Source organism: Castor canadensis, unplaced genomic scaffold (assembly GCF_047511655.1).
Source record: "Castor canadensis unplaced genomic scaffold, mCasCan1.hap1v2 HAP1_SCAFFOLD_113, whole genome shotgun sequence".
Lineage (NCBI taxonomy): Eukaryota > Metazoa > Chordata > Mammalia > Rodentia > Castoridae > Castor > Castor canadensis.
Genome location: NW_027395342.1, coordinates 49,217 through 193,395, shown reverse-complemented (window position 1 = coordinate 193,395; position 144,179 = coordinate 49,217). Strand labels below are relative to the sequence as shown.

The 144,179-nt window shown below is 40.7% G+C and overlaps 2 protein-coding genes across 8 annotated transcripts; both read left to right on the top strand.

Annotated features, from left to right (window-relative positions):
- Positions 1–31,050: 31,050 nt before the first annotated feature.
- Positions 31,051–40,736, top strand: LOC141420309 (procathepsin L-like). The gene is made up of 4 exons (XM_074064579.1): positions 31,051–31,059; positions 31,206–31,311; positions 31,534–31,555; positions 32,505–40,736. Exons 1-4 carry the CDS (start codon positions 31,051–31,053, stop codon positions 32,590–32,592), a joined length of 225 nt encoding a protein of 74 aa, XP_073920680.1. The 3' UTR covers positions 32,593–40,736.
- Positions 40,737–53,501: 12,765 nt separating this feature from the next.
- Positions 53,502–92,944, top strand: LOC141420308 (uncharacterized). Of its 7 annotated transcripts, XM_074064572.1 has the most exons (20): positions 53,502–53,596; positions 61,798–61,848; positions 63,523–63,625; positions 67,213–67,390; positions 74,628–74,716; positions 76,493–76,600; positions 76,820–77,001; positions 77,249–77,436; positions 80,599–80,792; positions 81,361–81,405; positions 82,224–82,411; positions 82,681–82,916; positions 85,968–86,161; positions 87,600–87,793; positions 88,042–88,262; positions 90,521–90,714; positions 91,279–91,359; positions 91,961–92,154; positions 92,407–92,612; positions 92,700–92,944. In XM_074064572.1, the coding sequence occupies exons 5-20, from the start codon at positions 74,637–74,639 to the stop codon at positions 92,790–92,792; spliced, it is 2,598 nt and encodes an 865-aa protein (XP_073920673.1). In that variant the 5' UTR covers positions 53,502–53,596; positions 61,798–61,848; positions 63,523–63,625; positions 67,213–67,390; positions 74,628–74,636; the 3' UTR covers positions 92,793–92,944. The 7 variants fall into 7 exon arrangements, with proteins under 7 accessions (XP_073920673.1, XP_073920676.1, XP_073920674.1 ...); XM_074064575.1 differs by lacking the exon at positions 67,213–67,390 and having other exon boundaries at positions 63,523–63,618; positions 76,456–76,600; XM_074064573.1 differs by having other exon boundaries at positions 63,523–67,390; positions 88,084–88,262.
- The last annotated feature ends 51,235 nt before the right edge of the window (positions 92,945–144,179 follow it).

Sequence of the window (144,179 nt, the reverse complement as noted above, 5' to 3'; positions counted from 1 at the left end):
GAGGACCCACGGATGCTGTCAAACATCTTCAAATAATCGAGCTTTTAAAACCCCAAATCCCTGAACTCACATATCACCCCTTAATGTTGCCTAAATCTCAGATTCCAGATTTAGATCCCAATACATTAGATATTTTGGGAAGTACCTTCTCCTTGCTTAACACTTCCAACCCCACCCTTGCTAAGGATTGCTGGCTTTGCATGACCACAGGAGCAATAATGCCCATGGCAATACCTGTTAACTCCACCGTAAATAATCAGGATACCTGCCAATCTGGACTTCCCTTTAAAGTACAGCCTATGGATGCACCTACAGTATGCCTTCAAGGCAGGATGCAAAATAATTCTTATGATATTGACGTTGGGGTTAGTTCTTTTAGAAATTGCTCATCAGTTCTAAATTATTCCTCACCCACCCCAGCTCTTTGTCCCCCCAACGGTACAGTTTTTTTGTGTGGAGGAAACTCAGCCTTCCCCAGGCTTCCAGCAAATTGGACTGGTGGCTGTGTTGTTGCCTTATTACTCCCAGATATTACTGTTGTCTCAGGAGATGAACCTCTGCCCATTCCTAGCTTAGACACCTTAATTAAAAGACATAAACGGGCAATACAAGCCTTACCGCTCCTTGCCAGCCTTGGAATAACAGCAGCTATAGGCACAGGTACAGCTGGCTTAGGCATGGCTATACACTCTTACCGTCGCCTATCTCAACAACTTATAAATGATGTACAAACTCTATCTGGAACCATTAAGGATTTACAGGACCAAATAGACTCCCTGGCAGAAGTGGTCCTTCAGAACAGGCGAGGCTTAGATCTGCTAACAGCCAACCAGGGAGGTATCTGCTTGGCCTTAGGGGAAAGATGCTGCTTTTATGCCAATAAATCAGGCATAGTACGCACCAAAATTAAACAGCTTCAAGAAGATTTAGAAAAGAGACGAAGGGAGCTATTTGAAAACCCCCTCTGGACTGGGCTTAATGGAATTCTACCCTACCTTCTTCCACTATTAGGCCCCTTGCTAGGTCTACTTTTAATTGTGATCATAGGGCCCTGCATTATAAACAGGCTGATACAATTCATTAAAGAACAAATTAACACTTTAGCCTCTAAGCCTATACAGGTCCATTATCATCACCTGGATATGGAAGACCGTGCTCCTGAGACCTTCCTTTCAATAGAAACTCGCTAAATGCTCCATCTGGGTTTCCAAATTTTCTCTCTGCCACCCCCTCTTCTTATATAACATTCTTGACCACTCATCGCCCATTGGGCCCTCCTCCACTGGGCCCCTCTGCTTGGGGGAGGCAGCACCCAGGGAGAGTGATCATAAAGGCTTTTCTAAATGAGGGTGCAGGTAAGACTGCAGGAGGGTGGATCCTAGGATCCCCAGACCCAAGACCTCTGTATGACATGCCCTGGTGCATGGCGGTTGGCATGCTCCTAAAAAATCCGCCTCCTCAAAAAACATGCCGAGGAGATTCTCTTGAGAACTTAGCAAGGACGCTTGCTTACAAAGCAAAAATGATCTCCACCCTGAGGAACTGGGCCTCTGTCATCCCCTCTCAATAAGCCGACATATTCTGGTCATGTTTGTATAAGAATAAGGGGGAAATGTCGGAGACAAGGCTCCCTTTGTGAGCCATTCTGTCTTGACCTTGCCCTGGAACATTTTGCGGTTGTTTGTCCCAACTTCTCCATCTCCAGCACAAGATGGCGCCGTCCCTGCTTCTCTTCCGGGAGTTTACCTTGCCGCCGGCACGAACGGGCACCCTATAGCAGAACCAGCCAACCAGCCTGCACCTCCTCATACCCCTCACTCCCTCAGCACATAAATACCCCTGTATGAACAATAAAATTTTGCAGCTTGATCAGAACTCCTGTCTTGCTGTCTCCTTCGTGTCTCTTGTCCCTTCATTCTTCCCCTTCTAGGTTCGCTACCCACGCTGATGTGTCCTGCAGGACGGGACATTTCTTCTTTTAGATTATTCTTGTAGGCTTCTCCCCAATGAATTTCTGATGTGCCTTTTGCAGTATGATTTTTGGTTATTTTTGGTGGGACTAGGGTTTGAACTCAGAGACTCATGTTTATTAAACAGGTGTTCTACCACTTGAGCCACTATGCCAGCCCTGATTGTATTGGGTTTTTTTCAAGGTACGGTCTTGAGAACTGTTTGCCTGGGCTGGCTTCAAACTGCGATCCTCCTGATCTCTACCTCATGAGTAGCTAGGCATAAGCCACCGGTGCCCAGCTCACTTTTTATATCTTAGTACTTACTGCCTGGTTTAACTGGCTTTGTCTTGTGGTATTTTCTCTACTCAAAAATATCTTGCATTATCCCATGAGCTCGGAGGGCTACTTTGATCGTAACAGAGGCCTTTTAAGTGTTTTTCTCTAGGTGACTCTGAAGAATCATGCATTTTAGGTTCTCTGTGCATATGCCCACCACTAGCACTTAACTGCACGTTATCTGCTGCTAACGTCCCTTAAAGGACTAGAGGCCCTGAAATCTTTTTGAAATGGGGAATCTTTGGCTATTTCATGCTGGTATGTGGCATAGGCCTAGGTCAGGAGTCTCTGTTGAGGGGGACAGCTGGGATCCTTTAGGGATGGTGAGCAGAAGTAGTTGTGTAGAAGGAAGAGCCATGCTCAGAGTTTGGTAGAGTTAGCCCTTGAGCCGTATCACTTGTGGTCTCTGCCCTCTGTGTTTTACCTATGTTCATGTGCTTATTTGTGGCCTGTGTCACATCCTGAAAGTTATCCCCATGTTGAATTTGGTGTTCATTCCCACATCTACTTGTATACTGTCATTATCTACATAAGTATCTCAGAATTTACATTCTGCATGTTTTTAAAATCACTGCTCCTCTGTACCTTACCTTGTGTGTTGAACATGTCTTAAAGATTCTCCATGTGATGTGGGTAACCTTGAGTTTGTTTACCACCTTCCATACAGTGTTTTTATAAAACAGCAAATGGTCTACAATTTCTGCATTCTTTCTTAATGTTATTTTTATGTTTTGGTGGTTCTGGGGTTTGAACTCAGGGCCTCACCCTTGCAAGCAGGCAGTCTAACACTTGAGGCACTCAGACAGGTCTGTTTTGTGTTGGGTGTTTTTGAGATAGGGTCATGCTAACTGAACTAATCCTCCCTATCTCTGCTTCCTGAGTAGCTAGGATTACAAGGCAGATCTTTTGCTACACGTTATAGAGTTGTCCGTTTTTTTATGATAAAGTTGCTGTGACCATTTTATAATACGGATCTTTGTGCTTTTACTCTGGGTTTCCTTGGGCAGCAATATTTTTACCTGCAGCTGGGGATCGATCCCTGGGCCTTGGGCGTGCTGGGCAGTCCTCTCCCCCTGGGTCACGGCCCTAGCAGCCTCAACACATTACTTTTAAATGACATGTGTTATTTGTGTCTTCTATCCGAAACAAAATGTCAGATTTTAATAATGAAATTACATTGTTACTAAGTATCGCAGGATGTTTTAATGACTAAATTTTTCATTTTTTTAACAGGACGCTGACAAAAATTTCATCAGGATCTTGGAGGAACAGGGCCGACTTCTTCTTGCCAGTACCTTCACTCACAGCTGCCCTTCCTGCTGGAGGAGAGAGGAGATGAGACTTTTGTAGCTGGAGCTTCAAGTTTGTGGATATACTTGTGTGTGCCATGCCTTCATATTTGTGGTGTCCATCGCTTGGCTGTCCTGTACAGTTAGTGTCAGAAATTGCTCTCTTATCACATTTTGAGTTTTATGAATGCGTAAAGCTGTCTCTTTCCTCAGGAGTTGTGTGACAAAAAGACATACAGAAATCTGTTTTGTTCCGTGGCCAAGTTTTTTTAGGATGAGCATCATCTCTGAAATTTTACAGTGGAATTTATTGAGAAGTTAGTATATCGAGTGTAAATACCCAGATGGAAATATAACATTCAGCACCCTGAAGTTCAGTCCCCCCATTTCCTCCTCTGTGCTGATGTTCACATTATTCCTGAGGAAACTGTCATCCACCAAGCTGTGTTTTTCTTTGTAGCCTTGTTCTTTATTGGCTTTTACCACTTTCTCGATACCATGAAGAGATATGGACAATTTTGTAGACTTAGATGTTTGTAGGCTGAGTAGTAATGGTGGTAATGTTATTAAGAGGATAAAAGCCAGTCTTTTTTTTTTTATTATTCATATGTGCATACAAGGCTTGGGTCATTTCTCCCCCCTGCCCCCACCCCCTCCCTTACCACTCACTCTACCCCCTCCCTCTCCCCCCACCCCCACAATACTCAGCAGAAACTATTTTGCCCTTATTGCTAATTTTGTTGTAGAGAGAGTATAAGCAATAATAGGAAGGAACAAGGGTTTTTGCTGGTTGAGATAAGGATAGCTATACAGGGCATTGACTCACATTGATTTCCTGTGCGTGGGTGTTACCTTCTAGGTTAATTCTTTTTGATCTACCCTTTTCTCTAGTACCTGTTCCCCTTTTCCTATTGGCCTCAGTTGCTTTAAGGTATCTGCTTTAGTTTCTCTGCGTTAAGGGCAGCAAATGTTAGCTAATTTTTTTAGGTGTCTTACCTATCCTCACCCCTCCCTTGTGTGCTCTCGCTTTTATCATGTGCTCATAGTCTAATCCCATTGTTGTGTTTACCCTTGATCTAATGTCCACATATGAGGGAGAACATATGATTTTTGGTCTTTTGGGCCAGGCTAACCTCACTCAGAATGATGTTCTCCAGTTCCATCCATTTACCAGCGAATGATAACATTTCATTCTTCTTCATGGCTGCATAAAATTCCATTGTGTATAGACACCACATTTTCTTAATCCATTGGTCAGTGGTGGGGCATCTTGGCTGTTTCCATAACTTGGCTATTGTGAATAGCACTGCAGCAAACATGGGTGTTCAAGTGCCCCTGGAGTAACCTGTGTCAGAGTCTTTTGGGTATATCCCCAGGGGTGGTATTGCTGGATCAAATGGTAGATCGATGTTTAGCTGATAAAAGCCAGTCTTGCATGGGCACCTGCTTGTGTCCTTCTGAGCAGCTGTATCTGCCTTTCTGCCTCCCCATGTCAGATCACCCCTCATTTACAAAGCAGTACCCAGCTGGTTTGTGCATGTGGAACATGTGGTGGACCAGGTTCTGAACAACAGCAACCTTTGTTTCTGGTGAGCATGAGCTGTGTTTCTTCACACTGTCCTTTGCAGGTAGTTAGTAAGTGGAATTTATACTCTCTCCAAAGTAATAGCCATCTCTTACGTTTATTGTAATAGCTGTCTCTTCTGTATGTTAAGGAATACACCCTAGCATTTAATCTTACCCAACAGAAGTAATTGCCTTTTTTTTTGTGTGGTATTCGGATTTGAACTCAGGGCTTCACTCTTGGTAGGCAGGCACTCTTACCACTTGAGCCACTCCACCACCCCTGTTTTGTGGTGGTTTTTTTCAAGATAGGGTCTTATGAACTATTTGCCTGGGCTGGCTTCAAATTGCAATCCTCCTGATCTCTGTCTCCTGAGTAGCTGGGATTACAGGCGTGAGCCACTGCAACTTGGCTAGTAATAATCTTCTTATGACATAGCATGTAAGGAAGCATTTGTCTTATTTAAAACCTAATGGAAATAAGCAGCTGCCACTTAGATGATTTACAGGATAGAATGACTTTTAATATACAACTTAATTTTTTAATTGGAAAAATACAGATTAGATTCTACAGCATATTACTCATAAAAATTAATGCCTGAAGGTTAAAGAACTAAGTGAAAGGATTGATTGACTTTGGGAAAAAATCTGGTTATGCTCCAAATCTAGTAACCTTAAATAATAATCTTCAAGATAAACATCATTTTGGGCTGTATCTGTCCATCCATTTATACTGAAGCACTTTGGGTGCTTCAGTTCCTGGAGTAGTTTATGCCTCCTGCCCTTGGCTTAATAGAGAAGCCAAAGCACAGACTTAGGATAGCCCAAGCAGGGTTCTTTCAATGTGTGTGCAAAATGAAGCAAGGCTCAAATATATGTGTTTCAGAAGAATGTTTTTCACTGAGAGTTTAGAGTTTGCTCTGTGCTTCTCTCAAGGACGCAGCATTCAATGTTGAGAGAATCAGGAAACCCTCAGGGCAGTAAAGGTTATGCTTATAAACTCTAACTTTCTAATATTTCCTTTTGCTTTTTTTTTTTCTTTTGTGCAGTACTGGGGTTTGAGCTCAGGGCCTACACCTTGAGCCACTCCACCAGCCCTAGTTTTGAGACAGGGGCTCTCAAACTATTTGCTTATGCTAGCTTCTAACTTTGATCTTCCTAATCTCTGCCTCCTGAGCAGCTGGGATCACAGGCATGAGCCACTGGCCTGGCAGTTTTTGCATTTTTAAAGCTATCAAGCTCCTTAGTTCCCCACAAGTTTAAGGTACCACGTAGAATAGAATGTTAGGAAGATAGCCTGGAGAGGCTGTGCACATCAGAACTGGCTGCATAAGGAAGGGTGGTAGGTGTGGTGCCAAAAGAAGTGGATAACTGGGAGCCTGGGGGTAGAAGAGTACCCTGATTTAGCCTGGCACTTGGGAAGGATTTCTGTGGAGCTGAACCTTCAGGGATAAGGACCAGTGGGAGGGATGGCAGAGGGAAGAAGGCCTGCCTCGTAGCAGAGGCAGTTTAGTGAGGAACTACATGCTGAGTAACTTGCTTCATATCAGAAGATAATGTCCTGGCAGTAAGCTCAGTGTTTCCATAGCATTCACTTCACAAAGCATTACACAAAAGTTATGTGGTTATAATATGTCTTTCTAATGTTCTTACATGATTGGTGATCTGTTTGTGGCAGGGTCCCAGAGTTTGTGCAAGAAAAGCAGTTTGGAAATTGGCTGAAGGATGCACCTGACTGGGCAATGTCCAGAAACAGATCCTGGGGCACCCCCATCCCACTGTGGTCAGTGAAGACTGAGGAATGTGGAGAACGGATTATGAAGGCCTGTGAGAATTGGACATAAGCAAGGCAAGAAGTAGCTTAATTGCTTTCAGCATCTGTAGGCCAAGATAGGCCCAGTCCCTGGCCACAAACAGAAAAAGCAGAACAGCTACGTCTCCTAAGCTTGTGTTCAGAGAAGCAGGAATGCAGGTTTCTCCTGTTACAATGTCACATCCCTCCCCGAGAGCCTCTGCTCCACCCTGTTTGCTGCTGTTCATGAAAGGCCCCTGAAGGAGGAAGAGGGGCTTTGGCTTTTTGGGTTTTACTTTGGGACTTTGGGTGTGGGGGGCTTTTTGGAGGGAAAAGAATTACTGAAGGAGAAAGAATTGCTAAAGAGAAATTTCTGAAGGGAAAAGAATGGCTAAAGGGGGGTTGATAGAAAGTCTGCACCGAGAACTTTAACATAGGCCTGAGAAAGCTAAGCGAAAGAAAAAACTTTAATGTAGGCTTTAGAAGCTAAAGAAAAGCCAAAGAGAACATGGGACCATGCAAGATAGAGAATGGAGACTTTGGAATCTGAGCACTGAGGCTTTAAGAAAGCTAAAGAGAGAATGCTAAAGAAAAGCTGCAAGCCTGGGGCAAAAGACTTTAAGAGCGATTAGGCTGAAGATAAGCTAAGAGAAAACATGGGACAGTACGAGTCTCAGGAAAGAGGTTTTAAGCAAGGTTTTAAAGAACTGCAGGGAGTAAGGCCTTAAAGAATGAAAGAGAAAAGAAGCATTAGGGTTGGGCATTTCTACCCGAGCATCCAACACACCTGACCCCACTTTCTGTCTGTCTTCTATCCTGTCTTTGATGAGTCTATGGTTGTCCCCTGTTAAGCCCTGTTCGGTTCAGTAATAACCAGGAGCAAGAAAACAGTGCCCCCTCCTGAGGAGGTGAGGTGTGATCATTTATCCCTGTGTTGACTTTGTTTATGCCGTGTGAATATGGCATGAATTTTTGTTTAAACGTAGCTTTAAAATTTTCCTCTGTTAAGTGAAGAATATAGTTTGTATTTTTCTCGGGAACATCTACACATTATTTCCTTCTTGTGTTGCTCTGCTCTCCTTCCAACACCCTCACATCTAGTTTTAGCATTAACTTAAGGTTAAACTGACCTTGTAGATAATAGGGAAAACTTAAAAAAAAAAAGTTAACCCAACCAAGCATTGCAGACTTTCTAAAATTGTGTGTGAGGGCTGGAGATGTGGCTCAGTGGTAGAGCATTTACCTAAAATTGTGTGTGTAAAGATTTAGGTAGACAGACAGACATTTCCACTGTAGGACCTTCTGTCCAGTGCTGAGAACTTTGCAGCACTAATGAGCGGTGGGAATTACATTTCCTGTAGGGACGTATAAGGCAACGTGAAGTAGGTTGAGTCAGAGCCTTTCAGTTCTGAACACAAAGTGCAGAGAGAGGCCATGGGTGCCAGTAGGTAGCAGAAGCCTGTTCCCTGAATGATGACTCATAGTCACTGTTAGTGGTGTACCCCTGTGAGAAGATCATCCCAGTCTAGGTGTCCCAGCTGGCTCCTCTTCTCAACTCCTTACCCAGACAGAAGCCCAACATCTTGTCATTTAGGCTGATTATTTTGGTATGGTTCAAGCACAGTAATTTAGTTCTAATTTCTTCTTGGGAAAATTCTAGTTAAAGAGCCAGATTTAGGTGCCAGGAAGGAACTAAGATGCCTTAAAACCACAGTCTATGGTATATCACTTATGCTGGTTGTTTTTGGCAAAGACTTGTGCATATCCTCCAGAAGATAGCTGTTGAGATGATGGCTATGAATGTTTAAAATCCTCTCCATGTAGGGACTCTCTGATAGTAAGGATAGTAGGATGTCTGAAAGTAGACAAGTAGCACTTTTTTTCAGAGACCAACTTGTGGCCTTTTATGAAGTAAGCCATCCATATTGGTGATAACTGTCCTTCAGCCCAGATTGGCACATTAATGAGCTTTTAAAAGATATCAGAGATTTCTAAAATGAAACATGCCTGCACTTACATTAACTCAGCATGACCTCTTTGGCTCTAAAGTGCTGCTTTTAACTTTGTTTAACTTTGTTAGTTTGCATTGGGTCAGTGGCAGAGCTTGAAGAACTACCAGGAGCAAAGGTCTCAGATCTCCAAAGAGAGAGCTCAGTTTGTGAATGTTTGATTCACTTCACTCCTAACATCTTGTTAGAACACAATCTGTAGCAAGGTTCAGATCTGCACTCAGATGGCATGCTGGCCGTGTAGCAGCAAGCTGTTTTGAAGTTGGAGTAGGAAAGAATGAGGAGTATAGTAAACATGTAAACCAGTGGTATGGCCATCATCAGTTCTATGCCACACCTTACACATCTCGTAGCACAGTGCGTTTGTTTGCATCACCATCGCCACAGGCACACAATTTTGTGCTTTACCCTCGTGGTCAGTATAAAGTCGCCAGTGATGAACTTTTCCAGCTACACTGTAAGTCTGTGGAGCCACTTTGCATAGAACTTCCTTGTTGACCAAATCAGTAGGACACCTGACTGCAATATCTCATTAGGGCTTTGTGTTTTGTCTTGGCAGTTAAACTGCGAGTTCTCCTGTGCTTAAATTAATAGAAGTGGCCATCTTTCTGTTTGATGGCATTGACCACCTGACCATTCCATCACACTGGGGATGAGAATCTCCGAGGTGTTTGACTGCTGGTTCGAGAGTGGCAGCATGCCCTGTGCTCAGGTTCTTTATCCATTTGGAAATGAGGGAGCTTGAGGATGCTTTTCCTGCAGACTTCATTGCCGAAGGCATTGACCAAACCAGAGGGTGGTATATATGGTATACCCCTTCTCATGTTTTTGTTGATTTTATTTTATTGAGCAAGTGTCTTACTGAGTACCTGCTTGGGAGTCTGTTGGGTGCTGGGGTTGTAGAAAACAAGACAGACTCTGTTCCTCCCTTCTGCTCTTCCCACCCAGCATGGACACAAACATGTCTTTCAGATGTTTCTTTCTCTCGCTACAAATAAGTTGCAGTGTTAAAATTTGAACTATTTCACATTTTGTACCATTTGTATGTTAAATAGGAAGTTAAGTGATACAGTATACTTAATATGTGTATTTGTTTACTTGAAATCATTTACTTAAACTTTGTGTGTGTGTGTGTGTGAAATACCATGGCTTGAACTCAGGGCCTACACCTTGAGCCACTCCACCAGCCCTTTATTGTGAAGGTTTTTTTCAAGATAGGGTCTTGCAGAACTACTTGCTCATGCTGGCTTGGAACCACGATCCTCCTGATCTCTGCCTCCTGAGTAGCTGGGATTATAGGCATGAGCACCAGTGCCTGGCTCCATTTACTTAAATGTTTAATGAATATTTTCACCAAGGCAGTAGAGTAGGTGCTGGAAATGTGGAAGGAAGTTGGAAATGTCTCAAATGTTGAGTCTATAGGTTTATAAATTAACACTCCAGAAAATCCAGAGTAGAGGAGTGTGGGTGTGGGTGGTGGGCAGAGAGAGGGAGACAGAGGCATTAGGGCATTGGTTTTTCACCATTGCCCCATTAAAGCAGTACCCTTATATTAATTAGAAAAAAGGTTAGTTTTTTTCTTTTTGTGGATAGGTTTTTCTGGTTTGCTGGTCCTTGTGTAGGACAGTGTTTAAAGAATTGTTTTGAAGTCATTTTCTGTTTTTATAGGATATTCGTGCAGGGAAACAGGACACCAAGGCTTTTCAGGAAGCAGTATTTATTAGTGTGCTGGTGGCTTAGAAGATTCACATCCAAAGGCTGAGCCCCAAGAACAAAGGGGCTCTCACCTTACACACCCTTGCAAGCAGGTTACAGAAGCAAGAAGCAAGGTTTAACCCATCTATGGTTGCATGTGAGTCCATTGGCTACTTCACCCCCAGTGCCGTGTGACCTTCTTCACGTTCAGATTCTTTAAGTTTTCTCTCCCTGCTATGCCATCCCCTCCCCCTGCTACATTATCAGAACACAGCCTTGCTTGCTTCTTTTCTGGCCCTCCTCCCTGCTACATCGTTCCCCACTTTGATGCTGAGTCCCACCTAGGGTCAAAGAGCATCATCCTGATTCAGGGGTTTGTATTTTCATAGCATCATTACAGGGGCGGCTGTTTTTTCTCTGTAGTGGCCTCTATAATGGTCCCCATGGACGACAGTACCAAGGGAACCAGGCAGGGTAACATCAGACATGCTCCCAAGACAAGACCCATCACCCCACTTTCCATGACAAACATGGCCTGCATTGTTTTCTTTACTCTGGAGCATCCAGTATCGCTTACCAGCAACCTGGCAAAGCTGGGGAGTGTATGAGCCGATGTAACACCTGACCCATTGGTGGGTGTGTGATACAAAGTATAGCTGTATGGAGGTCCAGACGTGGGGGAAACCTTGCAAGTGTGAACTAAAAGGTATGAGTCCAAATGTGTAGAGGAGAGCAGGGGTGCATCCCATGTTTGAGCTTCCACCATGTGTAGACTAGTCAGATTCCAAGTGACTAGAGCAGGGCTGTTGTCCCATTGTTCGTGGTCCCCTGTTGTTTCCTGGGAAGTGGTGTCCTGCCAAGGAAGGGCACAGGCGTTTTGGAGGGTGATCTTGCACAGTGAGGCTGGGGCAGGGATGCATTCCTACTCAGGAGAGGCTGGCTGTACTTGGCTGTGGTGGATCCAGCTAGCAATTTTTGCTACTTTAACTGTAGTGGGGGTAGACAAAATAACAACAAAAGGGCCCCTCCAATGAAGTTTTAATGGTTGAACATTTTATTCTTTTACCCAGACAGTATCTTTTGGGTTTTTGTGGGGTTTTTTTCTGAGTAGAATTACCATGGCAACAGTATATTATCAGCATACATATCCAAGAAAATGCACTGCTTAAAATAAAAAACACCATCTTTAAGTATCAAAGGACATGTCTAGAGCCAGTAAAAATAATCATTTTGTCTCTAAGTAAAAGACCCTGTCTTAAAAAAAAAAATGAGTTTGTGCCTGGAAGGCTTTAATGCCAGACAGCCACATATGCCTAAGAACCATTTTTTAAAACCTCTCAGCCTTGGTTACTTTGGAGAGGTCTGGCACCAGTGACTCCATTTGAACTTTGATGGCATTTCCCCCCTTTGTCTCCAAACTGCTTGTCTCTGAGCATCTCTGAAGATCTTTCTCCTAGCCAAGTACTAACCAGACCCAACCCTGCTTTGCTTCTGAGACTGAATGAGATTGGGTGCATTCAGGGTGGTATGAAGATCTTTCTTGATTGGTTATTTTTTTCATCATGAGGATTTGTTCTTTCCTGGATTTTGTTTGTTTGCTTTTGGCCCACGTCAGGGGAGAAGTAACAAGCAGATAAGGTGGAAGTCAGTGCCAACGAGACCCTTTTGTCCAAATTTAAGCAACAAAGAGGCTTAGAAGGAGTGGCTCTTAGGCAGTGGGCTTCTAGACAAGGATAATACAGAACAAAATCTAACAAAAACACATCCATAAAGCTAACATGGTTGACACATAAGTACTTATTAGGGTCATTTTCCATGGACTTGATTATAAATGCCCCAGAAGGATCAGAACTATAATGATGAAAACTTAAAAGAGCCACGGTTAAAATTCTGATGGGCAATTTAGCAACTAACAGAATAGTATATCAGTACCACTAACTTTTTTGTTACAGAGTTTATCTAAATTTTGTATTTTAGAAGGCTTGATATACTTGAAAATAAAAATATTTAATATACAGGAACCAGCAACAGCATCACAGCTCTATAAAGGTTATAGATACATACTAGTTTAGTTGTTGCTCTTGAAGTAAAACCTTTGATTTTCTCATCAGTTGGGAGTGAGGAAAACAGTGTCAGTGACCCCAAATAGCCCAGTCACAGACACATATAAGGTAGTGACTGCATTAGAATCACCCAAGACAATAGTTGTTTAGCCATTATTGCGAGGTCATCTAGAAAATTTTACATAAACCAGCTTTTAAATGAACTTTTATTCAGTTATGACTCAGTTACCTCAGTAGTCAAAACCCTGACAAAAATCACCAGAGAACACAGGTAAATATTTACGGGGACTAAGTGTGGAGTTAGGAAACATAGTGGCCAAGAATGATGGCTCAGATGTTGATAAGAGATCACATCCCAGACTGTTGACATTAGCTTATGGCTCATGACATACAGCAGGATCCCACCAACCTGTACTCAATGGAGCCCCCCTAAAATAACAGGCCCAATCTGGCCACCCCAGGCCAAAAATCCCCCCACCTGACATGTGGAAGGAGTAGGACTAACACCTCCACTCTGTTGAGTCCAATAGAAACTGGAGGTCTTGACCTCCAGTGTAGTGCTCCTTTTTGAAGTTTTACGAAAGTAAATCTGTTTCAACCCTCATATCTGTGCAGTAGCACCCGGTGCTCAGCTGCCTCTTGCCCCTCTGTGTTTTAATAAACTCTTGTCTGATAAATTTTTGGATTAGCCTATAGCACCAAAACTTCCTGACAGTTACCTTGCTAAAACAAAAACCTTTTTTAAGACAGTTTTTTAACTGTGTTTTTCTTTCTTAAGACTGCTTGCCTTAGGCAAAAGAAATCTTTATATATTCTAGATGCAAGTCCTTTGTCAAAATACATGCTTTGCAAGTATTTTCTGTGGCTTGCCTATTTATTATCTTACCAGTGCCTCTTTTCTTTTGAGACAGGGTCTAACTATGTAGCCTTTGTAGTTCAGTCTCACCTTGAACTTGGGATCTTCCTACTTCAGTCTCCTGAGTGCTGAGCTTGCAGGTCTGTTCTACCATGCCTGGCTTTATCAATGCCTTTTGATGAACAAATGTTTGTAATTTTGATAGAATACCTCCCCAGTTTCCTTACCTATTGCTAGGGCTGCTGCTGTTCTTAGCATCACCATCCTGGGCAAGAAAGTCTTCCTTGTGTCTTCTTCCTTCCTTCAGAACTGTCCTGCATGGGTTCTGCACTGTGGCTTTTGCCTGGGGCTATGCTGTCATTAATTGCTTCTTGTCCTCGTGTTTCAAGAAATGTTCTGTTTATTGAGGTAGTATTCTTTTTGTTTTCAGGTGTAAATTTGTAATTTAAAAACTTGATAAAGACATTGCCCACAGATATCAGCAACATCCCTGTAGCCAAGGAGATGTATTTATTTACTGCAGTAAAGGAGTACATTCAAAAGGAACTGTGTGGGGTGTCTCAAGGCAATGTCTGTGTGTGGGTTGGGGGTGGGGTTGTTAGAATAAATCTTGGAGCTGGAGTTAGTCACAGGATGGTATTGACGGGTATAACAAATTGTGGTCTTGTTTTTAGACTACATGAGTTTGTTTTTGTTATAGTTTGATCAGTTTATCTCAGAACTGATAACTAAAACTTACAGGATGCCATGAACTGGACTGAGCTATTACACTAGGCTCCAACAGAAACCACTCCAAACCAAAGTGGAGTCACTCCTGCTAAAGTTCCAGTTCACCAATCCAAAACTAAGTTATTAATTTGAAATCAGAAGAAAGATGGTAGCAAAATCCCAAAACAAGGCTTTAAAAAAAAAATTCAGTCTTAACCAATCAGTAACTGACATTACCAATCACCTTTTGTATTATGCTATTTCCTTGTTTATACCCAGCTTATCGCTTCTCTATTTTTAGTTGAGATGCTCCCTGATTCATTACTTGCAAATAAAGGCTAATTATATCATTTAATAAGTGAATTGGTGTTTTGACTAAGAGAATCTACAATGACATTGTAGTAGTTTTTGGTTGGTTCTGTTTCATGAATCAGGGTGTGTTTTGTAAGTTGGTTTCCTTTTGTTTTTATCTTTTATGTCACTCCCATATATTTGTAGGAGGAGAAAATACAATCTATGGTTATGGATGAAGATATGAACAATGGGGTTACAGTTCCTTATTTTCTCTTCTGTTTCATTTCAGAGTTGTTTATAGTGTATTCAGTGATGGACAACAGACAGACAGGCTGTAGGGTGCATTGCCTAATTGGCTAAGCTGCTTTTGAGTGCTGATGGACATGTTAGTGCTGTGTGACAAAACGCTCTGGCTCAGTGTCCACGACTGACTCCATCCATCCATCCATCCATCCATCCATGCTTCTTAAAAGATGGTGCTTAATGAGCAAGCCCATCTTTTGCAGTTCAAGCATGATGTACCCTTGCCATTTTATCTTTGCTCAAAATCTGAAGAATGGTGGCATATTTAATGGTTTTCTGTTTATGCTAATGCATGTTTTAACATGATAGACACAATGCATTGTATAATTGCAGCTTTCTGGGAAAGTCAGTATCTTAGGAATTGTTTTTCAGATATTCCATAATTTTTTTCTTAAATAGGAAAACATTTGAGCCAGATTCCAGTGGCTGACACCTAACTACTCAGGAGGCAGAGATCAGGAGGATCAAGATTTGAAGTCAGCCTAGGCAAATAGTTCACAAGACCCTATCTCGAAAAAACCCATCTCAAAAAAGGGCTGGTGGAGTGGCTCAAGGTGCAGACCCTGAGTTCAAATCCCAGTACTTCAAAAAAAATTAATATGACAAAGTATTAGCAGTTGTTATAAAGAAAAACTATAATCTAATAAGAAAAAGGCAAATAACTTGTGACAGAGATGTCCACCTCAGATCTCCTTTCAAGAGAGGACTACTAACTGCAAGGAGTGTGTTTAGCTAATGGCCTCCAACTACAAATTCCTTCAGGTTCACCTAAACTTTGGAGCTGGGATCGCATTGCTCTTGGGTGGCCCATATCAACAAAGGAGCATCATTGTTGCAGAGGTCCTCACCCATTTCTGCATAGTGTGAGACTTTTCTCTTTAGCAGTCATTGCTTTGGAATCCCCCATTTGGCCAGCAGAGATGCCATCAGATTTGTGTCCCATTCGCACAGCTGTCCTTACCCAATCCTGCTTTCTCCCATTTGCTTTGATGAGTGTTATTCCTTAATAACCCATTTCACTCCTAACTCTATCTCAGCATCTGCTTCCTTGAGGACTCAACTGACATGCAACTTCAAAAGGCAAAGTTATAGATAGAAGAAACATAAAAAGATACCCACTACCACTAATGGTGAAATAATTAGGAAAGTGAAAATTGAGGGACCAATAGGTAGAAATTTTTATCACAGGTGAAAGTTTAAAGAAGTTGAATAGTATGTTGGCTAGCATGAGTTAGAATGTAAATTATGAAGGGTGTGGTAATTTGAATTGGCACAGCCACTTTGAGAAACTGCTTTGCAAAATAGTTTATATGTAAACATCTTGTGACTCAGAACTTTCACTTCCTGATAGGCAAGTGCTGTATCACTTAATTACACCCCTATTTTCTAGAAGTTTCACTTCTTAAACATTACTGTTTTTCTGGGGGAGAGTACTGGGGTTTGAACTTGGGGCCTTCACCTTGAGTCACTCTGCCAGCCCTTTTTGTGTTAGGTATTTTCTCCCTTAGAACTTTTCTATGCCCATCCTTTTTTTCCTGGATAGAGCAGTGACTTTGTAAGTGTTCCTGTATGCATAGTGACATTTGAATGTCCTAAGCTTTAGGTATCTGGCTCCCAACATTGATAAAAAGGGACAAAAGAGAAAAGAAAGATGTCCCCCTCAAAATCAATATGCTATTTTTTAAATCCTCCTGGAGGGTGCTTCTAATGGTGGGTGTTGAAACAGTGGCTTCTGTCCTCTGTGTCTGCATTTCCTTCATCAGAATCATCAGTCAGCAGTTTGACCACAGAACCCTGGTACTGAGAAAATGAAGTTTTTATTGGCTTCTGCACATTTCATCAGGAATGCAGGTATAGCTGATTGCTGTGGGATTGAGGTTGGAAGATAAGTAGTTATTATCACACTAGTGACTGTGATTGACTGAAATATTCAATGGCCAAGCCTTTTTTGGAAGCTACAGATTCAAATGGATTCGAGTTCCAAAATAATTACCTCAGTAACTATTCAGTTAGCTGATCATTTTCCCAGTATAACTGTTACCTGTGTACAGAGATGGGCTCCTACTGTTTCCTAACTTTGCTCATCTTTGAAGTCACGCTATACAGATTTTTTTTCCTTTTTTTTTGCAGTGCTGGGGATTGAACCCATGCTTTGTGCAAGGACTTTATGCCTAAGTCACACCCCCCGCTCTTTGTTATAAAATTGTTTAAAAGAGAGCATTCGAGCACAAGATATTGAGTAGGGTCAGTGACTTCATATCACATCAGTTTTAGCCATGTAACGTTTACATGCTGTCAGTACTGGTCTTATGCCTCTGTCGTATGCTGGAGTAATTCACACTGAGGACCAAAACCTGGTAGAAATTACAACAAACTGGGAGAGATGACAAAAGACTTGCTAATAACCTGTATCCAAACATTGAGTACTGAGCTAGGAACTACTCAAAGGTTACAGGCAGAAATGTGGACCCCTGAAATTAGCCAGTTACTGTATTCTTTCACTTTCATTTGAAGTTTTTCTGCTTCACTTTCATTATATAGAAACACAATAAGTATGTGTAAGTTTTATTTCTGGTAACTTGGTAATTTAATGCAACTTTGTGACTAATAACAACTAAGGCAATGAGACAAAAAAAACTTAAATTTTATCAAGATGAGGGAAAGATAGAAATCCAGAGAGGTGAGCAAAGCTTTGGTAGTTTTTTCTTTGGAGATACCAAGAGAGTGAGCAGTGCTTCTCAGAACCGGTTGGGGATAGAGAGTAATAGTGTACACTTTGGGTTAGATGAAAAACTCTGGACCCTAAAAGTAAAGGTGAACCAGAAGTAAACCACTTTTCACATGGGTTATATGCCAGCTTTGTGTTGTATGGGTAGTTTAGGAAATCTTCATTTAAGAAACTGTGTTAGAGTGATTAGAGATAATTTGTGACCTAAGGATCTGACATAAGCAAGTGACAGTCCTCTTTGAAGAATGATAACACCTTCTTCCTAGGCTCCACCTTTTCTACCAACACTTTTTCAATGCAGTGATCTACAAAACACTAAAAGATGCAGGCCTGGAACAGCAAGAGGAAAACTCACAACAAAATGAACAAAAGAAACAAATTCACATGAGCAGGGGGCATGGCTTAAGTCGTGGAGCACTTGACTAGCAAGGAAGAGCCTGAAGTTCAATCCTAAGTATGAAAAAAGAAAAGAAAAGAAAAGGACTTTTTTTTGTCAGGGAGACACAAAAAGAAGGAAAATTTTGAGGGTTAATTATGAAGTACAAAAATGTTACAGCAGATTTGACAAAAATGATGTAGGCATTGTATAATAATTAGAAATAAGCAAATGGGTTTAATAACAGATTTGAAATAGCTAATAAAGATATTGAACTGAAATCTAGGTCATAATAAAATAGTTGGAATAAACAACATTGAGACAAAAGGTAAAAATGACAAGAGATGGAAAATGACAAAGGATACAATGCGAGGTTTGACTAAGAGTTTTAGAGTTTCAAAAACAGATGAGGAAGAGAAATAGAAGACCCACAATTGAGTTCACAAAGCTAGTCAGATGGCTAGAGCCATCTGACTTTCAACAGAGCTGCTAAAAACTATTGGAAAAAAGACAGCCTCTTCCACAAGTTGTTCTGGAAAAACTGGATATCTGCATGTAGAAACTGAAATTAGATCCCTGTCTCTCTGTACAAAAATCAATTCAGAATGGGTCAAAGATCTTTACAGAAGATCTGAGACTTTGAAACTATTACAGGAAAACAGATAAAGCCATGGACAATCACTTTCTGAATAGGAGTGCACTTGTTCAGGAAATGATAGAAAGATGTGACAAACGGGATTGCACTGAATTAAAAGCTTTCTGCACAGCAAAGGAATAATCACCAAAATTAAGAGACAACCTACAGAATGGGAGAAAATCTTTGCCAGCTTATTCATCAGACAGGGGATTAACATCCAGCATATATAAATTATAGAATTCAAAAGAATAAATCCAATCAGTAAGTGGACAAATGAACTGAACAGACTGTTCTTGAAGGAAGAAACACAATTAGCTAATGAACGCATGAAAAATGCTCAACGTTCTCATCCGTCAAGGAATTGCAAATCAAAAGTACACTGAGATTCTGTCCCATGCCAGTCAGTGGCCAGCATCAAGAAACCAAAAGCACAGGTGCTGGTGAGGAGGGGGAGGGGAAGGAACCCTTTTACACTGTTGGTAGAAATATCTGTGAGTGTAGCAACTTTGGATATCAGTATGGAGGCTCCTCATAAAACTAAAAATAGAGCTAGCACTTAATCTTGGCTGTGTCACTCCCGGGCATCTACCCAAAGGAGTCACAGCCAGCATACCATAGAGACACCTGCACACCCATGTTTACTGCACCTCTTGTCACAATAGCCACACTGTGGAATCAACCTAGGTGCCCATCAACAGATGAACAGGTAAAGAAAATGGTAAATGTACACAGTGGAGTATTTGTCAGCCATTAGGAAGAATGAGACTCTGGTTTGCTGGGAAATGGATAGAACTGGAAATATTATGTTAAGTGAAATAAGCAAGACTCAGACAGGGATCCATTTTCTTATATGTGGAACCCAGACCTAAAAATAAAAAATGACGAGTATAAAAGGAGGATGGGGGAGGGAACTAGAAGAAGGGAGGAGGGTGAAGAGAGAGAGAGGGTAATGGGGAGGCAAATTGATCAAAGCACATTATACATATGTATGATAAAATAGAATAATATAAACCATTAAAATAGTAAAAAAAAAATCCTGAAGGGAAGGGGGGGGTAAGAAAAAGTAATAGAAGGGACAAACATGATTAAAATACATTATATGCATTTGATGGAAATATCACAATGAAACCTCTTCACAATTACATATACTAATACAAAAATGTTAACTTAAAAAGATCATTGTAAGAAAAATGGTAAGATTTTTCCTAAAATGAATACATTAAATTTCATAGTGAAAAGTATGCAAATGATCCCTGTCAAGATACATAAAAAACAATCCACACCTAGATAAGCCAAAACAAAACAGAAGAAAATAAACCAGCTGTTGTCTCAACAGAATCAACTCGAGCAGTAAGACAGTTTAAACACCTTCAGATGGGTGCAGGGCTGTAATCCCAGGACTTGGAAATGAAAAACTGCTGAGCCAGGCTGGGTGCAGTGGCTCCCACCTGTAATCCCAGCCTGGGAAAAACTGCAAGACCCTATCTGAAAAGTAACCTAAAGCAAAAGGGTTGGGGGGTGTGGCTCAAGTGGAACAGTGCTCGCCTAAGAAGCATTAAAGCCCCAAGTTCAAGTCCCAGTATCAAAAAAAAAAAAAAAAAAACTAATGAAGTAGTTTTATGCCTACCAGAGATATCTTTCAAAAAATGTGCCAAGGAGTTCTTTTGGGGACAAATCACAATTTTTGCACTTTTCCATCTCTCTAAAACCCTCTTAATAAAATTGATGACACAACAGAGTAGTAAAGGAATGAACCATGGACAATATCTTAATTGAAATGAAAACAAAGTGGTCCACAAATTGACAAAACAATGGGCCAAACTATTCCCCATTCCCCAATGTCACACTTGCAGGATGTGTGAAAATAACAAAAGGAAGAGAAATTCTGATAGACCCTAAGAGAAGTAGTAAGAACATAGTAAGGTTCTGAGTAGTGGGAAATTCTCTGAGTAGAATAGTAACCCACAGTATAGCCAGGGGGCATGGGAGAAGTTTCCTTCATCTGTAATTGTAGACAAGGTCAAAAGGTCTGAAGGAGCAAGGTGGAGAAGACAGGAATCCAAGTGACATGTCTGCGAATGTACCTTTTTGTAGGATTTAGAATAAATAGGATAGAAGGAACAGTGGCAGAAGAGTTAGACAAGAAGGTATGACTGAACCTTTGAGAATTTAGGCTGTAATGTAAATATTTTTTTATGTGGATAGTCATTAACTAATATGAAGACTAGACTCTTCATACCGTTGTTAAAAAATTACACTGAATAGCTGCCATTTCTTCATGGTGCCATGTGTTCTCAGCTGGTGGCGATGTCGTGCATGCAGTAACAAACAACGGGTCACTCCCACCCAACTTCCCTGGCTGAAACCTGAAAAAAAAAGTTCACTTTTAAATATTTTCAAAGTTGAACCAACTTTTGGTGCTTTATTCTCTGTGTTTTTCTACTTCACTGATTTCTACTGATTTCCCTTCTGTTTATATTTTGTCTAACTTTCTTATTGCAGAAATTCAGATCATCAATTTCATATCTATTTACTTTTTAAGTACAAGCATTAACAGCTGTAATTTTCCCTCTTCTTGCTGCTTTAGCTTGTCTTCATTATCTTTCAGTCAAACTGCTTCTACTTTTCTTGTGCTTTCTCTTCAAACCATGTGTTACTCAGAAGTATGCTGCTTGGTGTCTAAATTAGGTGAACTTCTAGATCTTTTTTTGTTACTGAATTCTAATTTAGCATATTGTCTTTTTTTGGCCGTTCTGGGGTTTGAACTCAGGGCCGCAGGCACTCTACCACTTCAGCCACTATGCCAGCACTCTGAGTTCTAATTTAATTTCATGCAAAGTAAAAAGCCATTGGCAGCAGACCTGTGTTAAAACAGATGAATTCAGACTGAGCAAATGAAGTAAATGAAAAGATAGTGCGGTTTTTGTTTGTTTGTTTGTTTGTTATTTAAATTACCCCCACTCTTCTCTTATGATTAAAAAACTCAGGACATAATACAAAAAAAATTAGGAGGACTTTGAAAAGTATGGGAAGAAAGAAGACAGCTTAGAGATCTCATGATGTGGGAAGCCACAGGCTAGAGTGAGTTTCCTGGGTTTTCCTTTTGCTTCCATATCTCTCTCACAGGGTGCTACAGAAGTGTGCAGGAGACAAGCAAAGTGCAAAAAGCCAGCAGACAAGACTGTGTCCCTAGCAAAAGTACTGGAAAAATGGTGGCTTGGGGGGTAGAAAACAGTTTTTGACAATATATACCCTGCTCCTGGAAAATATCAGTCCATCTGGAAGCTCCCCCTGGGAGATCTCTGCAGGATAGTGGCAAAGGGAAATACCATCAGTGAGCAGAACTGTGGGCAAAGCATGTGCCTATGTTCTTGGAAGGAGAAATGGCCAGGGATGCAATTATATACCAAGCCATGGGCTGCAGCCAGTGGTCTACATGGATGGTCAGTGACTTGGAGGTAATGTGATTAAGAAATCGGTGACAAAGATATTCGGAGAGAGGCATGTGGATAGACCTCTCAGAACAGGCAAAAAGGTGTGAATGCCTGTGTGCCAGGAATGCTCACTAATGGGCAACTTCAGAAGAGGAGAATTTTAATAATCAAGTGATAGAATGACCTTTTCTGTGAATACCAGTCATTGCCACACCTGTCATTGCCCCATGGGTTTGTGAACAGAATGCCCATGGCGAGAGGGATGGAGGTGACGAATGGGCGTAGCATCATAGACATCCACTTAGCAAGACTGACTTGGTCAGGCCTGCTGCTGTCCAGTCTGCAAATAACAAAGGCCAACATGGAGTGCCCAGTATGGCACCATTCCCCAGGGTGAGCACCAGGTTGATTATGTTAAGCTGCTTCTGTCATAGAAGGGGCAGCATTTTATCCATAACTAAATAGACAATTATTTTGAGTATGTATTTGCCTGCCTTCCTTGAATGCAGTGATTCTTCCTAAAATCCATGGACATCCATGGACTTGCAGAATGCTTTTTCTCTTTTTCATAGTATTCCTTTGATCGAGTAACTAATGCACTTGACAGTAAACGAAGCCTGGCAGTGGGTCCCATGTATGTGGAATGTGCTGTTTTTACCCCATTCCACAACACCCTGAGGCACCTGGCTTGACAGAATGGCAGAATAACCTTTGAATACTCAGTTACAATAGTGCCAGCAGTACCAGGTAGGTTGAGTATCTTGTAGGGCTGGACTGATAAAAGGAAAATTCTGGCTGGGCATGGCAGGTCACATCTGTAATCCCAGCTACTCAGGAAGTAGAGATCAGGATCATAGTTCAAGGCCAGCCTGGGCAGGTTAGCAATAAAAATGAATGTGGTACTTCACAACTGTAACCCCAACTACGCAGGAGACCATAGGTAGAAGGATTTCAATCTGAGGCTGGCCCTGGACAGAAAAATGTGAGAACCTACCTGAAATAATAACTAAAGACAAAAAGGCTGGGGTATAGCTCACGTAGAGCACCTGCCTAGTAAGTGTGAGGTCCAGAGTTCAAACCCCAGTACCACCAAAAAATGGTTTCAAGACCAGCCTGGGCTAGAGTGAGATCCTGCCTCAAAAAACTGCTTTTGTTTTTTGGGGGGTTTTTTTGGTACCAAGGCTTGAACTCAGGGCCTATACCTTGAGCCACTCCACCAGACCTTTCTTTGTGGGTGTGTGTTACGTATTTTCAAGATAGGGTCTCAAAAACTATTTGCCCAGTCTGGCTTCGAACTGCGATCCTGCTGAGTAGCTAGGATTACAGGTGTGAGCCACCGGCACCCGACTGCTCTTGGTTCTTAAGTCTGCAGGTATTTTTTCAACTGCTGTGTGGCTTAGCTGCTGGTAATTGCAGGACCTGTCCCTGGACCTGGTCCTTTTCTGAGTAACATCCATAATGGCTCAGGAAACCCTTACATTTAAGAGACACCTCAGTCTCGAGAGTTTTGGTTTAGTAGGGGTAAGTCTCTGCAGAAGGCTGTACATGCTCAGTCCAGTATTTGGTACTGTGTCTCCAGTAGCCAGAATTCAAAGGTCTAGGAATCAAAACATGGAAATAGGGGTGGAACCACTCACCATGATGCTTAGTGACCCACTAGTAAGATTTTGCTTCTAGTTGCCATGATTTTATGCTCTGCTGGCCTGGAGGTCCTAATTACAGAGGGAGGAATGTTGTGATTCCACCAAACTTGAAAGCTGCCACTTGTCAACTTGATAACCTCTGAATCAACAGACCTAGAAAAAACGTTACAGGGTTAGCAGGGGCCAGCCTGTAACAGATTAATCCAGATTGTAAAGGGGAAAATTGGATTTTAACTCCACAGTGGGAATAAGAAGGTTATTTGAAATGCAGGATATCCTTTAGGGCATCTACTAGTATTGTCAGAGTCAGTGGAACTCTGTAACAACCCAAGCCAGGCAGGGCTATGATGGCACAGACCCTTGAGGAACGAAGGTGATGGCCACCCTGCTGGGTAGAGAACCACGACGGCTGACAAGCTTGCTGGAGGGAAAGTGAATGCACAGTGGGCAGGAGGAGGAGGCAGTTATACATAACGACTAGGTCTGCTTGACCCGTTGCAGAGATGAGGACTGTAATTGTTCTGAGTGCTTCCAGGAAACACTAATACTAAAAGATGCCCTAAAGGGCCTCCTGTATCACAGTGTTCACTTTGTTATGAATATATGTGTGCATGCACACATCTGTTTCAAAAATCCTTGTTTTTCTTCCTATCATGTAGCATTAGACTAATTGTACATGTAAGTGGGTGAGTAACATGTGTGATGGTTAATTTTATGTGTTTAATTTTATGTGTCAACTTGACACACAAATCCCTGCCACACGGTGCCCAGATATTTCCTAAAACATTTTTTGGGGTATTTCTGTGATGACGTTTTTGGATGAGATTCACATTTTAACCAGTATGGTAAAAGCAATCTGCTTTTACCATAAAGTGGGTTAGGCCTCATCTACTCAATCAAAGGCCTAAAGAGACCCAAAAGACTGAGTGTCCCCCGAGTAAAAGAGCATCTGCAGGTGACTGTCCAGCTCTCCTGGTCTCTGTCTGCCGGCCTTCATACCAGACCCGCACCATTATCTCACTTAGTCTCCAGCCGGCCAGGACCATTGCGTTTCAGATTCTCAGGCTCCAGAACTGGGAGAGCACGTTCCTGTAGTATTCCACTTGCCTTTTCTCTGGAGAACCCTAATACAGTGTAGTAAATGAATTCTGTGCCTATAAAGTTGTTGCGGGATAACTTACAGGACAAAGGACAGGTGGAGCAGTCCACGATTACAGTTGGACACTTCAGCCCTCATCTCTCATTTACTAGAAATTATGTAAGACACAGAACTGGACAACACCGTCAGCTACCGAGGTCAAATTCTCACTCATACAACCTTACACCCAGCAACAGCAGTACTTCTTTTAAAAGTACACAGAACATACAACAAGATATGTCATATTCCTAGGCCATAAGACATCTCAAAACAACTGGAACAGAATGTTCTCATGCATTGCTAGACCGGGTGTCAGACTGCAGACAGCAGAAGGAAAATAACAAGACGGGGAGTTGGGGACCAGTGAGTGACCTAGCACCATGAAGGTGGTTCGTCATGTTGGAGAGGACTAGGGGGCGGGGAGGGATCGATTACATGCAAAAGGATTCATAGTAAGGCTGATGTGGGAACCTGGCTTCTCCGTGTTCAGAAGAAAGTTATAAGAATGGAAAGGGAGAAACTGTAATTAGACACAGAGAGGGATATGCAAACTGGAGTGTGTGTGTGTGTATATCAACACACACCTCTGGCTCAACTCACTAAGATAACCTGGGGGCAGCAATAAGCTTTGTCTCAACAAACAACTGCTGGATTCAGTAATCATATCTGCATTAGACAAATACTGTTCAATTTCTAATTATGATGTCTTTCTAAGCATCTTAATGTTACTGGTTTCTGTCTCAGTTTGTCTGGAGGGAAGAACACAATACTCTTTTTAAAGCTTAGTCCTTAGAGACTGGAGCCTTGTTTTATGTGCCTCAGCATTCAGTCCACTCCAGTGATTATTCTCGGTGCGGTTATAAAGAATATGTATTGTGTTCCTGTTGAGTTTAATGTTCTGTAAATGTTCTATTTCCTTATCAATTCATCGTCAGTTTGTTTTTTCAATAACTGAAGGAGAAGTTGTAAATTCTCTCCACTGTGGTTATTCGTTTTTCTGCTTCTTTCTTCCATTCTGTTATTTTTTCTTCATGTCTTTTCTTCCAGGCTGGCCTTATCTTTTCATTATCTTACCAGTATTTTTGGCAGAGTCGAAATTTGTAATTTTAAAGGAATGAAACTTTTCAAGGTCTTTTTTCATGGATTTTACTTTTGGTACCCTGTCTAAAAAGACATTGTAAAACCCAAGGTCGCCTATGGTTTTATCTTATCTTCCAGGGGTTTTACAGTTTTGTGTCTTACAAGTAGGTCTGTGATTCATTTTGAGTTTTTTTTTTTTTTTAAAAGATGTAAGATCTGTATTCTGATCCTTTTTGTTGTTGTTGTTGCATGTGGATATTCAGTTGTCCCAGTACCATTTGCTGGAAGGACTTCTTTCTCCATTGAATTGCCTTTGCCAGAATTGACTCAATTTGTGAGGATGTATTTCTAGGCTCTCTCTATTGAGGTATTCCTTGTGTCCCCCCTCTTCTTTTTATGATACCAGAACCCCAGAACCACACTGTCTTTTTTGTGATTTTATTAGCATATAATAATAGTTGTAAAGGGGGTTACACTGTGATATTTTACATATGTGCTTACAATATAGCTTAGATTTACTCCCAGCCACCATTCTCCCTCTCCCTCTCCCCTCCTTCTTAGGACAATTTCAACAGGTTTCATTCTTCTATTTTCTTTTATGGATACAAAACACATACCCCATGTTCCCCTTCGTTCCCCCTTTCCTTGTGTCCTACCCCTCTCCCACTAGTACTCACCCCTGGAAAAGATTTAATTTCCCCTCCTGCCCTTCGTTTTCCACTCTGTCTTAATTACCCTTGCTCCAAATAAGTTGTGAGTTCTGGTAGAGTCTAACTTGGTTCTTCGTATTGTGTTGGCTCTTCTGTGTCTTTGCCTTTCCATGTGAATTTTAGAATGGTTTTTGGATATATGCAAAGTAATTTACTGATATTCTGATGGGATGTCTTTGAATCTGTAGCTGAGCTTGGAGAGCACTGATATCTTCACTGTGCTGAGTTTCCCCATTGTACGGAATACATCTTCATTGTTTTACATCTTTGATTTCTTTCAGTGGAATTGTGTACTTTGCTTCGTAGAGGTTAGAGTTATACCCAGTATTACTTTGTTTAGGTGTTATATAAATGCTGTACTGTTTTCTAGTTCAACTTCCAATGGCTCATTGCTGGTATATAGGAGAGCAATCAATTTTTGAATATTAACCTTTCATACTGCAAGCTTATTGTAACACCTTTCTTCAGGGTTTTTGTTGGTTATGGTGTGTTGGGATTTTCTACATAGACAGCCATACCAGCTGCAGGCAAAGTCAGTTTTATTTTTCTCTCCTTTCTAGTCTGTGTACCTCTATCTCCATTTCTTCTTACCTAAGTACAGTGTTGAATAGAAGTGGCAAAGGCTTCACATTAAACAAAAAATGACATGCATGTAAATTCACCCCTTAGAACACCATTTCTTTTTCTTTTTTTTTTTTTTTTTGAGGCACGGTCCCACTGCAACTCAGGCTGATCTTGCACTTGCCATCCTCCTGCTTCAGTCTCCTGAGAGCTGGGATTACGGGTGTCCCCCTTCCCTCTCCCTCTCCCCTTCCCTCTTCCCCCTCCCCCTCCCTCTTCCCCCACCCCTCTTCCTCCCCCTCCTTCCCCGCTTCTTCCTCCTCCCCCTCTTTGCTTCATTTCTTAATAGTGATTGTTGATTTCCTCTGTGTCCAGAATGTCATGACCACACCTAATATTAACAATAATTTTCCAGCATCGTCTTACACCTGGTTCATATTGAATGGTCCTTTGTACTTTCCTCTTCTTACTCATCTGTGTAAGCCAGGGCCCAGTCTAAGCTGTGCATGTTGTGTGAGGAATGATTTATGATACTTTTGTAATTAAGGAAAAAAATCTCCCCTCTACTTCTCCCTTCTTAAAAAGAAATCTCTTCATAAAATTGACTTGTTGTAGAGGTTGGTGAAAAGAAGGTCTACCTCTCTGAATTCTTTCTGCTAAGTGCATGGCCTCTGTCACAGTGCTGAAATCAGGTGTTTGCTCTAATGAAACCCAGTGTGCTTTATTCGTTCTACTAAATGGAGAATTTGCTCTGCCTTCAGCTGGGGTAAAGAATGGGGTGAGCATGGCTACCTAAAGATGACCAGAGATCGGGATAACCACTGTGAGATTGGCACCTGGGCAGCTGCCCCACTCTGTGAGCTCCTGATGGTGACAGGAAGGCATTGATTGAGGACATCATGTTTAGAGGAAGGACATTATCTTCAAATTGACAAGCATATACGGTGTCGTAGCTAACACTTGAGTCATTGATGATCCAACCTGTGATGTGAATTCTATGACATTTTGTACTTGTGACATGGTACCACTGCTGTAAAAGTTGCCATAAACAGATTATATTACTGAATCACCTAAATAAATTGTTGACTATATTTGGTTAATAAAATTGAAAGTTTGTAGAGGTGAAAATTTGTTCTGGTTTTAAAGCACTGATGTAATACACTGTCATCCATCTCTGAGACAGAACTGAATGTGCCAGTGGGGCACCAGGAGGAAGAGGGGGTGCCTTCTTTCTCCATCATTCATACATATGCAGACCTTATCTCAGGTGTCCAGGGGCTGTTTGAACCCTATCCTAGATTAGAAGAAAACTTGATCAATCTATTATTGAATCCCTTAATAATTTATTGACTTACCTGAATAATAAAATTTAAATTTTGTAAAGGTGAGCTATCTTTCTGTTTTTTTTTAATTATTATTGTACTGGGAATACATTGTGACATTTATCAAAGTTCTTACAATATATCATAGTTGAATTCACTCCCTCCCTCATTCTCCTTTATCCTCCCCTCCCCTCATTCCTGGAATAGTTTCACCAAGTCTCATTTTTCCCTTTTCACTCGTGAGTGTGTAATATTCCACCACATTCACCCTCCCACACTCTTTCCTTATATCCTCCCCCCTCCCACTGATACCAAACTCCAAAGAGGACCTGTGTTACCTTCCTGTTCTCAGTTTTTGAAAAAAGACATTTTTGTTTGTATAAGATAACTACACAAGGAGTTTCCTTGTGACATTTCCGTGTATATGTGGGTTATAACCTGAATTGGTTCATCCCCTCCATTTTTCTTCTTTCTACTTAGTCCCCTTCTAAACCTGTGCTTTCAAAAGGTTTAAAAAATTCTACATTCATTCTTATATAGAAAGTAATTGACTATTTTCACCTTCTTAACTTCCTTCTTTTACCCTCCCTTTCTCATATGCAATGACCTCTCTTAGTGTGACCTGTTTTTCATAATATTGCTGCATTTGTATTAGGTTTATATTCCACATATGAGAGAAAACATGGTGACTTTTGGCCTTCTGAGCCTGGCTAACTTCACTTAAGATGATGTTCTCCAGTTCCATTAAACGACAAAATTACATTCTTCTTGATGACTGAATAAACTTCCATTGTATATAAACACCATGTTGTCTTAATCCAGTCATCAGTTGTGGGGCATCTTGGCTGTTTCCATAGCTTTCTGGGTTTAAAGCACTGATGTGATGAGCTTTCCTTCTTCTCTGAAGACAGAACTGAATGTGTCAATAGTGCACCAGCAAGAAGAATGGGTATTTCTGGCTCTTCCAGTCAAACATAGCTCAGATATCCAGGGGCTGGTTGAACCCTATCCTAGATGGGAGGAAAACTTGACCAAAGATCTATAAGGACAAAGGAAAATTGTTTGAATAAAGAAAATAATCTCTTTTTCGAAAAGCAAATGGGAGGATATGTGATTTTACTATAGTAAGAGAGCCTGGGAGATCAGGTTGATTGCACCCAAGATGGTTGCAGTCCCATCCACTTATGGGACAAACAGTTGAATCTGGTTTCTGGAGCATCTTCACCAAGTGTGGGTAGAGGCCTGCTGGCCGTGTTGCGCTCAAGGAAGGACAGGACACTACTGAGTTGACAAGGCTGATGACCACACGAGATAAGATATAAACTCCTGGGTCTTCACACATGGTTTCGTGGCCTTGGAAGGTGGGAGACAGATGGAAGGATCGGAAGTGAGGGTCTGAAGCTGTATATTGAACTGAACTCTCCATATTGTATTGGTACAGAGCACATACTTCTATCGAGTGTGTGTCATCAAAGCCTCGTGTTCCCACACTAGAAGGAATAAGGAAGGGGTTGAGATGGTTAGTGGACAGACTCCATCTTCCCAGAGTAGGGAGTGAGGAAACTGGGATTGCAGCCCACATAGCCTACAGAAGAGTCCATCCAAGTGTATCTGGTGGACCTCCTGCCATTCTAAAGTCTCATCTGTCCTTCCCTACTAGGTCACAAATGCGTATATTTTAACAAAATGACAGATGTACCATCAGGAGTGAAGTTCCTTGAGTTTTGTACATAAGAATGGAGTGTAGTGGGAGAAGATGTGAGATTCCCCTGCTAATTGCCCTCCCCAGGGTGGAATCTAGATTTGATCCAACCACAATTAATGTACTGCCCACTTTGTGTCTGTCATCCCCACTGAGGGAGAGACAGTACCCTCCTCATTGAGAAGGTGCTAGTGTGAGAATGCAAGTCAGGGAGGACTTCCAGGAAAAGGGACGTAGTTACTTGTCAGAGCAAACAGTCACTGGGATAAGACGAGCCGAGTGTCCTAGCAGACACCAGAGGTCAGCACCCTGAGACAGGAGACTGTGGTTAGAGATCCTGTGGGAGAATTGGGTCGAGGTGTTGAGATGTGAGACTGGGAAGAGGTGGGTTGTTAGGACACAGTGCACCCCAGGAGTTGTACAGTGAAGAGACCAATTTCCTGATATGTCTTACTGGAAACACAGTGGCTTGTAAAAAAGTCATTTTCACTTTATAGCAGGACTCCACTGTGTGTGGTCATTTGGAATTCTTTTCCTGCTGGAGACATCTGGATGTTTGCTGGGCTGGGTGGTTGTGGATGCTTGTGTTGATGGGTCTTCTCCACTAGTGACCAGAGCACCCTCAGGGGTCTCTCTGTGGCTTTGCCTCCCACCACATGAATCTGGGAACTATACACACTGTCCATATATATTCCAAGAGGATAAATTTTAAACAGCAACTTTCACAATTATTCAGGACATCTCTATGGGAGATCTACAGCAAGGTTGGTGACATCAAAAGTGTCCCTGGGGAACTAAGAGAGACTCCATAGCTGGGGAGGAGCTTCCAGAAGCCAGGTCAAACCAAGGTAGTAACCTAATGACACCTGTTTGAGCACCATATGGAAACAACCCTGCTGTTTCTGGACATTTGTATCTCCTAGAAGTTCAAAGCTATCCCTGGCCATAGTGTGTCTTCATCTTTTGGGGTGGGTTTTAAAAGCAAGAGAGACCATCACTTGTACTTATTTCTAGAATGAAGAAGGACAAAGGAGAGCAGTATGGGAAGAGAACTTGAAAATAATTGAGCTGCACAATGAAGAGTACAGACAAGGGAAACACAGCTTCTCCATGGGACCTGGTGAGTGTGGTGTGCATTGTGTAATCTGTGCTTCCTCTCCTCTGTTTCTTACAAAATGCTCTCTGCTTTGAACATGTTCTTTACTCTTTCTTGAAGACCCATGAAGAATTCAGGAAGACAAGACTTGGCTATCAAACCATGGAGGACGATTGCATGGATTGTCAAGGTGATGTGACTCATGTGAAGGATCAGATATGACACTGTCACATTCAACCCTTCCAGTGCCCACAGAAAAGACAAGAAGGTATTGCCATTTCCTTTAGGAGACTACATATTGACCTTAGGTTTACCTTTTCTTTTTAGAGAATAGCAGACATCAGAGCTGCTGTTCAGGTCTTGGTATTTGCTTTGTGGTTGATGCCTTTTATTCCCTTTCTAGGGTTAGTGTGTTTCTTGCTAAGCTTTTAGTGTGATTGGGGCCCTAGGAGGACAGATGTTCAGGAAAACTGAGTAGAACCTAGTGGAATGTTCTTCCTCTCAAGGAGATTGTGACTGCACAGATGGGCAAGTCAGTACACACTTCCTGTACCCGATAGATGATGGAGGGCAGGCACAGAGGAATCACCTCTTTAGGACTGCAAAGTAAATGGATCTCTTCACTTTGGTGTCATTCCTGCTCTGGTTGTGCAAGGTGAAACAACCTCAGAGGTAAAAGACTCCTTCCTCAGAATTCCCCTCTAGATGGGAGAATCTGGATATGTCCTAAGTGAGTTCACCCATTATGAAAAATTAACCTGGCAGAGCTCTGGGGTGGTATGGTTAGCACACAGGCAATCTTATTTCCCTGTAACACAGAGCACATGCACACATTGTATATGTAATGCGTTTCTCCACTGTGGAAAAATTCCTATAGAATGTTAGATGAAGCATGTCTTATTAAAGACATATTAGCTATGTTTCGGTATCAAACAGCAGCATGGGATGATTTATAACAGCATTGCTTTGGAAACCCTAAGCTGCAAACTTCTGAGTCCTGGGAACCCAACCCATGTTCAGCGAGGTGGACAGCAATAATTAAGTCTCTTACTCTTTACTTTTCAAAGGGCCGATCCTCAGATTGTTTATCTGAGATCTCTCTAATTTGCTCTTGTGGGTGCTCCTGGCTGTGTACTTCCTTCTTAAATTAGTTGTTACTTTTATGAACACAAATGCTTTGTTCTTCCTATTAAATGGGGAATTTGCTCTTCCTTTAGATGCATGAAGATCTTAAGAGACCAGGACAACCACTGTGGTAGTGCCACACGGTCCAGCTACCCCACTGTGCGAGCTCCTCGTTGGTGATAGGAAGGTTTCAATTGCGGACATCATGACCAGAGGAGGGACTTTATCACCAAGGTGACCAGCTCCTACTGTGTCGGATCCAACGCTTGATAAGTTGTGAGCTCTGACATCTTTGTAGAAGTAAAATGATACCACTATTATAACTGACATAAACACAGTGGTATTAGTGTACATAATGCATTGACTCTCACTTGATTAATGAAATTTAAACTTTGTAAGGATGATACAGCTTTCTCTTTAATACACATTCCATTCTTCTCTGAAGGCAAAATTGAATGTGTCAATGGTACACCAGGAGGAAGAGAGGGTGACTTCCGGCTCCTCCAGTCATACATATGCAGACCTTATCTCAGGTGCCCTGTGTCAAACCCTAACCTTGAGTGGAACAAAATTTGACAAAAGATCTATGAGGATAAAGGAAACTTGTTTGAATAAAGAAAAAAATAATTTTTAGGAAGCAAACAGGAGGATATATGATTTCACTACTATGAAAGGGCCTGGGAGATCGGGTTCATATACCAAGATGGTTGTAGCGCCAACAAGGTATGGAATAAAAGATGTGGATGTAGTTTATAGAACATTTTCATCAACTGCAGCTAAAGTCCTGGAGGCTAATAACAGTCAAGGAAGGACAGGACACTGGTGGGTGGCCAAGGCAGATATGATTCCTGGGTGAAGGCTGTGCTTCACACATGGTTCCATGGTCTTGGAAGGTGGTAGACAGATGGAAGGATCAGAGATGAGGGTGAATCTGCATTAAACCAAGCCACAGGTAATCCTAGAAAAGAGCATCTCTGTTTGAACATAAATTAATAAGGAGAAGTGCTGCCCAGAAACACAGCTTCTTCTCCTGTAGTACATTTGTAAAGTGTCAATTCATGTATTTAAGTAGCTGCTGCTATTTTGAGTGTGTGCCTTCAACAAGTGTCTAGTGGGTCCATTCTTGAGGTGGCACTTGCTGAGCCTGGAGACACAAAGGTCAGATAGATAATGCCGGTTCCCTCCCTTTGGAGCTTCCATTACCTTTGGGCAGCCAACACATCCCAGCATGGTGGGATTCCAGGGCACTGACTTGCATCTGAAAGGGGAGCATAGGACACTGGATGTGTCAGGGTCACAGTGCCCTTTTGGGGTTGCAGAAGGTCTGACAAATGTTCTCTGGTCAAATCTCAGGAGACCTGTGTCATATGTAGTACATGAGATTAGGAGGATGTTTCTCTGTGCTGTGTGAACTTCAATTTTGAATTAATGAACTTTCAGTGAAATTTTGTCATTTGCAAATAAGTGAATGGAACTGGAGAACATCATCTTAAGTGAAGTTAGCCAGGCTTAGAAAGCCAAAAATAGCATGTTCTCCCTCATGTGTCGTTTATAGACCTAAAACATGCAGTATTATTATTGTACATGGGTTACACAGTAAGGAGAGAAGTTAGGAGGAATAGGAAAAGGGAAGAAAACCCAAAACTTGAATGTGGTTGATGTGCTCCTCTGTAGAGGAGTGAATAAAGTAATCCTAAAGTGGCAGAGGCCACAATGGGAAGGGGACCAGGAAGTAGAGAAGAGGTCTGGCAGAGATGAACCAGTGTGTTTTGTAATACACAAGTACATGGAAGCAACAGTAGGAATCTCTTGGTATAGCTATCTTTATCTTAAACTAGCAAAAGCACTATGTCTTTTTTATTATCTCCTATGTTTTCTCTTCAACAAAAATCAGAGAACAAGAGGGCAGAACAGGTTCTGCCTGGAAGTGGGGTGGGTAGGGGGGAGGTGGCCTAAATGTATACACGTGAATAAATGTAAAAATGATTTAAAAAAAAAAAAACAAAAACGTAAGAAAGTATTTTGCAAAATAAAAAGAATTGTGGAGAGAAAAAAAAGATAATGAACTTTCATCTATTTCATGGGCTAACATATGCAGAAATATGTAGTTCTAGAAAAATAATTGATAAATCAGATGGAAGAGGACAGGGAGAGCAAAAGGATCTTCAGTTCATAACAGCAAGTCTGCAATTGGAGAGTTTGTTCCTGTGATTCACAGTGACCATCCCCAGCTCCTCTCACACAGCGTGGACAGAGGAACCAGTACTGGCCAGTTGACCTCAGTGCAGGCCGTACAGGTGTCAGCACCCAGTACCTCTTGACAATGTTGTGGTCCAACTTGCTGTTCCAGTCCAAGAAAAATAGGAAGATAATTTTGTTCTGGGCTAAAGGACAGAAAGACGGCTAGGGAATATAATGTTCTAATAAGACTGTTTTGCTGGTTTCATTAATGATCCCTTTGGTAACAAAAAAAGTAAAGTAATTGTCTCATTTCTCTTGTAAAAGGAGACCAATTAGTCATTGTTGACAGACTCAATGAAAGCTTAAAATTTAATACCCAACTTGCGGGGCACAATAGCAAACTTCTGTAATCCTAGCTGAGGCTGAGATCAGGAAGATAGGTGTTTGAGGGCTACCTCAGCACAGGAATGAAAGACCTGTCTCAAGCAACAGTGGGAGGCACCCTACCCTATGAGCCACACCTCCAGTCAGTTTTGTTCTGGTTATTTTTCAGATGGGGTCTTTTCTGCCCAGGCTGGCCTAGAACCATGATCTGAATCTCATCCTCCCAGGTAGCTAGAATTACAGGCCAGTGGCGCCCAGCTAATTCTTCTGTTTCTTACTTTAATTCTGGCATTTCCTCTGCTTCTGTGTGGTTGTTCCTCTTGTTTTCAATTTTGGACAGTATCTTTTGACTCCTAAATAGAAAGGTGATTTGGCTCACATGCTCCACCCCTTCCTCTTTGCCCTCTCCTTTTTTCTTTTCTTTTTTTGGTAATACTGGGATTTGAACTCAAGGCCTGGCACTTGTTAAACAAGTGGTCTACTACTTGAGCCATGCCTCCAAGCCCCTTGCAACTGCTTTATCAAGATCTAATTCCCATACCATCTATTTTCTGTGTTAAACTGCACAGCTGAGCAGTTTTAAGGATATTCACAAAGATGACGGCCACCTCTAAATGCAGCGTGCACCATTCCTAAGTGCAGAACAGGTTCGTCCTCCCTCCAGAGGAAAACCCCTCCATTGTCAGCACTCCTCATTCCTCTCTCCTCCAACCCCTGACAGCAACCTATTTTCCTCATCATCACTAGTGGTTTTTATTTGTTTGTCTTTTTCCTTTTCTTCTTCTGTGATGGTACTTGTGTTTGAACTCTGGCCCTTGAGCTTGACCCTTGAGCCACTCCTCCAGCCCTTTTTGCTTTAGGTGTTTCCTTGTAGTTTTTTTTTTTTTTTCTTTTAATGGGTCTCAATTTTTGCTCTGACTGTCTTGGAGCTTCAATTCTCCTACCTGTGCCTCCCATGTAGCCGGGATGACAGGCATGTGCCACCATGTCTGTCTTATTTGTCTCAATAACTGCCTGGGCTTGCTTTGAAACTCTATCTTCCTACCTATGCCTCCTGAGTAGCTGGGATTATAGGTGTGAACCATAACTCCGGGCTTGTTTTCTCTTGTAGTCATCTACGGATGTAACATAAGATCTTACTGTGGGTTTGAGTTGCGTTTTCCTAATTACTAATATTTTGAGCGTCTTTTCATGAGTTTATGTGTCATTTAGGTATCTTCTTCAGAAAAATATCTATACAAATCTTTTGTCTATTATGTATTCAACTTAAGTTTAAGAACTTTATATCTTTTAGAGACTCTGCCCTTATCAGATATATCAGATAGCTGATTCACATACATTTCCTCCTGGCCGAGGATTATCTTCTCACTTTCTTGATGACATTTTAGAATCACCAAAGTTTTCAATTTTGGTGAGGTTGTTTACTCATGTTTTCTTCTAAGGTTTCTACATTCTTAGCTCTTACATTTAGGTCTCTGACAAGGATTGTGCTCAGTCTGTGGGCCACTTTGGGAACCTGTCATTTTAGCAATATTGTCTCCCAATCCAGCCTGGCACCAGTGGCTCATGCCTGTAATCCCAGTTACTCAGGAGGCAGAGATCAGGAGGATCATGGTTCGAAACCAGCCCCAGGCAAATAGTTCTCAAGACCCTATGTTGAAAAACCCATCACAAAAAAGGGCTGGTGGAGTGGCTCAAGTAGTGGAATGCCTGTCTAGCAAGCATGAGGCCCTGACTTCAAATCCCAGTGTTGCCAAAGGGAAAAAACCTCCCTCAAATATTACTTCCATTTTCAATATTTTGTTACTTTTCAATTTTCAATGCGGTTGTGAATGGAATTATTTTCCTAATTTCATTTTATTGTTATAGACATACAATTGATATTGTATTTTTTTGGTGGTTGTGGGGTTTGAACTCAGGTCTTTGCACTTGCAAACAGGTGCTCTATGGCTTGAGCTACACTTTCTTTTGTGACAGGGTCTCACTCTGAAGGCCAGGTTGGCCTCAAACTCACTAGTCTCTTACCTCAGCCTGCAGAGTGCTGGGATTATAGGCCTGTACTACTGTGCCAGCCTCACATCTAATTTTTGTATATTGATTATGTATCCATGCTGGTGGAGTGACTCAAGTAGTAAAGTGTCTGCCTAGCAAGCACAAGATGCTGAGTTCAAGCCCCAGGGCTGAAAAAAAAATAGAAAAGGAAAACGAGTTCTATGCATGTGTGTGCCTGCACCACCCATGCACTAGAATTTTCTATGTACAAGACCATGTCATCTATGAATAGAGATAATTTTACTTCTTTTACACACTAGGATTTTTTTTTTTTGGCAGTACTGTGGTTTGAACTCAGGGCCTCATGCTTACTAGGCAGGTGCTCTATCACTTGAGCTACTTGGCCAGCCCTTTTTCGTGATGGGTTTTTCAAAATAGGGTCTTGAGAACTATTTGCTGGGGCTGGTTTCGAACCACAATCCTCCTGATCTCTACCTCCTGAGTAGCTGGGATTACAGGCGTGAGTAACTTAGGTTTCTCTTGTTGTTTTGTTTTGGCAGTACTAAGTATTGAACTCAGGGCCTCACGCTTGCCAGACAGGTGCTCTGCCACTTGAGCTATGCTGTATGCCTGGGTGCCCTGGACCACCACCCTCCTATTTGTGCCTCCCAGTACAGCTGGGATTACAGGTGTGCACCACTGCCCCCAGCCATATGTTGAGATGGAGTTTTGAGAACTTGTTCCCAGGCTGGCCTCCAACTGTGATCGAAACTCTGCCTCCCATGTAGGACTGAGACACCTTACCTGAGTTAGTGCTTTCCCTTGCCTTATTGCTATGGCTTGAACCTCCAGTGAGGATGAAGGTTGTTGAGTTTCTCCTGATTATTGGGTGAAGTTATTTGATCTTTCATCATTGAGTATGATGTTAATTGTGGGTTTTCCAGAGATGGCCTTTGAGGAGTTTTCCCCTATCTCTAGTTTGTTGAGTGCTGCCGAATGGCAAAGGGTGTTGGCATTTGTCCAAAGCCTTTCCTGTATCTATTGAGATGCTTATGTACTTTCATCCTTTATTTAATTAATATAGTATGTTACATTGATTGATTTTCATATATTGAATCAACATTGCATTTCTGGAATAAATCTCACTTGGTCCTGTAATCCTTTTTATATGGATTCCATTCACTAGTATTTTGTTGAGGAATTTGGTGTGTGATTTTCTTGTGATACCTTTGATTTGGTATCAAGGAATACTGGTCTCCCACAGTGAGTTAGGAAGTATTTCTTCCTGCTCTAGAAGACTTTGTGAAGATTTCGTGTTAATTTTTCTTTAAACATTGGGTAGAATCCAGATAATTCAGTAGAGTTTTGTGTGCGTTGGCAGTGGGTAGGGGGCTGATGACTAATCCAGTCTTTCTTTCAGCAGAGAATTAAAAGTCTTGCACTTGCTAGGCAAGTGCTCTGCTGCTTGAGCCATGCACCCACCCCTTTTGCTTTAGCTATTTTTCAGATAGGGTTTTGTTGTTCCTCCTTCCACCCCTCCCCCTCCCCACAATGCCGGCCTGGACACAATCCTTCTACCTACGCCTCCTGTGCAGCTGGGATTACAAGTGTGTACCACTCAGCCCAGCTTCTATTCAGGTTTCTATTTCATCTTAGTACCCTCTCTTAGTGTTTGATGTTTACACTATTACTTTTAATTTCTCCATCAGCCATTTTTCTAACTTTAAATAATAGGATTACATTTTTGTTTCTTGCACATCAACTGTCCACTCTTTCCTTTGATCCTCTATTTTGTTAGACAAAGATATTTACATCCTTTCCTTCTGTGTACCTTATCATAACATCTATCAGCAACACTTTTACCATGTTAAGTTGGGAACATTTGCATTCTGTCTGTCCCCACAACTGATTCCTGAGTGCAATGTCTACAGTTTGGATTTAAAAGTTAAGACCACCCTAATCCTAACTACTCAGGAGGCAGTGAGCAGGAGGATCATGGCTTGAGAACAGCCTGGGCCAAAGAGTTAGTGAGACTCCATCTCAACTAACAAGCCAGACATGGTAGTGCACACTTGTCATCGTCTCAGCTGCTTGGGAAATGTAAGTAGGAGGATCTCAGCCCAGGCTGGTCCTGGGCAAAAATAATAATAACCATATCCTAATAATAACCATAGCAGTAAAGAGCTGGGGGCATGGCTCAAGTGGTGCAGTACCTTCCTAGCAAGAGGAGGCCCTGAGTTCAAACCCAGTACCACCAAAAAGATTTTAAAAAGTTAGAAATGGCTTCTCTCATACCCACAGCCTCAGGAGCATTCTATCTGACCCAATAGTGAACTCTTGTTATCTTTCACTGATTGCTTTGCATGGTGACACATTTGGTTTGTTTCATTTTTGGACCATTATTTCCCATATGGGGTTTGTTGTTTTTCTTGGAGTGTTTAACTGCCTTGTTTGGCTCTGGCATGACTTCATTCTGTTCTCAATACTTTTTCAGGCTCTTCATCATTCCGTCTATTTTTATCGAATCTTCCTTTTCACTACACATCTTCCTCTGAGAGCTCTCTTCCTTTCTGCTCCAAACTAGATGATTTCTTGGTACACCGTCCCCAGACTTCTGTCTTTCCTCCGTGAAGTCACATCAGCTCCTCTGAGCTTGGCCATGCCCTAGTCTCTTCTCTCTGAATTATTTCTTCTGTTATTAAGGGACTTAGCCTTACCTCAGTTTTCCTCTATCTCTCTTTTTGGTGGGACTGGAGCTTGAACTCAGGACTTCACGTTTGCAAAACAGGCGTTCTACCACTTAATCCACACCTCCAGTCCATTTTGCTCTGGTTATTTTGGAGATGGGGGTCTCACAAATTTTTGCCTGGGTTGACCTCAAACCTCAAGCCTCCTGATCTCAGCCTCCTGAGTAGCTGAAATTACAGGCATGAGCCATGGCACTGGGTAGTTTTCCCATCTCTTAAAGGAATAGTACAGATCTTTCTAGAATATAACTTCAGCAGAATTTAGGAGGCAATGTGCTTATATTGAAAATGTGCCTCAAAATGCCCAGGAGAAGGAATTCTGACATAAAATCAAGAATTGATTTCCTTGTTAATTTCTCGTGACTTTTCCCTGGTTTTGACTAATTATCCATCCTGCAGGCTAGATTAAGTTTTGAATTTAATACCTTATATAGCATTCAATCAGAAAAAGAGACAGTCAAGGTTAAAATTGTTACACAATTAAGTCATAGTTTTTCTCCCCTCTCTAAAATAGAAACAATAAGAAGTTACTTCCTTAACATTAAAATGAGTCCAGATATTGATAAGTCTATCAGCAACTATTTAAGGCAGATTTTTTTTTTGGTACTTGGGTTCGAACTCAGGGCCTTACACTTGTCTGCCCTTTTCTATGTTGGGTTTTTCAAGATAGGGTCTCTGAGCTATTTGCCTGGGCTGGCTTCAAACTGCAATCCTCCTCATCTCTACCTCCTAAGTAGCTAGGATTACAGGTGTGAGCCAGCGGGGCCCAATTTAAGGCAGGTAATCTGATGCATAACCCCTTCTGAGCACTATTGAAATCAGAAGGCTGCCTACTCTAGTGGGCAGAATTTGTATTTGAGTCAAGTGCTTTATTGGATGTATTTTGGCTTAATTCAACATATTTTCTTTAAAAAAAAAGGAAATCAGATTGGATTTCCATATCTTTGTAAGAAAGAACCCATTTTATATGAGCAGTAATCAAGAAATAAATCAAAGTCTTACACCTCTGAGGTTGTGTGTGTGTATGTGTGTGTGTGTACTGGGATTTGAACCCAGGGTCCCAAGTTTGCTAGTTAGATGCACTACCACTTAAACCACAGGTTCAGTCTGCACTGATGAGCCTTTTTTTTTTTTTTTGGTGGTACTGGGGTTTGAACTCAGGGCTTCATGCTTCCTAGGCAGGTGCTGTATCACTTGAGCCACTCTACAGCCTTGTATTGGTTGAGTTTTTTTCAAGATAGGGTCTCATGAACTACTTTCCCAGGCTAGCTTCGAACCTGAGTAGCTAGGATTACAGGTGTGAACCACTGGGGCCTGGTTCCACACTGAGAAGTCTTTAGGGTGGGCTGAGTGGTGGTTTGAGTTTTTAACTTTATATTAAAAAATTCAGATCAGAAAGAAATTAGGGTAAATTGGGGGATGTCAAAATCACTTAAAAAATTAAGATGTTTAGCATCTGTGTGACTTGGGCCCAAGGGATCCTTCCACTCAGCTTCTCAAGTAACAGACTACAGACAGGTGCTACCATACGTGGTAACGTTTCAGATTTTTAAGAAGCATTTTTGCCTTCCCCAGCATGAGCTTTCGGACAAGCATGCAAATCACTAGAAGAAAAACTGTCAGCTCATAAAGTGCTTTAGCAGCCTGCCATGCTCTCAGATGGTAAATAAAGAAGAAGTCCTTGTCTTTTTCCATTTTCCTGCTGAAACAGTTAACAGTTCTAGGTGAAGGGGACTACAAGCTATTTGGGAGGCAGAGCCATTTTGTATGGACAGATGCCATCCTAAAGATAATGCCGATCAGTTAGAGCTTAAAATTGACACATCATAGGTTCCAACCCTTAATGTACAGTGAAATAAAAATAGTAAAAATGTAGGTGCACCGAACCTTTGCAGAGTTACCATTTTTATGATTTTGACAAGTTCACATTCTGGTTTTACCCTCACACTATTCCAGGCTTAAGTATTTAATATTTAACAATCTGTATTTTATAAATAGTAGATGTGCCTGTCTTCACAATGGAGGGTCAGTAGCAGGTTCGATTGTTGACAAGAGTGCTCATGTGTCAGGTGCCAGTGGCTCACACCTGTAATCCTAGCTACTCAGGAGGCACAGATCAGGAGGATCACAGATCAAAGCCATCTTGGGCAAGTAGTTCACAAGACCCTATCTCAAAAAACCCATCACAAAAACAGGGCGGGTGGAGTGGCTCAAGATCAAGGTCCTGAGTTCAAGATCCAGCACTGGAAAAATAAAGAGTGATCACAGTTGTCTCACCTGCTTAACTTATGTTACTGTTAATTTCCCCTTGTGGCTGAGAGTCCAGGGAGGGGTTTGGGTCATTCTGGAGAAGAAAGAGCTGGAAGGAGTCAATTGGAACTGAGCACCAGGGTGCTTGGGTAACTCTACAAGCATCTCAGAAGTTTTATTCTCACACACATGCACATGCTAAGCTGAGAGGAATCACCTGCCCATCCCCGCCAGGGAGCTGCAAGTCTCCCTCCCACAAATACAGTGCCAAAGCCTACTATGTGCAAAGAAGACCCTGTGGGATGGGATGGTTCTCTGTGAAGGGATTTGGCCGAGGTCATAGGGCTAATTGTTGGCAGAGTGGATGAAATTCAATTCAATCCAATTCAATTCAACTTAACTCAATTCAGTTCACCTCAACTCAGCTCAACTCAACTCAATTCAATTCAACTCAATTCAATAAATGGTTGGACAGCAGTAAGAAACAGAACCCTGGCTGTCTAGAAGTTTAGAGCATATGAGTCCCTGCTGGAAATTCTTACAAATGAACATCTACTCCATTTACAATAAAATCTGAGCTCCTCTCAAGGGCCAGCATTTCCCCATGAGTTCCTTCTTCTCTCTTTGTGGTCACATCAGCTCCTCAACCTAAGGTCATTGCCTCATCAGGGACATAAATGGAAACCTCTGAAATTGGAAGCCAAAATAAACCCTTCCCCTTTGGAGTTGATTTTCTTGGGTATTTTGTCACAGAGACAGAGAGCTGATATCAACCACTGTAACCATTTGTAGGTGCGCAGTTCTGTGGCCCTTGGTGCATTCTCACTGCTGTGCCACTGTCACCACTGTCCATCTCCAGAAGAGGAAGCTAGTTCTGGGACACTCCAACACTGAGGTCCACAGTGGAGCCGGGGACAAGTTGGCCTAGAGTTAGTGTTACCAGATCTCCCTCTTTTCGAGGGACAGTTCAGATTGTGCCTATTGTTCTGGAATAATTAATAATGGCTCTTTTCACTCTGAAAAGCATTCTAGTTTGGAACTATATGGTTTGGATAATATGGTCAGGCTGGTTCCTATGCCTGATATGCTCTTCCCCCATATAGTCCTGTAATGCTAGGTAAAACAGCATCAAGGCCTCCTCCATCCTGTTCTCCTGCTTTGTTGACTTGGAGTGTATCTCACCAGGGAACCCAACCTATGCCTTTGTTCTGTCTTCTTCACTAGAATGTGAGCACCCCTCATGACAGGACCTGCCTCTGTCCTTCATCTCTACAGGCCCAGAGCCAAAGTCAGTGCTTGGGCTGGTGTAGAAATGTACACGTCTGTGGGTTGATGAGTGAATACAGAGGGAGGCAGCTGAACTGAAGGCTGGCACAGTGCTGAGGGATGCTGGGCCCAACCCAGCCTTCAAGGCCCACCTTGGCCATCTCTCTCTGTTTTCCTCGGAATTTGGCATAGGCATTTCTTGGATTACTCAGGGTGTCAATGTGTGGTTACCCTTGGTTTCTCTGCTTTGGAGGGCAGCTGGGGATTCCTTCTCTGAGCCTCATCACCAGCACATCCTTAGAGGATGTTGTGAAGGAAGGAGGACAGCTGAGGGAGCAGAGATGGGCATTAAGAACTTGGATAGCATTTCTCCTTCTCAATCATGAGCTCCCTTGGGTGGCTGCAGTCTTGGGCCACCCAGTGTTATTTATTAGTCTGATATCTACTCTTTACCAAGAGTTAATGTGTATAAGGGCTGCATTTTTCCCTTGCTTTCAGAACCCAGAACAAAAGCAGACTAGTTCTATGAGTTTGGCATAGCTGCTTAAATAAGCTTTGTGAACAGAAACAAGTAACATAGAAAAAAATATAAGCAAATAAGATGTATGTATGTGTTTAAGTCTCCATGTTAAGTCACCAGAACTTGCTTTCATATTTCCTACGACCTCAGTCAAGTATACTGCAACTTAAAATGAAAATGAGTTGCCAGGCATGGTGGTTCATGTCTGTAATCCCAGCTATTTGGGAAGCAGAGGTAAGAGGATCAAGATCCAAGGCTAACTTGAGCAAAAGAAATCAAGATCTTATCTGAAAAGTAATCTAAGAGCGAAAAGGGCTGGTGGAGTGGCTCAAGTGGTAGGGTGCCTGCCTAGCAAGCACAGGGCCCTGAGTTCAAACCCCAGTACCCCAAAGAGAAAAAAAGAAAAGAAAATGAATGGAGAGACACAAAGAGAGGTGCAACCGTTGTAGAGGATAAAGAGAAAATGGCAATGGGGATTATATACTTATTTTTTTGTCTGTTTTTTTTTTTGAGACAGGGTCTTGCTGTGTTGCCCAGGCTGGCCTCAAACTCATGATCCTCCTTCCTTAGCCTCTCAAGTAGCAGGGATTACAGGCACGTGCCACTTCACCTTGCTCACAAACAATTTTAGATGGGGAAAACAAAGCTCCCAGAAGCTGTGTGAGTTGCCCATTTGCCCCCATCTGACATCGGCAGAGGAATCCAGGCCCAGGTAGTTGTCTAGTGTCTTTCCTTGAATGCTCCCTAATGACAAAGTCAAGTTGGAAACCGCAGCGAAGGAAGTTGAGGAGTTTCTGCTGATTCCATGGTACCAACTGCCAAAAAGGAGTTTAGAGACAAGCTCCCTTGCCTCCTCTCTCCGATTTCCTTTCCCCTGTTGTGCAATTTACTGCTGACTGGGATGGTCTGGAGAATTAGGCTCAGCTGTGGAGTAATCCTGCTGTCATGAACATGGCATGAGGATCCCAGCTCTTGTTCGCTAGCCCTCTGTAGCATTTAATTGTGTTTCTGTGGAGGCCTGGTTGCGGGGAGCCAAGTGCAGGGTCCTGGGGGCAAGTGGAAGGAGGCGCTGCTTCTTGAGGCTGTGCACGTGCAGGGTGAGTGCCTCTGCTGTACCTTGGCTTCCTGGCTTTTGCCCCTGAAGTCCTGGCTCTAGTCTTGGTGCCCACAAAGCTAGCCACTGGAGAGGGAGAATGTGGTAGATAGAGGCTCTGGGGTGTCACTGGTGGGGCAGAGTCTCATTGCTCTTATTTTATTATTTTTGGCATTACCGGGGTTTGAACTCAGCACCTCATGCTTGCTAGGCAGACACTGTACCACTTGAGCCACTCCATCAGCCCTTTTTTGTGTTGGATATTTTCAAGAAAGGATCTCAAGAACTATTTGCCCAGGCTGGCTTTGAACCACAATCCCCTGATCTCTGCCTCATGAGTAGCTAGGATTATAGGTGTGAGCCAACAGCACCCGGCTGAGTCATTGCTCTTTAGACCTGAGGCCCTCTTCTCTGCCCTGTGCCATCTGGGGTTTATCCCCAGATGAGAGATCTCTGAGGCAGGCATTGTCATCCCCTGTCCAGGGCCTGTCACTGCAGCTCCAGAGAAAGTGGGTAGAACTTGAGGGAACTCTCTCTCCCTGCCCTTGACATGGACTCCACACTCACCCGGGCAAGCACTTTCCCCTTCCCATGCAGGTCTCCAGCTCTGGACCGTGGAAAGCCAAAAGGGACCCGTCTCCTTGGGCCTGTGAGACAACCTGAAATGCTTGGTCAGGACTGACTCAGCGCTCACTGCTCATAGGAAATTCCTGGCCGTTGCTGCTTCCCTTCAATTTGTAGGAACATTCCAAGGAGTGGCAAGATGGCCACATTAGATGGATAGACCTCCAGCCCATGGGACTGGAGGAAGGCACTTTGCATTTGGTGATCGTGGTAGCATCTTATTAAGCATACAGCTGGATCATGGTAATGACTCAAAAACTTTTATTACAATAAGAAAGAGGGTTGGGTTTTTATGCATCTCAAGCTGTCAGGTGGGCTGGCTTTGAGAAGGGTTTCCTCCACATCCTATTTAGAAAGAAGCATCATGGGTACTTTAAAAGATGTCACGCCAAAAGAACAGTTGGTTTTTATCTCAGACACACAAACATTGAAAGAGCCAGCTTCGTATTTGACTAGGGTTTAAAAAACCAAAAACACTTGGCGTCTTTGCCAAGGTTTTCCTCTACAGAGCAACTTTGTATGAGAGGAAATGAGCTTCAGTATTGCCATGGAGCCATCAGAGGCTGTGTAAGTCAGCTGGTTTGGGATGCTGGCCAGAGCAAGTGCACGTTTGATGCCGGCCATGGCACACTCCCTGCTTGTGCATGTGCATGTGAAATAAACAAGACCAATTTTGTCACCTCTACCTCTATTATCAAGAGTGAAAATTAGAACTACACAGTGCGGAGATCTAGTTTATGAAGGAGTCACTGAGGTGAGGCGAGGTGCCTCACGCCTGTATTCCTGGCTACACCAAATCTATGAGAGGGTGTGGTGGTGTGCACAACTGTGTCATCCCCACTATGGAGGAGGCTGAGATCGGGAGGGTTGTGGCTCCAGTTCTTGAGATCCGATCTCAACAGAAAGAAGCTGGTTGTGATGGCGTGCACCTGTCATCCTGGCTATGTGGGAAGTATAAATAGAAGGAATGAGGTCCTGGCCAGCCCCAGGTGTAAAGCCAAAGACTATCTCTAAAATAACCAATGCAAAAAAGGGCCAGCGAGTGGCCCAAGTGGTAGAGCTCCTCTCTAGCAAGTGTGGGGTCCTGAGTTCAAACCCTAGAACCAAAAAAAAAAAGCCCATGATAAAGACAGCATATTTATAACTTCTAAGTATATTTCCTTTAAGTAGTGCATTTTCTGGAGCATTCTACACAAGTTATTTTTCACTGGGCTGTTTATGTTAATCACCTTCAGGATTCCCCTGCATGAAGAATTTTCAAAGGACTTTGAAAGTCTTTGTTGGAACTGACAGGTTTCTTGTCTTTTTCACCTTCACAGGTTTTGATCCAGTGTGCAACATGGCCAATTTTTTAAATTAAGGAAGCTCTAGACAAGGTGTCGAGAAGCTCCCTTCCCATCCCACCATGCAGCTGTCTAGTGTTCATCTCTCAGTGGTAAAGATTGGAAGGGAACCTGAGAACCAGGTCCGGTGACTCTCAGCTCTAATGAAGCATATGGCAGTGCCATCTGCAGAGCGGGGACCACTGACGGCCCCCTGTCCAGGTGTTTTTCCTTCTTTAGGGCTCAAGCAAGACCCCAGAATCTGCATGTCTAACAAGTTCCAGGAGACAAGCCTGTGGCATCTCCTGCTAAAGAGTGTGCAGTACTCACTTAGGGAAGCCTATGATTTCTCAACCTTCTGAAGGTAGGCAGGTATTTATAGAACTGCTCATATTTGACAACAACCAAAAAAACCCAAGAAAAAGAAGAAACCAACCCTAAAACGAGCCCCCGATTCTCCCCTCGGGCACCTAAGCCACCTTGATGTGAACGCTGCTAACTGAGGATGGAGAGGGCCATGTTTTGGGTGCATTTTAGTCTCTAATAGAAGTCACTGGCCGCCCAATCATTACCATTCACAGATGTGTCAGTCAGTGTTCAGTCTCTGTGACAAAATGCCTGAGGAAACCAATGTACAGGAGGAAAGGTTTATTTTTTCTCAGAAGTTTCACTCCAGTCTGCTGGCTCCATTGCTTTTAGGACATGGTAACACCAAACATCATGGCAGTGAACGTGTGGAAGAGCAAAGCTGTTCCCCTCTTGGTGGCCAGGAAGCAGGGGAGGGGGGAGAGAGAGTGGCAGAGGGGCCAGGGACAAGACTCAGCTTCCAGAACAGCCCCAGTGACCCACTTCCTCAGGAGGCCCACCTCTGTTGTGTCCACCCCTCCTAATAATGCCATCAGGTGGCAACCTAGCCTTTAGCATGTGGCCTTCAGGGGCTTTTCAGAGCCAAACCCTGACACCAGGTGTATCCTTGATCTACCAACAGCTGGATAAATAAGAAGTAAACTCTTGATTGTGAGCCTGTGACATAGGAGAGAAATTCCAAGTTCGTGTTTTTCTGAGCACAGGCAGAAGAAGTGTTTTTTGAGTCAGCTTTCCTAAGAGGGAGCTGCACCAGGGGACCAGGCAGCCACTGAATCTGGGTTTAGTCTTCCCCTGCAAACATGCCTTCCTGGCTTTTTTTTTTTTTTTTGGTGGGATTGGAGTTTGAACTCAGGGCTTTGCACTTGCAAAACAGGCTCTCTACTACTTGAGTCACACTTTCAGTCCATTTTGTTCTGGTTATTTTGGAGATGGGGTATCGTGAGCTATTTGCCTGGGTTGCAGTCTTCTGATCTCATCTTCTCAAGTAGCTAGGATTACAGGCATGAGCCACTGGTGCCTGGTTGCTTCCCTATCTTGGAGTTGGTCTTGGTTCCTCTCTCTCTCTCTCTCTCTTGCACTCCACATCCATGTACTGACAATTTCTGGCTGTTCTGCATTCACAATTGATCCACTACCCCACTGATCCCACTCTGGGGCACCCCAGTGGCACTGCCTGCCTGGATTCTACACTTGTTCCATAACTGGCCTTTTCCCCTTTTCCTTCAGTCACCTCACCTCTCCCTGAAACTGTCCATGCTCTACACTGTGGCCCAATTGGAGATTTCAGATCTATGTCAGATCACATCAGTATGACCCCTCTGATGAACAACCCCTCCCCATCCATTGCCTGGGCTGACTTTGAACCATGATCCTCCTGATCTCTGCCTCCCTGGTAGCTAGGATTACAGGCGTGAGCCACCATTGCCTGGCTTTGGCATGTATGTTTTTAAACTTTACTATCTACCCCCCATCGTGAGAAGGTGAGAAAACCCAAGAGGGCAGGAGTTTCCATCTGGTTGTACCCCAGGGCCTGTCCTCTGGTAGGTGCCTGGAGGTTCAGATATAAGACTTGGCCCAGAGTGCTGGAATCTCTATTTTTATCAAGGGCTGTAGGTCACTTTAATGATTGAGCAAATTTAGGAGATCCTGCACAAACTATATTGTTTCTTTACTATAAGATCCCCCCCAAAAGAGTTCTCCCAATCACTAAATTCCTAGAGTCTCCCCAAGAAAGACAGAAATCAAGCCAGCATATGTGATCTCATTTGTAAGAAGGGGCAAAAGCTTTGATTCTGAAACATAAAACAAACACCTAATTAAAACCTCTTTCCATTCAGCCTATAAACAGAACCATGTGCCTGCCTGCCGTCCTTGAAAACAAAGCCAGGCATGGTGGCTTGTGACTGCAATCCCAGCACTTGGGATGCTGAGACAGGATGGAAATGTCCAGGCCAGTTTGAGCTACACAGTGAGACTCTGTCTCATCAGCAACACAAAAGGAAAACCCTTGCTTTGCCTCTGTCCTCCACACCTTTCTCATCCCATCACTTTTGTGGTTTCTACACCAGGGCTTCACTTCCTTCCTTCCCAGTGGTTCCTCGGCCCCCTGAGGTTCAGCTCCTGCCCTTTTATTTCCACAGAACCATTTACCAAAATCCCCAGTACCTCCCAGATTGCATTCACATCTGTTCTCTAACTTGATGTCTTAAAAATTGTGCTAAAATATACATAACGGAAAATTTACCTTTTTGATCACTTTTATGTGTACTGGTTTGGTGCCATTGATTACACTGAAGTTCAAATGTCACTGCCTTCTATCCCCAAAGCCTCTTCCTCTTCCCAAATTGAAACTCTTCTCCCTGCCCCCTAAGCCCTTAGTACCCACCACTCTTTCTTTCTTGTGACTCCTTCAAGTACCTCATGTCAGTGGGATCATACACTCACTAGTTGTCCTTTGTGACTGGCTCCTGTCACAACTTTCACCCCTGCTGGGACACGTCAGAATTTCGTTCCTTCCCACGTGGAATGTAATACATGTGTGTGTAGACCACATTTTCTCTATCCCTTTGTCCATTCATGGGCACTGTTTGATTCCACCTTTTGGTGACTGTGAACGAGACCCTGTTTTCAATGCCTTGGGGTGATACCCAGAAGTGGAATTGAGGGTTCATGTGGCTTCTCTGTTAAATTGTCAAAAGAATGGTCCAGACTGTCATCTGCTGTCCACAGCAGCACTGTTGTCCTTTCTCACCAGCAATGCTCAGATCCTCTGTATCCTTTCCAGCACTCATTGTTTAGTTGTACTTCTTTTCTTTTTTTTTTTTTTTGGTGGTTACTGGGGTTTGAACTCAGAGCCTTACACTTGCAAGACAGGCGCTCTACCGCTTGAGCTACTCCACCAGCCCTGCAGTTACTTTCTTTTTGATAATAGTCATCCTTGTGGGTATGAAGTGGCTGTAAGTTAAATTTTCTGAGGTGATAATTCTATGAACACTCCTTCTCTAAACTCTTCTTTCCAGCCGGGCGCTGTAATCCTAGCTACTCAAGGAGTGTCGTGCTTTGAAGCCAGCCTGGACAAATAGTTTGAGAGACCCTATCTTGAAAATATCTAACACAAAAAGGGATGGTGGAGTGGCTCAAGGTGATGACCCTTAGTTCAAACCCCAGTAGTGAAAAGAAAAGAAAAGAAAAACCACGCTCTTCTTTCAGCCACACACAGTGATGCATACCTGTAATGCCTGCTACTTGAGAGACAGAGGTAGGAAGACCACAGTCCACTGGCCTGGGCAAAAATGTCTATGTTTTTCAGACTCTATTTGCAAAACAAACTAAAAAGGACTGAAAAAAGGGGTGTACGTATCTCAAGTGGTGGAGGGCTTGCTTGAGTTTAACCCCCAGTACTCTGACCCCTCCTACCTCCCAGAATTGCTTTCCTCGACCTTCCCCAGCTTTTCTTTTCTACTTTGATTTTGTTTGTCTTTTCTTTTCAGTCTCTAGCCACCTCATCAGCATTTGCGGTACCCAGAGCTGTATCTGAGCTGTGGCTCCGGGGCCACTCTGCTGCAGACTGCAGACACCATCTACTGAAGCTTCATCGAGAGGTGACTTCACCTTCCACCCGAATCGGTGGGGATTCTCAAGTCTGGATCCCCTACCCAGACCCTTTTCCTGAGCTCTGTTCCAACCAGCCACTATACACAGAAGTTAAGAATACCTGACAAAGCCTGACACAGAGAAGCACTCCTGTCTCTTGCCATGTGATGTCCTGCGCCCCCGTGGGTCTGCCAGCAAGAGGGCCAGCATGACCTACAAACCCTCAACCTTGTACCTCCAAAACCATGAGCCAAAATAGCCCTCTTTTCCTTATCATGCATTCTGCCTAAGGTGTTTCATTATAGTAACGAAAAGCTGACCAATATGGTGTCTTAAAATGTACAAATAGGACCTGGGGATGTAGCTCAAGGGAAGATCACTCGGGTAGCATGTGGAAGGCCTCGCGTCCCATCCCCACACCACACAAACATACAAAAAAATCCCTATGAAGCCGGGTGCTGGTGGCCAATGCCTGTAATCCTAGCTACTCAGGAGGCAGAGATCAGGAGGATCGAGGTTCAAGGCCAGCCCAGGCAAGTAGTTTGCGAGACCCTATCTTGAAAATATGCATCACAAAAAAGGACGGGTGGAGTGGCTCAAGGTGCAGACTGCAAAAAAACCAACCCTATGAATAACTTCAACATAAATTACATATCGCCTAGTATATAACATAGATTATTAAAAAAAGAGCTAATATTGTGTCAGGTATGGGGGGATGAGTGATTTATAAGTGTTTTGTCATTGATCCTTTTTTCTCTTTCTTTGAGACAGGGTCTAGATATGTAGCTCAAGCTGGTCTTGAACTTGTGATCCTCCTACCTCATCCTCCAGATGTTGGAATTACAGGAATGCACCACCATGCCCAGCTGTGACCTACCCATCATTCAACACTCTCACCAATCCTATCAGGTAGCTTCTATGTTTAGTCCCATATTGCTGTTGAGGAAACTGAGCGTTTTGGGAAGTACCTTGCTCAAGGTCACACAGTTCTGAACCAGCCTCACCAAATCTACTGTGCAGCTAAGTCTGTGCCAGGCCCCTTGGTACCCTTGGCTCCTCACCCCGAGCTTCTTACTGAGTTGTAATCTCGTTTACTTCTCTATCACTGGAATATACTGCATGAGGCTGGGGAAACTTTATTTTTAATTTTTATTTCCTTCTGTATCAGGTCTTAGCATAGTGCTTACTGTTAGCACCTGCATCCAATTTGTGTAGGTGAATGAGCCAGTAGACAGCACACCGTTATTCATCCATGATCACGCAGTACCCAAGTTTACGATATGTGTGTGCATCACAGAAATTATACAAATTAATATGAGTCTTTTGTCTTCGAGCTCAGTTCTCATGATTAAGTGTCATTTGTCAGGAGACTCTCAGAGGATGTGTGACCTGATGCTCCCCTCTCCCCTCTAGGTAGGTAGAAATGGTAGGGAAGCAATTCTTGTTTTTCTTTTTCTTCTTCTTCTTTTTTCTTTCTTCTTCTTTTCTTCTTCTCCTCCTCCCCCTTCCCCTCCCCCTTCTCCTTCTTCTTTCTCCTCCTTCTTTCTACTACTTCTTTTTCCTCAATACTGGGGTACTCAGAGCTTCACACTTGCTAGGCAGGTACTCTAACACTTGAGCCACTCTGCCAACCCTTTTTTGTGTTGGGTTTTTTGATAGGGTCTCCAGAACGATTTGCCCAGGCTGGCTTCAAACCACGATCCTCCTGATCTCTGCTTCCTGAGTAGCTAGGACCACAACCTGCCAACACCTTGATCTTGGACTTCCAGCCTTCAGGACTGTGAGAAAATGAATGTCTGTTTAAATCTCTAGCCTGTGGTATTTTGTATGGCAGCCAGAGTGAACTGATATAGTCTCCATCCATGCATCCATGAATCCCCTGCCCCCTCAGCATCCTGCTTCCTTTGGATGGAGCTGGACTAGGCATCCATCCACCCACCATCCATCCATCCGTCCACCCATCCATCCATCCATCCACCCACCATCCATCCATCCATCCATCTGTCCACCCATCCATCCATCGTCCACCCATCCTTCCATCCACCCGTCCATCCATCCACCTGTCCACCGGGGCCTGGCGGGAGGCACGCACCCTTCCCCCGCGGCAGGCAGCGACACCCAGACTCTGGGCCGGATGATGCACTCCAGAGCGCGGCTCCCCAGAGCATCTCAGAGCCCAAGGCCTCCCGGGACCGCTCCCTGCCACTTGGCAGGTTATGGGACTGCGGAGATTCCAGCGCGTCCGCCCCTGCCACCGTGACCCTATGCGCTGGCAGCGGCTTCCCCGGGAACTTCCTTCAGTCCCAGGATCACTGCATGAGGTGGGGGGGCGGAGGGCGGCCACGTCCTGAGGTGACTCGCGGGGTGTCAGAGCGCAGGGCCCCAACCCCCCCTCCCCGACCCCTGGGGTCGGACTGAGCTGGAGGAGTGGGGGGTGCGCGGGGCGGTGCCAGGGCTGGTGCACAGCTGCGTAGGCAGCATCAGCGGCAGCAGCGGGACTCGGCCCGCCAGACATCCCGGGCATCTGCGGCGCCAGGAGGGGCGCGGCGACGGGAGCCCTGGCCTGGGAGAGGGCTAGTGAGGTGGGAGGGAGGTGCGCGGTGACTCGCGGGGTAGCGGAGCGCGGCGCCCCACACCCCCGGGGGCGGGCTGGGCTGGGGAAGCAGGGGGCGCGCGGGGCGGGGCGGGTGCGCGGGGCCTGGCTGGGGAAGGGGGGGCGGGGGGCGGGGCCAGGGCAGTTGCGCAGCGGCGTCAGCAGTATGAGGCGTGCGCTAGGGTTCCCGGTCGCGAGGAGGAGGAGGATGCGGCGCGCAAAGGGGAAGTGGCTGCCGAAAACAGCCGGGAGGTATGAGCCGGAGGGCGAGGGCCGGGAGGGCGGCGCGGTAGACAGCGGGACTTGGCCCCACCAGACATCCCGGGCATAGGCAGCGCAGGCACAGGGCGGGGGCGCGGCGGGCGGGCGCCCCGGCCGGCGAGAGGGCCGGTGAGGGGGGAAGGAGGTGCGCGACCGCGTCTTGAGGTGACTCGAGGGGTGGCGGAGCGCGACGCCCCCCACCCCCGGGGGCGGGCTGGGCTGGGGGAGCGCGGGAGGGGGCGCGCGGGGCGGGGCCAGGGAGGGTGCGCGGCAGCGTTGGCTGCAGCGGCAGCAGTAGGAGGCCTGCGCTCTGGGTCCCAGTTGCGTGGAGGAGGAGGATGTGGCGCGCAAAGGGGAAGTGGCTACCGAAAACAGCCAGGAGGTAAGAGCCAGAGCGCGAGGGCCGGGAGGGGCGGCGCGGCAGAGGGCGGGACTCGGCCCCGCCGGACATCCCGGGCATTGGCGGCGCCTGGCGGGGGCGCGGCGCCTGGGAGAGGGCCAGTAAGGTGGGAGGGAGGAACGCGGCCGCATCTTGAGGTGACTCGCGGGGTGGCGGAGCGCGGCGCCCCACACCCCCCAACCCCCGGGGGCGGACTGGGCTGGGGGAGCGTTGGAGGGGGCGCGCGGGGCGGGGCCATGGCGGGTGCGCGGCGGCCTCAGCAGTATGAGGCATGCGCTTGGGGTCCTGGTCGCGAGGAGGAGGATGTGGCGCGCGACGGGGAAGTGGTTGCTGAAAACAGCCAGGAGGTAAGAGCCAGAGAGCGAGGGCCGGGAGGGTCGGCGCGGCAGACAGAGGGACTTGGCCCTGCTGTTCATCCCGGGAATCAGAGGCGCCATCGGGGGCGCGGCTGGCGGGCGCCCTGGCCGGGGAGAGGGCTGGTGAGGTGGGGGGGCGGAGTGAAGCCGCGTCCCTAGGGTGACTCGAGGGGTGGTGGAGCGCGACGCCCCCCACCCCCAGGGGCGGGCTGGGGGAGCGGAGGGCGCGCGGGCCGGGCGGGTGCGCGGCGGCGGCGGCAGCAGTAGGAGGCATGCGCTCGGGGTCCAGGTCGCGAGGAGGAGGAGGATGTGGCGCGTGAAGGGGAAGTGGCTGCTGAAAACAGCCGGGAGGTATGAGCAGGAGCGCGAGGGCCAGGAGGGGCGGCGCGGCAGATGGCGGTACTAGGCCCCGCTGGACGTCCCGGGCATTGGCTTGTATCTGATTAGATACAAGCACGTGAGATGATTTGGTCCTTTAACTGGGCTTAAAAAGACTCATCTGCTCCTATTTATGAAAAAGAGAGAGAAAGAAATCATTCTCCCAAAAGTATTTGATAAACTTAAGGAGTTTATTGGACTCATGACAGCTAATTTGTTATTATTATGCAAAATTCAAAATGAGTTGATTCTGGTTGCTATTGTGCTCTACCAAATAGTTTCTGTTTATAATTCATTTAAATGTCATATTACATTTCAAACAATTTCCTGTCAGCTATACTTTACAGGGTATCTTTTAAGTATCTGACTTGTGTCTTAAAATGTCCAAGCGTCTTAAAATGTCCAAGCAACAATTAAACTATCCCATTATGCTTTCATGAATGGAAAATAGTGTTTTATAAATTTTGAGAATTGCATTACTCACTTGTAAACATCAACATCAACCAAGATGCAAATTGTATATTTTACTTTGTTGAATTACAAAAAGGGTATTAAGTTACATTGATAGGCATAACCAAGCTTGTCTCTGCTTGTTTTTCCAAGAACACAGATGAACTCATTTAAATGTAGCAGTACCAAGGAATCATCAGCCAGAGAGAAAACCATGGCAGAGAAAGTTTTCCCTCACAGATAAATGAGTCACTGTGTCTTTTAAATAGATTTTTCTCTGATGTTGAATGAGACATTATTTTCTTTGCATCAATAGAGTAGAAGTAGTTATATTTTTGTTTTTGTTTTATACTTGCGTTTCTATTCTTAAGTCAAACTTCTTTTCTTACTGTCATGGTCTGATACTGTGCCGAGTAAAAAGCAAATTTAGTTTGTTATAATGTATTTAATTTTACAAGAGTCAGAAGAGAGTATGCTTTTTTTATTTATTACTACTGGAAGCATTACAAATACTGTGCTAAGTGTTTTGCATGTACTATTTTATTTATCATCGAATAACCTGAAATAGGTACTATTAATTTATTTATAGTCTACAGTATTCATTTAATAGTCACAACTAAAACTTATTAGTCTGATGTTCCACAATGAGAACGTAAAGAAGCTGGCTCTAGCATGTGTTCTAACTTTCATATGCTAATCGATTAGGATACATTCTTTCACTCAAGGGGAAAAATGGGCACACACATACACACACAAATAGAAAGATAAGCTCTGCTTTATTTTATCCATGGATTTTTAAAATATTTATTTTCATTATTTCTATACTGGGAGTGCATTGTGATATTTACCAAATTTCTTACAATAAATTGTAGTTCAATTCACCCCCTCCATCACTCTCCTTTATCCTCCTCCCTCCATTCATAAAAGAAAATACATAGTAGAGAAGAAATTCATTCAGCTGATGATAGAAGTAACAAGATAGAAGTTGAAACCATAAATGTAAAATCTGTATGAATTTTAATTTTAGCTGTTTATTTTCTGGAACCTCAAGTACCTATGATAAAATATGAGCACACATTACTTTGCTAAACTGCATCATATACAACTTACTTGTATGTATGCCACTTTAAAACTTTATTTCTCCTATTTTTCCTTGTATGCCACTTTAAAACTTTATTTCTCCTATTTTTCCTGCCCCCTCTTAATAAAAATAATTTACAAAACTGAAAGTACAGCCTCTAAAGTATGGGGGCTTAGAGACCCTCATACTGATAAGTGACATTTCCATAAAATGAGAGCTACCTATGTAGTGATCATACGAAAATCAAAATGAATTGATTCTGGTTGCTATTGTGCTCCACCAAAATCATAGCTACTGTTTAAAGGTAGTTTAAATGTCATTTTACATGACGTTGCAAATAACAAATCAGCTGTCAGGAGTCCAATAAATTCCTTAATTTTGTCAAATACTTTCTGGAGAATGTCTTCTTTCTTGTTCATAAATAAGAGCAGATGAGTCTTTTTAAGCCCTGTTTCAAAGGATCAAATCATCTAGTGTCCTTGTTTTTAATCAGATGTCTTAAACAATAAGAAGAGACAGAGATCTTTATCTTAATATGAAGGCTCATATCAAGGCATGAGCTCATCAGGCTTATATGATTATCAAAATTAAACCCCTTTGTACTATTAAATGTATGCTAACAAAAAAAGAGGATCTTCCTAGAAAAAAACATTCTAATGTATATTTTCCACTTATGTTTATGAAAGGGGTTATTTTCAGATGTAATTATATGCCTGAATGCAATTGGATGTAATAATCAACAGAGAATAACTTTCCTTGGCCTACAGCCAGTGTTCCCCCACTACAGAGTTCATTCATTAGCTGTAAGAAGAGACATTTGCCAGTATTTTAAAATAATATTCTACTTTCTGTCTCGGCTATGAAAATTAGTTGGAGTGATTTCAATGTTTATTCAGTTAGTACTTATTTATCCACATTATTTTTCTTTTTGTAAATTGTTTGAGTGTAATGTTCAATTGAGAAAACCCTATAGAAATCGGTGAAACCAGACTTGGGAGGCATCTTTATGGAGAGTGCATTTTCATCTGTGGCTTTCAATTTTGCATGGGCTGTAGAGGACCTTGATCCAGTTCTCCCAGTTTATCCTGCTTTGTCTGGGTTTTATCAGCAATTTTGTAACATTAGGGAAACAAGGTTAATTATTCGTGAGTTGCAAATTAACAGTCAAGATTTTTAACTACATTATTTATCCACATTACATTCATCGTCTTCTCAGACTTGATTGCTGATTGATCTGTCATCTATCCATCTCTATCTACCTATCTATCTCTATCTATCATCTATCTTGGCAACTATAATTTCAAAGGTGTCATTTAAACATCTGCCTGTGTCTTAAAATGTCTTTTGTATATTTGCCCTTGGTTTTCTGGAAGGGGATATTTTAATATGTAATTATATACCTGAATGCAATTTGATATAATAATCAACAGAGAATTCCTTTGCCAGGACCTGTAACCAGTGTACCCCCACTACAGACTTCATTCATTAAATGTAAGAGGAGACATTTAACAGTATTTTAAAATAAATAGTATTCCATTTTCCATCTTGGCTATGGAAAATGAAAATTTAGCTGGAGTAATTCCAATGTTTATTCAGTGATTACATATTTATCCACATTATTTTCCTGTTTTTAAATTGTTTAATTGAGTTTAACAATGTACTCTTCATCTTTGCTGAATTCATTAATTGTGGATTCCTTGAGTTTTTATAGAAAGAATCATGCCATATGCTGACAGAAGGGTTTATTTTCTTCATTTCTAAGGTGACTGACTTTTTAAGAGTTTTCTTACCAATTACTCTGGTTAGAACTTTAAGTACAACATTGTGTAGTCTTGGTGATAGTGAGCATCCTTGTTTTGTTCTGATCACGGGAAAAGTTTCAGTATTATACTGTAGAGTATTCTTAGCTGTGAGTAATCATGTTGGGGAAGTTTTCTTCCATTCCTCATTTTAAACTCTTTTTATAAAGCAAAGGTGTTGAATTTTTTCAAATGCATTTATCAATGTTTTCAAATGTGGTATATCAGCTTGGGTGATAATCCATTTTTTCCCTTCCTTTTCTATTAGTGTGTTACAATATATTGATTTTCTTTAGTTAAACCACCTCACATTCCTGGGATAAATCCCACTTGTTCATGCTATAAGTACTTTTAATATATTGAACAATTTGATTTGCTATAATTCAGTTAGTATTTTTATATCTGTATTAATAAGGAATATTGGTTAATTTTTTGTGCTGCTTTTTGCTTTGGTATCAGAATAAACTCTTACCTCATAAAATGAACTAATAAGCAATTTCATATTGTAGAGTTTTTGGAAGAATTTGTGAAAGATTGGTGTTAATACTTTTTAAAATGTTTAACTCAGAAGCAAAGTGACCTAGTCCTAAAGTTTTCTTTTTTGGGAGGTTTCTGATTACTGATGAATTTTTGTTGCTATGTACTTGTTATAGGTCTGTACAGACTATCTTTTTTTTATTTTGGTGAGATTGGGGCTTGAACTCAGGGCTTCAACTCAGGGCTTCATGCTTCTAAAGCAGGTAGTCTACCACTTGAGACAGACCTCCAGTCCATTTTGCTCTGGTTATTTGCCCAAGTTTGCATTGAATCATAGTTCTCCTGATCTCAGTCTTCCTAGTAATTACAAGTACAAGCATGAGCCACCTGTGCCTGTCTATATTTTCTTATCCTAAAATTGTTTAAGTTTGTGAGATTCTAGAAATTTGTCCATTTCATATTGGCTATCCAGCCATTGGCATGCAGTTTTCATAGTTTCCCTCATAATCCTTGGTTCTGTAAGGTTGTATTCATTTCCCCAATTTTGTTTCTAATCTATGTCCAACCACTTTTTCTTCTTAGGTAGTTGAGATAAAGATTTGTTAATTTTGTTGATCATTCTAAGCAACCAATATACTCTATTGAATGTGTATCCCGCCATTGATTTATTACTACTTTAATCTTTATTATTTCCTTCTTTCTTTTAGCTGTCATCTCGTTTGTTTTCAATTTTTTTGTTTTCTTAAGATATAAATTTAAGGTTTTGAATTGACATCTTTTCCCATTAAATTGGAGGTTTTTCCATCCATAAATTTCCTTTTGATTAATACTTGTAGTAAATTCTATAAACTTTGGTATTTATTTTATTTGTTCCAAAACTATTTTTTCTTTTTCCCTTTGTTACTTGTCTCACCCATTAATTTATTGAAAGCATGTAATTTAAATTCCACATTTAGCCAAGTTTTATTCTTTCATTGTATTATTTATTTGTATCTGTATTTCATACCATTAAAAAAATACTATGTACTATTTCAATATTTTAAAATTAACTGAGAGTAGCACTCAGGAGGCAGAGACAGAGGAAAATCAAAAGTTTCAGCCAGTCTTGGGCTACATAGTGAGTCCTAGGTCCAGGTCATATACTGAGAAAAAAGGATTACTGAGACTATTTGGGGGAACTAATTATTGGTGTATTCTGGAGAATTTTAGCCTATACATGAAAAACGTGTGCATTCTTCTATTATATGGTGAACTGTTCTGAATTTATCAGTGTTTTAACTACTTGTTTACATGATCATACAGTATTATTGACCTTCTATTCATTCTTGGAAGTAGAATATTACAGTTTCTAATATATACTTGGCCGTTTCTCCCTTCAATTTTGTCCATATTAGACACATATACTTCTTTTGTTCATTTGTGTTGCTCTCACAAATTACCATGGACTGGGTAATTTATAAATAATAGCAACTTATTTATCAGAGGGTCTGGAGTCCAAAATTACAGTATCAGCAGAGTGAGAGACTGGTTAGGGCTGCTTTCTGCTTCTAAGATGGTACCTTGTTACTACAACTTCTGAGGGTGAGGAATAGTGCATCCTTCAATGGTGGAAGTTTTAGAAGAACAAGAAAATCCTGCTTTAGCCTCAAAAGCCTTGCTAAGAAAGCAACTCCCGATCATGAGGGGCAGAGCACTCATGACTTTACTCCTTATCAGAGGCCACACTTCTTAACACTGTTTGCACTGAGGATTTATTTTCAATAAGAATTTAGAGGGGACACCATTATTCAAACTTTAGCATATAATTGTGGCTTTAGTGTTTGTTGCTTCCATGATGACTGTTGTTATATCTCATTTATTGTACTTTTTTGCCTTTTGTAACTTTTTTTACTTAAAGTTTATTTTGTTTTACATTAGTATAGCCAACTCTGCTCTCCTTTAGTTTTTATTTGCATGGAATATATTTTTACCTTCATTCATCCTCTATATATTTGTGCCTTTGGATGTTAAATAATGCATTATTTCCATTCAAATGTATTACCATTTTTAGCCATTTTATTAATTAGAGCCTAATCCATTCACATTTAAAGTTGCTTACGACTAAGATTTTTTTTCATTTTTACATTTTTATATTTCTTTTACCTTCTTTAATTCCTTGAGTTCACCTAGTGTTGCCTTCTTTGATGTTTCTTTTTTGCATGTATACTTTTGTTGATTCTTTTTTATTTCCTTTTTGTATTTTGTGTATAAATCAGACATTGTAATTAACATATTAAAATGACAGCTACCCTCTTATGATGTTTTTGGCACACAGAACCTCTGGGTTCGTTGTATGACTTTTCACATAAATTTATAATTACTTATTTATATGTTTGTCTTTTAAATCAAATAGAAAATAGTTATAAAATAAATATAAAATAATACCACACTTTATATTTGCCTACGTAGTTATCTTTAATGCAGTTCTTTGTTTTATCACATGGTTTCAATTGATTGTCTAGTGTCCTCTGACTTCATTCTGGAGAACTCCATTTAACATTGTTTTGAAGGTCAGGGCCAAGGGTAATTTTGCTGGATATAATGGTTTTGGCTAACAGCATTATTTCAGTATTTTTAAAATGCTGTTTCATTTCCTTCTCACTTCCATAATTATTGATGTGAAATCTGTTAAAGTTATGATGGATTCCTTTTTTATGTTAAGTAGCTTCCGTCTTTCTACTTCTAAGATCATTTATTTGTCCTTAGTTTATGATAATATGATTAAAATGTGTCTCAGAATATATCTCTGTTTCTCCATATTGAAGTTTACTGAGCTTCATGAATATATGAACCTATGTTTGTTTATCAACTTGAGAAACATTTAGCTTATCATTTCTCCAAATACTCATTCTTCCTTTTCCACCCTTTCCTGTGTTTTTTATTCTTGTATGAATACCATTACAGTTAGGCTGACTTATTTGAAGATTTATTCCAAGTGGTTTTTAATAAGAGTATTAAAAAAAACCCTCCCATGTGTGCCTTATGCAGCTCACATGATGTGAAGAAGCTGTGTCAGTCCTGCCTTAATGTCAGTGGTGTGAGTGTTCATGGTGCTTTCTCATGGTGTCATTGGAACTTTTCACCCACAGACAGCGAGGGCCAACTCTGTCCTTATGTTTGTATGCTTCATGCTCCACATGTACCTTCAGTTCATTGCATGTTCTTTTGTTCTTTTTACTCTCTTCTTGTTCCGTTCCTGCTAATTTCTGGAGGAGGAGGATGCTGTGCGCGAAGGGGAAGTGGCTGCCGAAAACAGCCCGGAGGTAAGAGCCAGAGCGCGAGGGCCGGGAGGGGCGGCACGGCAGACAGCAGAACTCGGCCCCACTGTTAATCCCGGGCATCGGAGGCGCGGAGCCCCCCATCCCCGGGGGCGGGGGGGGGCGCGGAGCGGGGCGGGGGCTGGCTGGGGAAGCGGGGGGCGCGTGGGCAGCAGAGCCCCGGGTGTGGGGCAGGGGGGAGGAGAGGGAGGCTAGATGGATAGAATGCTGGAGGAGGGAGTAGAGGAGCACAGCTTCCACCTGCTGGAACAGTGGGTGGGTGACCCTGGAGTGCTGAGCACAGATGGACCCGCGGTGGCCCAGATCCGGTGATGCTGCAGCTGATCCTGCTTCCCGTGGGCCTACCAGGGATGATACACACGACACACACACACACACACACACAGAGAACACACCAATACAGACACATACAACACAAACATACACATCACACACAGTACACATACGCACACAACTAGGCATACACAGAGACACATACATGACACACACATGCACAGAACAAAGATACACAACACATACACACGCATAGCACACACACACATACATACACAAGATACACAACACACACATTCACGCATCGAAACACAGCATACAACACACATACACGACACACACAGACGCACATGCACACACACCTCCTACACCCACAACACATACCACACTAACACGTATACAAAACACACAAAACACATACGTAAACAATACACATAAACAAAGACACACATACATACAACACACACAGACACACACCTAATATCCCCACAAACCTACACACAAAACATATACACACTGGCTGAACACACTAGACACACACACCAAACACAACACACACACCTGACACCCACACCAAACACATACAACACACACATACAATTGTGCTACTGGTACAGCCTGCATCTGTGCTGTTCCGAGCCCAGGTGCCTCCAGGAGCCTTGCAGTGCATTCAGCAGACCATTTCTGCAAGGCAGAGCTCGCCACAGACTGAGCACCCTGCCTGACCCCACAGGCAAGGATGGCTCTAGGATGCCATAGCCCAGAGACATTGGACCCAAACAGGGCAACTCTGGTGCCTGTGACTCACACGGACTTCTGGAGCATCCAGTCCTCTCTGGAAACCTCAAGAGGCCTTTGGGAGGGATACAGGGAGCCAGTGCCCAGGTTGCAGACACAAACACTGCGACCTCCTCTGGAGGGGGTAAGGGCATCTACAGTGGACCAGACCAGTCACCCTACAGACCTCAAGCATCTTGCTCTGACCCAGGCCTCTAGAGGAGGAAGAGGACCTCACTGCTCAGACCCCAACAGGGTTTGGCTTCCATCAACCCTCAGCAGAAGCCTCAGCAGACAGCCCATATGCAGGGAGGCATTTGGGGAGAGACTTCAAGCCCAGATGTCAGCCCTGGCAGAGTTGTCAGAGAAAATGTGCAGCATGGAGCTTGCATGCCCCATGAGGATTTCCCTGGCCACCCCGGGCTGAGTACCTGAGATAAACTGGGAGAACTATGGCAGCTACTTTCATCGACGTGTACCTGACCTAGCCCTTGGGGACTTTGTGTGCTTGAATTGGCTAAAGATGGGGTGCTGAGGGGCAGGAATGGTGAGGCTTTCTAACAATACTTGAAACCTAATGATAAGCAACATTTCCTCATTATTTTCCAGTGACCGACCTTACTGAAATGGTGCTACAGTTGCTGTGCAAAGAAATTCTGGTGTGAAGAAGAATGTAAAAATCTACCTTCTGTGGTTCAAGATCAGGTTGGGTGTGAGTAGGAGGTTGTGGGGATCCTGGGAGAGCTAACTTAGCAAAGGTGTCTTTAACTTTTCCTTGCTCCAAGAAGCACCCTGACTGCTTTGCCACTCAGGCAGAGGGGACATGTGGGGAGAGTTATTCGATTTTTTTTGTGCTTTATTCTTTCCAGAAATCCACAGCCAAAGTATAGGCTCTTGAGCTCCAGGTACTGCTCTTGGATCACCTTGCTCAGAGCTCACTCCATCTCCCTCTCATGGAGTGTACTTTCTGCTTTCACTTTCAGTAAAACTTGGCTGCTGCTTTGCAATCTGTTTGTTCCCATCCAGTTCTTTGTTCAGGATGCCAAACACCTGAGATCTTCTCAACCAGGATCTTTTGCGACCACCCTCTGGGAACACTATGAATACATCTGGGACACATTCATCTAGAGTGCCTTTCCCCACAATTTCTTCCTTTTTTTTTTTTTTAACTTTCATTTTTCTCTGTTCTATTTTATCACCTTCACATTTATTTACATATGTGTACATTGTTTGGGCCACCTGCCCCTCCTCCCATGCCCCCCAATACCTCCAGTCTGGGCAGAACCTGTTCCACCATCTTGTTCTCCGATTTTGTTGAAGAGAAAACATAGGAGATAGTAAGAAAGACATAAAGTTTTTGCAAGTTTGAGGTAAAGATGGCTGTACAGAGAGAGTCCTAGTGTTGCTTCCATGCACTTGTGTATTACAACCCACATTGGCTCATCTCTGCCAGACCTCTTCACTTCTTCCTGGTCCCCTTCCCATACTGGCCTCTGCCAGGTTAAGATTACTTTATTTGCTCCTCTACAGAGAGCACATCAACCACATTCAAATTTTAGGTTACCTTCCTTTTTCCTATTCCTCCCACACACATTCTCTCCTTACTGTGTGACCCATGTCCAATAATAGTATTGAATTTATTTTGGGTCTACAATCTGCATTTTAGGGAGAACCTGTGATTTTTGGTCTTCTGAGCCTGGCTAACTTTGCTTAAGATGGTGTTCTCAACATCCATCTGTTACTTGTGAATGACAAAATTTCATTCTTCTTTGTGGCTAAGTAAAATTCCATTGTGTATAAATACCACATTTTGTTAGTCCATTCATCCACTGAGGGGCATCTTGGCTGTTTCCATAGCTTGGCTGTTGTAAATAATGCTGCAATAAAGATGGGTGTGCAAGTGTCTTTGAAATAACTTGAGCCGCATTCCTTTGGGTATATCCCTAGGAGTGGGATTGCTGGATCATATGGCAAATCTATGTTTAGTTTTTAAAAAGCCTCTATATTGTTTTCCAAAGTGGTTGAACTTGCTTGCGTTCCCACCAGCAGTGTATGAGGGTTCCTTTTTCCCCTCATCCTTGCCAACATTTGTTGGTGGTGGTGTTCTTCATGCTAGTTATTCTAACAGGAGTGAGGTAGAAGCTTAGTGAGGTTTTGATTTGCATTTCCTTTATGGCTAGGGATGGTGGGTATTTTTTCATGTGTTTTTTGGCCGTTTGGACTTCTTCCTTTGAAAAAGTTCTGTTTAGTTCAGTTGCCCACTTCTTTATTGGTTTATTAATTTGGGGGGAGTTTTTTGAGCTCCTTATATATTCTGGTTATCAGTCCTTTGTCGGATGTATAGCTAGCAAATATTTTCTCCTACTCTGTGGGTGTTCTCTTCAGTTTAGAGACCATTTCTTTTGTTGAGCGGAAGCTTTTTGATTCCATGTAGCCTCATTTGTCCAACTTTTCTCTTAGTTGCTGGGCTGCTGCAGGTCGTCTGAGGAATTCCTTGCCTATAGCTATTGTGTCCAGGGTATTCTCTGTTCTTTCATGTACTAACTGCAAGGATTTGTATCTAATATTAAGTTCCTTCATCCACTTTTGAGTTGATTCTAGTAAGTGTGATAGGCATGGATCTAGTTTCAGTTTTCTATAGGCAGATAACCACTTTTCCCAGCAACATTTGTTGAAGAGGCTGTCTTTTCTCCATCATTTGTTTTTGGCACCTTTGTCAAAAATAAGGTCGGATAGCTGTATGGATTCATATCCAGGTACTCTATTCTGTTACACTCTTCTTCATATCTGTTTTTGTGCCACTACCATGCTGTTCTTATTGCTGTGGGTCTGTAGTATAGTTTGAAATTGGGTATTGTGATACCTGCAGCATTGGTCTTTTTGCTCAGTATTGCCTTGGCTATTAATGGTCTTTTGTGTTTCCAAATAAACTTTAGGGTAGATGTTTCGATTTCCATGATGCATGTCATTAGGATGTTGAGGGGAATTGTGTTGAATGTGTAGATTGACTTTGGTAGTATAGCTATTTTTACTAGGTTGATCGTGCCAATCCATGAGCATGGGAGATCTTTCCATCTTCTATAGTCTTCCTTGATTTCTTTCTTCAGTAGTTTGTAGTTCCCTTAGACAGTTTATTTACATCCTTTGTTAAGTTTATTCCTAGGTAGTTGATGTTTTTTAGGCTTTTGTAAATGGAATTGTTTTCCTATATTCTTTCTCAGTTAGTTCACTGTTGGTGTATAGAAAGGCTACTGATTTTTGTAAGCTTATTTTGTATCCTGCTACATTGCTGAAGGTGTTTGTGGTGTCTAGGAGTTTTGGGGTGGAGTTTTCTGGGAATTTGTAAGGTAGTACTTGTATATACTCTCAAAGGTTCTCCAAGTTATTAAGTTCGTTAGTTCTTGTGAGAGAGCACACAGTAATTAGTACCTATTAGTCTTTGCAATTGAAAGGTAGTACTCAATGTAGCATTCACATATGAAGTATTTACATTCACTGTTTTATGACTCATGTTTCTAAAAGAAGCACAAATTGCAAGTTTACCAAATCTACCTTTGTTAATTTTGAATTTTTCTTATTTTAGATTTTCATTAATTTCAAGGATATGTATGTATATATACACATACATATAGTGTTCATATATAAATAATATAGCCTCTGAAACTAAACAAATCTTTGCGCTTGTGATTTACAAAATATCTGATAACACCACCTTTGATATTCTGTATTCTATATTCTTTCACCTCACAAAATATTTTGATGTTAATTATTTCCAGAAATACTTTCTGTGACCAAAGATCAAGTTAAATTAATGTATTCCACTGGTTGAATTATTTGAAAATGTGAAAACATTTAACCACAGTGCTTGTGATGTTAGGTCATCCCCATAACCACGGAATTAGGGATGTGGACATGAACTTGACAGGTGAGATTAACTTCATGATGTAGTTCACCGCCTTGCAGGTCAGAGACATTCAAAGCTGCCTGTGCTCAGCTCCCACTGCGCTGCTGTCCCTGCATCTTGCTCTACAGCCATGGCTACTCAGGGCTCCTCTCGATGCTGTTTGGAGAAAATGTTTGTCACTGTGTCACCCAGGTGTCCAATACAGTAGTGTAACTGGGTGTTTTCAGTTGAAACTTGAAATTGTGGTGTTAGTAGTCACATTGGTTTTGAGGAAATCCTCAGGTTAAGGTGAAGTGATCATGAGCAACAAAATGAGAATGTTTTGAGGAAAATTGGGTATTAGGTGAAATAATTATTAGCAGTTAGAATAACTTTTCTGATATTTGCTTTTTAAGAAAATCATTTCAGGAAATACACAAATCAGATTCTGCGTGATGGACCCTTCAGAAGATCTGAGAAGCCAGCTTGGACATTTAAAATCAGAACTGTCATTTATACATATGCTAACTGGCTTCAATATGAGAAATTCTTCTGGAAGACAAGGACTGCTGACCTCTGAGATTATCAAAAAGGGTGAGCATTATTTTAATCTAGAAATAGTTTTGAAGCTCACCTTGTTATGACCAGGAACTTGGTTATAATAATGTTGAATTAAGATTCTGCACATTCACTGTCATGGTGTACTTGTGCAGTGAGGCATCTTTTGAACATCATATTTGCTCAGTACTTTTTTTGTGTCATTAGGGTGTGAATTCAGGCCTTGTGCCACCTAGGGAGATGCTCCAACTCTTGAGCTGAAGTTCAGCCCCCAAACTCTTAAAAGTCACCTGAAGTAAATATTAAAGTACAGAACAGTGTCCTTGATTACCTTCCTGGTCAAGTAAGAGTGATATGGTATTTGCGATTTTAACACACCCCAGGGCCTCATGCATGCTAGGAAAGTGCTGTACCAATTGAGCCATGTTGTCAGCCTATTTTAATTTTTTTGAGACAAGGTGTACATCGTGGCCCAAGCTGGCCTCCTGCCTCAGCTGCCCAATTGCTGGCATTACAGGTGTGACCATTACACCAGCATTAATTTATAAATCTTACAATTCATCGCTCCCATGAAAGCTGCCTCACTGTACTGTAGTACTCCTAACTGTCATTACCTAGGGTCAATAATCGACCATCAGCTGAAGCTTTTCCCAGAAAGAAGCAATCTGGTCTTAATGACTAAGTTTTATTGCCAAGGATCTAAGGTGCCCTGAGAGGTGAAAGGAAGGTAATTTACTGTTGCAAGTGAATGTTAGGAATTTTCTTTGATCAAGAACAACGTTCTTTAGCAGAAATCATTTTTGGAAGTGCTTGCTGATTTTTCTACTGAAATAACTCTTAGGAGAGGGAGAGTGCTCAGTGGGTCTTCAGCAGCTCACTGCAGCGGTGTTTTTAATTACTTATATAATTGAAGTGATGGAATTTAGAGACTTGAAAAGATTTGAAAGGAAGAGATGGGATTCAGAAAGTACAGCCAGGTAGGGTTTGCAGAACAACTTGAGCAGTAGAGTGCCTGCCTAGCAGGTGGAAGGTCCTGAGCTCAAATACAGTCCCACAAAAAAAAAAAAGGCTAGCCCTGTATGAAACTCTTTATCTATCTATTCATTGCTGGTACTGGGGTTTGAACTCAGAGCCTCACATTTGCTAGGCAGGTGCTCTACCACTTGAGCCACTTCAACAACTCTTTTTTGTGTCTGTGTTGAGTACTTTTGATATAAGGTGTCATGAACTATTTGGCCAGGCTAGCTTTGAACCACAGTCCTCCTGATCTCTGTTTTGTGTGTAGCTAGGATTGCAGACATGAGCCACCAGTACTCAGTTGACAGTCTTGAGTAGTAGTCACCCACCTCGGGTGGGTCTCAGACCTCAATCCTCCTCACTGTGAGACCTCATGCAGAAGGATTACAGGTGCATACCACCATGCCTAGCTTGTTGGTAGAGATGGGGGTCTTGCAACATTTTGGAGTTTGTTGGGTGGTACTGGACTTTGAACTCAGGGCCTTGTGTTTGCACAGGTAGTCTACTACTTGACCCACACCTCTAGACCAGGTCTTCTAACTTTTTGCGTGGTCTGTACTAGAATTGTGATCTTCTAATCTCTGCTTCCCAAGTAGCTGGGATTTGAACAGGCATGAACCACTGCGCCTGGCCTCTGTTCTTTACTTTTTATTTTTTCATGATTTCCCAGCACTGTACTAATGAGGACTGCTCTTACCTTTTTGTCAGCTCTAAAAGCATGTTATGAAGAGTAAGTACTTTGGCTTGATAGTTGATCATTTTGAAGGACAAATCTTCCGGTGTTCATTAATTTTGATAAAAAATATACTCTCACTGTTTAAAATTTTTTTCTAAATTTTATTAAGAGTATAGATCTTTAAATTAAGGAAATTCAGTGAACCCCCAAAAGAACAAACACAGCAAAAACATACAAAACTAATTGCTATCTTGTTTAGGAACAGCTAAAACATGATAAAAACAAAGAGCAATGTCCAGATTTCCCAAAATTCACAAGAGTGGTTATGTCTGGGGAGAAGAATGGCAAGGCTTCAAGTATATTAGTAAATTATTTTCTTCAAGTAATCTAAAGAGTACATAATTATTTATTACTCATTAAATTGTGTGTACACATTTGTGCATATAGTATAGAGATCACAATATTAATACAATATTAATGAAGTCCATCTTTTTTTGTGTGTGTGGTTCTGGGGAAGGAAACCAGAGCCTTGTACATATTAGGCAAGTGTTCTCCCAGTGAGCTGTATCCCCAGCCCTCCATTCTTCGTCTGTTACTTATAAGAAGAGAAGCTATTCCTAATCACACTTCTTATTCATTTAAAAAAATTCTGGGGCTGGCAGAGTGGCTCAAGCAGTAAGAGTGCTTGTTTACAAAGCATGAGGCCTTGAGTTCAAACCCCAGTGTCGCCAAAAAAAAAAAAAAATCTGTGTTCAAGTTAACAAGTACTGACATTACAGTTTGGCACACTGTTTTTCTTTAGAAGCAATTATACATGCATTTTATACTTCCATAAAGAAAAGAAATGAAGCCTGGACCTTAGATAATTCAGAATATCTCTATGGGCCTGAGTTTGTTGTCTACAAAATAAAGTGTTTGCACCAGGTTATTTTAGATTCATCCACAATTCAATGTTTACTGCATTTTGACACATTTTTATGGAGAAAGCCCAAGGTCACCTAGGTTTTCTTCTATGTTATTTTCATAACATAAGTTTTACATGTGTGTCTGTGGTCCATTTTGCATTAATTTTTGTAAAAATTGTAACTCAGTGTTTAGATTTACTTATTTGCTACATGTGAATATACAGCATCTTCTATGGAATAGACTGTCCTTTCTCCATTGAACTTCCTTTGCTCCTCTGTCAGGAATCACTTTATAGCCAGGGGTGGTGGCTCATGTCTATAATCTCAGATGCTCTGGAGGTAGAGATCAGGAGGTAGTGGTTCATGGTCAGTGGGAGCAAAAATTTAATGTGAGTTCACCTTGACAAATAAGCTGGTTGTGAAGGTGCATGTCTCTAATCCCAGCTACATAGGAGACTGTCTATAGCAGGATCACTGTCTGAGGCCAACCTGGGCAAAAAGCACTGGATCTTATGTGAAAAACAGCTAAAACAAAAAGGACTGAGGGTGTGGCCCAAGCTGTAGAGTGCCAGCCTAACAAATGTGAATCCTGAATTCAAACTCAGTACTCCCACACCCCACTGCCAAAGAAAATCACTTTTCTGTATTTGTGAATCTATTTCTGGACTCGATTTTGAACTTGTGATCCACCTTCTATGCTTTCACCAACACCACACTTTTTATTAGTGTAAAAGTTAAGTCTCAAAATTAGGTAGTGTTAGTTCTCTGACCTCATTCTTCAGTATCATGCTGGCTGATCTGAATCTTTTGTCTTTTTTTTTTCCTACTGTGTTGTGATTGAACTCAGAGCCTTGTGGCTGCTAGGCACGCAGTCAAACTCTGAACTATATCCACAGCTTCTGCCTTTCTAGTCCATGTAAACTAGAGATTCTCTTTTCTTCTCATTTATTTACTTTTTTTTTAATTATAAAAAAATTTTATTGCGATGTATTTGTTATATGGGGGGAGCCATAGTGATAGTTCTGATTAGGATTATATTGTACATTATTTAGATTGCCCTGATCATGTCTCCTCCTAAAAATCACTTCACTTAAAGCATTTGCAAGAGATTTCTTTGTTCTATTTCATATAAGTGTAGGAAGTCCATCTAAGGTATATGCTCATCTTAATCTCCTTCATTCACCCTTCCTCCTCCCACTAGTGCCCCCAGACACACACTGTACCTGTTTTATAGTCCTTGTTTCATTACTGATATTTAAGTTGACGTTCAAAGGGTTTCTCTGTGTTTCCCCTCTGTGAGTATATTTTATTCTGTTCCATCCCTTCTGTTGCTCTCCCTTACCTCTTTACCTCCCACCCTCCCCCCTTTTTCAACTGCTTTCAGTACACACCTTCATATCCTCTACCTTCACAGATGTTATGTTTTATGATGTTACTGATGATCTATCATTCTCTTTTCCTTTCCCTCTTTCTCTGAGTTCCATGGAGCAGTTCTACTATGACAAACACATTCTACATCTGAGTTTGTATATGTTTTTCTTTTGGATCTATCTTCCACGTATGAGAGAAAACATGTGGCCTTTGTGTTTCTGATCCTGGCTAACTTCACTTAACATGATGTCTTCCAATTGTATTCACTTTCAAACCACATGTCATTATCCCTTCTGGCTGAGTAAAACTTCTGTGTATACACCACATTTTCTTATGCACTTATAGTTGTAGGACACCTGGGTTGTTCCCACAGCTTGGCTATTGTGAGTCATGCTCAGATGAACATGGGAGTACAGGTGTTTTTATTGTATCCTGTCTTATGTTCCTTTGGGCAGATGCCCAGGGGCAGTATCAGTGGATCATATGGCAGTTCTAGCTTTAGCTTTCTGAGGAATCTCCCTACTGCTTTCTGAAGTGGTTGTACTAATTTGCATTCCCACCAGCATGTTTAAGGGTTCCATTTCACCACATCCTCACCAGCATTTGTGGTTATTATTGCCCTTGATTACAGCCATTCTAACCGGGGTGAGATGAAATGTAAGTGTTGTGATTTGCATATCTGTTCTAGCCAGGGAAATTGAACACTTCTTCTTGTATATACTGTTCATTTGTACCTCTCCCTTTGAGAATTTCCTGTTTCATTCATGTGCCTGTTTTAAACTCTTGAGTATGCTTGTCATTATCTACAAAGCAGCTTGCTGGGGTTTCAGTTGGGTTGCATGGAATCTATAGGTCACATTAGGAAGAACTGACATCTCAACCACATTGAATCTTTCTTTTCATAAAATCATGATCAGGCATTCCATTTAGCTGTCATGTGTCTTTAGTTTCCTTTAATCTGGTTGATCCTTCTTTGTCTTTTGTAACACTGACTTTTTTGAAGTTCACTTACGTTATAGATTGTTATTTTTTTTCCTTTCTCCTTTCCTTCCCCTTCCTCTTTCCCTTCCTTCTCCCTGTGTAGTCCAGGATAGCCTTGATGTGTGATTGTTTGACTTCAGCCTCCTGAGTGCTGAGCTTACAGGTATGTGCCACTACACTTGGAATCAAAGTTCACAATCATCTTGTTAGAATAACTTGGTTCTACTAATTCTGAATACCTACCTAGCACTCTATTTAAATTGACTTCCCTCTGGGCTTTCCCCATTGCTGTCTTAGGTTTCAATTTTCCTGGATATGCCAGGACAGTTCTACTTGTCCATGTACTATTCAATTTATCCCAGTGAGTTCCAGCTTCCAAAATTAGGTTGCTCTTATCTTTCCTTTTCTCTTTACCCTTGTAGAATTGTGCCCTTCTAAAAATAATCTCATTCACAAAACTGCATGCCAACCTAACATCAAAATTGTGCTTATGAGGTATAATAAATTTCTGTTTCTTGATCTGGGTGGTGGTTGCATGGATAAACATATATGTAGAAAATGAGTCAGGTTTGAACTTCAGAATAGGGCATGTTGGCTGGCTGTGGTGGCAAATGCCTGTAATCCCACCTACCCTGGAAATGGAGAAAAAGATTGAGCCTCAGGCTCAACTTGAGTAGGAACTAGCAAGACCCTATTATAAAATCAAGCTTTGTTACATGATTCAGGCTGGCAATCCCAGCTATTCAGAAGACAGAAATAAGGAGGGTTGAGGGACCAAGTTGGCCCAGGCAAAAGTGCAAGAGTCTACTTGAAAAAAACAAAACTAAAAGCCAAAGAACTGGTGAGTCTACCCAACTGGGCATACATTGAGAAACCCCTTTGAACACCAACTTAAATATTAATAATGAAAAACAGGACTGTAAAATGGATACAGTGTGTATTGGTGTACTAGTGGGAGGAGGAGAGTGAGTGAAAGAGATTAACATGATGGTATATGGTTGATGGACTTCATGTACCTCTATGAAGTAGAACTGAGAAAACTTGCAATTGCTTTAAGTGGGGTGGGGAGAGGGTTAAGGGGAAGAGATAATGGGGACAGTGTAACCAATGTACAGTACAAGTCTATTCGGAATTGTTAATCCCCCCATATAACGAATATCCTAATAAAAAGTTTATAAAAAATAACCTTGTTAACACCTCCCTCAAAAAAAAGGAAAAGGACTGGCTCAAGGGGTAGTTTGCTTGAGGTGTTGAAGTAAATGCTCAGTGCTGCCAAACTAAATAGATGCATAAACAAACAAACAAAGGGCTTGCTGGGCACCAGTAGCTCATTCCTGTGATCCTAGGTACTGGGAGGCTGAGAACAGAGGGTCATAGTTTGAGGCCAGCACAGGTGAAGAGACCCCATCTCCAAAATACCCAGAGAAAAATGGTCTGGAGGTTTGGTTCAAACAGTAGAGCATGTTGAATTCAAACCCCAGTTCCACAAAAATGTATGCATGTCATATCTTGAAAATAGCACTCATATTAGTGAAATTTTGAGAGGTAACAGAGATAAGCATGTGGGTTCCATTTATTGTCTTCAACAGTATTTAGGACAAATGGTCCTAATGTATGTGGCCCACCCTAGGTGTTGTGAGACTAAAGAAAGAGGCTAGACATATCTACAGTTGCACAGAGTAGAATTTATTGGGGGGAGTTACTGCCAGAAGCATGGCTCTGGGTGGCAGCAAAGACCACTTGGATTCCCTAAATATGGTTTAGAAAGAATGGCATATTTGTGAGTTAGGACAAAAGTGACTTCATTCCGGCTGGAATGCTCTCAGTTTATCTTAATATTGAGAGTCAGGTGCATCTGGGAGCCAGGATCCCTATTTAAAGCTCCATGAATGTCTCTAGTGGTTTTGTCTAATAGTGATTGTTGGAAAAACTGACTAGGGTTACTCTGGGACCACCATAGTGGTTATGAACCAGGATGGCTACAGTCATGTCAAGCCAAATCCATACATGAACAAGATAATGATGAGAAACAGAAAAGAAAGAACATCAAACAGTGAACATGATTCAAACTTACCTAGGGTTTTCTATGTCTATTTCTGTTTACCTTGAATGTTGGTATAATTGAGCACTAGAAAGTATAAATTGATATTGATCCAATTTTGTAAGGCTAATCAATTTGATATACTTTCTTCCAGATTTTTAAATACAATTGCTAATGTACACTTTCATATTTCTACATATGTTGTAGATATTCATACAAAATAATGGATATCTGAAGACATCTGTTGTTTGCATATAAAATGCTTGTTTATCTAATTTACAGACGTGAAGAATGTTCTACAGAGACACCGATTATCAGAAAGTTGCCACATGGTTACATTTCAACTTGAATTTCAGATTCTGGAAATGCAGGTAAATTAAGGAGCATGTTGAGATAACAAAGATCTTTCTTCTATGAGAGAAACAATTCCCACACCCCAGCTTCTAGCAGTGACTGAGCTGAGGAGGAGTCCATGAGGCAGAGCTCCCTTAGCACATTTCATCACTTCAGTTTTGTTAAGTATCAACCCCATCATCTGCATGTGGTAGGGTTGTTGCTGAGGCCATAAGCACTTTCTTGTAGAGCAGGTGTCACGATGCTCCTGGGCTCCCAGTGTAAGACCCTGAGGTTGCAGAACAGTGCCAGATGCCACCAGTAGTTAGCATATGGGCCTGCCATCTGTTATCTGTAAGTTTCCTAAGCTGTGTAAGAGATTTCTCTAACATTTAGCATAGTAAAACAAGAAAAAATACTACTTTGCTCTTTTTCTGTGGGTCAGGAATTTGGAAGCAGCCCAGTTGGGTGTCCATGCTCAGGCCTTCTCTTGAGCTTGTAGTCATCTAGGACCATAGCCTTCCGGAGGCTGCTTTGGCTGGATGACTCTGCAAGTTAGTTGTATTGGAGTGCTGAAACACAAGACAGGGAGGGGAGGGAGACAACTTTGGTTAAGGTTTTAATACAAGATGATGAGGCAGACAGAATGATAACACATAGCCCTACTGACTGGGGATGGGCAGTGCAGGCTGAAGCATCTTCAAAGTCTGTCTTCAGGAAGGGCAGAATTCAGGCATAATTTTGAGAACTGACAATGTTTGATGGCGAGAAAGCAAGTTTCAACCAGTAGATTTTATCATTTGGAAATGTGTACAAAAAAGAGGAATAAAACAAGTCCAGGAAGGCTGACTTGGCTTCAGCTTTTCAAATGAATGTAAGTATAGAGCAGATGTTAGTCAACCCTGTGGACTGGCTGCATTTTTGCAGTCAGGGAGCCAGAATTCTCATTTGTGTCAGTGTGTCTGCTTGTGAGCCTGTGTTCACACACATGGCCATGCATATCTGTGAGAGCATATGTGATTATCTGTGAATGTAGATGTTCATAATAAGCCTTTGTGTGTCTGTACATACACATCCCTATGCTTGCAGTTGTGATTTTCTCTATCTGGCACTGTGGTATTCATGTCTGTGTTGAGTTGTGTTTCAGTTTTATTTTTATAAGAGATGAGGACTGGTTATGGAGACCAGGGTAGCCTTTAACTCTAAATGCTCTTCCCTTAGCCTCTTAAGTGTGGGGACCACCACACTTGGTCCTCATTATATTGTTCTTCTCCTTCTTGTCATTGTCCCATCTCTGTTAGTGCATGTGCATCAGGTGCCAGCTGTCTCTGAGGGTTCCAGGCTAAGGCAGGTAAGATAGGCATGGCTAACTGAGGCCTTTCTATGAGACAAATACTAGGATGATCTCAAAAGTACAAGTAATGAAAGGAGGAAAGTCATGAGAGTCAGAATAACCTGTCTGAGATCACATGCCTTGTTGGAAAGAGGCACTGGGTGTGAACCTAACTTGATTTCCTCCCAGTTGGGCACTGGCACATTCAGACCCATCTGGAGACAGTGGTGGGGTGGTTGTAGGTGTGACATGGAGCAGTCCAGGAAGCATTCAGCAGCATAGTGAACCTAGGAGATGTCTTGTCTAAGACAAAGTGTCAGTTGAGGAGACCTTCAGAGATATCCTCACTTCCTGGATATGGGCCAGAGAATTTAGAACCCTGTTGGCCAGGCAACCACTGTCCTGACCCACTGTAACAAACTCATATCTCTCTAAACCTTATAGAGTAAAGGATGTTTTCTCGATGTCTCCCATTGCGCAGAGGTTCACATTCCAGGAGAAGCAACCCTGGAGGCCAGCCTCTGTCTGGAGAAACTACATCATTACTTGACCACAATGCCAGTGGAGATGTTTCCAGAGGACCCCAAAGGTGACAGAGGGCAGGACAGGGCAGTTGAAGGGGGGGCACACAAGCCACTCTAATCTCCCAGAGACCACAACAGATCCCTCCTCTTGTGGGTGTGTGTCTGTGTGTCTGTGAGTATAGGAAAATTTGATCCTCCTATTTCACTTGACTCTATGACAAAGTCCTTTTTCCAGTGAGCTACTGTCTCCGTGCTTGAACTGTCCCTCTTTGGCCCCAAACCAGGAAGAACTTGTGCCAGCCAACTTCCTCTGTGAGGCCTACAGGGAGAAACTCTCCAGGGCAAAAATTTTGGAGAAAATGGTGCCTTCTGTGCTGTTCTGGGACCCCATCTTCCTCCCCACAACCAGGGGCAGCAACCGAAGGTTCACTGCAACAGAGCATGAGCTCAACAGACTGTTCAAATGGTGAGCCCAGAGAATTTCCACTGCTGTGACTTAGCAATGTAGTATCCTGCTCCTGGCCCAGTTTGTTGTTCAGAGTAGGTGGCTCAGGTTATTACTCCTGGAGGATGATTCTGGGACTCATTAGGATCATCCCTGTATGTGGTAGCCCAATGCCTCATCCTACAGAGTCAGCCAACTAACTAAACCTAGCATAATCTCTGCCTTTGGAAGGCAAGGCAGAATTACAGGATCTTATCTCTTCCTGCAGTTCTATCACCACATCAAGGTGTGGAACCAACTTCAGAACCTATTTTGGAGGATGTGGAACTCAAATTATCTCATTTAGAGGCTGTGGAGTTTGAGACAGCTCCCGAAGAGACTCCAGTGCTCCAGCAGGCCATGCTGCCGGTTCCATCATGCAAGTCTACCTGGCCTTCATCTGTGACCGTAGAAAAGGTGCTGATTAAGTATAAAACTCAACTCTTGATATTCTAGCCCAAATTGGTGGCAGGGCAATTAATGCTAACTGATGTAAGTGGTTGTGCAGTCATAGTGGAGGCAGGCATTCTTGGGACCCTGTGACCCTTCTGCCCCAATCTGGCATTCCCTGGTGCAGGAACATTTTTCCCATTGAAATCCAGGGAGCAACATGAGCAGGGCCATTTTCTAGACCCGATAGATAATTCAACTCCACTTTGTCCACTGCACAAAGGCCAACGCAGTTACTATGTAGATTCAGGAATGGAACAGGATGGCTAGTCCCTGATTGATCACCTGTGTCAGAACTCTGAGTGAATTCTCAATGATTGGCCTCACTCCGTTAGTGAAAGTGAGAGGGAGTTTAAGCCTGTAGGTTTGCATGAAAGGATAGATTGGGTAGTGGGTGCCCAAGAGGCTGTGAGCACGAGCAGAAGCTGGACAGCTTCCTGAGGGAGGAAAGAATGACTTAGAGTCACCGTGGTAAGGTCTTGGAGCATGAATGTGAAGAGCATATCACAGGGTCCCCAGGTTCAGGGACAGCGACCTTAAGATACCTAGTCATGACAGGTCATTTTAGCTTCAAGGAGAATGGGAATGATAAGGGGAACCTGAATCAAGGAAGCCATATCCCACACAACCACCAACATGGCCTCACAGCACCTTCCATGCAAGGGTGGGTGTGGGCAGGGCAGGTGCCCTCCTGGGTGACACACCTCCTCAGAATAGCTTGGATCAAGGGCCCTTCACAGTGTGCTCAGAAAGAGTTGAGTGTTGAATGGCAGGTACATGACACCATCTAATCTAGTACTCACTGGGTGACTACGGTCTGTGTGTTATAACACATCAACCTCCATCTCTGTGTTCTGTGACTTTGCCCTTGTCATCATTTCTCATCCTCTTATACATCACCCAGGCCTTCCTGGGTGATGTCTGATCAGTCGATGGACATAAAGCTCATGCCAATTTTTAGTCAAGAGTTGTAGAAAATATTTGGTTTGTAGGAGAGGGCCATGCATTAAGAATTTATTGATAATAAATATTATATGTAGAATTCTATGTGATGAAGAGAAAGAATCTTCTCTCGAGACCAAATTTGGGCAAGGGGAGGAAGCAGATGTGGACTGGCATGACCTGGGCCACTTACACTCTGGTGAAGCCTCCTGATAGCAACATTTGTTGCTCTCTCAGGAGAGGGAAGCAAATAGCAACATTTGTTGCTCTCTCAGGAGAGGGAAAGCAAATAGGTGGACCTATTTGCGACAGCTCCTCCTTTGGCAGGCAGACCCAGCACCATAACCCAGGGCATCCTACCTAGGACTACCTGTAGTCCTATCCATCAGCCTGAGATTCTCCTTCAGGACAGGGCCCTGATATTGGAATCCTGGGTCCTAGCATCACTCCTTTCTAGGGTTGTCACCTCCTCTGTGAGGGCAGGAGGAAGTGGAGGCAGTTCATGTTGCACAAAGAGGGCAAGCTCAGCCGTACAATCTATAAGAGCAGCTGCCTGGTTCACTTTGCTGTTTCTGTGCATTCTTACTGTTGCCTGCAGTTCATTCTGCTTTGTGGCACTGGGAGCAGTATTCTCACTTACCTTCATGAAAGCCCATCCTCATTTGTCTGTCTGTATATAGTTTTGTTTGGATGGCATTACTGTGTGAAGTTAGCCATTCTCAGTGTCCTTGATGCTTTCTCAAGTGGCCTTGAGCAGAGGAGAGGTTCATCAGAGTGGGAAGTGCACTGCCTGGGAATCTGGTACCACAAGGATAACAGGAAGGGTTTCTTGTGATACCTGCCTCTCCCAAAGCCACGATCAGCCCTAGTCCTGACAGACACCCTGGAACTCCTTGTCCACCCAGGATCTAGTTCCCATCATAAGGGTGGTCTCCACACCTCCACATTCCTCCCAGATATTCAAATATCATGCAATGTCCTGAATACCCCCAAACACTTCCAGGGATACACAGGGCTGTGAATGTGCATGTAAATATGTGAGCTTGCATAAGCCATTTTGTCCATATGTATCCATTTCTATATACACACCTGTGATCTTCCCTTCATTCCAGTATTGAACTTAGGCTTGTGTAGAGTTGTGTTTCGTTTTTTATTCATTTGAGGGACAGCATCTTCCTATGAGGCTCAGTATAGCCTCGAACTTGAGATGCTCTTCCCTGAACCTCCAAAGTATGGCAATTGAAGATGTGTACTGCAATGCCTGCATTTCATTTTTTTTTGTTGATTCCCTTATCTACCCTTCTAATTGTCCCTTCTCCATATTAGTGCATTAGCTACATCTTCCAACTGTCCCTGAGCGCCACAAGTAACACAGGTAGCTATGGGCATGTAAAAGCAAGGGTTTCCTAGCTAGCAGATGCTAGGGTGGCTGCTCAATGAGAAAAAGGGGAGAGTGGGGAGGATGTGAGAACCACAGTGACCTGTCCAGGGTAACATCCAAGGTTGGAAGGAGGGGCCACTTATGAATCCTGCTCTATCACTTCAAATTTGGGTTACTGTCTAGCCAGGCATGTCTGAGGACAGTGTGGGTGAGGATTGGAATGTGGCTGTGTGTAGCTTTCCACATGGTCTGGGCAGGCAGGTGGGTCAGAATACCAGTGGACCTGGGGCAAGTTTTCTCTGAGACAGAGGTTCAGTGGAGTACACCTTCAGAGATGACCTTACTTATAACATTGAAAGCCAAAGACAATGCAGACTTTGAAGACCAGCAAGTAGAATGCAGAGCAACTACAGCTAGCTCATTTCTCTGGAGACACTAAAGAGTGAAGGATGTCCTCTTTGTGTCTCTTGACTGGCATATAGTCAGGCTCCAGGAGAGGCCAGAACAGAGGCCTCATCCACATTTTGAGACACTGGATCAGCTCACGTACACACATCCTTTGGTTTTTCCCAGAGGATGCTAAAGGTGACACAATCATTGACAGTATAGGTGATGCCAGCCATCAGACCAATCTGTCCCCTCGCATAAAGCAACAGATCACTATTGGTATGCCTGTGGGTGTGGGTGTGTATATACCTGAGTGTGTGAAAAATTCTTTTTGGCAATTTTCACTTCACTATAGTGCAATGCTTTTTGCCAGTTGCTACTGTTTGTGTTTAAATTGTTCCTCCTTTTTCTCCACCTAGAATGAAAATACATCAGCCTCCATGTTGGATGAGCCCTGCAGTGAACTGAAACTCAAGGCAAGAAATCTGCAGAATTTGGTGACCGAAATATTGAACTCTGCCTTATGTGAGGACACCACCTGTATCCACAACTTTCTGGGCAGCTATAGATATTTCACTACCACCGAGCAGATGCTGGATGTGCTTTTCACTTGGTGAGCACTACTTCAATACCCAAAGGACAAGCCAATTCCTAGCTGAGACTTGGCAATGCCCTGCCTTACTTTTGTTCTGGTTTAATTGTGGAGACTGGAGTGCTCAGTAGAACCCTTTCATAAGGACCAAGAGGAATGAGCCCTAGAAATGCCTCTCCCAGGCCTGCTCCTGTGGAGTTCGCCACCAGGTCTGTTGATTACATTGGGTGTCCCGACCCCTCCTTGGAGAATCTCTCTGACTTGGTCCTCACTTACCATGTCCTCACCCCAACAGTCTATTTTTAAAAGGAGGTTTCCCATGTCCTGTAGCACATCAGGGACTGCTCCAGGTTCTGAGGAACCTAGACCCAGTGCGGTATCTGTACAGGAGCTAGGTGACCTCATTCATTGCACAAATATACACAAAGCACCTACTGTATGGGATTGTGTTTCCAGCCACATAGCACAATACTGTAAAAGGACAGTCAAATTGTTGATGTCCTAGGCTCCATTCCCTTGGGAAGTCACCCAGGAACACTCGGTGTCATAACAGGTACAGTAGATGTGACACTTTCATGGACTTCTCTAGGTTCGACTCCAATGAAGATGACAGGCCAGAGGAAGAACTGAAAAAGTAAGCAGATGTTGGGGCCAGTGGGTGTGCATCTGTCTAAAGAGTGGGGACATGTGTAGGCTGAGTTTGGTTAGGATTAGACACACCCTGTGATCCAAAACACTTGTGATTCCAACTGCAGGGCTCAGGTCTAGAGCTTCACCTGAATACAAGGAAGCCAAAAGAGCTGTGGGTGTCATTCTGAGCACTTGATTGCTAGATGAGGTGTTAGGACCTCAGAGCAGGACCCTGTGTTAATCCATCATCCAAAACACATCCCATCCCTGTGGTAGTTGCCCACCATGTTGCCCCTCAGGGCCACAGAAATGGATTGATGTCCTCACTTCATAGTGGGAAATTAGCTGATACCCAGGGACCCAATGCATGCTCAGAAGCAGGCTTTGCCAATCAGGAGAAAAGTGTTATGGGTAGATAGACCACGCCCATGGTCTTCAGGGTATTGAGGCAGCTGGAACTGCAATGTGAGGGCTCCCAGAGCCGTGTGTATTCCAGGCAGGAGTACAAGCCCTAGTGTAGTTGACATGAGGAAAGAGGCCCCAGAGACACATAGAGCTGTGTGTGGAGAGTCCTTGAACAAGGAAGAAGTGCTCAAACCACTTAGCTTGGGCTCCCTCTCATAGAGGATCCCTGCAACTCCTGTTTTTTTTTTTTACCCTGACTGCCACGGCCTGGACAGACAAATATCATGGTCTAGAGTGTGCAGTACTTTGGATAAGCAGGGGTAGGCACAGGAACCATGCACCCATTAATCCACTGTGGCAGGGAAGGGAAAGGGAAGGCCAGGCCTGTGATTGAATTGCCCTTCCATCTGCTTCCAGGGTCTTGTCATCAATCTTTGGCACCTGGCTGGATTATTTCTCTCAGGATTTCCATGAACCACCACACTTCCCGTGCCTGAAGTTATTACTTAATTACCTGGGGATTTATATGCCAGGCTCAGAAGTGGAGGTCCAAACATTCCTTCTGCTGGACCACTGGGAGGACATGCAGCCCAGTGAGATGGAAGGTAAAAGTGAGGAGCCTGGGGACAGGGGACAGAGAGCACATGAAGAGGGATGTGTGCACACAGCCCTACCTTGTGTATATTCCTAGTCTAGCACTGGAGCAGGAGTAAGGATGAGCTTTGGACACTACAGGGATTGAACCACAGTCTGGGAGGATGTCCTGCTGTGGGTTCCAGGCTCTGACTTCTCAGGGAAGCTGAGAGAGATCATCTCTGAATTTCCAAAGAATAAGGGCAAGGTGGTCATGTGGGTTTCTTATCACCTCTTGCAGATCTAGCTACAGCTCCAATTTTGGCATTACAACCAAATCCAGAGCCTGAACCAAATTCCTCAGGAGCACCAGAGGTGGAGCTGCCTCCTGTGGAGATGCCAGAATATAAGACTGGTCCATTTGGAGAGCCTTTAAGGCCTCAATTCTTGGACATGGAGCTTGACCTGATCAGGGAGAACCCTTCTATATTGGATTCCCCTCATGACCTTGTTGATCACTTCATCCTGATGGAATCTGTGAGTGGCTCTGCAGGGCAGGGTGGTGGCAGGTGTCCTTCTGACTTCCTCTGTCCAGACCTGGTATTCCATGGCTCAGAGCCATTTTTCCCCATTCAGATTCTTAGATCTACATGAACATGGCCATTTTCTTAACCAGACCTCATTTTCCCCCTTCAGTGCCTGAAATTTGGCCTTCTGCAGTAATAGAATCAGGGTGGAGAAAGGTACAGCAGAAAGGACTTCATTTGTCCATGTGCTAGAACCTCAGCATTTAGGTGAGTGCTGAGGGGCTGACCCCACACTCTTTGAGCAGAACATGGAGGTTATACTCTGCAGGTTTGTGTTAAAAGTTAGGGTTGCTCAATTCACCAGACTAGGAGTCTATGAGCCAGACCAAGAGCTGGACACCACCCTGAGACAGGAAAAGGTGATTTAGAGTCATAGTGGGAAAACCTTGAGGTCAGAGTTTATAGGTCCAGGTGCACCGCAGGGACCCACAGTTCCTCAACAGCATCCTTGACCTTGAGCTCTCTTTGACACAAGGTCAGTTTCGCCTCCAGGAGGAAGAGAGTAAGGACAGTGGAATCCATATACAGGAAGTCATATCCCACACAGATGGTGTCAACTCAGCATCTCTGAATCTTTGATGAAAGGAAGGGGCTGGGTAGAACAGGTCCCTCTTTGGTGACAAACCTCCTTGGATTAATAAATACCAATTACCCCTCACAGCCTGCTCAGAGAGCTGAATGCCAGAAACATACACCATAGAATCCAGGACTGCCTGGATCACAATGAGAATGGTGTGACAGGTCAATCCCCATCTCTTCTTCTGTGGATTCTGCTTTGTCCACCTGTCTTACTGTCTTCATCTCAGTGATGAGGATTCACCCAGTGAAGGTTGATCTCTCTAGGGGCATCAAAGCTCTCTGAGATTTTAGTTGAAAATTTTGGGAAATCTTTCATTTCTAGGAAAGGGCCAAATGTGGGCATTTCATTGACTACAAAAATTCTCAATACAATCCTGTCTGCTGCAGAGCTGACAGTTGGTCAGAGTGAGAAGCAGGTATGAGCGTGTCATGACTGGCAAGACCTGGACTAGGGACATTCTGTGGATACCTGCTTACACAGACCGATTTTTCTCTCCCAGTGGAAGGATAATCATTCTGTATCCTTAGGGACTAACTCAGTAGATTCTCCTCTGTCAGGCTCACCTGGTATCATAACATAAGTCATCCTACCCAAATTTACCTGTGGGTAAAGTCCAGCAGACTGATGCTATCACAGAGGACAGGGTCCTGACTTTGGAATCCAGAGTCAGATGCTCATTCCTTCACTGGCCTGTCACCTCCTCTGAGAGGATATGAGGAAGTAGAGGCAGCATGGTTCTCCCACAGAGGGAAAACAGACATGCAATCAGACAGAGCACTGCCTGGTCCCAATTCTCACTCCAGGCCTTTCTGCAATTGCCTGCAGTTCTTTCTGCTGTGAGCAGGACACTCCTTCACCTGTACAAAAGTGCACCCTCCATTGTTGGCTCTGGGTATTGATTATTTGGAATGGATATGAAAAGAGGGCCCTGCTTTGTGGAGTTAGCCATTTTGAGTGACTTGATACTCTCTGAGGTGTCCCTGAACAAGGGAGAGATTTGTCAGAGTGTCAGTGCCCTAGCAGTGAATCTAGCACAAGGAGGATGATAGAAAGGGCACTTTGTGCTATCTAACTCCGACAATGCAGGTTCAGTGCTGGTCCTGAACAACACTCCTGGAGGACCTTGTCCAATCTCAGGACCTGCTCTGACCATCAGTGAAGTTCTCAGGCCTCCCCAGTCCTTGAAGGTCTTCAAGTAACAGGCACGGAGTCCATCTCCTGTCCAAACACCTGCATCCATAGCCAGCGATATGAATGTTTGTGTGAATGTTCATGTTCAATTGAGGTGTTTTGACATTATATACATATATATTATAATATGTATAAATACACAGAGATAGATAGATAGATAGATTGATAGACTGATACATGTACTTATCATTTTATCTCAATTCCATTGTGGAACTTAGGCTTGGTTTGAGTCCTGTGTCATTTTTGTAGTTGAATGAATGACACATTCTGGGTGTGTGGTCCTGGCTGTCCTTGAAAACAACATTCACTTCTATTAGCCTCCAAAGCATGGAAATTACAGGTGGGCATCAGCACAACCCAGTCTGCATTATATTCTTTGTTTTTCAACTTACTTCTATTGTTCCTTCTCTGTGATTGTGCATTAGCTTCCTTTTCCACTTGTCCCTAAGAGTCAAGGGAATACAGTCACCCTGGAATGTATAAAAGCAAGGACTTTCTTGGTAGCTGACACCAGGATTATCCACAGCAAGCACATGGGGACAGTGCCAAGGACAGTAAATATGCAATACCTGGCCATAGAGAGGCACCTGCTTAAATGAGGGTCCAGGTATAAACCGAGCTCTTTCCCCTCAAAATTACAAAATGGGCTGACTAGATCTGCTCATGGCGGACATGGTGTAGTGTGTGGGTGTTATCGTGTGGACAGGGTAGGCAGGTGCAGCAGTATACTGGTAGATCTTGGGGCTATTTGGTCTAAGGACAGACACTCAGTAGAGTAAAACTTCAGAGAATAAACCTCTTACACCACTCAGGACTAGTCACATTGTAGAACACAGGGGACAAGGCATCTACATTCCAGAGTAACTCAGCAAACTCATTGCTCTAGAGAACCTCCAGGGAGAAGGGGATACAATTGGTGTCTCCTAATTTGTACATACTCTGTACCCAGGAGCACCCAAAAGGAGGCCTAATCCCAGTGTTGAGACTCTCGTTCTCCCCAAGCCCATGATGCCTCTTGATTTTTGCAGGTGCCACCAAAGGTGACCCAGGGATGGCCAGAAGAGCTGGCAAGGGACATCTAGTAGAATCTGATCCCCCACCTAAAGCAACAGATCCCTATCAGTGTGTGTGTGTTTGTGGAAAATCTTTGGGTATTTTCTCAGTGCACTCTCCTTTTGCTGTTTGATACTGCTTTTGTGTTTGAATTTATTGTCATTTGTCCCCACCTAGATTGAAACTCCACCAGTGTCTCTCCAAGAAGAGTCCTGCCATAATGAAATTCCTGAGGCACACAACCTGGGGAATTTCACAGACCAGATTTGGACTGCCCTGCTCTGTGGAAACACTGTTTTTGTTTACCACATCCAGGGGATTTATGGATGTTTTACTACCACTGAGCATGTGCTGGATATTCTTTATACATGGTGAGCAATACTTCAACACCCAGAGGAATCCCAAACTCCTGGGTGTGACTTGCCCAGCTACCATGCTGCTCTTTTCCCCATTTGATTGTGGAGACTGGTGGGTTCAGAAGAACCCTCTTAGGAGGTGTTTCCAGGATCCAGAGATATGTGCCACAGAAGCTCTTGTGTTGGGTCTGATGTTGTGTATTCAGCTAACAAGGACTTTGGCTCTTCTGTGTGCCCAGAGTTTCTCCAGGAGAATCATTCTACCTTGGTCTTCACTTACCCTTGGCCCTGGCAAAGCACCTCCCCATTTTTAAAGGAAGTTCTCTATTCTGTGGAGCAAACACTGTCATATCACAGTCCAGGGAGCTCTTGGGGATGCAGGAAAACAGGCCCAGCAAACTAGCTGGGAAAGACCCAGGTGGCTTCATTCATTTCTGAAATACAACATGAGGCTTTACTGTGTTTGGGCAGGATTCCAGGCACATAGCGTATTTTAGTAAAAGAGCAGGCAAGTCAAGGATTTCCTGGGCTCCATTCTTGTGGGAAGTTACCAGGTAACACTAGGTGTCACGGTAGATGTGACAGCTGCATTGACTCCACAAGGTATGACTCCAATGAGGAAAAAAGACCAGAGGACAAACTGAAAAAGTGACCAGCTATTGGGTAAAGAGGATGTGTACCAGTCTCCATAGGGACATTTAGGGGCTGCATTTGGGTAGCACTAGGCACACTCTGGGTGCCCAAACTCTCCTGCTTCCAAATAGAAGTCTGAGGTTGGGGGGCACCTGAGTTGAAAAGACTCCACGAGAGCTGTGGTTGTGTCCTGAGCACCTGAGTGTGGAGTGGCTGCTTGGGCCTCAGCAAAAGGCACCTTTGAGAGTCCATCATACACAATACAGCCTATCCTCCTGGGGCTTGCCTACCCTGTTGCCCATCAGGCCCCAGAGAATCTGTGAGGGTGGCCTCATCACTAGTGGAGAGTCAGCTGTTCCCCAGCTGCACTGTAAGTGCTCTGAGGGAAACTTGCACAGCAATGGAATAGTGTTCTCTCAGACAGCTGACACGCATTGCTTATGGAGATGAACCAGCTGGAACCACAAAGTGAGAGAAACTAGCCCCATAGAGAAGCCAAGGAAGAGGACATGCCCTAGTGGAGTTGACATCCCAGAGGCAAGGGAGGCCAAGGCGCACACACAGCAGTATGTGGAGAATCCCTGATCAGGGAAGATGATTCAAGCCATTTAGCTTCTACCTCCCCCCCCCCATGCAGGCTTTCTGCCCCTGTGCCTGTCCTGCCACTGCTTGGACAGACAAAACATTTGGTCTGCTTTTTCTTGTCCTTTGGATAAGATGGTAGCAGGCACAGGATCCTAGCACTTCCAAGTCTGGTGGAAAAGGACAAAGAAAGTCAAGGTGAGTTCTGTCATTCTTCTGCCCTACTCTCTGCATCCAGGGATATCAGCTCCATCCTTGGCAGATGGCTCTACCAGTACTGGGAGAATTTTGACAATTCTGCCAAGTTTCCCTGCCTCACACTGACCACAACATACATGCAGTTACAAATGTCTGGAATACATGAGGAGTGCGAGGCCCAACTTTTCCTGGTTCACTGGGAGTACCGGGTGCCCAGTGGGGCCATATATGAAGGTGAGGAGCGTGGCATGCATCATTAGCACATGAGGAGTGGTCTATGTAGGCCCCACCTTGTGGACCTTCTATTTCTGGAGTTGGGCAAAGTGGAATGAGGGACCCACAACCCCGCAGCACTGGGACCACAGTCTAGGAAGGTTTCCTGTTGTGGGGCCAGGGCTCTGGCTCCTCCGGCAGCCTGGGGTTATCTCTGATGTTCAAAAACATCAGGCCAAGGTGGTCTTCTGGAGATTTGTCTCCTGCAGCTACATTAACAGGTCTCGTGATGGTTCCCCAACCAAATGCAGAGCCTGAGCCACCTCCTTCAGAGGCCCAAGGATTTGAGCCAAATCCTATGCCAGGACCAACAACAAATTCTCCTGGGCCTATGGCTGAAGACATGGATGTGGAGTGGATCGATGAGGACACTAAGTTCATTGCCATGCCTCAAGACCTGGTGCAAGAGCACTTCCTGGTAGTGGATGATGTGAGTGGTGGTGCCGGGAGGAGTGTTCACAGGTGTCTTTCAGACCTCCTCTGTCCAGACCTGGCATTCCCTGGTCATTTTAATAACCAGGATCACTATGGAAAGAGCTGATCTTTAACCAAAGACCTGAGTTCTCCATTTGAACAGTGGAGATAGGCCACCACAACTGGCTGTATGCACTCGGAGATTGCACAGAGGGGCAGCCAAGCATACATTTGTCTTCTGTGCCAGGACCTCAGGACTTTGGGTTAGGTCTGAATTGACTGACCCCCACTCAGTGTGTTAAGTAGATAGGAGGTTAAAGTCTAGGGGTTTGTGTGAAAGGGTAAAGCACGGTGCTGGGTTCTCCAGGCCCAGGCAGCTTTGAGCATGGACACAAGGTGGACAGCACACTGAGACAGGAAGGAAGAAGTAGGACTCATAATGGTGTGTCACTAGAGATACCCACAGCTTCTAAAGAGCTTCTTTGACCTTAGGCCCTGTTTGGCACCAAGTCACTTTAGTGAATAGAGGGAGGACAGCCATGGTAATGGAACCTGAATCCATGTAGCCATATCCCACACACATACTGTCAACTCAGTTTCTCTGCATCATGCATGGATGGGAGGGGCTGGGCAAAGGCAGGGGCACACCTTGGTGGTGAACTCCACGGAGTAGTAAAAATCAGTGGCTCCTCACAGCCTTCTCAGAAGAAGCTGAGATCTGAATGTCAGACAAGGCACATACACCATTGAATCCAGTACTGAGTGGATCACAATCATCATGGTGTGAAAAGTCAATCTCTCTCTGTCTTCTGTGGCTTCTGCTTTGTCCTCCTGTCTCACCCTCTTACACCTCAGTGATGAGGACCCCATGCATTTCATCCTGCTGTGTCGTTCAGGGAGCAGGACACTCATTCCCCTGTACAAAAGTCCACCCTCCATTGTGTGGTTGTGGGTATAGCTTAGTTGGCATGGATATGAAAAGCGGGCCCTGATTTGTGGAGTTATCCATCCTGAGTGACTTGATACTCTGAGGAGTCCTTTAATAAGGGAGAGATTTGTCAGAATACAAGTGCCCACCCATGAATCTGGTACCAGGAGGATGATAGAAATGGCACTGTGCTACCAGATTCCCCACAATGCAGACTCAGCCCTGGTCCTAACCAACACCCCTGCTACACCCATACACACACACACTCACACAGGCACACATATACACATGCACTTGTCATTTTTTCTCAATTCCATTGTGGAACTCAGGCTTGGTTTGAATCCTGTGTCATTTTTATAGTTGAATGAATGACACATTCTGGGTGTGTGGCCCTGGCTGTCCTGGAAGACAACATTCAGTTCCATTAGCCTCCAACGTATGGAAATTACAGGAGGGCATCACCACAACTTGGCCTGCGTTATATTCTTTGTCTTTCAACTTACTCCAATTGTTCCTTCTCTGTGATGGTGCATTAGCTACCTGTTCCACATATCTCTAAGAGTCACAGTAAATACAGCCACACTGGGATATGTAGAAGCAAGGACTTTCTAGGCATCCAACACCACCATCATCTACAGTTAGCACATGGGGACAGTGCCAAGGACAGGAAATATACAATACCTGGCCATAGTCACACACCTGCTTAAATGAGGGTCCATGTGTAAACGCAGCTCTGTCTCCTCAGAGTAGGAAAATGGGCTGTCCAGATCTTCCTGGGGCTGATGTGGTGTAGCATGTGGTTGTGACTGTGTCTGGTTTTCCACATGAACTGGGCACCCCAGGGGGTCAGCATATCAGTACACCTTGGGGAGGTTTTGTGTGAGGGCAGTGAGTGGGTAGAGTATAACTTCAGAGAATAAGCCTCTTATAGCACTGCGGACCAATAACTTTGTAGATCCAGGGGACCAGGCATCTACATTCCAGAGCAACCTCAGCAAACCCACTGATCTGGAGAATCTTCAGGGAGCAGAGTGTTCTCTTGGTGTCTCCCAACTTCCACAGTCTCATTCCCCATGACCTCCCCAAGTGATGCCTAGTACAAATTGGCAGATGTTGGATCACTACAGTCCCATGAAGCCAGGTGATCACCAAGGTGACACAGTGATTACCAGAATAGGTGTCAAGGCACCTTCAGACCATACTGAACCTTGTTTAAAGCAAGAGATCCCTGCCAATTTGTGTGTGTGAGTGTGTGTCTATATGTTTGGGACATTTTTCTCTACACTCTGAAGGCAAATAGCGTTTCTTGTTTGATATTTGAATATCACCTCATTATACCCATCCAGATTGAAAATGCACCCGTGTCCATACAAGAGGATTCCGGGAGCAATGGAATACACACGGTTGGCTCCCTGGAGAACTTATTGGAGCAACTTTGGATTGCCATGTTCCTTGGGGACATCATATTTTTCAACCACTTTCTTGGCATCTATGGCCAGTTCACTACTGCAGAGCATGTTCTCTATGTTCTCTTCACATGGTGAGCACTGTTTCCTTACCCACTGGAGTCCCTCACTCCTGGCTGTGATTTGGCCATGCAGTGTCCTGCTCTTGTCCCAGGTTGATTGTAGACACTAGTGTTCCCAATAGAACACCCTCATGAGGTGTTGCCATTGCCTACAGGGATGAGCCATAGAAGCAGTTGTCTTGAGCCTGATGTTGTGTAGGCAGCTAGCCAGGGCTGTGGCTGCTCTGTGCATCCCCAGTCCTCCTGGGAGAATCATGCTACCTTGGACCTCACTCACTCTTGGCCTCAGCAATCAGTCTTCCCAGTTTTCAAAGAAAATCCCCAGTCTATGGAGTACTATCTGACCTGTCTTAAGCAGATTGGCAGCTCTCGGGTTCTGAGGAACACAGGCCGAGGAAGTTATCTGGGAATGAGCCAGGTGGTTTCATTCCTTGCACAATGTAACATGAGGCACCTGGTACGTGTTGGCAGGTTTCCAGGAATGTAGTATATGTCAGTCAAAAAGCAGGCAGATCCCTGACGTCCTGAGCTCCATTCCTTTGGAAAATTACTCAGTAATGCTATGTTTCATCGCAGGTTCAGTAGTGTTGACAGCTTCTGTGAGTCTGCATGGTGTGATTCGCATGAGGCTGATAGACCAGAGAACAAGCTGAAAAAGTAAGCTGCTGTTGGGTAAAGAGGGTGGGCACCTGTGCCAGGACTGTGTACTTTTAGGGGATGCTTTGGATAGGACAAGGCACACACTGGGCCCCAAATTGTCTGGAGAGATTCTCTAGTGGAGAATCTAGTGGATTCTCTATTGGAGAGACACCAGTACTGAGATTCCTGGAGTGCTCACAGTCAGCATGTCAATTGAATAGTGTAATTGGCAGACAGCCAACACATATTGCTTAGGGAAATGACACAGCTAGAACCACAATATATGAGGGACACCAGGGCCCTGTGGAAGCCAAGCAGGTGAACATGCCTTAGTGGATTTGACATCACAGAGACACACAGAGCAGCATATAGAGATTCCCTGAACAGGGGAGATGTGCTCAGACCATTTAGCCTTGGCACTGTCCCATGGTGGCTCCCAGCATCTCCCTATTCTTTTCCTTCCCTGCCACTTCCTGCACAGACAAAGGTTTGGTCTGGTTGTTCTGTCCTCTGTATAGACAGGGATGGGCACAGGATGCCAGGTCCAACAAATTCACTCTGGCAGTGCAGGGAAAGGAAGACCAGTTTCTGATTCTGTTGCCCTTCTATGTGCTTCCAGGGCACTCACCTACATCCTTCACACGTGGCTTAACATGTACTGGGAGGATTTCTATGAACCTAGTGAGTTTCCCTGCCTCAAATTGATGGTAGCGTACTTGAACCTCCATATGCCTGGTTCAGAGGAGATGCACCTGGCCCAACATCTCTTGTTTCAGTGGGAGTTTCTGGAGCCCAGTGAAACAGCCTATGAAGGTGAGGAGCCTGGGTTTGCATGCTGGGCACATGAGGAGTGGTCTGTGCAGGGCCCCACCGTGTGGACCTTCCATTTTATGAGGTGGGCAAGGAGGAATGAGGAGCCTGTGACTCCACAGCACTTGGACCACAGTCTAGGCTGTGTTCTTCTCTGCAGTCAGGGCTCTGGCTTCTCTGGCAACCTTGGCCTTTTCTGATTTTTGAAAGCATGAGGACAAGGCGTTCATATGAGGATCTTGTCTCCTCCTGCAGGGCTTTTAACTGCTCAATTGCTGACGCTTCAACCCAATGCAGAGCCTGATCCATCTCCCTCAGAGGCCCAAAGATTTGAACCAAATCCTATGCCAGGACCAACAATAAGTTCTCCCAGCCCTATACCTGAGGACATGGAGCTGGAGATGATCAGTGATGACACGCAGCTCCTTACCATATCTGAGGACCATGAAGAGCACTTCATGGTAATGAGTGGTGGGAGTGGCTGTGCAGGCCAGGATGGTGTCGGTTCTCACCTGTTCTGTTCAAATGTGGCTTTCTTTGGTTCACAGGCATTTTTCCCATCAGAGGATCCTTCCTGCCCTGGCCTTATTTCCAAAGAGGATGAGCCAATGGAAGAGGAGCTTTACTTCCTTTTTTCTTAGTTTGTTTTATTCTTTTTGTGATATAAAAATGAGTCTATGAAAATTACTGTTCATATGATATTTACATTATTTACATATTGATTATTTACATTATTGTAACTAATTGACAACATTATTTGACATAAATAAACATAATTTTCTTTACTCTTTGACATTAGATGCCAAACTTCATGGCATTTCCTTCAGACCTAGTAGCATAGCACTTCATGCTGACAGATGCTGTGAATGGGTCTGCAGGGGAGGGTGGTAGCAAGTGTCCTTTAGGCTGGTTCTGCACACACCTGGCATCTCCTGGCTAAAAGCCATTTTCCCCTTCAATTCAACCTGAAGAGGGCCATTTTCTTAATGCAAAACTTCAGGTCAACCTTTGGACTGTAGATGTGTGCTCCCTCCAGTTACTGTGCAGAGTCAGGGATGGGGTAGAGGTGCATCTATGCATATATTTACCTCCTATGCTATGACCTCAGGCATTTGATTGAGGCTGGAGATGGCTGACCCATCCCTTTTGTGAGTATAACATGGTATTTAGAGTGCAGGGCTTTGTGTGAAAGAGATGGATGCTGTGTTCACCAGGTCCAGGAGTGTGTGAGCATGAGTGACAAATGGACTGCTCCCTGAGAGAGGAAAGGACTTTTGAGTCATACTGGGTCCCTGAGAGAGGAAAGGACTTTCGAGTCATACTGGGATGACCTTGATGTCAGAGTTTATAAACCAATGGGTTGCATTTGTCATTTGTGGGAGTCACAGTTCCTGGACAGCAACCTGTTTGGCTATTAATATCCCTAAGACTAATCCCTAAGTCTATTCCAATGAAACTTTAGAATCTAATTTGGTAATACCATTTGGATATAGGAAAATAGTATGGAAACTATAATGCTCAGAACTTCTTTGAATTATACACCGACAAACACAAAGACAGAGATATTTTAATTTTAGTACCAAATTTATCCCTTATATCCCTCAGTTAAGAGTAAATCCAAATTTAAAAACCCTTTTCTCCTCTTAGGAGGGTGGCATTTTTAGTGATTTTGATCTCAAAACACACAAATAAAGGAGACTCACAAACCCAATTTTCTTATAGCTCTTACAGTGAGGAGAAGATCTCTAGAAAGAATGTATTTCTATATAAAAGTCACAAAAGTTGTTAAATCATTGAATGAAATTTGCAGTGGTGGAATATATATATAAATCACAACACAAGGAACTAGCAGCAAAAATCAGGACACTAGCTAAAAATATACAAAATCAAATCCATGCTTCATTACAAATGATCAGGATTTCGATACATAAGGCCAGAAATTATTCTTCCCTTTAAGTCCTGAGATATCTGTCAGGGAACGAACAAAAGAGACTGTGTTTTTATTTGGCTTGAGTAAAGGGGAGTTTTAAAATGAAGTGCAATCTTAAGTCATGGTATAAAATATAAATTGGAGAATGCAGAAGTTAATTTTATTCCGACTATTGCAATAGTGAGAACTTTCATTTCTGCAGGAAAACACAAAAGTTTTACAGAGGCATCAAACAAGGGAGTCAAGTGGAAGGGTTGATGGACTTTAAGTTGTGAAGAAGAAGGACTTCTTGCAGTTAGCTGTTTCAAAAGATAAAGTATGCAGTGAGAAATTTCTTAGTCATAACTGCTTTCCAGGGCCACAGGATAAAAGGAATCCAATATTATCAAGAATATGCATGGGTTTTTCAAATCTGGTCTTTGACAAGGAAATTCAAGGCATTGACGAAGATGGACTTAAAACTCTTTTTAAGACAGCTAAGGCAGTCTTGAGAGGAAAGTTTATAGCCATGAGTGCATATATTAAAAAGATTGAAAGATCCCAAATCAATGACCTAATGATACATCTCAAACTCCTAGAAAAACAAGAACAAGCAAATCCCAAAACAAATAGAAGGAGAGAAATAATAAAAATAAGAGCTGAAATCAACGAAATAGAAACCAAAAAAACCATACAAAGAATTAATGAAACAAAAAGTTGGTTCTTTGAAAAAATAAACAAGATCGATAGACCCCTGGCAAACCTGACTAAAATGAGGAGAGAAAAAACCCAAATTAGTAGAATTAGGAATGCAAAAGGGGAGATAACAACAAACACCATGGAAGTCCAGGAAATCATCAGAGACTACATTGAGAACCTATATTCCAATAAATTTGAAAATCTAAAAGAAATGGACAGATTTCTAGATACATATGATCATCCAAAACTGAACCAAGAGGAAATTAATCACCTGAATAGACTTATAACACAAAATGTTCCTGAACATTGCCTTTCAATGGGTTACCTGTTGTTGGTGGTGTTGCTGATGATGGCTATTCTAACAGGGGTGAGGTGGAATCTTAGCGTGGTTTTAATTTGCATTTCTTAATTCTCTTTAAATCCTTAGCAGAATTCTTTCTACAAATGGACAGTGCAGACCCAGCAAGGACAGAGGTGAAGGTGGAGTTGTGGTAGAGAAGAGGGCTTATGGGAGCCTGACTAATGCTGGTCAGGAAGAGACCCTTTGTCAGTTCTTCCTCTTGTTCAAGGGAAAAAGAGACTATGTCCTTTCTTCTGAACAACCTGAGCTCATTTCCCATTCTTTTGCTCTTATGGACTTGGTAGCAGAGGATATTTGCTAGACAATGTAAACCATTAGGTACTTAATGAGGGGAATTTTTTATACAAATAAAAGGAAAAACAAAGATTGGTGCTTGGAGCAGACTACAGAGGTGGGGGTTGGCGGTTGAGGGAGCTAGATGAGAAGAGTTCTAGCTATTGAGCTGGAAGCAATGCTAGGTGGTGGAGCAAGGACAGGAATGGAAAACCTATAAGTTTCCTGGTTTAAAGTTTATGAGTCTTTGGTGGCACAACAATGTCACAGTCATGGTCACATCCTGGAACAGAGCATGGATGAGTCTAATAGCAGCTCTCAGACTGTCTCCTTTTGCTTTTTTAAGTTTTATTTATTTATTTATTTATTTTTATTCTTGTATTGGGGGTCCATTGTGCCATTTACAAAAATTCTTACCATATATCATAGTTGAATTCGCCCTCTCCATCATCCTCCTTTATCCTCCACCATTCCCCTCCCCACTCCGCCTCATTCCTGGGGTAGTTTCAACAGGTCTCATTTTTCCATTTAAATATACATATTAATTAATTACAAGCATAATATTCCTGCCATATTTACACTTCTGTACTCTTTTCTTGTATCCTCCCACTCTCCCACTGGTACCAACCCCCCAGACAGGACCTGTTTTGTTTTTTTAAAAAAATGACATTTTTGTTTAAGATAGCTGTTAAAGACAAGGCACCCTGTAGCTGGTTATAAGCATGTTCAGGAAATTACCAGAGTAAAACAGTAAGTATCTATGGTGAGAAGAGTCTCTAAATGACCAAGGCTAAAAATCTAATTAGATTCATTGGGCACGTTCTGAGAAGGAGATTTGTTTATTTTTGTATAACATAACATTTAAAAACAATACCTAGGATTCTGAATAATAACATCATAAATCACATATCGTATACAGTGTGGGCATTAATAAATTTCTAGGAGCTAAACAATTTATGAAATATTTGGATTAAAAACTTCTACCTGTGAAAATACAACTTAGCAACAGGTAAATGTATCCTAATTTATAATGTTTCCTAGACAATTTAATAAATCAAATAAACATGACTTTTTTTAGGTTTCTCTTTTTAAAAGATAAAACAATTTTTTTTAAAGATTTTTCCAAGGTCTCTCTGAGAACTCTCAAAATCATTTTGAGGTCAAGATTTCATTTGGGGTGTGATTTGAGGAAACTATAGCAAAAATGTCAAAAAGGTTTGAACATTTGATTAAGTAAGATCACAGGTCACTGTGATATAATACTTAGCTACCTATTTATCCAAAGTGACAATAAAAGATTTCAAAGTGCCCATAAGTGATAACATAATTATTAAAAACTTTCAGCAGTTTTGAAAGGTTTTCTGAAATACTCACAGACATGGTAAAGGTAACAAAAGGCCTAGGAAATTATTCTCATAAGACACAAAATTTTTGCTTCTGTCCTTGCTGGGTTAATTAAAAAGAAAGAAAACTCTCTTATAATGCCTTACAAACAGCAGACAGATAATTCAAGAAATTTTGTCCATAAAAAACCTTTGTAAATGAATATACTCAAGCTTACATTCAACCACCCAAGCTTTCTTTTCTGCAAATCTTCCATAAGTTTTTACATCCAGTCCATTTGGTACCTGAATTTTCCTCTTTCTCATTCTAGAACAAGTCATTTTATATTAAAACAAAATTACTCCCTCTTCCCCTTTATTATGGGAAAACATGCTACATGCCTTGTATTCTTTGCATATATGTTATTTTCCTTGTAACAACATTTTCTTTTCCAATGTGGTATTGGAGTTTGAACTCAGGGTGCTGGGCTCCACCTTTTAAGCCACTCTAGCCTCTCAACAGAGAAAACTAAGAAGCAGCAATTGTAAAATGTCTGTTACATACCAGGATTCTGGAGCAGACTAGAAAATTTTATGAGTATAGTAACTGACAATTTTTTACGGATAGAAGATTCTTCATTGTACAGTGTTCCAATGTAGCCAAGAAGAACATGTCTACCCACAAAGGCAAATATATTTAGCTTCTGTATGAATAAAGACATTAAAGTTTATGCTCTTAAAGTTATACTCAATGATTTAGTAATTAATCTTACTTATACATTATTAATGAATATCTGTTACTTAATTTAGCATAGGTCAAATGGGCAAAAGGCAAAAGCCCCTAAAAAGGTTTCAGAAAGTATTTTTAGGCAGATATAATAAAACATAAGTGTTGTTGGAAAGTCCCTGCACAAAAATTTATTCCACTTAAGTCAACTTAACACACATGCTCTCAACAATTATGCTTGGGTTTTTGGGATAAATTTTTTAAGATATTAAATAAAGCTCACCATAATTTCAAGTTATTTTCCTGCTATTTTTACAATACATGCATGTTAGGCAAGAGTTTTAAAAATCACAAAAGTGAAAAGGCAGGGTGATCAAGTGGATCAAGTGGTAGAGCACTTAGCATGCGTGAGGTCCTGAATTAAAACCTCAGTACCTAAAACAAACAAACGAACAAAAACCCAAAGTAAAAAAACCTAAAGAGGTGAAGCAAATGGGCTTGTGTTTTCTTTGCTTCTGTGCATGATATACACAGCAACTGGTATTCATTTTTGTTTCAACTTTAGGTTGAATTTATAATTTTTATCATCCTAAACACCTGGTAAATATTATAATATGTTATTTGGCTAGTAAATCCAAGCAGAATAAAATTATGTGTTCATATGATATTTAATGCTGATAACTAACAAGACACTCTAATTGCTTTATTAAACTAACAATCCCAAGCTAGTCTTACTCAAGTCACATGAACCTGAAAAACATTTGAGTTAGAATCAAATTACCATTTGGGTTAGTTTGTACATTTCTTGGATTTATAGAAATATTTAATTTATATGAGCACATATCATCCAATTTGAATAAAGTTCTTTTAAGAAACTGTAAGTTAATTTGATAATACCACCAAGGGGTAGAGAACTATCATGTATACGTGTACATGTGTCTGTCTATACACCTATACATGCACACACATATCTGTATGTGCACACACTCACAGACCGGTGCAAATGGAGACGTTAGAGCTTCCTTTCTGAACTTTAGCCATGACTTGGATTAACACAAAGCTCACTAGCTTATATAAAATAGGGGGCTCTAATCTTTGTTACACTTTACAGATTTTAGATAGAACAAAATTTTTTTCAAATAGAACAAATTACGATTCAGTGCTCAGCGTAATGGGTAATGCGTTTTACATCTATCTGTGGGACAGACTATGAAAATTTTCTGGGTTTTGTGCTGGATAGGGGTACTGCAGCGTTTACAAAACTTCTTACAATAAATCAAATACATCATATTGAATTCACCCCTCCATCAGTCTCCCCTCCCCCACTCCTGGAGCAGTTTCCACGGGCCTCATTTTTCCACTTCCTACAGTATTTGCACTATATTCATCACCCACACCCTTTCCCCACCTCCTCCCCCATCCCACTGGAACCAACACCCCCCAACAGTTCTGATCCACCCTCCTGTTCTCTGGTTTTGTAAAAGAAAAAAACGATATTCTTGTTTGTTTATGATAGCTATTCAGGGAGTTCCCTCGTGACATTTCCGTGCACATATGTATTAGAACCCAGATTGGTTCGTCTCTTCTATTCTTCTCCTTTTTACTTTAGTCTCCTTCTTACAGTGATTGCAACAGATTTAAAAATTCTACATTCATTCTTGTTTGTGAAGTACATCAACCACATTCATTTGCCCTTATTTTATGGAACTTGTGGACTAAATTTTGAACAATAGACCTTTTAAGAATCAGAAGCAGTCTGTCAACAGTTTTCAAAGGCCATCTGACTAAATAAAATATCTAACCTGTTTCAAGTTAGCTTCATTTTTTGTCTTTTCAGCTCTAACTGGTTGCTTTCAGAAGGGGGGATCTGGGTTCCTTGATAGCCCCCAGTGGGGCAGGAAACCTAAAGTTCACATGACTATAGGGATAGAAGGGCTGGACTGGGAAAGAAAAAGTCTGGCAGTGTGTGCAAAGGATAGAGGAGGTAGGAGATTGAAGGATCATTTCACAGGACACAGAGGAGCTCACAGAAGAACAGAGTCAATAGAGGAAGAGGGAAAAGAGGAGGAGAGACCTTAGATGCACCAGAGAGCAGAGTTGTCTGAACAAAGTGAATGAAGTTCCCAAGTTACTCTTAATAATCTCTTGCCAACAGGAAAGAGTTGGTGGAGCATATAGTCAGCAGATTTTTTAAAAGGTGGGAGAGTTTCAGTAGATTGAGAGGTTCTCACTGGAAAGCAGGAACCAAGAGAACAGAGGAGCATTACAGAGAGCCAGGAAAAATGGCCAGTTGAGGAGTGAAGGAGTAAACCCCACTCGAAACACACAACCAAAACAAACCTCAGCAAGGAGGCATTTTCCAAACAAAAGATTCAGAGAATCATAGGAGTCAGATCTATTACTTGGATCCCAGGTCTAGGACTTGGACTCCAAAGGCTCCCAGATCATCCAGCCCATAGCACAGAAAATGGCTTTGAATGAGAGCAGTGGGGTCCTGGCTGAGAGGCCTGGGACACAGTGATAAATCTAATCCTATCCAAATTCTAGTAGTGTAATGTTAAAGAGAACCAGAACCAGGAAATGGTTAATGAAGTAAAACCAGATTTTATTCAGAACTCTTGCAACTAGGGGAAAAGTGACCTCAGTAGTGGACTCAGTTATGAAGACAATAAAATGGGGATGCATAGCTGATGGGCAGAATGAGTCCTGTGGATGGAAAACCACTAAGAGGAGACATTCAGTGTAGGGGATTTTTGCTCAACCAACTTAACAGTGTTCTGGCTGATGGCAACAGGGTGCTCACATATCGATGGTGGGAGCTGAAGAATTTGATCAGATACAGTGGGAAATTCTCTCTAAAAGATTTAGCAAGATTCTTCTACACCTGGGCTATACAGGTCCAGCAAGGTCAGGGGCCAAGGTCAAGACCTCTTCTTTGAGGGCTTGGGGGAACCTGACTGCTGTTTGCTGGGCTGGGACACTAATGCAGACAGAATATGGGGTTGTCAGAAGCAGCAGCTACACTTCAGTGTGAGAAACACTCTAGGATGCCTCCACATGAAAGGATGCTAATAAAGGGAATATTTTCCCAGCCACCTGAACAGCACACAAAAATGAAGACTCACTCAAAGTCAAATGAAAAGATGCAAAAATGAACCAGGCACCAGTGACTCATGCCTGTAATCCTAGCTACTCCAGAGGCTGAGAACAGAAGGATCACAGCTCCAGGCCAGCTCAGGTAAAATTTTGTGAGATCTCATCCCAACCAATAGATAGGCATGGTGGTGAACTTCTATTTTGGAGGATGCTGGTTTCAGGACAGCCCTGGCAAAAAGTTCACAAGACCACATATCAACTGATAGCTGGACGTGGTGGCCTGTCTGTCATCCCGCCTACTGCAGGAAGCATAAATAGGAGGACAGTAGTCCAGGCCAGCCCAGGGGAAAAATGAGACCTTAACTCAGCAATAACCAGAACAAAAAGGGCTGTAGGCATAGCTCAAGCAGTAGAGCATCTACTGCTTGATGCACTTGGTCTGAGTTCAAACCCCAGTACCACAAAAAAAATGTAAAAATGAATCTGTTAAAATCTGAACTCACAGCTCAAATAGCCAACAGTATAGCAGAGTCAGGGAACAGAAAAGTGTTCCTGTTTCTAATGATTCATGGGTTTCAGAACATGTATGAAAGGTGCTAAAACATACACTTTGCACATTAAAAGTATAATGGGTTTAACTACACAGCAATTCATGAACCATGCAGTTCAACACTGAAAGTGGGTGAGGGGTTCAACAAAAGGGAACAAAGGGAGGGCTTTTAAAGGATGATTGCAGTCACAAAGCAAAGAAAAGGTTTGGTTGGTTAAAGGAGCAGTTGCCAATTGGTATCAGTGCAGTGGAAAATCCCTAGTTAGGAGTTAGTTGGCAATGTTTGATTGGTTCAGCTTAATACTGTTGTCTGAGACTATGATCTTTCCACTGAGTTGGGTTTTGGTTTGCTTCCATAGGAACTCAGCACACTAGAGCCATTCTAAAGCCATCCCAATTAATTATTTTAACAGTGAGAGAAAGGAAACCTTTTCTGTCTTTTCTGTGTTCTGTGGAAACAAGTGAATCTGGGCAGAGCTCTAGACATGGACAGAAGGCTCTAGAGCCTCACCTCTGCCTCCTGCATTCATTTTTGCAACTGAGTTCTTCTACCTGTAGAATCCTCCTACACCAGTCTGGCCTCTCTGGCACCCTATCATCACTGAGAAATGGTTCTGTGCTTGTTTCTTACGTTACTCATTGGGGTTGCTACCACATGATGACAAATAGAGAAGAAAGCCTCACTGAGTGAAAAAAGCTGCACTTGAGCCAGGCTCACCTTACGCAACTCAATTCCCAACTTCATGTCACACCTAATTTGAAATACAAATTCCAGCTTTAGCAGTCTTGAATTTGTACTTGTCATAGACCTTTAGGGACGATCTCATCCAGAGATTCTGAAGTACTATTGTGCACAATAAGTGTTGGACTGCTTTTTAAAAACGCAAATTCGTGGGACTCAGTCTCAGAAATTCTGATTAGATCTGTCTTGGTTGGGACTCAGAAATATGCATTTGTAATAAGACTTCCAGGAATTTGCCTTTTTAAGAGGGCTTCTCAGAGAGTTGGTTGTGTTCTCTGAGAATCACTGTCTAGTAAAAATCACAAGTGTCCAAAACTCCTGTAAATTCGAATAATCTCTTGTCTAAGTCAAATTAAAGTATTTGACTTAATTTAGAACAACACAAATTGAGGAGTGAATAATCACACAAGATTAAATCACATAAAAGTGTTTTTAAACCATGAAAATGTAGGAATACATTTATTTATAAATTTCTTTTGTAAAATTAAAGTTTTGAGAGCTTTCTTTAAACAGAAACTTGTTATAATAGGAGGGGAGGAATTCCATTGTAAGTCAAACATCAAAGCCTTTGCTGAGCACCCTGATCTACCACAGCAAGTGTATTTTTCAACTCCCCAAATTAAGACAATCTATAAAGAAATGTTCATTTATTAGCAACTGGTGTTTGACAGTTCATTTGCTGTCAGCCTCCATCTTTCCTTTGCAAGCTGATTTGCATAATGTGTTATTATGTCTGAATGGAAAGCTAAATGCCTCCATGCAGTCTTAAAATGGCAAGTGCTTGTCAGTGCCATGCAATATTCAGAAGTAATGGATCCAAATCAAAACAGCAGTCACTGAGATGTTAAAAAAAAAACTTGCTGTGTATCCTTCCTTGAAAAATTTACACTTTGATACAGAATTGTCAATTAGACATTACATGTGTTAAACAGTTTAGTTCAACTGTGAAGGAATTTACTGTAGCTTGAGTCTACTGTGTTCTAAGTAATTACAAATCACATTACAGTTTATTATTATTATTATTTCAAAGCAGCACAGGGAATAATCTCCAAATGACCTTGGCAAGATATCTCCAAGAATTTCTACTTAATTATTTTAGAATACATGGAAGTTTGTGATAATGTTTTTTAAAAACTCTGAAAAATCTATCATGGAAATCTAAAATTATTTTAGTCTTACATTTGATGTTTTACAATTTGCAAAATGGTGCTAATTTTTGCTATTTAACAGGAAACACTCTCTTAAAAGAGTTTTTGCTGCATAGTGGGTTTCCCTTGCAGATATTTAAAATAGTTCTCATTTTAACGTGCTGTTTCAATATTAACATTTGATTGAACATTAGCACCAACAAGTGAAGTCATGAAACTTCCTCCGAATAAACCAATGAAAGGATGTCATTTTGTCTGAAGGATCTTTTCAACTGGAAGACAACAAAGAAGAGAATGTAGTTACAAAACATTTATGCGTGTAGCATTTTCAACACCAGGATGTCTAACTTTGCTCTCACTTAAAAGCTGCTACCAAAAAAGGTTAAGTTCAAAGTTATGGTTGACTCTCAGTAGACTGGGTCCTGGAAGAGTTCCATAAGAGAGAAGCATGAAAAGATGACCAAGGTCTGAAACCCCAATTTAGGGATCCTGGGATCTTCCACCAAGGCAGAGCTGGGAGTCAGGCCTATACTCTTAGGAAAAGAACAAGTTGGTGTCCTGCTTTAATCTACATCCCTGTCCATAAATGGAATGCCTGGAAATGGAATGAGAGAAGTGATAGTGTGACTGGCTTCCCCAGTGGATCCCTCAGGTTGTAGTTGATTTGGGACTTTGAGTGCTGGGAGACACACACTAAGTGTCAGCTGGTGGGAAATGTGCTTTTAGAGTTTTTTGACCCCCATACTAGCCCTAGAAAGTGATGGTGTGTGCAATATGTTTTGTTTGGCTGTAGACTGGTTATGGATGGCAAATGAGTGGACAGAAGCTGACCTCAGAATCAAAACAAGGACCCAGTGAACCCAGATAATAGCCTATTGAAGAGAATTCCTAAGAGACCTCAGATGTAGGCACAGAGAAAGAATTCAAAACAGTGAGATGGAAAGAAAGAAGTACAGGGGGTGGGTGGGAAATAAATGATCCAGAACTGTGGGAACAATGGAATGTGTGATTTTAGAGGTATCTTACAGACAGACTGGCCCTCTTCCCTCATTTTACAAATAACAAAAGAGAGGCCCAGAAAAAATGAGTCATGAAAAGATTTACCCAGCTGTTTACTGGCAGGACTGGGCCGACTTGGATTATGTGGCATTTAGTCATGGATTCTTTTATCATGTCTCATTGGAGAAAGTATCGGCTTAACCACATTCTCCCCAATGATTTACTTATAAACCAAAATAGAGTCATTGGACAGATAACAAATCCAATGCTGCTTCATTTGCTACCAAGATGTTCTTGGCAGTTTACACTTTCTTGTTTCTTCCACTAATATTAATGCTAGTGCCAATTATAATCATAGTATCAACAAGAAAAAAATTATAGACTAAATGGTGGTGAAATTGTTCTGTCTCTGCTCCATTCTTTCTTTAGCAGAGCAAGAATATAATATTCATGTGTTTAAAATTCATATAATAAGTAAATTTTTATTTCTTAGCACCCACTCCATTCATTCATTCAACAAAAACATTTTTAACACCCAAAGGGGCTGAGCATTGTTCTAGAAATGGGACAGATAGCAGTGAACAGAACCCAGTATGCAACTACATTTACACTGCATGTACTCTAGAGGGTGAGAGAGTGACCACACAAAATAACTGACAATATTATCTCAGAAGTGGGGAGTGCAGTGCAGAAAATGAGGCCAACTAAGTGTATGGGAGAATTCAACTTCTCCACCATCACCACAGAGCAAATTTTGTGGCCACATGGCTGGGAAAGTCATTGCAGAGCACTAAAGATTCTCACTGCATTCCACACTATGGGACCTGTGTAATACCAGTTCTGCAGATTATAAATGTTTTGCAAAAAAGGAAACAAAATTCTCTGATTAAATAATCTTTTAAAGTCCTAGCTAAGTCGAGTAAAATGAATGTATTTCTGTACAGTCATTTAGACAGTAAGAATGATACTATAATCCCAAATTTCTACAATACAAGAATACTAGAATATTACAAGGGGAAATTCCATATCCTGACTGTAAAACTTGCTGAAAATGTCCTCTGTGGAAAGCATTTGGAGAACAAAAGCACCTAGAGGTAGATTTTGATAAATGGAGGGAAGTGTATATTTGCAAATGTGTTGCACGGGCATATCCTTAGGGATCCAAATATCCATCTGTTGGTTAACACGCTTGATTCATTGCTGCATTTTAACAAGTCATTGAGGCTTCCGACTTTGAATATTGATAACTTAGGAACAACCTGTTGCACATCTCCACTGAAGTTAAGAGAGTTATTTTTAACTACAAAATAATCAACTTGTAAAATTAGAAGATGGACATTCAAAAAGGAAAGCTTCAATAACCCATACAAAATACTAGATCAGTCTCTATCCTACACTTGACAGGGTGCTAAAAAGACATTCAGTCTGCCTGGATGACACAGTACAGTGTTTGGTAGAAGACACACATAGTGAACACGAGAGAATTAGTCAAATCAGTAGTCCATAGTGCCATGCTTACCATTTTTAATGATAGAAGTTAAATTAATAGAACACACAACCCAACACTTTAAAAAGAACTATTAGTGCATTTAGTATATTTGCAATGCTGTACAATCACTATCTACATCTCCTCTGAAAATATTTTCATCACTCCAAAAACAGAAAACCTATGCCCATCAAGCAGTTCCTCCCCTTATGGTTTGGAACCTGTGTTTCCCTAAAAGCTCATCGGTTTTTAGAGATGTGGTCCCCAGTGGTGATGCTACCGAGAGCAGGTGGACCTTTTAGGATACAAGGTCTAATATCAGGAAGTTAGGTCATCAGAGCTGTTTCTTTGAATGGAATATTGAGACCCTGGTTCTTCTTTTCTAGTTTTCTCTTCCAAGCCACCATGGGGCAAGCAGCTTTGCTCCATTATCCATTCTGGCCTCGATGCTCTGCCTCACCACAGGCCCCAAAACAGTGAAGACAGATGGTCATGAACTGAAGCCTCAAAACCATGAGCCAAAACAAACCATTCCTCCTTATAAGTTTTCCAGGTATCTGTCACAGAGACAGAGAACTGACTGACACATTTCACACCTGTCCTGCTTTTAAGCCCCTCAACATTTACTGTTTCTTGGCTCTGTTTTTTTTTTTAACCTATTGTGGATGTGGCTTTTTGTCTCTGACTTCTTATTCTTAGCATGGTCTCATGTATCAGTGCTTCATCCCCTTTTCTGGTTGAATATTCCATGGTCTGTATCTACCACAATCTGTCCACTCATCTGCCTGTGGGTACTTGGGCTAATTCTTCCTTTTGGTGACAATGAATAGAGCTTTGTATGAGCATACCTGTGGGTAGCAAGTAAATGTGGGTAAATGGGTATTTGAACATCTTTTCATTTATTTTGGGTATTATGTTAGTTAGCTTTTCTTGTATAATTTGTAAAAAATTGTCCTTTTTTCCAACATGTTTGGACTTAAGTATTGTTGTCTTTATTGGAATACAAGTATTAATTTTAAAGGTCTACTAACTAAATTCTTATCATGGTAAATTTCACATTTTTTCCAACTTATTTTTGTAAGAACTTTGAAATCTCTTCTTAGTTATAAAACATTAGAAAACCCTAAAACATAGGGCTTTCTTTCAGTGGATCCATAATATGTTGCTGACCATCACAGCTTCATTTCAGAAAGTAAATGCAGAAGTGATTTTTTTTGTGATAAGTATGCTGTAAAATTTATTTTCAATGATTTTGTCTGATTGACTTCCTTTAAAGAGACTTTTTGTGAATATTGGTACACATGGTAATCAGACTTTATATAACTACATGTTAATTAACTGAACAAGTTCATCTCTAAACTAGAGAAGAAATTAATGCTTCTGGTATACTTAATTACACATTGTAAAGCTTCAAAAGTAACAGTAACACAAAAATATTCATGTATAATCAAAGGGAACAGATAATAGAAAAATATTCACATCAAGATTAAAAGTGATTTAATGTAAATGGTTTGATTTAAAATATAACATAACCTAGGAGCATATTTACCATTCTATATGTGTCATAAATAGTAAAGATAAAAGAAACCATAGCTTCATAACATTAAATCAAACAATCTGTACTACTTCCATGCTGAGCAGGTAAACCTCTGATTTTTGAAATCATACAGCTGTGGCGCCATGCACATTAATGTGAATCCTCTGAGGTACTATACATGTATGTAATACATTTAAAATTGGATAAAAGAGGTTAACTTACATGATATAAACTAGTGTGTCTGTGTTTAAGGCCAGTTTTAGGATGGACAATTTTACCATTATATTTTTTACATTGTTTTTGCCTATATGAAAAGTTTCAAAAATTTTTTATTGATTTCCTGTATCAAATGTCTCCATATTTTAAATATATGTGTAAGTATATATCCCAACATTTTCTCACTGTGAAAGAATCACCATCATAAACTTTAGATTGTTGATATAAAGAAACACAAGTATTGCATGAATACCAGTACGAAAAGGAATCAATGTGTACAGTAATAACCACACTGGGATTTACCATCAAATTATCTTCACACTATGGAAGGATACTAACTAGCATTTTTAACATTATACCACATAATTAATGAAAACAAATGTGTGAATTTATCTCATAGATTTTAATGAAAATTATAAAATAAGTGTATATTTGTTGATAATTTGTGTTAACTATTAACAATGTTGCCAGTACATTCTAATTGTGCTTTTTCCATCAATTCTTTCAAGTTCATACCACCTAAAAGAAATTCCAAAGTTGGTCAGCTTCTGCTGTGGTCGTTAGTTACATCCTAGAATTCTTCACTGACTTTGTTTTATATAAATGTTCAAATTCCTAAACCTATATTTGCAATATGCTTTCTCAAATTCCTTCTCTGAAATCTTACATAACGATGGCTTCTCCAAAATTCTATTAGGCCAAATCACTTCCTGGAGCTCAAAGTCCATTTTATGTCATTGTGTAAAATATTAGTTGATGTAATAGTTTCCTTTTTTTCATCTGAACTTATTATCTCCATTATCCAAATTGCTTAGAAGACTGCATTTTACATAGGGATAAATAGCAGCACAGTCTTTGAGTGATTTTAGAGAATACCTTATGAGTGGATTTCCAAACATCTTTAAAAAATTCCCTTCTTTCCTGAAATTAGCACTGATATTTTTATGATATCCCTCCTTTGTATGGAGACCATATGCCTTACAGGAGACTAGATGTGAAAAGTGTGCTGATTTATCTAGCCCTAACTCACTGATGCCAGTAAACCTGTCAGAGATGAAGCTTGTCATGGGAATGTGAAGTGCGTCAGGAAATGAGGCAGAAGGTAAATTCTGTTGAAGATTCTCTATTCATGATTCCTTTTCTCCTTTATAATTTTCTAATGTGATGACTAAAACTGTTGAGTTTTTGTAGCATGAGGATAAAGCTATCTAACAAAAGTTATAAAGAACATGGGAAAATGTCTGGGTATTTTATGACATTACTAGGCCACTGAATTCAAACTACAATAATCTTTATCTTCCTTAAAACTTATTATAAATTAGTGTTAAGTCTAATGTTTATGTCACTATAAGTAATAATTTCTTTTGAACGTAGTGAAAGCATAATGATATAGGTGTGTATGTTAAAAAATGGGATTTACACTCCACACTTAGATTAAAAGTATTCCGCAATTGCTTCTAAAGCTACATCTCATTATCTTTTGAGTGGATTATTACCTCTTTGCCAAAATCTGTGCTATTTTAGTAGGTTTTGGAAAGAAATTATTAATTGTTGATAAGGCAGACTTTGAAGTCCATGGAGCTTAATCTGCTCTTATATGCTATATCTTTTTTAAAAAAATTAGGTTGTTTCATAAGGGCTATTATGATTATGATGCTTAGGACCATCAAGAAGATAGCAATATCTAGTTTCTTGCTAGGTTAACACACCATTATTAAAAAAAATATGTCAAACTTCATGAAGAATGATTTATTTGCAATTCTTGATGTAAATGATAATGGCTATGGAATCAAAGAAATGTCTTCTATTTTGAGAATATGTTTGTGGTACCAAAGGAAAATATTTTAATATCTACAAGTTGTTTATAGACTATATTAATATTATGAATTTAATGTTTGTGTCCACTAAAATTTACATGTTAAAACTAATTCTAAATGTGATGCTATTTGGAAGAGAAGCCTTTGCAGGTAATTAGGACATGACATGAAGCCATCATGAATTGCAAAATAAGACAAAGGGCTACTTTGGTATTTTGTAGTGATGTGAGGAGATACAGAGAGGGTAACAGTCAATATAATGGAAAAGGTCCTAGAAAGAACTCAGATATGCTGGATCCTTTTCTTGGATTTCTAGCCCCCAGAACTGTGAAAAATAAATATTGTTATTTGTGAGTCATGCAATCTATCGTACTGACGAAGACATTTAAGATAAAGCATCAGAGAAAGAATTTAGTACTGCAGAAAGCACGATGGACTTGCATTAAACACACTATATTCAAATTATGCACTTTCTGTTAATTGGATAGATGATTGCAAAAAAATTCAATGTCAGAGATTGAATGTTGGACATTATATGCATATTATAAGACATATGATAATAAAATCATGCAAATTATATTGAACTCCTTAAAATGGTTAATGGTTATAAAAGTGTCTATATAAAGTTCTGTTGCTGACAAGAAAGTTGTAGTGTACAAATATGTTCAATATAAATTCCAGGAACTACCTTGGAAATACATGATATTATCATTAGAGTTATTATAGCACATTTTTTAGAAAGTAAAAAAAAATTATTGACCAGATTCAAAACACTTAAAAACCGTTTACAATAATTCTGTGAATTTCAAAGCACAAATGAAGTATTTGATTTTATAAAATGTAAAGCTGTAAAAACGTTTGTTTAGTGATTTTCAGAAATATAATCACATGCAATCAATTTTCATCATCTCTGTCTTTGGAAAGCAATGAATCAATTAGAATCTCACTTCTACAAAAAAGAACAAATATTGTTTAAACCCTATTTTATTTGACATATATATATATATATTTATATGTATAGTGTTGAAATGAAAGCTTTAAAAATAATAACATTGAAACATTTCTTAGTAAAATTATTACACGATAATACACATATATAGTCTTTGTAAGGCATGCTCTAGAAACTTGTTACAAGGGTTTGAAAATTAGTCCATTCAAGCTAAAGAAACATATGCCATACAGCATGCTCCACTAAGTTCCTACAGAAGAAAACTTGGGTCGCAGAGTGGAGCTAGCAGCACCAGGACAGCATCAATGTCAAAAGTAAAGAATTGGTGAAGTCAATAGTCTTGTCTACATAAAATTTGAACTGAATGTGCCTGGAAGCTGAAAAGAAATTTGATAAAAGTTGTCATATAACTGATGAGAGGATAGGGAAAGAAAATATGCTAAACATTTTTAATTTAAAAATAAAGCAAGGGGGAGATCAAGAAGGCAGTTTGCTAACAATTCTAAACTCTGGTGCTTCCCAAAGTTGAAAGAACTGGAATTTGACAGTTGTGGAAAGACATGTACCAGGCTCCAAAGGTAGCAAGAAGGAGAACACTTGTCCCACCCAAAATCCAGTGAAGCAACAGAGTTACCAGAAAATCATTTGGAGGTTTGTGCTTCTTGCATTGGAGCAGAGCATCAGCTCCTCCAGCCCAATGTTCACAATAAGTACAATATGGAGAAGGTTGGTGCCCAATCAACAAAGGTTTCCAGCTGAAAATCTGCTAAGGAGAGCTGAAGGGACCCAGTGAGCAGATGTGAAGCCACACAGTGCTCCAGGCAGGAACAAAAGCCCTCACCGGATCCAGCTGTCAACTTCCCTGGAGTGTGTGTGACTCCTTCTTAACCTGGAGCCAGTGTAACTCCCACTGATGCCTGCCAAATCCCCATTCCAGCTTGTGTGACCACCAGCATAAAGCCTATGGGGTACAGTTACCCAACAGGGAAAACTTACTGGAATCGAGAAGCAGCCCACAGAGGTCACAGGGAATGGAACACAGTGTGGCACACTACCAATAGTGAGCTGCACCTCCAACCCATTAGAGACCTCCATAAATGACATTGAGGTAAAACCCTGTGCTTGTGCATACCTTCATATAGAAAGATCTGGGGACCTTGAGAGACTGAAACATCGCAAATATGAATGATGTGAAGCTGGCAAGTTGTCAGTACAAACATTAACATGTTAGATCTATAAACACTCCACTTTCTTCAGCACTGGTCACCAACCCAGAGGGAGGTATCCAATTTGGTCTGACGTCTAATTGACAGAAAGACAGATACAAAGTCTGGGGAAGAGCAACAGCAATAGAAAATTAGCAATCTTTACATAAAATTTATGCCTATTGCAGCTGAAACTGTGATGTAAACCTCTTACTCATTTACTTGAAGCTAGTTTTTTTTCTGTACATTCCAAGAGTGTTTTTGACTTCTTGCTCCCCAATTCTCTCTATTGACTTTTCGCTGTCTCTCCTCTCTCATGGCAGTCACAAGACCCCCATGAGCCACCTTTAAGTTTGTAAATCTAAACCACTTCTTCGTCTCCATTTCTACTACTCTCCCTAATTTATACTTACTACCAGTCAACCAGCAGAACAACTCCCTAGTTGTCCATCTCCTTTCTCCTTGTCTATTCTCCTACAATCCTCCTTAAATAACAATAATTCCAATACATAAAGGGATTCACTTTTGTTCTGTTCTGTGTTTATAATTTTATTCAATTTTCTCCACTATTCTCCCACACTTCTCCACTATTTTATTACTTACCTTAGCTTTTCTATCCATCCTACTCTGCCTCTGAATTAACACCTTATATTAGCTAGGTCAGCACCCCCTGTTACCACATAAACATTTTGCCTAATATTAACCACTAGACCTTTCCCTCTGTCTCCCTTCACAGCACTAATAATCTTTAGCCTTCAGTAGCATAAAGATTCATATTTGTTCCAAAAAACCAAACACACTGGAGCAGTAGTAGTAACTGATCTACATCAGGGATTATTGTAACTTCATGGCTGCAATTCAATATTGTGACAGCTTTGGTAGCTAAGCCTCCTTGACCTATGTGGAACAGGGGGTAGATTTCAATATCTTGATAATAAGAAGCTGAAGTGATTTTTATTGAGCCACTGTCCCATCTTGAGACAAGAAAATATGCCAGAGCTCCACCATTACTCAGTTCTATACAATGTTCCATAAAACCCCAACTGAAGAGGCACAGGGAATTTGAAACCTGAAGTAAAACATCACCAGGTGTGTAAATCTCAATGTAGAAAGAAGCAGTAGCAAGAGAATAGAGCTCCCTCAAAACGCCAACTCTACCACTAAGGAACTGAACAACAGTGATTAGTAAGAAATATCAAATATTGAATTCCAAAACATAATAGTAGGAATGATTAATGAGATAAAATTGAGGCACACAAAGTAGTGTCTGAACTCAAAGAAGATATGAATAAACAAGTAGAAGCGCTCAAAGATAACTGAAACAAATATGAATGAAATTAAGAAGACCATGGAGGATAGGAAAGAGGAAATCAATAAAAATTTCCTCCTTATTTTGTCTATTAGTTAATAAATCAGCAAATCTGATAAATAACCAATCTGAAATGAACAAGTCAATATCACAAAAAAAGTCTCAATCAAAAGCTTGGTGAACAGAGTGGAGTAAGTTGAAAATAAAGTACCAGGGACAAAAGATAAAGTAGAATACATCAAATAGTAAAAGACCATGAAAATATGCTGAAATATGAATGGAACATGCCAGAAGTCTGGGACACCAACAAAAGACCAAATGTAGGAATCATGGGTATAGAAGAAGGAGAAGATCTACAAATTAAAAGCATCAATAGCACATTGAATTATATAATAGCTGAAAACTTCCCCAAGATTGAGAAAGAGAGGGATATCCAGATTCAGGAGGATTTCAGAACACCAAACTGATAGGACCAGAAAAGAAATATCCCCAGACATATCATAATCAAAACATTCAATACAGAACAAGGAAAGAATATGGAAAGGTGCAAAAGAAAAATTACTGGTCAAATATAAAGCCAGCCCATCAGTAAAACAGTGCATTTCTCAACATAAACTTAAATTCAAGAAGGTCATGGAAACATATTTTTCAGGCCCTGAAAGAAAAGAACTGTCAACCTAGACTACTCTATCCATCAAAAGTATCCTTCCTAATTGAAGGAGAAATACAAACTTTCCACAACAAGCAAAAGTTCAGGAATTCTTGACCACCACATAGCATTGCAGAAAATAATTAAAGGACTCTTACAATCCAAAGAAGATATAAGAAGATTTTATAGTCAAACAGAAAGATGTGAAGAAAAATGAACACTTTTACCAACCAGACTGGTAAACAAGGACTAGGGGAACAGTAAACATCAGGGGAATAAAAATGACTGAAAAAAATGCACAACTGTTAATACTCACATTGGATCTTAATGGCCTCAATGCTGTAATCAAAAGTAAAAGAATAGCAAGTTGAGTTAAACAAGGAGACACATCTTGTTTACATGTTGCTTACAAAAGACACATCTCACTGAGACAAACAAAAATGACTTAGATTAAAAGGATGGAAAAAGGTTTTCCAAGCAAATGGACCACGAAAACAGTCAGGAATAACTATACTTATATCTGACAAAATAGGCTTCAGAATAAAATCAGAAGAGACAATGAAGGTCACTTCATATTAATTAAAGAAAAATATCATCAAGGGGAAATATCAATTCTTACCATAAACACACCAAAAATAGGGGCACTCAACAACTTTAAAAAACACTAAAGGAATTAAAAATACAGATAGACCCTAACACAGTGACAATGAGAGACACATATACCCACTGTCACCAATACATGGAGTATTCAGGGAAAAAATGAACACATGCTAGACTAAATGGACGTAATAGTCATCTGAAGTGTATTTCACCCAAACACTATGCAATAAACATTTTTTTCAGAAGCTCATGGAGATTTCTCTAAAGTAGGTCAGATTTTTGGCCTCAAAAGAAATTTCAAAAATTTAAGAAAATTGAAATAACCCCCTATATCACAACAGATAACAATGGAACACACCTAGTACTCAAGAACAAAAGAAACTACAGGAAATATTCAAACACCTGGAGACTGAACAACACACTACTGAGTAACTGGCAAGTGATCAAAGAAATAAGAGAAGAAACTAAAAAGTTCTTAGAATCTAATGAAAATGAAAATACAACCTCAGTATTTGTGGGATACAGCAAAAGCATGATAAGGGTCATGTTTACAGCTATAAGTGTCTTCATAAAAAAACAAGAGACATCACAAATTAAAAAAAAACTAATAATACAACTGAGTCATCTAGAAATACAAGAAAAACCAAACCCAAAACAGCAGACAGGGAGAAATAATAAAGATAAGAGCTGAGCTCAATGAGATCTAGACCAAAAAAACTATACAAAGAACCAATGAAACAAAAAGTTGGTTCTTTGAAAAGATTAAGACTGGCAAACCTTTAGCCAACATGAGAAAATAGAGGAGGAAACAGATCCAATTAATAAAATCAAAGATGAAAAATTGGACATAGCCACAAATACTAACATCCAGAGGATCATTACATAACACATTGAAAGCATATAATTTCTAGACACATATGACCAAACATAACTTATCCAAGAAGATATTAAGCCTCCCTACAATGAAGAGAACAGGACCTCATGGATTCATGGTTAAATTGTTCTAGACCTTAAAAGAAGACCTAATACAACTCTCCTAAATCTTTTCCATGAAATAAAAAGGGAAGGAACACTGCCACATTCATTCTATGAGGCTAGTATTATACTCATCCCAAAATCTGATGTGGGCACAATTAAAATAGAGAATTACAGGCCATTCTCTTTAATGAAGTTGGATGCAAAAATCCTCAATAAAATACTGGCAAATCGTATCAAATAGATTATACACCATGATGTAGTTGGTTTCACCCCAGGGATGCAGGAATGGTTCAACATATGCAAATTATTAAATGAAATATCATATATTAACAGAAGAAATGTCAAAAACTGTATGATCATCTCAATAGATGCAAAAAAAGCCCTCAACAAAATTTCACTTTCTTTCATGATAAAGGCAATGATGAAACTAGAACTAGAAGGATTGCACCTCAAAATGATAAAGACTATATATGAGAAGCCTCTAGCCAACATCATACTAAATGGGGAAACCTGAAAACATTTCCTCTTCAGTCAGGAACAAGAGAGGGAAGGTCCACTGCCTTCACGTTTATTCAACATACTCTTGGAATTCATAGTAAAATAAATAGAACAGGAAGAAGAAATAAAAGAAATTCAATGCAGATGACATGATCTTATGCCTAAAAGACCTGAAAAACTTCACCAAAAAACTTCTAGACATCAAAAACACCTTTCAACAAAGTAGCAGGATACAAAATCAATTTGTAAAAATTAGTAGCCTTTGTATGAACCAACAATGAACAGACTGTGAAAGAATATCCAAAAACAATTCTATCTCCAGTAGCCTCAATAAATCAAAATGGAGGAATAAACTTAACAATGGCAGTGAACAACTATTTTTACAATGAAAACTAAATCATGGAAAAAAGAAATCAAAGCCTACAGACATGAAAAGATCTTCTATTCCACAGATCAGCAGAATAAGTATTATGACAATGGCTATGTTGCCAAAATTATGTTTAACACAATCCCCTATCAAAATTCCAATAGCATTCGTCACAGAGATTGAAAAATCAACCGTAGAGTTCATTTGTCAGCACAAAAGGCTGTGAATAGACAAAGCAATACTAAGTATATACAGCAAAGATTGAAGTATCACAATATCCTACTTCTAAATATACTACAGAGCAATAGCAATAAAAACAACATGGTACTTGTGCAAAAACAGATTTGAAGACTAATGGAACAGAATAAACGACCTAAGTATGAAACCTTGCAGCTATGCCCACATGATTTTTGACAATGGCATCCAAACATGCAATGGAGGAAACACAGCCTCTTCAGTGAATGTTGATGGAAGAACTGGTTATCTGCCTGGAGAAAAATTAAACAAAATCTATGTCTTTCACCCTGTACAATCGTCAACTCAAAGTGGATTAAGGGCCTTAATATAAACCTGAAACTTTCAATTAGTGCAGTATAAAGCAGGAAATAAACTGGATCTAATAGGAAAAGACAATGACTTCCTAAAAAGAATTCAAATGACTTAGCAATAAAAACAAATGATTGACAAATGGGACAGCATGTACTGAACAAGCCTCTGCAACAGAAAAGACATGAACACCAGATTGAAGAGGCAGCCTACAGAATGGGAGAAAATCTTTCCCAGCTACACATCTGACAAAGGATTATTAACCAGAATTCACAGGATGCTCAAAAACTCAACTCCCAAAGACTCGATGACACAATGAAGAAATGGACAAATGAACTGAACAGAGCTTTTTAAAAGGAACAAGTCCAAATGGCTAAAAAACACATGAAGAAATGTTCAACATTCCTGACCATAAAGGAAATGCAAATAAAATCAAAATTAAGACTCCACCACCCTCCTGTTAGAACACAAAGAACAACAAATGCTGGTAATAATGTGGGGAAAGAGAAACCTTCCCACATTGTAGGTGAGAATCTAAATTAGTATAACAACCATGAAAACTCACAATAGCCTCCTCAAAACTCATAAAATAGAATTGCCATATGATCCCCCAATAGCCCTTCTATATACATACCTGAAGTAATAAGTAATGTAAGTCAGGTTACAATAAAGGCACCTGCACATCCATATTTATTGCAGCATTATTCACAATAGCCAAGCTGTGGAAACAGCCAAGATGACCCACAACTGAAAAATGAATTAAGAAAAAATGTGGAAATTTTATAGAATGGAATTTTACTCAGCCACAAAAAAGAAAGAACTTTTGTTATTTGCAAGTAAATGTACAGAACTGGAAAACATCGTTTTAAGTGAAGTTAGCTAGGTTCAGAAAACCAAAGGTCATATATGTGGAACACAGACCCAATACAAATATAAGAAATATTATGAAAAGTAGGACACAGCTAAGAAAAGGTCACTAAAGGGCAAGTGACCCTCTCACTTTAGGGAAAGGGTAAAATAAGAAAGTTAAGAAGGTGAATATGGTTGATATACTTTTTATACAAAAATGAATATAGAAATTTTAACTCTTTTTAAATCACCATAAGAAGGGTGCTCAGGTAGAAAGAAGACAAAATAGAGGGTAAGAATCAATTCAGGTTATAATACATAAATACATGGAAATGTCACAATAACATAGCCTGAATAGCTCTCTTAAATGAACAAAACTGTCATTTTTTTACAAAATTTGTGACCAGAAGGGAAAAACAGGTCCTGTATGGAAGATTGTACCATAGAAGGGGGAAGGCAATAAGGAAAATGTATAGGAGGGTGACTATAGTGGAAATATTATATACTTAGCCATGTAAATGGAAAAATGGGACTGATGAAACTGTCAGAAATGTGGGGAGGGTGAGTAAAAGGGGATGATGGAGGGAGTGAATTCAAATCTTATATATTGTAAAAGCTTTTGAAAATGTCACAAAATACCCTCCGTCAGCAATAATAAAATAATAAAGTTTTAAAATAAAATAAATAAAATCAACTAAAAATTAAGTAAGAAAGGGAAAAATCAAACAGACTACAGTAAAGTTGAATAAGAGCTACATATTTAACAATAGTCAAACCATGAAAACCTTTCAAGAAAGGAGGGAAGAAAATCTATGTAATCAAATGATAGTCCGGGAGTTTGGTTTAAAAGGAGGCTATCTCAATAATCCAGAATACACATACACACACACACACGAATACACACCATGCACACACACACCACACACACACACACACACACACCACATGCACGCACAGGAATGTTACTAGATACAGAAACTGGCCACGCTAACCATGACCACAGTGTGTGGTCAGAAGGCTGCAGGCTGCACAGGGTCACTTTTTGGGTCTTTTGTCAAGCTTTGGGTCCTTTGGGGGGCCACATTAACCCTGAGGAAAGAGAATCGTTTTCTATTTAGTTATCCCCCAAAGCAGCCCATTTCTGGAGAAAGGAATGCTGTTCAGTGATGAAGCTCTATTCCAACATGCCCAAAATATTGGATGCATAGCACATAAACACACACACACACACACTAACCACGAATACCACACACAACACACACACACAACACACACACAACACACAAACACACATCTCACACACACATAACACACAAACACATATCACACACACCACACACACATCACCCACAGACACAAATGAGCACGACACACACAACACACACCACACACACCACATACACTACACACACCACACAAACACACCACCCACTCATAATGCAAACCACACATATCACACACATACACAGACACCACACACAAACACACATACACCACACACATGCACACACCATACACCAAATACACACATCACACAAACACACAAACACATATCACACACACACATCACACATGACACACACATCACACATCACATATACACATCACACACACACATCACACACACCACACAAACACACCAAACACTCACACACACATAAACACACACATCACACACACACACCACACATGTCACACACACATACCACATCACACACACACACAACACACACCACAAGCACACACACAAACACACCACACACACAAAAACACACACCACACACAAACACACAAAATGCACACCACACACACATCACACACAGAAACAAATGCACACCACACACACACCACACAAAGAACACACAAACACCACACACACATCACACACACATATCACACACACATCACACAGACACACACTCCATATACACATCCACCACAAACAACACACACATACCACACACATCACACACTCACACCACACACACACACACCACACACACGATGCACACAACACACACAAACATTTACACAAACAAACATCACACACAAACACACACACATCATGCACAAACAAACACACACACACACACACCACACACCACACACACATCACACACAGACACACACCACACACAAACCACACACAAACACACACCACACACACACCACACAAACACACGTCACACACTCATCACACACACACACACACCACACATGCACATACCACACATACACACCAGAAACACACACACACCAAACATACACACACACAGGAGAAACACACACACACCAAATATACACACACACACCAGAAACATACACATACAAACACACCACACACACACCACACACACACACACACACACACACACATACACCACACAACACACACACACACACCAAAATTCCAGGATTGCTTTCTTCACACATTCTTTGAAGAGAGTGCTTTTTTCTCCTTATACACTTCCTCTTCATCATCCTCTTTTTCCTCCCTCACACAAACATGATAAGCTCCTCATGGAATCCCCTTATCCAAGAAGGGAATAAGATTATAAGAGAAATTGACAAGTCAGAAAATCTGGCCAGAACTTTGAGAAAATATGCAATATATTTTAGCATGTTGCTGGAAGAAAACTTGTTTAATGGGTTATAATTAAGCCAGGACACCAGTATTTGGTGAGTCCCTACATGTATAAATTACAGAATAATCATTGACAACTAAATTTTCTAGATAGAAAACTACTGAAATTATGGTACTATTAGTAGCTCAAGAAAAATGAAAGTGAGGAATTTTTCCAAAAATAACAAAAGAATTGATTTTTTATGCTCATGAACATATTAAAATTTGTAATAAAGACTAAATGATAGACTTTGAAGCATCTATAAAATTTGAAATTCAATCACTTAACATAAATCTTGAAAAAATCTGATCAATAATATCTATTTTTCTTTAGACATTTCATTATTAGAATATTGAGGTACTGCTTTATGTCTAGCACTTAATAATGCTCTAGAAATTTACAAACAGAAACAAATAATGCAATGGGGAATATACAGATCACACATAATTTCATTATGCTATTCCTAATGATTATACGAAAGATGTGCAAAAATCAATGGCGTTCTTAGATTCCATTTAAAGTATTTTTATGCATTTATTAAACTCAATATGACGTATGAGCATTATTTGAATTTGGAGTAAGTTTCAAATAATTTTGTTTTGAGTGTAATGTGTCATATTCCTTAGTAGCTCAAATATAATATACATTTAAATAGACTGGCATCATTTTTTAAACATTTTCTACCTAGTTTTTTTTGGTAAATATAGTTTTAAGTACGAAATTATTTGTTAGAAATTGTCATTGACTTATAACTGAAATGTCATAAATTAGGGATTTCTTACAATGATTTTAGAACATCTGGAATGTGAAGATATAAGAAAATTATTAATGCAGTAATTAATATCTGTGTGAAAATCTTTCATATCTGTTACATGGAAAATTTGTATTTTGAATGTTTACACATTAACAGGAAACAAATATTTGATGAAATATGAAATTTCAATAATTAAATTGTTGAGTACAATGTGATTGTTTTAATGATGCTGATAGAATACAAATTGAAAAAAAATGAAGCACATTCAAATGTGAAGAGTTACTTAAAAAGTATGACAATCTTTATAGCCAAGGATATTTTTGTCATTCTATATGACTATTATTCCATGCTTAATGAGTACAGAAGTGAGTGAATGGAGATTGTGTCTGGGAATGATTTGGTGGCTTGGTTTCATTTCTTTTGTAATAGGGAATAGTGAATCTCAAATTGTATTTGTAAGAACTTCATGAGTGCTGGATGATAAATAGTGTCCAACTAGCTTTTAAACACTCTGTAAATCATATCCCCAGAAACAACCAAGAATTCTTGTTAGAGATGAGTATTATATTTTTCTGTGGTTGAAAAGTGGACAGAATATATTTATAGTCAATCTGAGCTTATGTTTTTGTAATGATTACAACAAAATTTTTATAGTTATTCCTTGAGGATAAATGATGTCATTGTATACTGAGTTTTTCTGCTTTTCTTTGCCACTTTTGATAATAATTACATTCTTAAGTTATTGCTATACTACAACTTTAAAATGAAACTATATCAATGAAGATAAAAAAAAGACTAAATATCTCCTTTGAACATTGTATCAGAATGGTATAGAAAGCTATTTGCTTTTATTTGCTTGCTTGATTAACTGAGTTGTAATAAGTAACATGTTATACTGACTCATAATTAGGGTCTTTTAAAAGTGAAATATTATAATTTTTTAAAAATTACATTGGATTATTTAAATTTCACATAATTTATTCTAATAATTTTTCCTTCTTATCATGTACTTAGAAATTTTCCTGAAGATATATATATATATGTCACTTTTCACACCATTTTTCACATTTTATATTTCAGTATTCTAACTTTAGGCCAATTAATATGTTTTTCTGATTTTAAATTTTTATTGATTCCAACCAGTGCTGCACACCCAGTAATCATTCATTATCTGTATGCATGGGTTCCCAAAGGCTCTAAGTAGGGATGGAATCCACTTCTATTTAGAAAATAGCACTTTCTGGGAATTGATGTATTTCTGTCCTTTCAAAAGTTGGTCTGAGTCTCAGGATAGAACCAGTGGTCTCCGTCTTCAAAGGCTGCAGTGGATTTACCATGAGTCTCCAATAAGTAATAACTTAATGGGTGCCATCTAAGTACTTTAAGCTTATATATCATCCCCCTAGAGTCTCTTACTCATACAGGATGGTTTATGATGCATAGGCCTACCGATATTTTGAAGTTGCAGCAACTGTAAAGCCGTTGTAATGATAACCATTTGGAGTGAGTTCAGAATCCACAGGCTGAAGGCATGATTCCCCACTGGACTATGCTCACTTCAGGAGTCATCTGTGAGGTAGAGTTTCTGCCAGCAACTTGAATTTACAACAAACTGCTTACAATTCTAAAGGGTTACCATGACCACATAAGATTTTAATTTACATGAAATCAGGAACTCTGTATATTTATGATTAAAGTGTTTTTTGAAAATTACAATGTTGGAGAATATGAAATAGAGATGCATAAGACATGGCCTTGTTAAGTTTCAAATGAAGAACTTCTGTGACCTGTCCTCCTGAATCTGAGACCACCTGGCATTGAGTATGCCTTTCCTTTGAGGGGAAGATAAGTCACTGACTGTGGTAAAGTGATTTAAAGGTAGCTATTTCTGATGGGGTAAGAACTCCATTGTTTAGATCTTAATATGCAGATAAGTTATTGAAGGCCACTTACCCAATTTGCATTGCAATCCTATTTGATCCAATACTTAGTATAATACATTTAATTCTTTCTCAAGTAAAATCAAACAAGCACCTAAAATTGTATTGTTTCAAACAGGTGTTCAGTAGCCCAGTTTGACAGAAACTTTGACTTCTTCAACATGCGGCATCCAGTGTTGCTCTCAGTATTGAAACCTATATGACAAATTGAAATCTAAGAGCCAGGGTTTGATATACTGAACATTTATAAACCAATTTTTCATTTGCCAGACCAAATCATAGCAATGGAAAGGGTTTAGGAATATAACTTAAGTAATATCAAGGTGATGGGTTTGGTGAAAATTAGGCCAGTCCCTGTGGATTAGTTATCTAAAGCTAAATAACAAATTGGCTCTGAATGAACAGTTTAAAAATATGAATATGTGCCCTCTCAATTTCCATGGTTCACAAATCTGGTATTGGTTCAGCTGAGTCCTCTGGTTCAGGGCTTTTGTGAGGCTGCATTTAAGGTACTAACAGGGACTAACATCCTCTCAAAGTGCTTACGAGGGAAGATTAATTTATATGGTAAATATTTATGTATCTAAGCTTATTCACATGGGTCTCTCTATCTCAAGACAAGGTAAGACTTCCTCAAGATGAAGCAATCTAAAAGTCATCTAGAGAAAATAATTCAGATGTAAGCCACAGTATTTATATAACCTAAAGTCAGAGGTGAAGTGCCATCATTTCTACCATACCATATTTATTAGAAGTTTCAATCTATCTCACAGTCAAAGAAAGAGGATTGCAACACTGCAAGAATACCAAAAAGGGGAATTGGGGACCACCATAGTGATTGCCTGTCACATTTTACCATAATAAAAATAAGAGATCCATTAGATTACAGCAAGTTCAGCATGCAATATTGATTAGGAGGGAGTCACCACATAAAGTATATATCTTCCAACATAATTCATAACCTTAGTGATAGCAAAATGTCAATAAACATATGTGAAAATTTATCAAGACAAGTGAGAAATTTTAAACATATATAAAATATTGATTAACATCTGTCATACAAAGTGACAAAATTGTAAGTAAAGTATTATGAAATTCTACTTTAATGTAATGTAAAACTACTTAAATTCAAATTATGGATTTGCTTGTATTACTATAACTTAAAGTAAATTTTGCTTTTTAAAAATATTTTGATGATGCGGGGTACATTTCTTATTAGTTCTAGCAATTTTCTTTGGTGTTTAGGTTTTATAATTCTGAGAAGGTAACTTTCATTTTTAATTATAAACCCTAAAACAGGTTTTGAGATTTTTTTTGGTAGGACCATGATCTGATCACAGGACTTTATCAATGAAAAGAAGGTGCTCTACTGCTTGAGTCCCCACTCCATTTGATTCTCCTATTTTCATCCTCACATGTAGCTAGAACTAGAGGTGTGAATCTCCAGCATTTGGCAAAAGAAGTTTTTAGGAAATGTCAAAGTTGCACAGAGATTTTTATAATATTCTTGAAAAAACAGTTAGCTTCAAAAATAGAAAAAACATAACAATTCCATAGATTTATCTTAAATTTCATTTATATGTACTGATTAATATACATACATAGTTTTGCTTCATAATGTTCTTCAGTCAGCAAAATTCTTTCCAAAAATATTATTCTTAGAAAGTTAATTAAAAATAGATTTAAAAAGAAGAGTTACAGGCAGAAGGTAGCTGAGAAGCACCCCCTGCTGGCTGGCATCTCTGCCAGAACAATTGGAGAGCAGCTGCTCTTTCAGGTGGGTGACTAAAGGAAGGTGTTGAAGTATGAGCAGCAATAACTCAGGTCTTTCTTAAAAAAATAAAGAATTTGAACAGTGGAACAGAGGAAGAGAAAGACCACCTGTGCATATGGAGAGAACATATATAGTGGAGGGTAGGGCTGAGGTGAAATAAAGAACAAAAGCCTCAGAAAACACACACTGCAGTCTTAGTTGCAAACACATTTAATCTTATATCAACAAAGAGCAAAAGAGAAACAGAAATAGAGGTAAAAGCAAACAAAAACAAAATGAACAAAGACTTTGGAGCAGAGGATGGAGGCAGAGAAATAAAATTCCAAACTCTAGAGCTCACAGAAGCACAACAGCAAAAGTCAGGGATTGGGACAAAAGAAAGAAGGAAAGACTCAGAACAAACAATTAACACTGGTCACAATACTGGCCAGAATCATGGTCTAACTAAGACTCCTATAGTCTGAATAGCAAACTGGTACTGGGAAGGCTTCCCTTCTGATCCTTTGTCACTTGGTCATAGTTCAGGGGGAGGAAGCCATTTTTAGAGGCTCCTATCTGCTTGTGAAACTTTAGGAAACAGATATTCCTGCATTATCCTGTATTCGGGATGTTATAACAAGGATCAATTGCTGATACACCAAGTACTTCCCTGAACAACTGGTCTACTTAAGGACAGCTCCATGCAGTGGGAAAACAGTCAGAGTAACAGGAGGTGTGGAATTGTGAAAGCTTCAGGAAGGAGTAGAAGCTGTTGGAAAAAATTATGTGCAGATCTAAACTAAAAATGTTCGAGACCAGGAGGGTGGAGTATGTGAATTTGATATAGGAGGGAAATACTGCATCTCTACAGGGATTCCCCAACACATGACCAGACATTTGCAGGCAATGGATACTAGGACCAGCTGGTGGAAAGTTTGTGTTCCATTTCACCTGGTCTTGTGGAGCAGGGCAGACCAAAGTAATGGCATCCCACTCTACCCACAAACCTTAGCTTCTGGTTCCTAGGTGAGCATTACAAATAAAAAGAAAGTTGAAGAGCACTGCAACCTGCTCCCTCTAGGTGGCACATTGCCAAAGTGGTCAAAGAAAGTGCTACCAGTAATTGTAGCTGAAATCTTTCACTACCTATGCTTTTGACTTCCTTAGAGAAATGGAAAACTTTCTTTTTTTATTTAAAAAATCATTTTCATTTTATTTCCTGCTTTTATGGTATCTTAATGTTTGTTTATGTAGAGTGACTTTTTGGATTAAATCATTAGATTTATATATTTACACACCATTTTATTCTGTTTTTATAACTTTTCGCTTTCTAAGTAATTCCCTCTCATTTCTTCTTTTAACATCTTATTTCTTATCTTTTTTATACTAGTTTATTTTATTTTTCAAGGTGAATTCTCCCCACAAGCTCCAGGCTGGTCTCCAGGTTGAGGTCAACCTGCCTCAGTCCTCTGAGTGCAGGGATTTTGTACATGTATCCCACACACAGATTTTAACACTAAACTTTAATTTTCTTGTCCTCTCCTAATTCTTCTTTCTCCTTTTATTATCTTTCTTCAGTTACATCAATTTTCTTTGTTGCTTATTACTTCTTTCTTATCTTGCCATTTTTAAAAGACTTTATTCTCATCTTGTTTGCTTGCTGGTTAATTTTTTTTAATTAATCAATCTTTAACTCTATGTTCTCTACCACTTCTTTTTTCATCCTCACTTCAATTTTGTTGCCAACTCATTATAAATTTTTTTCCTTCTTCCTAATATTATTCTCCACATTATTTTTCATATTTGTTTCATCCTTTTACTTAAATGATAAAATCCACTTAGTTCACAAATATTATCTTTGGTCTCTTTACCTCTAAGATTACTGCAGTTGTGATCATAATTGGAGAATGTCCCCACATCATATTATAGTTAACACTAAATTTACAAAACAAAACATATTGAAAATTAAAAGATAAAGGCCAAGTTACATGGGAAGGCAAATCAATCAGGATAACAGAAAATTTAAAAGCCAGAATGGCATGAAACAAAGCCCTTAAAATGCCAGAAACAAAATAAATGTCAATGTTGATTGTTTTACCTATTTAATTTATCCCTCAAATTGAAGAAGAAATATATCTGACAACCTAAATATAAAACTCATAAAATTAATTCATGATTACAAATCCAGCACTACAGAAGATACTTAAAACAATCCTACACTCAAAAGAGTAAGAAAAACACAACAATGAGAATATGAAAAACAATGTCACTAGAAGAGTAGGTAAGCCAATGAATATTAGGGAAGAATGAAGCATTGCAAAAACAGTGAAATGGCAGGAAATATTACATGCTTTTCCTTTCTACAATTAAAGCATGCAGAGTAGTAAATTGGATTAGAAAAACAAGACACAACTGTTTTCTGCTTGTGAGAAACACATCTTTGTCAAAGCCAAACACATACTGAAAGGGAAAGAACAGGAATGTATATTCTAAACAAATGGAACCCCAAATCAAGTAGTACTCACACAGGAAAAAAGATTTCAAAATTGGCTATCAGAAAAGGCTTCATATTGATAAAAGGAGCAATTATAAACACATGCACACTGAACATTCCATACTCAAAATTTTTTTTGGAGGTGTTGAGAGTTGAACTCAGACTTGAGACATGTTCTGGGCCTATTTTGTATTGGGTTTTTTGAAGACAGAATTTTGTGAACTATTTGCCCAAGCAGGCTTCAAACTGCCAGCCCCTTGATTTCTGCCTTCGAACTACCCAAGATTACAGACACGAACCACCAGAGCCCAGATGACACCTCAATTTACCAAGGAAATTTTTATGTGCATTCAGGCTCATTCAGACCAAACACAACAATTATAGGTCAAAGCTCAATTTGACCAATAGATAGGTATCAGAAAAATAATCAATGAGGAAATATGAAAATTAAATGAACGATAGATCAAATGCACTTAAGAAATATACACAGAATGTTTTACCCAAGAGGTAAAAAAATCTACATTTTTTCTTAGAATCTTCTGGAATTCTCTTAAAAATAGATCATATTTTTGGACATAAAGCAAGTGTAAATAAGTAAATAAATTTGAAATCACTTTATGTTTTAATAGATCATAATGGAATAAAACTAGATAACAATAGGAGTGAAACTACATAAAATATATGAACACATTGCGATTAATCATTACATTTTGAACAATTAATGGGCAATGAAAAAAGCAGGGGAGAAGTAAATATTAATGGATCAAATTAAAATTAAAACACAGCAAAGAGAATGTGTAGGATTCAGCGAAAACAGTACATAGTGGGAAGTTAGTATGTATAAATGCTGACATAAAATATTCAGAGCTCATGTTGTGTAATCCAAGCTACTTGTGAAATCGAGATAGAAGGATCATGGTCTAAGGCTGTTCAGAGAAAAAACATGAGACCCTATCTGAAAAAAAAAAAACTATGAAAAACCAAAAGCACTGAGGTGTTATTCAAGTAGTAAATTCCTTAACTCAGGCACAAGGCCCTGAGTTCATGCTGCAGAACAGTGAAAAAAAGAAAGAGAAACAGAGAGAGAGAGACAGAGAGAGAAAGAGAGGGATAGAGAGAGATTTTGAGATATTTCAAAAAGAACAAGCCACTCTCAAAGTTAGTAAAGAGCTAAAAAATGATGAGATTAGCCAAATTGAGACCAAAGGAAAAAGAGTAAAGTAAAGAGTTGTCTCTTTGAGAAAATAAATAATATTGATAAATCCATCACCATAGTAATCAAAAGAAAGAGAGAAAAAGACAAAAATTATTAAAATTAGGGACAAATAGATAATATTACAATGGACAAAGCAATATTATGACAAGTTATTTACACTATGGGGAGGTCACTAATAGAAGAGCAAGGATAAAAGAAGGAGGTTAAGAAGTTGAATATGGTTGATGTACTTCCTGTACAGCAAGATTATCAATAATGTCAAGAATAAATTCTGTAAAGAATAATATATGAATCAAAACATTGTGAATGTATACATCCTATTAGTATCATTAGTTGTTTTTCAGAACAATTTTTTAAACAATTTGCTATTGAAAACATATTATGACTGAAAGGTAGAATCTGCTAATTTTCAATATCAGGAGAAACCATTGTGGACCATAAATCTGCACAATTATTATGTGTTGATCACATATAAAAATAAATAAGTGTCAACATAGTAAGAATTAAAATATAATTTTAATTAAAACTTTCATTATATGGAGTTTTATACCATGAAAACGTTAAACTTCTTTTCTCTATATTCACTAACTTTTGGAAAAAGTTTTCACTAGAATAAAATGATTTAGGTTTTTTTCCAAGATGGCAACTAGAGGAGGATGCATATAGCATGTGTTCCTTAAAGTAAAAATTTTCCTGAGATGCTGGAGACACACTGGACAGGAAAAACCACCATTAGAGGCAAAACTTTGACATCTCCACACTCCCAGACCACACATAGCTCCCCCACATCATGGAATGCAGAGAAACAAGGAGGGTTACCATGCCACCAGGCACCAGCTCCTTACCTGCTTCACAGACCCACAGGTGAGCAAGTAAGCAGCATGTGGTTCTTCTACAGCCACCCCTGGGAAAAATCAGCATAGCCTCCTGGTCAGACTGACCACTGTACCACAAACAAAACAATACAAAACAAAACAAAAACTGAATAATAAACAAGCAACAGAAAAAAGGATAAGTGGCAAATAGGGTGGGGTGCCCAGAGCACCAGAGAGTGGGGGAGAGGCACTCTCCCATGGGAACTGTAAATAAACAAGCCTGCAGGAGAAGGCAGGTGTGGCATAACTATCCCCGGTGTGCTTGGAGAGGGGAAGGCTTCCAAAGAGACTGAAATAAGGCACACTCCACCAGAGAGTGGAGGGAGCACTTCCCCACATGAACTGTACATAAACAAGGGCTGCAATTGAAACAGGCTAGTAGGGCCCTACACTTGAGAAAAGAAAAGGGGCAGAAGTCCAGAAGAAGCTTAAATAAACAAAGTCAGCTGGACTAGGTGAGTGTGATGGCTCATCCCTGAGAACTGTAATAAATAAAGACTGCAGCAGCAGCTGACTGACAGTAGGTGCCAGGTGAGCTACACCCTCAAACAGAGCAGATAAAGGTTCACTAAGCTGTCTCCAGATCCAATCACCTGGTGAGATAACCACAGGGATAATGATTAAATACAAACACCAAGACTAGATGCTGAAGGAATAACACCACAACTACTAAGATGGAAACAGCGTAGTTTCTGGACCTGAAACTTTTATTCTTTTATAGTTTTAGATACCTTTTTAATTTTTTTCCTTTTATTATCATTATCATTTTTTTTCTTTTGATGTGAAAATGACAGAATTACTACTCGAACACCAACACCAAGAATGGATGCTAAAGAAGTAACAACAGAAAGAGAAATATTAAGGCTCAAATTTTATTGCATTTAAACCCAGATTTTTTTCTTCCTTTTCTGTCTCTCTAATGCCTGTTTAGTTCACTGAAGATTAGTACACTATCTCTCCCTGTTTATTTCTTTGGATCTGTATCTTTTTTTCCTTCTCCTTTCTTTTTTCTTTAACTTCTTTCCTTCTTTCTCCTCTTAACCTTCCACTCTAGATACTATCATTTTTACTATTACTAGCTAGAAAATACTGAATTGCACACAGTACAAGGAGAGTAACAGCAGCAAGTGGGATGATGGGAAGATGGAAAAAAGATGTAAACCATTATCCCTTCAATAATAAATTAGTACAGGAACCAGGGGTTATGAAGAAAACAGAAGAAGCCCAGATCCAGTTCCCAATGAAACAAAGGTAAACTATGACAAAGGACCCAGGAAGCCCATAAGAATACTCTGAAAGAAGAAATCCTGCAAATAATCAATGTGAATGTTATTGAGATGATACTGGATATGGTCAACCAAAATGTGCAGGAGACACTCAAGAAATACCAAGACAACAAAAATAGAGAATTAGAGAAAGCACAAGAACAAATAAAAGAAACTATAGATGCACTATATAAACACCAAGGTGAAACAAAGAACACCATAATTAGAGAGATAAATGAACTCAGGAAAAAAATACACAATATTGAAGTGGAAGTGACCCAGAATATGGAAAACCTCAGAGAAAAAATGAAACAGAACTGCCAAAGAAAATGAAAGGCCAATCTAGCAGATTAGAACAAGCAGAAGACAGAATCTCTGAACACAAAGATGAAATGGTAAAGGAAAAACTGAAGAACTACTAGTCAGACAGCTAAAGACCTGTGAAAGGAACATGCAAGAATTCAAGGACTCCATAAAAAGACCAAATCTGAGAATCATGGGCATTGAAGAAGGAGAAGAGATGAAACAGAAGGAATTTGTAATATATTTAACAAAATAATAATAGGAAACTTCCAAATCTAGAGAAAACTATGCTCATACAGGTATGGGAAGCCTCCAAGACACCAAACAGACTTGATCCAAATATAACTAACCCACAACATATTATCATTAAAACAACAAGCACAGAGTATAGAGAAAGAATATTGAAGGCTGCAAGAGAGAAAGAACAAGTAATTTACAAAGATAAACCCACCAAAATCACAGCAGCTTTTTCAACAGAAGCATCAAAAGGAAGAAGAGCATGGGGTGAGGTCTTATGGACAATGAATGGAAACAACCTCAACCTTAGGATACTCTACCCAGCAACACTATCATTCAAAATAGATGGAGCAATAAAAGACTTCCATGATAAGCAGAAACTAAAACAATACATGACCACAAAGGTACATTTACTAAAGATTCTTCAAGGGATTTTGCACACAGAAAGTGAAAGCCAACATACCCATGAAATGACCAGCAGTACCAAACCACAGGAGAAGAAAAGGCATGAGAGTAGAGAGTAACATCGATTAAGCTGCACACACTCAAACCCTTAAACAAATGAGATAATTAAATGAAAGGAATCACCACATACCTATTAATACTAACACTGAATGCTAATAGACTTAATTCCCCCATCAAAAGACACGATTTGACAAACTGGATTAAAAAGGAAGATTCACCAATTAGTTGCTTACAGGAGACCAATCTCATTGACAGAAATAAGCATAGGCTTAGGATGAAAGACTGGAAGAAGATTTACCAAGCGAAAGGGTCCCTAAAAAAGGCAGGAGTAGCAATTCTTATCTCAGACAAAGTAGACGTCAAACCTACATTTAACAATGAGAAAAAGAAGGACATTCCATATTAATAAAAGGGGAAATACTCCAAAAGGAAATAACAATTATCAACCTATAGGCACCCAACGTCAATGCACCTAATTTCTTCAAACATACTCTGAAGGACCTAAAAACATATATAGACTCCAACACAGTGATAGTGTGAGACTTTAATACCCCCCATCACCAATAGATAGGCCATCCAAACAAAATATCAATAAAGAAATCCTAGACCTAAAACATACCATAGAGCAAATGGACCTAGTTCATGTCTACAGAACATTTCATCCAACTTCTACACTACAAATATTTTTCTCAGCAGCTCACGGAACCTTTTCCAAAACTGATCATATCCTAGTGCACAAAGCAAGCCTCACCAAATATAAGAAAACAGAAATAATAACATGCATTCTATCCAATCATAAAGCATTAAAACTAGAACTCAACAACAAAAATAATAACAAAAATCATGCAAGCAGCTGGAAACTGAACAACACCTTGCTCAATGACCAGTGGGTCATCGATGAAATAAAACAGGTAATTAAAACATTCCTGGAAGTTAATGAAAATGAAAATACAAAGTACTTGAACCTATGGGATATAGCAAAGGCATTCCTGAGAGGAAAGTTTATAGCCATCAGTGAATATTTAAAAAAAAGAAAGCCCTCAAATCAGTGATCTAAGGTTACTGTTGGAAAAAACGAACAAGATTGACAGACTGAAGGCAAACCTGACTAAAATGAGGAGAGAAAAAACTCAAATCAGTAAAATCAGGAATCTAAAAGGGGAGATAATAACAAACACCATGGATGTCCAGGAAATATTCAGAGACTATTTCAATAACCTATATTCTAATTAATATGAAAATCTTAAAGAAATGGATAGATTTCTAGATACTTATGATCATCCAAAACTGAACCAAAAGGACATTAATCACCTGAATAGATCTATAACACAAAAGGAAATTGAAGAAGAAATAGTCTCCCAAAAATGACAAGTCCAGGATCTGGTGGATTCACTTCTGAATTCTCTCAGACACTTAAAGAAGAACTAGTACCAACCCTCCTTAAACTGTACCATGAAATAGATAGGGGAGGAAACCTACCTGATATATTTTATGAAGCCACTACTACACTCATCCCAAAACCATACAAAGACACCTCCAAAAAGGAGAACTAGAGGCCAATCTCCTTAATGAACATTGATGCAAAAATACTCAACAAATAATGGCAGGCCGAATTATACAACACATCAAAAGGATCATTCACCACAACCAAGTTGGTTTTATCCCAGGAATGCAGGGATGGTTCAACATATGCAAATCAATAAATGTAATACAGCACATTAACAGAAGCAAAGACAAAAAAACACTTGATCATCTCAATAGATGCAGAAAAAGCCTTTGATAAGATCCAACATTATTTTGTGATAAAAGCTCAAAGAATAGTAGGAATAGAAGGAATGTACCTCAACATTATAAAAGCTATATATGACAAAACTACAGCCAACATTATACTTAACCCAGAAAATCTGAACCCATTCCCTCTATAATCAGGAACAAGTCAAGGATGCCCACTATCCCTACTACTATTCAATATAGTACTGGGATTCCTAGCCAGAGCAATAAGGCAAGAAGAAGAAATAAAAGGAATATATACAAATAGATAAAGAAACTCTATGGAAACAGCTAAGATGCCCCACTTCTGAAGAATGCATTAAGAAAATGTGGTATTTATACACAATGGAATTTTATGCAGCCATGAAAAAGAATGAAATGTTATCATTTGCAAACAAATGGATGGAACTGAAGAACATCATCCTGAGCGAGGTTAGCCAGGCCCAGAAGGCCAAAACTAGTATGTTCTCCCTCATATGTGGATTTTAGATCAAGAGCAAATGCAACAAGATGATAGGACTTTGATCACATGATAAGGTGAGTGTACACAAGGGAGGTATAAGCATAGGTAGGTAACACCATCCCAAAAAAAGAAAGCATTTGATGTTTTCAATGCAAAGGAATTAATGCAGAAACTTTAAAGCAATAGAGTCCAATAGGAGAAGGGGACTAGGAAGTAGAGAAAAAGTTAGTTCAAGAAGAATCAACTTAGAAACTAACACATATGTGCATGGAAGCAGTACTAGGAATCTCCCTACATAGCTATCCTCACCTCACTTAGAAAAAATCCTCTGGTCCTCCTTATTAATATTTATACTCTCTCTTCAATAAAATTAGAGATGAAGGCAAAACACTTTCTGCTTGGAAGTGAGGGGGTGGGGGTGGAGGAGAAGGGGTGTGAGGAAAGGAAAGAAGTGGGGGAAAGAGGGAATAATGTCCAAATCATTGTATATACATATGAATAACAGAATGCTTGATTTTTCACTGTTATATCACTTGCATCATTATTATTTTAGCTCTCAAAACTTTTACTAATTTCATCTTCTACTCTGTATTTTTTATGTAATTTTATCATTTCTACATTTACTGACATGTGTATACATTCTTTGGGCCACCTCTCCCCCACCCATCAACACCACTTCCAGGGTTCTGCCCTCTTGTTCTCCAATTTTGTTGGAGAAAAGCATAAAAGATAATGAGAAAGAGTGGTTTTGCTAGTTTGAGATAAAGATAGCTGTACAGAGAGATTCCTAGCATTGCTTCCATGCCCTCATGTATTGCAATCCACACTGGTTCATCTCTACCAGATTTCTTCTCTACTACCTTGTCCCCTTCCCATAGTAACCTCTGCCAATCTAAGATAATTTTATTCACTCCTGTACAATTAGCACTTCAACTATATTCAAGTTTTAGATTTGCTTCTATTTCCCTATTCCTCCTGTGTATGTTCTCTCCTTGGTTTGTGAACTCTGTCCAATAATACTAGTGCAATTGTTTCAGGTCTACAATCCCCATGTGAGGGAGAACATGCAATTTTTAGCCTTCTGAGCCTGGCTAACTTCATTAAGATTATGTTCACTACTTCCATCTATTTACTTGTGAATAACAAAATTTCATTCTTCTTTTTCCTTGAATAAAACCACCATACACCACATTTGTGTTCCTGGCAGGAAGAAAGTGGAAGGAAGAGTCATATGCCATTTTCTCCCAGGGTTTCTTCTCTGGGCTTCCTTTCTCCACAAGTCTTCATTTACATTGTTGTTGAGCAAACCTGTGTCTTATCACCAATCCAGCCTGCATGATTGGAAAGTCAAATGTTTTAACTTTCTAACCCTGAACATAGAAGAAACAAACTTTACAAATGTATTACCCTATCCATTGATGGTACATCAGAGAATTTTTCTTAGAGTTTAAGGAAATTAGACTCATGAAATGTGTGCTGCTAAGTATATCTTTCACATTTTATTATGGTTTTTGATGACCATCCCTCAGGCACTACATGGGTAACTCTCAAATGCTAAGTATGTCACAGAAACTAATATCTTAAAATCACACTAGAGAGCCAAAAATGTGTAAAGTGAACAGGAGAAAAGAAGGAAGGGATAATATGAAAAGAAACACACACTAAGAAGAGGAAGATAAAGGGGAGGAAGCTGAATCAGATATACGCACAGTAAGGTACCAGCCTCTGAGTACCTGTTTCTGGAAATCAGTCAACTCCACTTAAGCTCATCTGCCAGGGTGCTGATGACAGTGCATGGAAAGGAGAAAAATCCAGATGTTCCAGTGCCGCCCACAAAAACACATGTGTAATGTTTTCTAAAGAGAAAAGGAGCCATTGTTTTTATTATAATACATAAGCGTATTAGATCACAGGCCAAAAAAAATGGGTTTTTTCCTCTATCTGAGGAATTCAAAACAATTCAGAGACTTTCAAATGTATTCAGAAGAAATTTGCTAACAATATAAAGATCCTTTGCCCATTCTCAGTCTTTTTTTCTTTCCAACCCTTTATTTTTATCCTTCCTCATTCCCTTGTTCTTTTTCTCCATATACACACATGTACATAATACACACAGAGCGAATTTGCTTCATATTTCATTGTTGTGTTCCAATAAAATACATGTACTTTTCATAACAAATGTGCATTTGTAAATAAAATTAAGATACTAAAATATTTGATCAGATAGCTTAATTTAAGGAAAGTTCTTACTTTTTTTAGAATTAAGGCACTTTTCTTAGAATCTAGAATCTAGACACTTCTAGAATTTAGAATAAGATGGGAGTAACGTACTGTAAGGGCTATTTCTCCCTTGTCCAGGTCACATCCTAATTCGTAAAAATACACATACAGTTTGCACACATTTTTATGCAACCTTGAAATAGTTGGAAAAAATGTTATTTCTATTTAAGGATTATGTCTCCAACATCTTAGTACTATATTAGTACCTTAGGGGGAGTACTAGGGATTAAACCAGGGCCTCTTACAAGCACTCTACCACTTGAGTTATGTCCCCAGCTCTTTTCTTGTAGTTTGTTTTTGAGACAGAGTCTCACTAACTTTGCCTAGGCTGGGTTTAAACTTGCAATCTTCCTGCCTCCATCTCCCAAGTAGCTGGAACTAGAGGCATGAATCACTACACCTGGTTCTTTCACTTTAAATAACACTTCAAAATCCATTTTTAATATTTGTACATATGCCATAATCCCACAATTCTAAATATACTTACTTATGCTTTTTAAGTTTATAATATTGCTTACTTTAGAATTAATACATATTTAGTAGAAATCTCATTATTACTATCTAATATTTTCTCATAGTAGGATAGTCACAGTTTACATTCATTCATTCAACTTTTATTTTGAGTGTCTGCTATGTGACAGGTGTTAAGATTGCCTTTTCTCTTCTGGGACTAAGGATAAGATCTGCCTTATTCTCCATCCAACCACTAACATCTAACTTGGAATCTGACACATAGTTACTGTTGAACAAACACTTTTTGAATTAATGAAGTTGTCTGCATCTTTGAAATCTCATTTCTGTTTTCTCATCCACTTCTTGTTTATTTTGAATCTGACTCCTTCTCTCCACAAGAGTCATCCACAGTTGGGCATGGTGGCACAAGCCTGTAATTCTGTCTCATTGAGGGCAGGTTGAGGAAGGAGAGTTGCAAGTCCAAGGTCAATTTAGTGAGACCAACTCTCCAAATAAAGTTGAAAAGTGTTGGGGACATCAGCTCCGTGGCAGTGAGTTTGCCTGGCATCCACAAAGCCATGGGTTCAACTTGCTATAGTGCAAAGTATCTCCATTATTTTCTCAGCCTTCTACACAGATGCCAAACTGCTTGGAACAGTACTCCTGTGAATTTTTTTGGTGTCTCTCCTGCTCCTCCCACCTGCCATTACTTGAATCCAAATCACTGGCCTGTAACTTCTTGGCTGACTTCTCAAAGACATTCCTCTGTGAGAACCAAGGAGTTTTGAATACAGGCATGTCTGGATCACCCCAAAGGAAGCTCACCCCAAATTATCCTCCCACAGAGGGCCAAACTTCCGCAACCATTCATGAAGGCTGATTTTCTTCAAAAGGGTAAATTCTACTGGGGGAAGGGAGATATGTATTTCAGTAATTTTAATATAAGTAGGTTTATTCGCTCTTTGAGAGAAAATACCCAGGGCATGCATTGCTACCACTAGGAACGTCTTAGCCATTTAAATATATACGTTTAACAGTCGGCCACAAAATTTTATGCACACTGTTTCGTAAGGTTAATGATCATCTAAAATGAGTCCACTGAGTATTTTCTAAGAAAGGAATTTTGAGTATGAAACATAGTAAGCTGATTGTGAAGGCTACAATTGCAACAATCAAGAATGTATCACTTTCTGGTGCACATATACAAACTGTCTTAAAGACTTCAGGAATCATTTCAGAAAAGTATTATAAAGTAAAAAGTTAAACTAAATGGGAGAGGCCTAACTCTATGTCTCAGACTGTCAACCCACCAACACCTAAGTACCTAATTTTATGATGAAATGGAAAGTTGAAAGATATGAATTAACTCTCATTCAAAAAACATTCCAGATCAATTAACTTCTAAGGGGTGTTGAAAGCTGTCGCCTTCCTCACACACTTCATGGAAATCCTGTGGTTAAATATTATAAATGTTCTCAGACACTGTGAATTCTAATCCTGCTCTATCTCTAACTTGCTTTGTAATCATTTTATCCCTAGAGTGGATATTTACATAATACTTTTCTCATGAGGACGCTGTGAGGTCTGTGTGGAGAACATTCTGGGAAACTCTAGAATAGAATATTAAAATTTCAAAACTGAATTTACGCAGCAATGTACGTTTTCTTTTTTTATTATATTATTGGTGTACTGGGGTTACACTGTGACATTTACTAAAGTCCTTACAATATATCATAGTTGAATTCACCCCTTCCATCATTCTCCTTTATCCCCTCTCCCCATCCCTGGAACAGTTTCAACAGGCCTCATTTTTCCACTTTTATACATGGGCATGTAATATTTCCATTGTGTTCACCCTCCTGCAACTTTTCCTTGTATTGTCCCCTTGCAATGTACATTTCCAATGTGGATATTTGAGCACTGTGTTCACTGTGCCAATATTGTAATCCGAAATAATTGTAGTAAGTTTACTTCCACAAAACACATCTTTTTCTTAAACTATTCAAAGCCACTAGCTTTGCAGCTGTTGTTCAAACAACAGTCTTAGTAACTTTCTATTAGGAACACAAAGTCATAAATAACAAGTTCAGTGAGAAGGAGGAAAATGACTGACATGGTCAGTTTGGGTCATGGATCTATGTAATGACATACTAACACCATTAGGGATGCATCATTGTTCTGAGTGGGCTTGTCATGGTCTGCAGAAAAAGCCAAACTTGAGTGGGAAGAAGGCAACAAGGAAAACTGCATGTCACAATGACAACCTCAAATTTTCTTTTGTTTGTTTCACTAAGTTGAAAGCAATAACAAGCCATCCACCTATTATGTATTAAGTCCTATAACTTGTCATCTGCTAAACATTGTCCAACTACTTAAATATTTCCAGTATGTACCAGCAAGCAATGGCAGTGTCAAATTCCCATAGTGTGTAGGACGATCATAGCATCCACTTCCTCTTCCTACTGAATCTCTCATGCATATATATTTAAAAACCTACTTCTAATAACAGAATGACTTGAGCTCAGACTGCCTGTCATCTGGTATATTCAAAGTATTTTTCTAGTAACAGATGACCTGCAAGTCTTGTCTCTCTCTAGGAATTACTACTTCCCTTTCTATAGCACATCCCTGGCATTGGTCCTCTTTATTACTGCCAAGATATCTGGTTAGAGGAATTGAGAGTGGAACTGGAGACCAGGGCAAAAACTGGAGTGGGACATGTGGCCATATTGCAAGGTAGGTAGCTGGTAAGTCTGCTTCTTGGAGCTATGCTTGTCAAGAAACACTCCTAACTATGTTTCCACAAAGAGATCAACCACCAAGTGTGACTCCACAGCCAGACAACAGATGCAGTGAAGCCTCACCCCGCAGCAGCTGGCTCAGGACAAAAACCCTGCCCTAACCAGTGCTTCTTCATAGCTCCTGTAACCTGCACTTAACTTGCTTCTTCTTCCTCTGAGACTGTTAGTGCTATCATTCGAGAAGCCAACAGAAGTCCAGAATGAACATTCACTTGGTTCAAGATGGTCAAGATGGAAAGCTTAATAATCCTAGAGCATTGACATTCATGGTAATGTACCAGTCATCTTTGCATTACTACAACAAATACCTGAGGCACCTTATAAAGAGAAAAGGATTGTTTCAGGTTCATAGTTTTGGAGGTTCTAGTCATGGTCAAAGTACATAGAGAGCCAACTTCATGGCTAGGAAGTGAGAGAGGAAAGGGCTGGGATCCTGCCACTCCCTTTGATGCCATGCCCTCAGTGACCTAAAGAATTCCCAGTAGAACTCACTTCTTAAAGGTTCTACAATCTCACCACAGCACAATGACCTGGGACCAAGCCTTTAAACACTTTTCAGAGATGCTTATACAAACCATAGCAGGGAGTATGTCCTGCAGTCTGTTTTCAACATTTTCGTAAATAGTAACACTCTTAAAAATAATGTTAGAGCTGAACATTTAATGAGCGAAAATTATTTGTTCCAAATTAAACTAAATACCGTACACATTTCATTATAGTCCTTTATGAATTTAGTGATTCCTTTTTATAACCTGAGCTACTCTGGAGGCCAAGATCACAAGGATCATGATGTGAGACCAACCTAGGCAAAAAGTTCATAGGACCCCATTTCAACCTATAAAGCTGTGCATGGTAGCACATGCCTGTTATCCCAGCTAAGCAGGAAGCACAAATAGGGCATTGTGGTCTAAGGCAGTCTGAGAATAAATGCAAATCCTATTTAAAAAATTCCTAAAAGGCCAAAGGGGTGGATTGCATAGCTCAAGTGGTAGAGTGCTTGCCTAGCAAGCACAGGACCCTGAGTTCAAACTCCAAAAAAAAGGAAGCTTAAAAAGGTAATAAATGTATACAGAAAAGCATTAAGATGGTCAAGTGATCTCCACAAAACAAGAAAGATTCATCATTTTGGATAAGACACAATGCACATCCTCTTGGTGGTTGTTTCTTTTTAGTTTCCTTTTATTATTGTTGTTGTCAAACCTTTCATCCTAGACACCTAGAAATTGCAAGTTCATTATCACTATCTATCCCTATCCTCACCCAAATCTGATCTTTTCTAAATCTTTCCATTTCAATTAACGGGACTATACATCATACATTTATGCTACAACTCTGGAAGCCATCCTCAGCTCTATGCCCTCTGGTACCATAATGCTGACTCACATTCTGCCAGCCCTCACCTCACCATAAATCCTATTAAAACCATTCTCCCACCATCTCTGATAACAAATACAAGCTACTGTCCCTCATCAGAGTTCCCATAACTGCTTCCTTGCTCTCCTCTCTGCTTTTATTTTTGCTCCCTATACTGTCCATCTGTCACACAGCAGAGATCTCTTTCAATGTGGCTTTGAGTAGATTGACCTCCACCTCACCACCACCAATGATTTCCCTTACAATTAGAATAAAATGCAAACTTTGCATGGTGAACAAGCCCCTACTGTAATGGTCACTGTCTAGCTCTCAGATCTCATCTGATAATCTACCTCTTGCTGTCTGTTTTCCTAATGTTGAATTTTTGGTTATTTCTCCAAATCACCATGTTTGTTCCTACCTTAGGACTACGTACTATTTGGGCTGCCACAACAAAATATCCATAAACTAGGTGGCTTAGAAATGCTTATTTCTCACAGCTGTACAGGCTGGAAAGTTCAAGATGGGGGTAGCATCCCAGTCAAGTGTCTTATGAGAGCCTAATTTTCATAGATAGTACCTCTGCTCTGTGTTTTCACATTCTGGGAGAGGCAAATTCGTGCTTCTTTCATAGGGGCACAAATTCCATTCAGAGCTTTCATGACCCAATCACCTACCAAAGCCCCCACCTCTTAATACTGTTACCCTGGGGTGTCGGTCTCAACATATGAAGAAGAGAGGGTGAAAGGGTCAAGCATTCAGACCACAGCCAGTTGTTTTATTACTTTTGTCATCTGTGTACCTATTGTGTGCATGTTTCTTGGGCATTTATATTAAAACAAGTTGTCTTACACATGGAGAAAGAAATAGCAGGGACTAAACTCTCAAGGAGTTTACATTCCAGTGCCTAAAGAATGTTCTGCCATGTCTCATCATGACTCCTGAAAATAGTCTCCCTACACTTCTGTGTCTATTCTTACTACTTTAAATTCTATTCTTCATGCAGCAATCAGACTGACACTCTCCATAATGAGGCTTTTCTGAAGACTACCTACAATATTGCTCCTTTACCTTAGGAACCTGTCTCATTTTATTTTTAATTTTCCTCACAGCCCTTTTGGCTATCTTCAATGTGGTTATGAACTTATTTGCTTGCTCTGTGTGTGCATGTGTGTATCATGCTGGTGACATAATCCAAGGCCACACACATGGCAAGTAAGTGCTTTGCACCTGAACTACACAGCCAGCCCTTACTTACCTTTTTATTATCTGTCTTTCCTACTGGATTATAACTTCACAATGGTGGGGACTTTTTCTTTCTCATCATTGTATCCTCAACTTCTCTCTCTCACTAGCTCTAGCTCTTTTTTTTTTTTTTTGGTCTGGTTGGACTGGAATTTGAACTCAGGGTTTTGTACTTGCAAAGCAGGCACTCTACTACTTGAACCACATCTCCATTCTGTATCTTCAAATTATTAAACAGTACCTACTACATAATATAGAATTAATAAATATTTGTAGAGTGGCCACATTACCAAGGATGAGACAAGATAAAATATGAATAAGAAAGAACTTAAGCCAAGACATTAATTTCTCCTGGTAGTACACATGGAAAGTTTCAAACTTGGAGCTATGAAGCATGTAGAGTAGAAGAACTTAAAGGGGGAGTAAGGTTATTTACAAAGGGATTGTCTGTAGAATACCTGAGAGAGTGGACTCCCACCCTTAAGTGCCCCAAACAAAATAGATTACACCACATTTGTTCCAAAAATAAAATTAAAGAGTTATCCTATAAAGAAATGAACTTTTCCCTCAGAAATATCAATAATATTTAATTTAGAGATGAAAAGAAGAGACTAGGGTAAATCTGGGCCTTTGGAATATGAAGAAGAGACAGAAAAGGCAACTCCATCCAAAGAAAATACACAAAATTATAACTGCCTCTTCTTTTCAGTGTGAAAATCTCCACCCTCATTCCTCTAAATTAAAGCTGGATTGGGTGTAAGCTATCATGGTTCATACAAAGCCAGAAATCATCTATCAGATGAGTGGAAGAAAACTGTTAGATATAGATCTTCCCAGCAGAAATTGGAGCTCACACTTGGGTAGCACCTCTCATGTGACAGACACTGGAATAAGTGCTTCATACATTATTTCATCTAATTCCTAAAACTACTCTATAAGCTTGGAACAATTATTATTCTTTCCATTTTATAGATAAATTACAGAATCAGTGAAGCAATCAACCCAAACCCTCACTGATTTTAAATGGCTTGGTAGGAACACAAAACCAGGAAATCTTGCTTCATGGTCTACAACCTTAACCCCCGATATCTTTGTAGAAGAAATCCATATACCTTCCATATTTTAATCAATTTGATTCTCCAATTATTAATACAAATGAAAAGAAGGCACTTGAGGTAGGCAGCAGAGCTGATATGATCAAACACAACAGTTAACAATATGGGAAGCAGAATTAATTCAGGAAAATTAATAAAATTCTAATAGTATGATTTAAATAATTCCAGGAGCTGTTACTTTATTAAAATACAAACAAGTGGCTTTGATAGAAGAAAACATGGGGAATAAAAATTTCTTAAAAATCTAAAAGATTGTTGTTGAAAATTGTAAAAATAAACAATGAATCCAAAGAATAAAATTGATATCATGTAAGACCAACTCGTGATATGAAAGATAAAGTTAAGAAAATTCCAATAAATGTAATACTAATAAGATAAATATATTACATATGATCAAAGTAGTTAACAAACGTGAAGAATTGATCCAGGATTTCCATCATCCATCTGTTAAGAGTTTGGGAGAGGGAGAGAGACAGAAGAAGGAGAAGGAGGAGAAGAAGAGGAAGAAGAAAGAGAGAAGAAGGAGAAAAGGAGAAGATAAAAAGGAGGAGAAAGGAAGAGGAGGAGGAAGAGGAGGAGAAAGGAAATGAAAGGAAAAAGAAGCAAAAGTGGATATACACTTTATCATTAATGGAAAAGGGTAATGGGAAAAATGAAATATTTCGGGCAGTAATAGAACAAATGAAGGAATGGGTCCATATTGTAAGGACTTAGACTTCAGAAAGACAGAAAATTTAAACACATACAAGGAAGAAAAGTCATGAGAAATAAAAACTCCAAAGACCAAATGAAGATTCTTAAATGGTTTAGATAGAAGAAGCAGGTACTCTACAAAAATCTGAGAATCAAATTTGCTTCAGAAACTCTGGGCATTAGAAAAGGAGAAAAATGCCTTAAAAAGTATAAAATTGAAAACTACCATTTCGATTCTAACCAAAGACTCAAAAAGTTTATCTCCCACATCTCTGATTATAAAATTACTAGAATGTGTATTCCACAGGACAAAAAGGAAGTCTTTTTGTGTGTCAATCAGCTTCCCTTCATTGACAAAATACCCGAGATAAGCAAGTGATAAGGGGGAAAGATTTATTTTGGCTCATGGTTTTGGAAGTTGTTTTGGGGCCTGTTTTGAGGCAATGGTGGGAGCAGATAGCAGAGAGACTACTCACTTCTTAATGGCCCAAAGCAGACAGAGACAGTAAGGGCCAGGCTCCCAAAATCCAATAACCCTTTTGAGATCACACCCCCAGTGACCTAACTTCCTTCCACTAGGTCCTACCAATTCAAGGTTTCACCACCTCACAATAATCCCATGAACTGGGAGCCAAGTCTTTTAACACATGGGCTTTTGGGGGACATTTTAGCTCTAAACAGTAGAGAAGAGTCAACATGTGCTAGAGGACCTGTGGAATTACTGCAGAATATGAAAGTAAGAAAACTGCAGGATGGAAACTATGCACCATGACCAGAAATTACAAGTCCATTAATGCAGAAGTCCAGAAGGCCCTACAAAGCATCACTTAAAAAAAACTGGCTTCTTTTCAACAAAAATATAAATAGCAATAATGAAAACAGCAATGTATAAGCCGTGGATCTAAAATGAGAACAAAAAAAGTGGCATGATTTTTAGTAACTTATGTTCTTTAAGCAAAATCCCATTCACCACAATCTTGGAATACTTCACTTTGTCAGCATCATTTTAGGCACAGACGACTGCATTTTCTTTCCTGCCACTAAGTCACAGGATTTGGGTATTGATGTCTTGTGCTTGATAAATATTACAAATACTG

What these genes read in the sequence shown, in the direction of transcription:
- LOC141420308 (XM_074064572.1), top strand. Translation starts at nt 74,637, where the DNA reads ATGTTCTACAGAGACACCGATTATCAGAAAGTTGCCACATGGTTACAT. An exon ending in CTCAACAGACTGTTCAAATG is followed by an intron (nt 77,002 to 77,248) that starts GTGAGCCCAGAG and finishes CTCTTCCTGCAG; the next exon opens with TTCTATCACCACATCAAGGT. An exon ending in CCAGAGGAAGAACTGAAAAA is followed by an intron (nt 81,406 to 82,223) that starts GTAAGCAGATGT and finishes ATCTGCTTCCAG; the next exon opens with GGTCTTGTCATCAATCTTTG.
- LOC141420309 (XM_074064579.1), top strand. An exon ending in CAGCTTCTCCATGGGACCTG is followed by an intron (nt 31,312 to 31,533) that starts GTGAGTGTGGTG and finishes CAACCCTTCCAG; the next exon opens with TGCCCACAGAAAAGACAAGA. An exon ending in CCCACAGAAAAGACAAGAAG is followed by an intron (nt 31,556 to 32,504) that starts GTATTGCCATTT and finishes CTCTTCCTTTAG; the next exon opens with ATGCATGAAGATCTTAAGAG.